A 130,876-nucleotide genomic window follows, 5' to 3' on the forward strand; every position below is an offset into this window, starting at 1 on the left:
AATGATGCTAAGTTTTAACCATGAGAGAAAATAAATAATTTCCTTATAGGTGAGTAATACAAAACAAGCCAAATGTTTTGTTTAGGATCTAAAACCAAAATACTGCACAGGTGATGTTGTCTGTCTTGACTAAGACATTTTTAGTAGCAGTAGTGTTAAAGTAAACCAGCTGCTTCTCTCAGTTTCCTGGTACACTTAAGTAATCTGATTCCTTATGTATCAGCTGGAGAGTAAAGCAATCAAACTGTTCGGAAATGCTTAGGATAGAGTAAGGATGCGAGTAATGGCCAGCGGGGATTTGTTATGAACCAAATATGTCAATCCAGTCAGATGTCCTCCTGTGACTTATAGATAAAGGGAAAAGTAGGAAAGCTATGTCTTGAATACAATAAAGCTTTCTGACAGTCTCAGATGACATTCTTATGGATAACTAAGTTAAAGTGTTAGAAGGCTGATACAGACTGGAGAACTGTACCATGTAAGATCTATAGTGTGAGACCCTAAAGAGATCTGCTCTGGTTTTGGGATTAATCATACATTCAGCTTACTAGAGACACATTTAACTTCTTGATGATTCCAGTAATGGTGGATGAACATGATTTAGAAAACATGCACTGAATTCAAAGTTGTGCTAGCAAATCAGAAAGATGATCTGTGTAGAACCACGGTGCTGTTCAGTAGGGCTATGTGCAAACACCCTAATTAGAAATACACAGTTAAACAAACACACGAAGAGGAACAACTGGCCAGGACTTCTGCAGAAAATAATGCCTAAGTCTAGTGAATGACAAAGCTAGCTGTTAACTCAACACATTATGCAAAAAAAAGCACAAAAAGCGAATAATTTCCTCAATGCAATTCTAGGCCATATGTCCTACAAGTGTGACTTACAAAGCACATGTTGCAAAGCAATATGATTACTGGTAAGGCAAAGGGAAAACAGTATTCCAGTAAAGATGCAGATTTCTTGCAGTGGTGAGCAATAACAATAATCAAGAGGTCTTGCAAATGTGATCTATGAGAGAAAACAGGATGAATTTCTGTTGTTTAGCATCAAGAAGGGAAGAGGATGGGAAATAAGGCAATAGATTTCAAGCATGTAAAAACAAACAAAAAAGATTGGTGCAGAGAGGAAAGAATAATCTCATCTTCATGACCATGATGAATAGGACAAAAACTAACAGGTGCATAATGCAGCAAGAAAGATTTAGGTTAGATATGAAGGAAAATACTATAATAAGAAGTATAGTGAAGCACTGGGATGGATTGCCTGGCATTTCCAGTACTGGATGTCTTTACGAACAGGTTAGCAAAGCATCTATCAGGAGTGACACAAGGTGTAGTTAACCTGGCCTTGAACAGAAGGGTGGACTAGATGAAATATGGAAATTTTCAAACTTCTGATTCTGTGCTCTGATTACTTTGTTGTAGTTTATTGTCTGAGCTACTACTTATTTAAAATAATATTCCTTTTAACTCAGCCACACAGTTTAATCGTGATTTAATTTGACAGCAAAACTATTTAATTGGTTCAAATTTTTTTTTTTTGTAGTTAGCCATGACAATGTGCATAGTTAATGCCTACTTGCTACATCTTTTTGATTTCTCTCCATTATCCATAAAAATTCACTCTGCATTTGATGTGTTTGAAATAACTGGAATTCAAAATATTACGAACAAATTACTTCCATTCCTTGAGAACCCTTTGTCCCTCTCTTTATTTTAAAACTGTTCTTACATTATCTGCATGAGTAATTCAGATTTTTCATGTCATTGTTCATCCTACATATGTTGACATTATGTTTGTATATTCTTTTTTTTTCCTTTTTTTATGATTCCTTAAAATTCCTCACACTCCTTTTGGTTCTTGGTTTTCTTAAAATGTGTGACATCTGCAAATTTTTCATCCTTGCTCCAGGTTTTATATAACTGCTTATTGATTATATTCATAAATGTGTTTCTATGCTGCTAAACTGGAGAAATCAATTGTTAACATTTTTCCTCAGTGACTTTACAACTCTTTCCCATGCCTCTTCAGTTTCTTTAAGAGCCTTCCCCTTTTTTATCGAATTATTTCCTTTCAAAGAGCAGACTCTGTATTTCCACTGTTTTATCTGTTTCCCTTATATTCACAGACAGCTTGAAACAGCTGTGCTATGAATTGCTGATTCTTGTTGGTGATCAAGTCAATGAGAATAGCTTGGCTTTACCAGGAATAAATCAGTATCAATGAACTTTCATCCTAGACTTATAATCATGCTGCTACTTGCAGATACTTTACTGTGTGTCTATTCAGTGCCTTTAATGACAAGTTTTGACCAGAGATTTTTCTGAAGTACCATTTGATTTCTCTTTCTCTCTTTCTCTCTTTCTCTCTTTCTCTCTTTCTCTCTTTCTCTCTTTCTCTCTTTCTCTCTTTCTTTCTTTCTTTCTTTCTCTCTTTCTCTCTTTCTTTCTTTTCTTTTCTTTTCTTTTCTTTCTTCTTTCTTTCTTTCTTTCTTTCTTTCTTTCTTTCTTTCTTTCTTTCTTTCTTTCTTTCTTTCTTTCTTTCTTTCTTTCTTTCTTTTCTTTCTTTCTCTTCTTTTTCCTTTTTCTTTTCCTGTAATAGGACTAATAGGACTGGACCCCACTCCAATGTAGGTCAAAACAGTTAGCTACATAGTGCATAATATACACTGTAATAGACATGCTAACAGGAAAACTACAGGATTTTGATTCCTTTCCCTTTTGAATAACAACATCTACATAGGGCTGTATAAAAAAAAAAAACAAGCTTATTTTCTTTCATTTTATCTTTTCCTCCAGAGTGTAGTCCCATTCCTGCAACAATAAAATCAAAACTTAACTATATGATCAAATGCAGTTAGGTGTTATGCTCAGAAAACCTCTGACAACCACAGTTAAAAAACGTTCTCTGCTTTTAAGAACCAGAATCATGCATGACTGAATAATGGTTTCCCAGTGTGAAAAATTCATGATGAATCGATGCTTATGTCATCAAATTTGTATTTTTGTTTCATTTGATTTCCTTTCAGTGAGCTTTGTCTTTGTTTCATATTTTATCTCAGGATTTGTCTCACCCTGTCAGTGCTCAAAGTTTGAAAGGAAGATTCCCACTTTTTTCTGGGATCACAGAATCACAGAATCACAGAATCACAGAATAGTAGGGGTTGGAAGGGACCTCTGTGGGTCATCTAGTCCAACCCCCCCGCCGAAGCAGGGTCACCTACAGCAGGCTGCACAGGACCTTGTCCAGGCGGGTCTTGAATATCTCCAGAGAAGGAGACTCCACAACCTCCCTGGGCAGCCTGTTCCAGTGCTCCGTCACCCTCAGAGAGAAGAAGTTCCTCCTCATGTTCAGACGGAACTTCCTGTGCCTCAATTTGTGCCCATTACCCCTTGTCCTGTCACTGGGCACCACTGAAATACATATATGTATATGGGATTTGCTTAAACTGTGAAAATTATAAATTGGGTTTTATCAATTAGATGTACAATTTATAATCATAATGTGATTTCATTTTTTCTGGTAGACCAAGTCTATGAAGTGGTATTATTTCATTCATTAGAAGATCATAGAATCACAGAATCAGAGAATGGTAAGGTTTGGAAGGGACCTTAAAGGTCACCTGGTTCCAAACCCCCTGCCATGAGCAGGGACATCTTCCACTAGACCAGGTTGCTCAGAGCTACATCCAACCTGGCCTTGAACACTTCCAGTGAAGGGGCAGTCACAGCTTCTCTGGGCAACCTGTTCCAGTGTTTCACCACCCTCATGGTGAAGAATTTCTTCCTAATATCTAATGTAAATCTGCCATCTTTTAGTTTAGAGCCATTCTAAGATGGATGGATCCACCAAGACTGATCCACCAAGATGGATGAGGACAGTCTTGAAAAATGTAAAGAGCAAATGACATTGTATACAATGTGTATATCTGCTGTATCACTCCAGTGCATCATTATTGGAAGTGGAAACAAAATCAGCTCTAGTATGTATTCTCATTTTTAAATAATCAGGCAACTCGATTGTTATGGGTCATCAAATGCAAAATGGAATTATTGCACAGTCCTTCAAATTAAGGGTGAAAAGTTCTAATGAGTAACATATACAGACTCAACTTCATGCTCGTCTATTTAGTTCTAATGTCAGTGTCACCTCGGATAAATACTACTGACAAACAGGAAGCTATTAAAAGAAATCTGAAATATGTCTGAACCTGGGATCAATCAGTCTCATTTCACATACAATACTGTACATATTTAATGTTATCTTTCTCAACCATTCTTGTTAATTAGGCAATTATCACTGTCCAAGTACTCTGCTCCTGAGTGAGTTATGGTTAACTTTTTATTAAATTTGCATACAAATGTCACATTGTATGGTTCTTTTGCACAACTCCGTGACAGAATTCATTCCCAAGTAAGTACTGAAGTTGGTGTTCAATGGCATATTTCCCCTTCTAGGTGCTGAGATGGAAAAAGGTTGCAAGTTTAATTGAGATTAAAAAAGAATTGTAATTAGCAAAATTAAAATAGAAAACAGGATATAAGGGTGGAGGAAGAGAAGCAATTTTGATTTAAGCTAGAAAATGTCATTATTGGAGTATAGTTTCCACTGACGAATATTTCTCCCTATAGAAACCACTTTTTCCCCAGTGGAAACCGGAAAGTTTCCACTGACCAATAGGATCTCCCTATACAGCATGTGCATTAATACAATCTGGCTGTAGCCTGTTGTCTCTTGGTGGGAATCGGTTTAATGGAAAAAGGAATTTGCCATCGTGCAGATGTGGCAGTATACAAGGAAGGATGCACTGGAGGTGGAAGGCAGTGGAATTTTCAGGGCTTTGAGATAGAAACATTTCTTCAAATGAAGATTGCTTCATTCTGTTTCTGAAAGAAATATTCTCCCCCCCCCCCCCTCCTCTTTCCTCCCTTGTTAAATCAGTGGGACCAGAGAATACTGATCCATGATTTATCATTGGGCAAAAGATTTTTACACCCTCAGCGGGTAATAGGAATGAAACCAGGAAGTCCAGTAGGAAAATTCTAGAGATGTGGACACAAAAATAATAATTTCAGGAACATTCTGGTTTAATAGTGTTCAGATCTGTTAAGGACAGTATTAAGTTTAGTGAAATCCCTCTGACTCTCAAAAAGAAGCCTGAACACTTGTTAACCTACCTATTCTTAGAATGAACATCTCTAATAGCAATAAATTCTATTTCTCATTAATCACAATCAGACAAAAATAAGCAGCTTAATTCGCTAGCCTTTGTTGGCATCATAATCACTATAAAACTCTCCTTCACATAAGACCAGGACATATTTCAACCCCTTCAATGCCCTCAGCTGATGCAATCAGCTGCTCTCACACAATCTGTGACAGAAATCACAAGTGACAAGTCTTCCTAGTGGTCAAACTCTCTCTCACATTGCCAGTGACAGAGGACTTCTGGTTCACACACCCAAATCTTTCCTGCGAGACCGTCACACACAATGCCTGCACAATTGAATGAATTGCAGCTATTCTTGTTTTGTCCATTGTTTTTTGTTTGTTTCTTTTTTTAATATTACTACCTGCTTTGTCCTAATGTTTCTTTATTTAACTGTAAAAGAAAGAGATTTAACACTTAACTTTTTCTTGAGATATTTTTCCCCACCATGTAAATTACCCATTTAAAATTTATTAGCTAATTATGTGTATGTGATGGTATTTGAGATGTAAGGATCTCTTTATTTTGTTGATAGCAATTAATTAGTTTTCACTTGAGTGTTTTTTCTAGCTGTGATATTATGAGATGTTCAAAATAATTATTGATAGATTTAGTGAAGTATATTTCACTAATTAGGGCACTGTGGGGATTTGTAATTGATTTAATTGAAATTGAGTGAGTTAGTAGATATAGGGATAGCATATAAAAAAGAACACATGAGACTGTGCGAGGCTGGGAGATATTTGGAAACTGAATAACTGGCTGAGAGTTTATGTTTGAAGTGTTGGCTGTTCACAGGAACATATTACAACATAAGAAGTTTTCTTAATTTTTGCATTGCATGTTAAATAAGAAATGTTATTCTGTAGGATTGAATTTTAATATATGAACGTTTGTTTGTATATGGAGACTTGTATATATTTTTATACATAAAAGCACATACATATACATTCTACATACATATATATATATATACACATTTAACTTCTGAATATCTATTCTCTTAGTTTTTTTGTAATAGATTCTTGCAGTGTTGGAGGTATGTTTTGGTGGTATTTGTACGCCTAGGGAGAGGAGAGGTGAGGTAGCAGAAGCACTTAAGTACATACTTAACCTAAAGAACAATAACAACAACAAAAGCCTGAAGAGTTACCTGTGAAGTTATACTACACACAGCTTAAACATGGGGGGTGCTGCCTAAAACGTGTCTGCAATGAGAAGGTGTGAACATTTACTGATGCATAGCCAGTTTTGGAAAACAAGCTGTGCTGAAAATCAAGGCAGGTAAACTGCAGACATCTATTACACTCAAAACCTTGTTCACAGACAAAAGAGGAAGCACACCTCATGTATAAGTAAAGCTAAGAATTTATTGTTAGCATCATTGTAATATTACGAGTCTAATGATTGTTAGCCCAGATCTAATTGTTACAGACAAAGAAGGAATAATAATTCATTTAGAATTGTTCTACACAACACTTCTCTGTTGCTCTCCCTTCCTCTGCTCTTCAGGGTCCTAAGATAGGTGGTCTCATCTTGGGTGGAGTTTTATGGGATTTGTGCAACATGTGGAGTACTTTGCCAGGAGGAGTCTGATGTGGATGTCTTCTTCTTCTGAAGTCTAAGATCCACTTGGGGACAGTTTTTTTTATGTTCAGTAATGCACTTTTACGCCTTTCTCTTTCTTCATTGGTTTGCTGGGTCCAAACTCACTCTATATTGCGTCTTTTGTGTGTGTTAGATATTACTTCTTTATTCTCTCTGTCACACCTAAATACATTTTTTTACCAGCTCCAAATCTTCTTTTCTTTTACTGACCATGGGTAAGTTGTTTACACTCACAAGGCTTCCAGTGCCAAACCTGTGCCTCATGTCTTATTGCTCCACGCCTGTACTTTCGTATTCTCCATCCTGTGTCTTCACTTCTTAAGGCCTCTGCAGTTATACCAGGCTTGCATTTCACTGCTTTATGTCATTATGTTAAGTCATAAATACCTTATTCTACATTGAGCAGCCGCTTGTTATGGCTATCTATACAAAACTGTAGTTGTAATACAGAAAGACAAACAAAAGAAAAATAAATTAGCCGTAGGCTTCTGCTGTGTTGCCACGAGAAAGTTTTGATTCAGTCTGATCTGAGTTGGACAGACACTCAAATTTTGCAAATTATCTCTTAAAATACTCTTTACTGGATCTAACACTATAAAGAAAAACAGGATAGTATAGATAATTTTACATCCCTTGAGATGCTGGGAACTCCAAGTTGTGTGATATCAAATGGGCTCCAACAAGGCACAGCATACTGTTACGGTCCTGTCCATGGAAACGTTACCTCATTTTGGTCATTTGAACTCTTATAGAACTTTCTTACAGGAAAGCAATTCTACTAGTTATTTTTACCATCAGACAAAAGGATGTTTACGTGAGAACTTCTTGTTGCACTTCCAGATGAAGACAAGGACACGCAGGTGGTATATTAACCAAGTGGGAGCTGCCCACATGCTCCTCTGTTACAATTTGTCTGCTACTTTCCTCCTGCGGCCAGGGGAGAGGTGCAGCAGAGCACAGGCTTGAAAGCCATGGTGTACACGCACGATACCACAGCACAGAACACGCCTGTGCCCACTTGGGTTAAATGTTATGTGGCTCACTAGCTTCTCAAACTATGATGGTCTTCCTGTCAGGAACACTACGCCTGGTCTCTTAGAGAAATTGCTATCACTGCTAAACCAAGTAAAACAAAGATGCAGGCAAGTCAGGAAGAGTTGAGACAAACCACTCGTCTCCATTCTTAAGCCCTGCAAACTCTGTACAGATACTATGGCCTGTTACTAACAACGGAAATACTGTATTGCAGGGCTACGTGATTAAAAATGAAACAATATAATAAATATTATTGATATAATTAATTGTCTTATAACAGAATTTGGGCTTGCAGCTAAGATAAGGACACCATCATTTATACCTCATAGAGTAAAAGCTGGTTTTGTGTTCAAGTGGATTAACATCTACAAAAACTAAAGGAGCAACCCTTGCCTACAGTTTGGAAAATGTTTTTTAAAAAAAACCTATTATATGAATATATATTTCTAAGTATTAGTGAAATGAGAAGAATTACATTAAGTAGAGCACAATGAATCTGAAGAATTTGCATGAAGTATATAACTGAATTCCCACCCCAAAAAAGCTGAAATTTGCAGGGCAAGAAGAATAATAACACAATTAAAAGGTAGGGAAGGGAATAGAAAGTGTTTAAAATTAAATTAATGTATATCCAAAGGTTATGCATGTCTTGTAGCAATAAATACCGAAAGAACAAAAAAGGTCAGTAGGGATGTACAAGAAAGTCTAAAAATAATTGAAGGAGGAAATTAGACTATCAAAGACATAAAATATCCCTTAAGAACTTAGAAGAACTTAGAATGGACCCTAGATAAGAAAAGTAATACAGAAAATAATAAAAGGAAGAATTAAAGCGATGTAATGTTAGGAGCACATCTGAAAAAATATCATTACTATGTCTATTTAATATGAGGTGTGGTCATAGCAACTATGAAATTAACTCCTTCATTGCTCAGCTCAGAAGAGAAAAAGTCTACCATGAAATTCATATTGAATTAAAGCACTTTGAAGACAGTTTTATCTGTGTTCAAGTATGAAAGCATAAAAGCATCAGGATACTACTTCAACTCTTACCTTTTTCCTGTTCCCTTCTCCCCTCCACAGTATTTTCAACTAGGATTCAATGAAATATTTTTTATTTTCCAAAATATTTTATTTCAAGTTTGAGTGTCAGGCAACAGAAAATTGCAAACAGGTACTATGAACAGAAGCAGAAAGAAGGAAATTCTCTTCTTTCACACAACAGCCGAAGACTTTCTGATTTTAATACAATGATGGTTTCATGCAAAAGAAAATGTTGGAATGGACACTAGGGGTACTAGGGGTCAAATCTGTGCTCAAAACAGGATTGACTTTGAATTCAGATCAGGTTGTTCAGAACCTTCTCAAATTTAAGGTATCACCAAGTGTAGTTTGGCAACTTTCCCAGGCAACCTGTTGCAGTGGTGAAAATGTTTTCCTTATAACTACCTGGAATTTATCTTACCGCAATGTCCATGACCTTCTGTTCTTTCCCAGTGTTTAAGAATCTGGCTCTGTCCTTTCTCTAACCACCTGTTCAGTAGACGAAGACAGCATTAGATCATACCTTACCTTTCTCTTCTTAAAGATTAACAAAGTCTACATCCTTGGCCTCCTCCCACATGCTCTTTCATCATCTTGGTATTTCTCTGCTGGAGGACTTTCTTCTATAGGGAAATGGAACTGGACTCAGTTCTCCACATGCAGTCCCAGAAAAGCCAAGTAGATAGGGATAACCATTTCCTTTGACCCACAGGCTGCACTTTGCTGATATGGCCCGGTGTGCAGTTAGTTTTCACTGCTGCAAGGGTACATTGCTGACCTGTTCAAGCTGCAGGCCCCTATTCCTCCCTTTCTCTTTTGGCTTTGATCCCCAATTCCCAAAAAACCTAGTTTAAGGTCCTACTTGCTAGATTAACAAGGCTGTTGGTACATATGCTCTTGCTCTTTGTTATCTGACTCCTGCCCCTTCCCAGCAGTCCTTGTTTCTCAAGGAGATAAGCAGGGGGATAAAAGCGTGTCCATAAGAGCTTCTCCATCTCTCAGTTGACATCTCTGATGCCATATGACTTGCTTACATCCTCCTCCAATCCCTTTTCCTTGTGGTTAAGCAACTCAGCTAGAGCATACCTTCCCAAGGTATCTTCGCCAGGCATTCAGGCGGAATACTCAGCACTTCCTAAAGCCAAAAACACAGGTATCTTTGTCCTCCCTCCTTTTTGGGCCAAGGCCTCTGACATGACAGAGACAGTTATTCCAGCCAGTGCTGAGGACTAGGCCCTGTATGGCATCACCATATTCGTTGCACTGAGAGCTTTGCGTGCTGACTGCTAGGTTAAGTGCTAAGGCCCTGGTTGCATACACTGCTTGCTACCACTTCTGGTCACTGATGCGCTCTAGGTGTTGGCTACATCAGATCCCAGTTGCCTTACGGGCAATTATTTCTGCTTTGGTTTTTTGGTTTCCTGACTGCAACATTCTGACTGTACAAATCATGAATCTCCTGCACTTTCCTTCTCCTCATCCTGTGCTCCCAACAACAAATCCATAAGCAGAGATGAAAGCAGAAACAGTTAACATGGCTTAAGAGATGTCCTCTCTTGATTGCTTTTTCTAGCTTTCGAATCTTGTGTTCCCCTTCGCTGATTAGCTGCTTTTTGGTGCGTATGAATGCATCTTTCTACCACGTATGTGATGACTTTAAAAAAGGCAATTATGTGACTATATTTGAAGCTGTTTAATAGCATTATATACAGCTTTCTCAGCTATGTAAGAACTACATTACCTCAAGTTTACTTGATTAATCCAATTTGCAGGACTGTAAAATGAATCTCTTCATTGGAAGTGTGAAAAGCAGAAGAACAAGAAAGACAAAATCTTTCATGAGACGAGACTTATCCACACTTGACAATATTTAATATGCTAAAATAACTACCTAATCCACTGGTTAATTTTGTTACTTTGTTGGATTTTATTCACTTGTCCACCTGTCTCCACTGATAGCGCTTCTCTTAAGCATAGATTTCAAATTCTTTGAGACAGGGACCATCTCTGAGCTCATTCTTTGCACAACAGAGGGAAATGGGTCCTGATGGATGACTGACGTTCTTATGAAACACTACAACAAAACTGCTAGCAATAATTTACTGTTCTGATGAACTACCAAGACAGTGGCTACTCTACATTTCTCATCCAGAGGAAACAATCTAGAATATCACTGTGACAGACTGATTTTTTTTTTTTTTATTATTATCTTGTTCTCAGTTTTTTGGTATGTTCTTTTTAAAATTAAATCCACTGCTAAGAGATGAGGAGTTGTTCACCAGTACCCATGCAGGGTACAGAAGCCTTTTCCTTCCCAGTCACATTGCTGTTACAGTATAATTGCTCTACCTGACGGCAGAGACAATTTGAGACTGTGAGTTGCAACACAGAAGAAAGGAACAAGAAAGAGGTCAGCTAAGCTGATAGCTTGGGAAAGTCCAGTGTGAGGAGCACGGGGCAGACAGACGGGGCCAAGCCTTCGTGGTGAGAGAAAGGTATATTTCCTAGGCATGATACCAGAGATTGCTGAAAGTCACTGAAAATACTACACAGTGCTCAAAAACAGATCTTCGTGTAGATCTAGCTCATTTCTATTTCTATTCTTACACGCTCTTTTTTTTTCCGTGAAAAGTGAATTATTCTAATTCACATTGTAATAAAAGATGCCTTCTTGAGTATAAAACTTCTTGCGATCTTCTATGGCAAGTGCACCAGGAGGAAAGTATTTAAGGAGACTCACTTCAAGGCTCAGATTAATTTATGGTCCTGTTGTGACACTATGGTACCATCCTGAGAAAGCTACTTTAAACTTATTTGGGTGCCGTTGAAAAAACGTTTCCCTCAGAGTCTCGACACAGGAGCGCACTTATCTCTCCTCTGAACCCAAAGCAGGACTAACATGAGCATTTCTCTGCTTAGACACTGTAGAAAAGACTGTGACTTTTTCATGTTTCTTGCTCCTGCTTACAAAACAGATATTTGCAGTCCAGACTGAATAAGTTGGTTTTTTTCATATACATGTTTTTCTTAGCTGTCTTGAATGATCAAATCATGGAAGTTCAAGAAACACTGTGGTAACAAAAAGCTTTTAAAATTTATCTTATTTTTGCTTGGAACAAAAATCTATGCTGATTTGAGAAGCTGCATTTCCATTTCTTCCTGATCTTGAATTCTCCAGGAAGATAGACTGAAAACAGGTGAAGCAAATTTCTTTCAAGTTTTCTTTGGCCTTTTTGGCAAAAATACAGTCTTCGGTTCCCAGTGTGGCACAGAGGTCCCCCATTTTGTAAGCAGAGCAAAGTGTGCTTCCAGCATGAGCAGCCTTGGCCTCCCAGTTCTGCTTTCACACCTTCCCATGACCTATCCAGGGACCTTTTCCTTTTTCATCCTCTTTTTCCAGTTCCAAAGATGAAAGGATACTCACATCCAGTTCCACGCTAACATGCACATAAAAAATCTTTTTCTCTTTTTTAAACATTCATTGTTTTTCTTCCTTATCATTCTCACTGGAATGTTCTTGCAAATTCTAGCACCTTTTTACTTCCTCATTTTTTTCCTAGACAACTCTTCACACTTTGGAAGTCTTTGGTACATCTCATACTGTATGTGACAATAGCATTTTCATGATTTCTGCTTGTATAAAAAGTTATCTCTTTGAAAATGTTAGATAAGAGATAGATATTCTGTAAAAATATGACTGACGGTTCTCTTATTACACCATCATAAAATTCAATTTTTTTCACTGAAATAAATTTACACCAATATGAATAAAGTAAAATTTCACCTCTAGAGTCTCCACTGCTCGCTGTATTTTCTGCTGCTTCGGTGTAGTTGAATGTTAAGAGAATGAGTGCCAAAATTAAGGTAAATATACTGTTTTCTGGAGATTCGGTTCCTTGTTTTTTTGTTCTATGCTGGAGGATCACTGTGTTTTGAAGTCATTTCTATTTCAGTTTGTCAGTTTTTTCTCCTTTTGATTTTGCCACTTCTCAGGAGGGTTTATTCGTTACCTTCTAGACAGCCAGGTTTAAAGAATCAGTGTGACATAGTTATTTGTTGTTTTTATCTGTCCTGTGGTGCGTGCCATTCTCCCTGCAGCTCAGGCTTTTAAATTAAGCCCTAACTTCTCTCCATGTTTTTACATGCTGCTGCAAGGCAAGGGGAGGCTGAAGGCTGCAGCTGCCTGAGAATTATCTGTAGTCTGCTAATAGAAAATTTAGAATAGTATCCTCTTTTTTTTGACTCAAGTTCTAGTCTCATGACAGTGTAAATCCAACTCTATTACTGGCTTAAACTGAGATCAGAATCTTTTCCAGTATTTCCTTTTAGTATGGGTATTCTACAGTAATTTTGGTTTTAGGCTAGATTTAAGTATGCAACTGAGGAGGAAAAATGTCCATATTCCAGAAGAGCAATAGGAGAAATCCTTTACTTGGAGAAGAAAATTCTCCTTTCAATCCGTATATTGAAAACATACTTTGTGTGCCTAGCCCTAGTCCAAGTATTTTTGCAAGGAAGATGTCTATGAATGCCACGGAAGTGGCTAAGTGCACCCCAAGTTAAAAGACAGGGAAAGTATGTGGCTAAGCTGTTGTTACTATTGGTGGAAAAGCACTGATATGGAAATGTTATTAACACTAGAAAAGGTTAAAAAGTTCTCTCATCGTGGTGACTAAGTGAAGTTTCAACATTCAAGCCCTGCATGTACCCTCTCTGAGTCAAAGATTAACTCACTGAGTGGAGAAATACTCATCAAGAGGAGAGGGTTACACAGGGCAGAGCACCACCAGGTAAGTGCCTATGTCTTGCACCATTAGTTTATTTCTTACATTTCCAGATTTCACTTGTAAGACAGCATTCTAGTTAATAAATACAACATCATCTTAGAATATCTCTTCTCATCTCTTCTCCTTAGAAAGGCAGGCACAATCCCTTGTCTTTGTGTTGTGCACAAGCATATTCCCATTAGCTCTGGTGAAGGAGATACAAATGCTGCAGTGAGCAAGCAGTCCTCCTCCCCAGTTACAAAATAACAGCAGCAAATAAATGATGCTTTTTGTGTGCCTGAGATACGAACTTCAATGAATAAAACCCCTCCAGGGTCTCCTGGAGAAGCTAAAAAGCTCAAGTCAGGCTGAGAATACAAAATAAGCCTGAAAGCTGCCAATATTTAAATTAGCAGAATCCTGAGGTGGGGTTTTATTGTTTTGTTTGTTAATATGAGATAGGATAATCAGGGAGAAAAATGTCATTGTAAAATCAGAACAAAAATAGCATGTTTAAGAGCTTCCTTTTTTTTTCTCTCAGTGTTTTCTTCATTGAGTTTAATTAAACTCTCCATAGCCTGATGAGCAAACTTCCAATTAAGCTCTTGTAATAAAAGAGTAAACATATAAAATAACTGCCTTCATGGGTAAGCATTCTTGAAATCTAGATATTCTAGTAAATGTTGTGCTGTGAAAGAACTGGCGTATGTGTTTTAAAGTTGTGGTTTGAAAACTGGTATACTCAGAATTAAACCGCTATTTTAGTAGAAATGAAAATAGAAGGTAATAAGATTATATTTTTTATTTTTATTGTACTTTAATTCTAACAGTATCATTATGCAACAAGTTGGTCACATCAGCAACATTTTCCAGATGCAGTAATTGATATGAATTGAATGGTCAGCTAACTCTCCCTCACAGAAAATTTTGTACAAGTGTCAGTGGTGTGGGATAGGAAGTAAAAGGTTTGAAGGAAGACAGAAAAAAAAGTGTAATTTGTTGTTTCCAAGAAGGTCAGGGATCTATAGATGCAACTGCCCCCACCCAGCTACTGGAAAACCTGAGGCACTCTATAGGGATGCCACTTAGCCTCAGAATGCTGTGGCCGTTCATTGCTGTTATTAGATGGCTACAATCATGCTATTCATCTTCTGGGAGAAACAGTAAGAACTGAATTAAAAGAAATAAAAGAAGAAAACATTCTGTGATAAAGTCAAAATTAGTATCTGATATCAATGCCAGGACTCATGACACTTCGGAAGACAAGAAATTTTGAGAAATCTGTTTCAGATAGTAGATAAACACAGGAGCTCAACTGCCTTCATGAAGCAATAAGAAAAAGAATTTCAGACTTCGGTGTTCATAGTGCATGCGTTGATATTTTGAAAAAATGTAACATGATTCCAGATAGTAGATGTTAATGCACATACATCTATAAAATCATTCTCCTGAATCAACTTAATTTCCTTAGAAAATGGGAACTATTTCAGCAATTTCTGTAGGTAGAGAAGATTTTATTTGCAGTATTTTTTACACTCATAGTTGTCCCATTCTGGTAAAGCGGTAAAAGTAGTATTCAGGAAAGGACAAATGACCTTCCATACCTTACATTCACGTGGAGGTCATGTTGGCTGATCACCACCATGGTGTTTGTTACCTTTCTGCTTTTCTCACCATTTTATTCCTTGTGTTGTATATTTTTATGAGATATCGAAAGGCTGTATAACTCTATGACTTTAGGTAATACCATAACAACCTGAACAATGACCTGCCTTTCCCATGTCAATTCACTTTCACCTCTAACAGTAAGGTCATCATTTCCAGATTGTGCTCTGTGAAAAAACTGCTGAACAGCCTTGAATGTCAATATAATCCTAAATACAGACATTATAAAATTACTAATAAAGTATTGAATGTCATCAAATTTCAAATAATATTCAATTATAGAAATTGATTAACAATTTATGTTAGGCTTAAAATGCCAAATACCTGAACATTGGCATTTTTTAAAATATTTGTATCTTGACTCATGTCATAATCCACATTTTTCCCTGATTAAATGGAAATACAAATGGCAGATTTATATGGCACTTGATTATTGAAAAAGACCAATTCTTTTTTTATAATACTGTTACTGCACATTGATTACAGGAGTATAGCTTACTGAAAATCTTCTAACTAAAAAGGTAACTAATAAAGCTAATGACTTTTTTTAGAAATGAGTCTCACGGTATCAAGAGCAAGGTGGCAAATAAATATCAGTTCTGTTTTGTATAGTCCTGGCTTTATTGCTGCTTTCAGTGTGCAGCTGTGTGTCCTAGCGTACCAAACTCTTCACAAGTTTAAAAACAAGCAAAAGGTCTACTTTATTGTGCTGATTTGTATGAAGTTCTCCAGCCTCACTTATTCACTGCATGTAAAAATCCTTGTTGACATTTGCCATATTTTTGTTCCTGTATAATGCATCTGCAGAACAAGTCTGGAAATTTAGGTTTGATGTACTGTAGCTAGTAGAGAGTCACCCATCACTTAAGTGGGTTTTCAATAAGGATGTAGATTTCAAAAAAATACTGAGATAATAGAAGTCACATTATTGGCTTGAAAAAGTCACTGAATATGCGTGTCCTGTATGAGAATTTCTAGTTAATTAACTGCTAATGGCAGTTCATCAGGTTGTTCATTCATTCCTAATAAACTTTCTGTCTGAAATACCAGTCATTCAACACTCTGCCGGAAAGAATGAATAATGGCAAAACAGAAGTTCTGCATTTCCTGCTAAGCTATCTTATCATTATTATCGGTCACAACAAACAGTGGATGATGCATCGGAAATTAATTTCCTCTCAGACTGTCTTGCAAGCTAAATTTCAAAAAGAAAAAGTCACTAAGTGACCCTGACTTCTTCTCCTTGGGCCTTTACAAAAGAATTCAGGTTGGGCCTTGGAGTGTGTTCATATTAAGTGTTTTAAATTGGATCAGAGTACACCTTTGAAGTGAATATCCCAATCACATCCACTTACCTTGCTTTGGTTCACATTGCAAACTGTCTTGGGACACATGAAATGGATTCTTTTAGGATGAAAGTAGACTTGAAATGCACTTCAGTAACATGTCTAATGCTGTGCTGAAGCAAATCACCATTCAGTTAATGATGGCCAGACTAGAACTAGTTCAAAGTAGAAGAACCCTGAAAACATGGTGCCAAGCCCACCGATTGTTTTTCTCTGCACATCCATACTTCTGGGTTGGTACTATTGGTCACATAAACGTAGCCCCAATGTTTCGTGGGGGATTATATATTGCCCCTAGCTGACGCTTTGCTAAGAAACTGGTTGCCAGCGAGAGTCTCCTTGCTTTATTATTGTGCCGCAGATGTGACTCATGATGTATGGGGAAATCCCACACTAAATAGGTTGGGTCATACATCCAATATCTGAGTCATATACCTGTTTCCCCTGAAATTTGAAAAAAAAAACCAACAAATCAAACCAAAACAAAACAAATTAAAAAAAAACCTCTTAGGATACTTTGGACTGACAAGAGTTCGATTCTTTGGCACTCCATTTCCTATGTTTTTTCCAAACAGCAACAAAAGATTATTTACAGGAAAGTTGATTTAAAAGGCCTTGTACAGTTACAATGTAGCAATACATAATACTAATGAATATGTGACTTGCATTTTACATCCTGGAGTGCTGTGCCTATCTCAGGGTTCCCCAGTGTAAAAGAAACATGGGCAAAGGACCACTGGCATAATAAAGGTTTTGGAGAATCTGACATGCAAGCAGAGGTTGAAAGAGCCAGGACTGCTTAGCTTGGAGCAGAGAAGGATCAGAGGGATCTTATCAATACCAATACCTGATGATGGGGGTGGAGCAGGTGGGCAGCAGGCATAAACTGAAACACAGGAGATGCTATCTGAACATTAGAAAACACTTTTTTTAATGTAAGAGTGGTTGAACACAGGAACAGGTTGCCCAGAGATACTAAAAATCATCTGATGGGACACAGCCCTGAGCAGCCTGCTCTGGCTGACCCTGTTTTGAGCAGGGGCATTGGACTTGATCGCCAGCGGTCCCTTCCAACCTCAAACATACTGTGATTCTGTAGTTTGAGAGAATTAAGCAACCTGTAACTTACTAATGTTAAATGCTGAAACTATTCAGTGTGTACAATTGCATGCTTTTAGGGTCTGTGTAATTGTACTTGTTTAGGATGTGTGTGGAGTAGTCCGTTAAAATGACAAGGTCACTGTGATTCCTGCCTTACCACAAAGCCTTTTGGTGTTTAAAGTATATTGTCATTCTTTATTTTCCTGCCAGGTTTTCACCCCTGCTAAATGTGGCCTAGGGATATACTGTGCAATAGAATATGTTAACATGAAATCACAACTCAATAGCCTTTATTTTTCAGTTTCTCAAAATATGACTGAAATTTTGTGAAAGAAAAGATTATTTTTGTCCTGGCTGATGAGAAAAGTGAACCTCAAGTATGTTATAAAGCCTCTGTCTCATTAATAATTTTGTTTGTTAGAGGTTTTTCTAATATATTGCTGTAGCATATAGATAATCAAGATTCTCAAAATGATGCATGATCTCTATACCATTGTTTCTTTAAAGAGGGAAAGAAAAGACTAAATTGTAGATTTTTCATGAGCATTCAGCTAAATACGGTCGTATACTGAAGTATACTGAATTGTGTATAACTGCTAGTTGGCTAAGATTCCAAAATTACTTTTACTGATCTAAAATGAGCAATGGAGAGGTTCTACTATCATAGAGCACAGTGACCCAGTGAATTTTCTGCAGCAGTGACTTGCTGGCGAAACTCTAAATTTTTCATTATTAGCCTTCAGTTCTAATACAATAGAAAAGAATAGTTCCAAGGAAATTAAAAAGCTGCATAAAACATAAAATATAAATATACAGAAACTCATTTTTCTTCAAATTTTTCCCGAATCAAACAAATATCATTGATTTATGTGATTGAAACGGGCAGTAAACACAAGGTCTAGTGCATGGAGCTGCTACAGGAGAAATTTGTCAGTTATGCTGCAGGATCTCTCTTCCTAATGGATTTTGTTCTTTCTTAGAATTGTTAACTGCTGCATACCTACTGGTGTGAGTTATACTGCAATTCATCTAAGTAGCTTACGTATGTAGGAATCAGCCAGTCCAGTAGTTTCTATCAGTAGGGTGACAGAAAGCTGTATTTCTGTCTCATTTCATCTCCATCCATTAATTATAAACATAATAAACCATGAAGTTAGCATGTCTTCTAAACTGCAGGTAACTACACTTTCTGGATGTGCATTTTCTTTAATGTGACGGGTAGGCTATAAGGTGTCTGGTAGTTTTTGATTGGCGAGTACTTATTTGTACGTAATGTAATGGACACAGTGTAGTGCGCTGCCCTTCGTGGTCCATCTGTTCATCTATCTAGGCTAGACAGAGCATGGCCACCATTCTGGCCATGCTTCAACCACATGCCTGCCCCAAAGATAAAATCAACTCTTTACAGAGGAAACAAAGTTGTTTCCATGACCACATCACTTTTAGTGCATCTGCTGGCCCTGACAACAATCTTTTCACTAACCACAGAGAATGTACTTTTTAGAAATTATAGGAGATTAGAGACAGGACAGGGCTCATAACTATGTAATTATCCAATGCTTATATTTTGCATAAAGCAAGACAGAGCCTTCAAATAAGAAGAAAGTTGGCCACTTAGTCAGACTGGCCACCCATCAAAACTCAAACTAGAATTGATAACTCTTGCATGTCAATATGAATATCCCTAAAACTGTATCACAATCAGTGAGGTACGTTTTTTTAAGCTTTCATCTTAAAATCCCCTTTGTTTCTGTTCTACTACTAAGAGATATTATTGAATAGATCTGACTTCATAGGTAACCTACAGAATCACAGAAAGGTTGAGGTTGAAAGAGAGTTTTGGAGGTCATCTTGTCCAACTCCACTGCTCAAGCAGGGCCAGCTAGAGCCAGTTGCCCGAGATCATATCCGGACGGCTTTTGAGTACATCCAAGGAGGGATAGTCCACAATGTCTCTGGGCAACCTATGCCACTGCTCAGTTACCCTCACAGTTAAGAAGTGTTTCCTGATGTTCAGACGGACCCTCTTGTGTTTCAGTGTATGCCCATGGCCTCTTGTCCTGTCTCTAGGCACCAGTGAGAAGAGCCTGGCTTCACCTTAGCACCTTCCCTTCAAGTGCTTATATACTTTGATAAGACCCCACCTAGCCTTCTCTTCTCTAGGCTGAACAGTCCCAGGTCTCTCAGCTTATCCTCACAGGAGAGATATTTCACTTCCAGGACTGGAATAAAGCTGCCCCTGGACTAAAGACCTCATCATTTGGGTTCAGTTGTGATTATGGAAGGTGTTGTACAAGTCTGTCACATCAATGACAACACTAGTCTTCACAGGAATTAGCAGCAGTTTATTTAGTAATTTAGGCTTTATTGCCTCACTTAATATGTGGCTCAGTACACCACGGTCTGTCACACTAATTTCAACAGAGATCAAAGGTAAGGACTTCTTTTGAAACTGTGTTATAGTTTCTGCTAGCTGTTGAAAATTCACTGCAAGTAGCTCAACAGTTAAATGTTTTTAATTGATTATTTCATGTATTAGTACAGTGTTTGCTAAGTAATGACTACAGGACTAACGTAGATCTCTTCAGTATTAGCAGATATTGTATGCTCTGTATGTTTTGCCTTTATTTTGCATTACATTTCTTCATACAACCCCAATCAGATATGTTTTCTTCATTCAAAACAGAAGTAAACTGGATAATATTTTTCCTCTTTTCCACTTCTGGCTTCATGCAAGTACTATGACACATAAAATGCATTTTCATTTAGGCAGACATCATACAAGCAGTCTATATTTTCCCACAGCTCTTTCCACTTTGTTGCAATTGAACATGATTGCACTGATGTGACAGTTGCTGAACCGCTATACACCCTAATGCAAAGCCATATAGCAAGAGCAACTAGAGGTAGAGGCAGAAAAACTCTGGCAGCGATTGCCAGTAGTTGCCTTTCTCAACTACCGTCTCACTCTGAATGAAAAATGGACATCAGACTACAGCAATGAAATTCTAGACACAGCTAAGGCAGGGAGCCGACAGAGGAATTTGGAGAGATGGAGCTTGAAGTCAAACAAAAGCTGCAAGAGGGAGGTAAAAAAAGAGAAAATTTAGGAGAACATACTTTTAAATGTTGTGTCTCTAAATTTCAAAAACAAAGCGTTCCTATTTTTGTACTTTCAAATATGAAAATCTTTTTCTCATTATCTAATGTGAAATGTAGTCAATATAAGGATATGTATCTAGAGTGGTCTCTTTTCCAACAATGTTTCAACTTCTGGGAGTGGTATAAAGACATAATTAGACAAGCTTGACTCTCTTCCTGACAGCCAATTGCTTTCTGTCTCCATCCATGGCACAGAATTACCACTCTTGTAACCTTTTGTTCCCTTTTCTATGGTCGCCTCCCAGAAATCTCTTCTAAAATACTCATAATATTCTGATTCACCAAAAAAGGTCCAACAAAAGTGCTAATAATTTATTTTTGCTAATGTTACACTGCTTATATATGCAGATTTACACTCAAGTCTGTCCAACCTTTAAGACAGACAGCAAGTCTGTATCTTACTAAAATTTAATTCTAGCTTCATTCTTTCTGGAGTCAGAATTAAATGTATTACAGCAAACAGAAAGTTCATAACCTTCCACTTGTTTGCAAGATATAGGTAACTATCTTGGACAGTATGAAGCACACATTTCAGCCAAACAGCTGCCCACAGTATGCTCTGTTTGGCCACACTAAATGTAGCACAAAACTTTCTTTAATTATTTAATGCCAAGAAAATTTCAAGTATCACAGAGATGAATGTGTTTTATACGGATAAGTACCCATGGGAAGACGCTTCTGAATATATGTGTCCTTAAAAGAGCAAATGTGAGCTGACAGCATACCTTTAAACATACCATCACAAACCAGCGAGCTTACTGCAGCCATTACATAAAGATCCCAGAATGATTCAGATAGTTCAGTAGTTGAGGTAACTTTTTCCACCAGCTCAGACATGAGATGATACCTGGATCTCTGCTTCCTTCGACTAATTTTGTAAGAAATGATCTTAAAGTAATCTGGTTTTAGAAATTAATGAGCACATAATGCTTTGACTTGCACAGGTTTTAGCACTTGTTTGGAAGTCTGCATTGCAGGTTCCTCACCCACATTAGGAGAACAAGGAGGTAAATAGAATCAGGACAACTCACAGGTACAAAAAGCAAGCAGATTACTTCACGGGGCACCTCACACTCCAACTATAAATACTACAACTAACTGGCAAAAGAAAGAGACAAAAACACGGCACATCCTTTGTCACGCATTGCTTTCTTGGAAGCACATTGCATTACCTTGAGTGAATAAAACTGCACTATTAGTGGGGTGAACAGTAAGATTGGTGTATCTTGTGTAAGAACATAGGATAGACATGGAGCTGCAGCTATAGAAACATTTGCACCAAGCAGAAGCTCGTCCATACTTAGGAAGTATAGACCTCCCACAAAAAGCCTTTACTTAATATGGGTGTCCTGAAGGAAAATGACAATGTAACATAAGTGAGAAGAGGTACAAATAAGATGCCATCATAGATGTGTGACCTGTGCAAGTTTGCATACATGTGTGGTACAATTAAATAGAGCCTGTGTTTCTTTTTTGGATTACTTGGTTTGAGATGGTGTCTCTGTCATTAAGAAAGGATAGCAAATTATGAAAACTATGTCTTTTATGTCTGATGCACACCATTTATTTAAAATTACACTCACAAAATGCATCCCCATGAATGGTTCTCTAAAGGGAGCTGCTTTATGCATGGAAAAATCTCATGAGCAACTAGCTGTTCATAAGGAAGGAACTAAATGGGCGCTTTCTGGACCCCTTCTTTTAACTCACTTAAAAACCATGGCTTAAGATGCATGTCAAAGTTCACTTAGAATATGAGTGGTTTTGTTTTCTTGAGGAATTGTGTAGATTGCAATAAACTAATAATAGCAGAAACATGACAGAGAATAGACAAAGCTAAGTGACCACAGTTCAAGCTCTAAGCAACCACAGTTAAGCTTCCATTCACTGTCCTAATGAAGTGCTTTAATCCTGATAACAAAGGTCATTGATAGTGTAGACTTCATTCTTTCCTTGCTTACTCTAACGACATTCTTCATTTTTTCTAATAGCAACAAACTGTTTCGAAGATCCGGTAAGAAAAACCTAACAGTACAATGTATACTGTTAAGCAGGTATTCTTTATTGTGGCGCCGGGCACACGGGGGATTTCTCCTCCAAACGTGCGCGCCAGACACCCTGTTGCTTCAGGTTAAATACAATCACACAGGTAATTATTCATTATATTTCTAGGAACTAATTAGCATATGTAAATATCTTTCACGCATGTCTGTTAGTATCTTTGGGTGGTCTTCGGGGGTCCCAAGATGAAGGCCCATCCTCTTCATCACGCTGTTCACTGATTGACATTTGTTTCTGCGCAAACTCAGTTCTAGCATCACGTATATCATGTCCTTCAGGTTGTTTTGCTCCAGTCTTGTTGCTCTCTTGGTGCCTCCTTATCTCTGTAGCTTAGCGCATTTGCCCTCCCAAGGCTGAGCTGTCTGGAGTAGAGTTATTTAGGAGTCTCTTTTATCCCACAATTATCCCAATTATTTGCTGAGAATCAAGACCACTTTTGTTTCACTTAATTATTTTGTCTAACGACTAAGTGATAGCTTGTGCCCATGTCCTTCCACTACATTCCTTAATGAGAAAACAGGGATTAGTGTAACAGTTATATTGTTAGATCACTATGCATGCAGAAATACAAGTTACAGTACTAAAGACTACTAAAAACTAGAAAATATTAAGGCTTTTTATTATAGTTTCACATTTCTTACAATCCCCTCTATCAAAACAAAGCTTCATTTCTTTCTCTGTGGTAATTATTTCCCATAAACCAATAGAATTGCAATCTGGACTTCCCAATGCCTTCACCTTCTGGGGTTACACAGCTTTTGTTTTCCACCTAGCTTTATAGCACTACAGTTTTGAAAAACAGACAGGAGTTCTAAATGACAGTAATAACTTTGAAGGAGCAGGTTGTGAACTTTTTTTACTCTCTTACCTTTCTCTGCTCCCTGCTGAAGTTACTCCTTGATATTCCAGGGCTAAGACCTATCCTTTGCTGAAGTAGTGAAGAGCACAGAGTATATAAAATAACCATACCGCACTGTAAATACCTGTAGAAACTTACCATTCACACATCCAAAGCTACAAAATTGATCAGGGAACTGTTGAGCTAAACTGCATGTTCTTCAGCTTGCTGGATGTTATCAAATGTATGTTTATGCTATTATTTAAGAATGTCATGGAAATAACGGAAACCTCAAAGATGTCATGACAGTCTGTAAGCAGAACAGATGTCAGTGGATTGTTTCACCCAGGTAAAATATCAATATGAGTTTGCTTATAAAAAAGTCGTTGATGTGTCAGAAATACATGTTTAAAACCGCAGAAACTTCTAAAAGCCTATAATGCGTCTTAAGTATTTTTGTTAGCTGTACTTGGATATATAGGGAGAGAAACCACCCTAAACAGTATGCAGCTTTTATGCATATAGTCCAGGATATGTTTATTATACTTGCAGTAACATGTTAGTGCCTCGTCATATTGGTCTAATTCCACTGCAGCCATTGGTAATCCAGTTTCTTATTCTGTCCTGGCTTAAACAGGTGATGTTACCGAACCTCAGATGTAAACCAAGCGAAGGCAGTGGAAATGAAAGGAGTGGTGAAACCTTCAAATACCTAGACACTGGTTTAAAATTGGCTGAATAGAAAAGCATAAAATCCTAAAATTAAAGAAAGAGAAGAGGCAAAATCTTTTTTTTAAGTACCTTGTTAAAGCTTTAAATATTGTTATACAACATACTAAAATCTCTGCCAAATCTGTAACTGTTTACTTACTAAATAACATGTATAAATTTTGATTAAGCATCTTGAAATACAGATTAATATTTCTTATCAAATTACCCTAATTTTATTTTGGAGTAAATCATATTAACAGTTTTTTTTTAAAAATAACATGTTAAATCCACAGGCACTTGACATTACATACACAAATCATAACACTAGTGCCTCAGGCAAGGCATGACTACTGTTTATTATTGTATTTTTTGTTTTAAGGAACTCATGAAAGCAGCAATGCCAAGTAAGGTGGTAACTTTTGACCGCAAAACTCAGAACAACAATAACCTGTGGGCTGAAAGAAAATATGTATTGCAGTATGATCCCTAGTGGCCAGTAGTGCACAAAATACAACTAGCAGACATAAAGTGTTAGGGGTATAAAAACTTGAATTTCGCAGAAAGTCCCTATTGACTAGCTGTTTGAAATATGGCCGATGGGAAGCATGGAACAAGAATGACACCTAGTGGTCTCATAGTCTTTGCATCACGGGAGTTTCTTGTTTCTCATCGTCATTTGCAGATGTGCAGTCATATGTACACATACCCACATATGTGTTTTCTCGGTCTTATCATTGACACTACTTTTCACACTGCTGAAATCGATGTTCCTCACGCCACATAGTCACTGACACATTTTGTATTCCAAGGAGGCAATCTGTAAACACAAAGTAAAGGAGAGATGGTCTTAACTGTGTTCAATTTCTACTCCTCGAGTCTGACACTCATTTGCAGAATTCTGGTGCGCAACAGTATGTGCACATACTTCCTTGACTTAACTTCTTTTTGATAAAGCAAACAGCCACATTTATAATTCACTGACCCTTCAAATTTTTTTTTTATTAGCTGCCACATTTTTTTGAGGCATTCTTAGAGGATGACATATTAAAAAGAGAAGAAAATGGGTTTGGACCTTGGCTGAAGAGGGCTATTCCATTATTTTCAGAGAGCTTTGACAAAAGGCTGAGAGACAGATTTGTGGAGAAACAACAAATGGAACTAGCACCTGTGTGTAGATGAAAACATTGAAAGAAAAGTCCCAGGCTTAATTAAAATAAATTAGTATCTGTTCTTTTTTAAAGCTGTTCCTGACATAAATGTTTTCTAATGCTTGGTTTCATTTAAAAATTGATAACATTTTCACATTCCCTTTCTTAATATTTACCTCAAAAGAATAAATACAAAAACTTACAAAAATTATTATCCATGAACAGGCAGAGAAGTTAGAATTTCAGAAACCACGCTCCTTAAATAGGCAGTAGTTCCTTCATTGCTCCCTGAAATAGTCTGCCCCATGCTCTCCTAACAAATATATGAATATTGTTGATTGACAAAAGCCTGCATAGATATGAATCAAAACCTTTTTTATGTTAATTTATATGAAGATGTAATGATATTCTACTACAAATTTTTCTGCTTCTGAATCTATTTCTGTACCACTATTAATAAAAAGGCTTTGCTTCTTTCAAAGATCTAATTACAAACCTCTAGAGGAAACAGTGCAGTGAAATTTAAACATTGTCACAGTCACTGACCTCAAGCTGAACAGAGAAAGGAAATCTGATACAGTCCTTCACTTTACTTCTAAGCAGCATTGAAAATTCACATCTAGTATTGGTTATATTTATGTACTTGCCATAATACATTATAGTAGCAAGACCTAAGAAAATACCTGGATTAAATCAGGACAGATAAAATATACTCTGCCTTTCATGAGCTTATCCTTGGAAGCCAGGCTTGAGAAGTGCTATGAGCTTCCCTATAATATGGATAACAAAGAATTTGCTTTACGGGGAAAACATGATGGGCTGCTGGCCAGGTGTGTTAATATGCTGGGCATTTCACTGACGATGTGTGCAGGTTCCTGAGAAATACTGTTTTTCATATTACCAGAAATGCAGACTAATCTGAGTCCTGCTTCTGAAATATTCTTTAATGCTGTTGGTAGACTTGATGAGGAAGATAACTTTCAGAAGGGGGTGGGGCTTGTAGATGTCCTGCTAAAAGATTTGTGGCTTTGTTACTGTTATAGCTATAATTCGTTTCATAGCAATGAATTTATTTAATGAATGTAGCAAGATTTTCATCTTCTTTTTCAAGAAAAATATGATCATCTAATTAAGTTCCTCCAGTAGAACATAGGATATGGGTAGGTTTCTGGTTTCTGTTTGGACTGAGTCTAAATCTGAACTTCTTTGTGACCTAACTTCTCCACCTGTAGAATGGAGAAAGTAATTGATTTCTACTCCCTTTTACTCACCTCTGCCTGTTTAGATTATTAACTCTTTCAGCTAAGGCCTGTATTCATTTCTTTGAATGTATAGAATTTAACAGCAACAGAGAATTGATTCTGGTCGGGGCACCACCAAGGATCTCAGATTGATTAGGATTCAAAAATCACAGCTGTTGCCTAACATGTCAGGTCACAGGAGCTTGACTTGTCTGCTGTCCCATCCCTCACATTCTTCACTTGCTGATGTATATTTGAGTCTGTCACACCTCTGTTATTTCGCATATCTGAAATTGTTGAGGGGATTTTACGGGTCACAAGGAAGGCAGCCGATGTTACAGCCTTTTCTACAGGATCCCTTCCTTGTATCCTTACTAGTAGATCAGAGAGTGCTAGGGAACCTTCCCACACATGGGACTTTATTATGTATTGGGTTAGATCACCAGAAATGTTCATCACAAAGCTCTGGGCCAGGCAATTCTCAATTTTCCAAGTAATGCCTTGTACAGTTCCAATTCCACAGCTTTCCTTTGTAAAATCTTCAGTGGCAATGGTGGGATATAAAAGAAGTAACAGCAAAATGTGTACGTATGGTCAATGTTTAAGAGATACGTGACCAAAGTGAAAGGTCACCAGCAAAAGAAATTAATAATCTCTTCTTTTCTCACCAGCACAGTAACATCTGGATGCCTATTCGAAGCACATATTTATGAAGCTACTTGGTCTACAAACTCAACAAGACATTTCATAAGGAGTTTCTTTCTGAAACTTTCCTTAAACTTCTGGTTTATGGCTACTCCTTTAGGTTGGTTTTACGAATACTTGCTGCGTCCTTCTGAGGCAATATAGATATTCTGAAAAAAAAAAAAAGCAAGCAAAGGGATACTGTCTAACTTTTCTCACCTATAAAATCTTAATTTAAATAGTGTTTAAATTAATAATTCATAGCAAATACATTATGTGATTAATGAAGTCTCCTTTTGAATTATGCACTTATGTATTATGGTATTATTTGCATTACTAATATACATTGTTTATTTTCTTAAAAGGATAGTTAGAGAATTTGACTATCTCTGGGAAAGATAGCAGAAAGGCAGTATCTTAAATGTGTTTAAAATATTGGTTTTGGGTCCTGTAAATACTGTTTAAGTTATCATCCCTAAAATAAATTTGCTACTGCAGTATTTAGCAGCCAGCTGCAGAGCAGAAATTGAAGACCTTAGTGTAAGCCCATGCAAATTACGTCAGTGGAATTGCATCAGTTTACTTGCAGCACATATACACACAAGAAGTCCTAGCATACATGTTAGATCTTTGTCTGGCTTGCTTAATTTCCTCTGTACCAAGTGTATTACAAGAGGAAACTGGACCCTGCCCTTTGCTGTCACAAACAATCTCCCATCTTTCCCATTTTCTACTCATTAACATAAATGTGAGAGCATTGTCTCTCTAATATTTGTGAACAATTCAGATGGCTTGTCTTTGTGGATTCATGCTAGGAAAGCATCCTGCCCTGAATGTTTATTTGAAAGACGACATTAAAAAGGTGAACAAAGTAAAACAAATCCATTTGAAAAAATATTCACGACCATCCTTTTGTGGTGTTCACCCTACACTATCTTCAAGTCTGGAGTGAAGGTTGAGGTCAGTCTTTGTTTTGTCCCCACATAGAATAATGAAAAATTCCAATTTCCTCTTACACTGTGTGTGTAAAAAATCCACTTTAACAGTTGAAATAGACAGGATTTGAAAAGTATGTCCCTAACCTACCCAGGTGAGTCTTCATCCGATTTTCTTGCTCAGGAAAGTGAGATTAGTTCATCACACTCAGCGTCTGTTGAAGTAATTAAACAGTAAAAGCAAAAGACTACTCTATCAGACAGTTTTATCCGCTCCAAGGTTTTCTCCCTCTCCATGCAATGAGTCTTGCTTGGAAAAGCATGGCCCCAGGGCCTACGATTAAGGGCTGTTAAATATTGAGCAAATGGTCACAGCATCAAATAAAAGGAAGAGGAGAGATGAGAGGAGAGAAGGAAACCTGGCATATCAGGCTAGTGTAAGAGTAAAATGTAAGCTCTTACCTTATCACCTTCACTCCATGCAGATGACTGCTATAAAAAATCCCTTCTGAAAAGTGACTTTTCCAGGAAGGTAGGAATAAATGACAGTTTAGAAGAGGGAACAATTAACTGATACTCTGAACCTGAAGAGTTGGTTGCCTGAGTAAGGCTTATTTTGTTTCCTTTCTCTTTCATTTGTTCTGACTTTTATTACAACCCCTCCAGCTCTGGAAATGTGTGTCTTCAATTGCAAGTTATTTAAATCAGCTGTTCCAGTAACGTATTTGCTATTTTGATCAACTTTTGAATGCTAATTAGAACATTCTTCCTACTGCTTTTCTCCTTAGGAGCTAGAAACTCAGCAGTGTAAATCAGCTTTTGATGATGTACACAGTGGTATGTTTCACTCTGAACATTTAAAGAGAAGGGAGATGTTGCAACAGTGTATTTACCATAACGGTATTCAACTTCTCTTTGTTAATGGTAGCAAAGAACAACAGAAAGCTTTGTATCTAAGACGTTAGGCTGCAGTTCAGGAGATCAGTTGTTTGGAATCAGTTTTTCTGAATGAGTTTCTTAAACGACTATGTCAGTTCTTTTTCAACAACACATTTCCTGTCTGACAATTAAATCCCAGTCCTTTATCTGAATAATAGGAAACAAATTCTCCTATGACACCAAAATGCTTTAATGCTGTTTCTAAAGCTTTCATCACCCTTCTCATAAATGAAGAGTGCTAGTTCTAACCTGGGGACTATCTTTATTTTTTTATTTTTAGACAGTGGAATATCTACAGGAGAATGGGTGACATTTCAATTGAATTCTCCATACTACCTCTTTCCCAAGTGAATTTTCTTCATAATTAGATTGTGTAGGATGCCAATGAGTAGCTAAACCTAGTGCACCAACAGGATACACCTAGTGAGACCAATGTGATTTCTCCTCTCAGTCCACTGAAATAAATTTACCAGACTTCAAGACACAGAGTGATTCCTCTTTCCTGGTCTGCTAGGTGTGAAGGTGCTATGATTCCTGGTGTCCAGATCCAGCCAGCAGTGAGACTGAGCACACACATTCTTTGTACAGAATATACACACTGTACAAAAACGGCCAGCCACCAACAGATCAACCCCAACATGAAAACAGTGCCTTTAGAGCTGACCCCACAAACAGCACTCACATAAATTTGAACTAGCCTGCTCGGGATTGGCACTAAATGGAAGAGGATCAAATGGCCCCATCTCGTTCTTACTTGCCACCTAACCAGACTCAAGGATTGCTAGCAGATTTCACACTCTCCACACACATGTACTTACACAGGGCCCTCTGTAGCTGGCCTAGACTTCCCAATAGCCAGCCCCCAGATCTCATGTCATGCATACTGGCTAGTATAATTTGACGTTGGCTACTGTCTCACAGACGCACATAGATCTTCCCAGTTGCTGGCCCACAGACCTATGGTCTCCCCAGTATCTCCCAGACTGCTTGAACTACTTGGCAGTTTGTCTGCATGAAGTTTGCAAGCTTGTCGTACACAAATGCACACACACATGGAGCAGCGAGCACATTCACACAGAAAAATGCCTAGTATCTTACCAGATACCCGCTTAGATGTGACTGGCCCCGTGTCTTCTCCTTGCTCTCTGTTTTCCTATGCTTGTTCTCTCCAGATCTACTGTTTCTCTGCCCATGTCTCTTCTGAAATAAACAGCCTGCCTCAAACTGCTCTTTCTGCATTCATCCCAGTCTTGCTACATATGCACCCAAATCTGGCACTTCTGAAGGACTGGAAAGATGACTACATGTGTGTTTCTGTGAATGTTTTGTGACAGTAAAACCTCCTTAGAGGAAGACTGACAGTCTTGTTTGGTCTGTGATGTTGGTATCTGTACTTGGATGCTTCTCAGTATCTGTATTCTACTCTGCAGGAATTTATCTGGGCAAAGAATTGTGAGGTTTATCTCACTTCTGTGCATAATCCTAAACTAATCAATTATTAGATGTCAAGAACAAATGAAAAATAATTCAAAATTTTCTCAAAGCTTATGATGATAAGACTAACTATGGAAGAAGAGGCAGTATCAGACTGAAAGCAATGTCAAGATTTTAGAGATTGTTTCATTCGTTATTTAGTTAGTATTTTCATTAGTATTTTGAATACCAAATCTCACAAGATTTTGCAGCCCAGCTTTTCTCTTTGCATAACAGACTGTCTTTCAAAGCTAGCATTAACCACAAGCTGACTCTGAATTAGAATCAGAATTCTGACTTCATATGGACAGCCAAGTCTTGGCTGGATACCACTGCAGGGATCCAAATGGATATCTACAGTTTGTTCTGAGAAAATATAAAATTAGTTTGTTACAGTGGTATAATTACAGTCTTTGTAATCATTTTGTTCTTGAATTTCGTATTTGGGCACTCCTGAAAAACTCTCAGATGTGTTACATTTCAGAGCATTCTGTGATGCTTGTTGTTTCCTATTAGGACTTGGAAACCAGTGGATTCATGAGTATGAAGTAGAGTACAGCAGGTCGAGGGTTTTCTATTCATAAGATAATTGTAGGTGTGTTTTTGTATGACTAGTTCAACAGGCATCCATATTTGGTGATTCTAGTTTGGTAGTTGTGTATGTTACTGTCTGCAGAGGTATGCAATGCTAGGCACAGGTGCTTCAGATTCAATGGGAATAAACAAAGCAAAAAGATTTTTTGGCATTGTGTATTTATGTGACTATTGACCTTGGCTTAGAGGAAGCAGCATACTAGTACAATGATTTCTACTTAATGTGATCGCTAGCTAATTTGCTCCTCCCTGTTTTTTGATTTGATCTACAGGAAACAAATAATTTTCATTGATTCTTATTGTGGCTTCTTCTTGCTTAGTTTGTTCACGTCCACTTCAGCTAATACTAGATAATTCAGTCAACATTTATTGAATCTCCCATAGAAAAAGGAAGAGTAATCATGCTGTTTACAACATAAAAATAGACTTGTATCTTGCTTCTTTTCTACTCACCTTTTCAATTTTCCTGCACCAGTAAATAATGACTTGAAATTAGTAGTCACCTTTAGAGAAGCTGGAAATTAATATTTTATGGCACCTGCAACATGGCCAAGCACAAGTTAAAAATAAAAATGGAAAATGCCATTAGCATGTTTCTGCTCTTATTTGTACTAATGTATAAGAGCCCACACTGCTAAAGTCAGGCAAGCTACACTAGTGTAAAAGCAATCAAGACAACAGATTACATCCCTGGTCTGTCTTAACATGAGGTAATGAGCGTGTACAGAGTGTTGTTTTTAAATGGAAATTTTAATAGTTTTCTTTTCTCGGATCATTTTATCAACATGCACTTTAGGTGCTCTCCTAAGCCTCCTGTGGATAAATCATCCGCTTACTTAATATGATCCTAGTAAAGTGAAAGCAAAGGTACTAAATAGCCAGGCTGTGCTGAGAATTCAGTTGAGGCAGTCGCTATGAAAAGTGCAGGCAGCAAAAAAATAAGCTAATGATGATGGGAGCATTAATAAGTCTTTCTGAGTCAGTAATGCAAAGGATTTTACATTAGCTACGACTATTAACATGAAGCGGAGCCATGGAGGTGATTCTTCTGCTCATCGACCAGTGATCACATTCCTTAGGCATGAAGTGTGAAAATCTTGACCTTCTTAAGCACAGTTTCTACATTTTTGCCTCAAAATGTGGGATCTTAAACAACTTCCCCTGTTGCGCTATTGATAAATAGGGCTGGGTTTTATTCTGATTTTCAGTGTTGTGACAGCCGTTTTAGTAAAAATACCAGTATAAAATCAAACAGCAACTCAATGGAGCTGAAAATATTTCATATGCAAACAACAGCTTCTAACTGAATCTCTGCTCTAATTTTGTCATGCTTCATTTTTTTGGTCATCCAGTCAAAGAGAGTAGATACTTTTTCCACATGATCAAGATGTTTTTGTTGTATTTATCAACAAATAAGTATCATTTTGTTATAAGGAGATGATGTCTATTTTATTTTAAATAGTTCATATGTACGGTGTAGATTATTGAACTGTAAAATACAAGACTGTAGGAAAGAGCCTAAAGCTTGATGTATTTATGTTTTATAACATGATCTAACTAAAAGAATAAGCATAAAGAAACATCTGAGAATGATCACTCTTTTCAGTCCTGTGCTAAGGATTTGTTGTATATTTTATCCTAGCATTTTTCCCACTCCAAGGAAAATGGGAAATTCCCATTCTATAAGTCTTCTTTTTACAAACTGTTCTTGGAAAGAGATGGCCATTTTAGTGAAATGCAAATGATTGTGCTAAATAGTGAAATGGAAAGGAAAGTTGTCTGGTGTCTAAATCACATCTCATATTTTGCTACTGGAATTAAAGTATGCATACATCAACACAAATTAAATTCCAGAGTTTTTCCCATATGTCTTCACAAGTTTCTAAAATATTTATAATTTTCACTTCTACAAGTTCTTTAAGAATTGTCTTTCATCAATCTATCAAAATGGACATTCATGTATGGTTATATTACAGGAAATTTTATACTGAGATGGTTATTTTACAATCAAATATATTAATTAAATGTTTAAATCAGCATAAAAGCTAATTTATGTATCATGTAGAGACTGGAAGAGATCAATGTCCCAGTCTGGAAGAGATCAATGCTCCAGTCTCTTCCTTCAGGACCCATAAACTGACTCCTTTGCAAGATACATCAGACAATACCTACTGACTAGATTTTCTCCAGGCTGCATAAGAAAACTTGTGAGAGGCAAACCATTCTGACCTGATGGGAACTGTTTTCCATCCCTAAATCCGGACAAATCCACAATCTTGAATAAGTAAGCAATATTTGCTTTTTTTAGACAGAGAACTCTTCTAACAGCTCAGGACAATAACCCATTTTTACTAGTGTCAGATCTCCAACCATGGCCAGTCTCTGCTGATTCAGAAGAAATCAACAAAAATAGAATAAACAGCATCAATCTAGCTAATCATGCACCAAGAAAAACCCATATTCATGAAGTATCATGTTCCAAAAACTTATTATTTCTCCCAGTTAATTATAAAGGCAGCCTAAGGTGACAGTCTCAGATGTATATTTTGTAGGTGGATGAAATCTATCCACCATACCCAACGAAGTTCAGGAAAATAATGTGCCAAGATCCTGAGTTAGTGCAGTTTATTTCATACTTCAAGAACAGCTGTCTTCATTGTAACACACTGATATTTTTGTGTAAAAGGTCCTGTAATGAAATCAATCCCTCAGTCTCAGTGCAGTGGTTGTTTCATGTTGTTGCACAGAAGAGAAAAACACAGGCAAGATAACTGCAGTCCAGATTCATTTCATGTCACTTCTGGAATTAAATGCAGGTCTTAAAAGGGCTACAGCCTCTTTTGGAGAGAAGAGAGACTTAGCACTTTCTATTGTCTACAGGAATCTAAGGTGACTAAGTTCTCAAATGTATATATTTCAGTTACATGCCCTAAGTTAGGAGAGAGAAATCTGAGCTTCTGTGTCTTTGTAGAAATCAGTGAACGGTTCTCACAGAAGCTAGGAATAAGAAAAAATGAGTGTTGCAAATTCACTAAGATATTAACCTTTTACTGGGAAAATGTAATAGCAATATTGTGTTCCTTGCAGGCATATTGCACTAACCTTGTTAGAGTAAACTAGAAATTCAATGAAAAGAAAGCAATAAAACCACACTTGAATGAAACAGCACTGATCAAACAACACGTAAAGGAATAAAATAAACCAATGAAAAGAGACACCGTCAGTTTAAATGGCTGATGACTGAAAATCATGTATCAGACTGAGAGATAAACATAGAAATAAAATTTCCTTCTGAAATTAATTGAAAAGTTAGTTCAGTGTCATTGCAGAAAATCCATAAGGCTCAAATAGCCTTGCCATGAATTTTTTGATAGGCAGGATGGAAAGGTTCCATATCTTGTTGTTGGAGTCAGTGGTGCTGAATCAGACCCTCTTGCAAAGATAGCAAAATATTTTATTTGGCTATGTAGTACAAATCATAGTATTATAGGAATTAAGTTCCCTTCTCCTCATTCAACATCATCTCTTTCAGATTTGGGAAGAGTAGAACTGTTCCTTGTATCTGTATTCTACCATCTTTACACAGCTGCTTACTATCCCCACTGCAACTACCGGCAGATCAAGGTACTACTAAACAACCACAAATCAAGACGGTGATGAAGAGCTCAGTACATTTTACTTTGGCATTAAAGTGTGAAAGAGAAGAAAGCTGGACTTTAATTCCAAGACGAATGTAAAAGGCAGTCAATACTATGGTGCAATGCAGTCTTGTTACTATTCTTAAGAATTCAGCAAAGAACTACAAACGAAGGTATTCTTGGTCTAAAATAAATACTATGGCTTATACAACACCATCTGTTAGTACCATAACAAAGATATTTAGACACAGGCATCTGATAACTGTATCAAGATAAGCATTATTTACAATATCATGACTACGCTAATAATCTCCAGGTCTGGGAAAAAAACATGAATACAAGTGCATATAATCACAAGTGGCATGTAAAACATGTATGCTCTTTGATTGTTTCCTCTCCCATTCAGTGTAAGAACACAGGAAACCAAATAAACCCATTAGAAAAGTGAAAAAAACAGCTGAAGGGGTGATTCTTCAAGGAAGTGGAACTCCACATTTTGCGAATGCTGAAAGTTTACACAGATTCAAAAGGAAACTGTACAAATTCAGTAATCTACTGTGGTTCCACATGGAAAGTAGATCCAACTCATATAGTCATAAAGTCATTAACCCGTGGGATCATTGAATAATTTAGATTGTAAATGACAACTGGAGGTCATCTAGTCCAACTTTCTACTAGAAATAGAGGTAACTTGAAAGTTAGTACAACTTACTCAGGTCCAAGCACGAAGATCCACCAACCATTCTGAGCAAACTCTTCCAGTGCTTAACAACTCATAGCAAAAATATTTTCATATATCTACTTGAAATTTCTTTCACTGCAAGTTGTGACTGTTGCCTATTACTTATTGGTTACGTCACTTTGAGAAAACTGGTGCCTTTTTCTTTCTAACTCTCCATCAGGTGCAGCAATTAAGTCACTCTTTAGTGCCCTCCTTTGCCGCCCTTATGTCATTTTCTGGACACCCATTTATGGCTAACATGGAAGAAAGAATACTGGTCTAGACACATTTTAGATCGACCCAGTATGTCTGTCTTAAGGTTCAGTATCATAAACTTTTTAGTTTTTATGACATATTGCCTTCATTTTTTATTTGCATTAGGACAGTGCTTTCGATCAGAGTTATCCTGCTCTAAACAAAGAGGATCACGGCCAACTATGACATGTTCTGAAGACATTTGTGCTCTCTTCAGCCAATATCACAGAATCACAGAATGTTAAGGGTTAGAAGGGACCTCTGTGGGTCATCTAGTCCAACCCTCCTGCCGAAGTAGGGTCACCTACAGTAGGCTGCACAGGACCTCATCCAGGCTAGTCTTGAATATCTCCAGAGAAGGAGACTCCACAGCCTCCCTGGGCAGCCTGTTCCAGTGCTCCATCACCCTCAGAGGGAAGATATTTCTTCCTCATGTTCAGACGGAACTTGCTGTGCTTCATTTTGTGCCCATTGTCCCTTGTCCTGTCGCTGGGTACCACTGAAAATAGTTTGGCCCCATCCTCTTGACACCCACCCTTCAGATATCTATAGGCATTTATTAGGTCCTCTAGCAGCCTTCTCTTCTTCAGGCTGAACAAGCCCAGCTCCCTCAGCCTTTCCTCATTGGTCAGATGCTCCAGTCCCCTCACCATCCTTGTAGCCCTCCGCTGCACTCTCTCCAGTAGCTCCTCATCCTTCTTGAACTGGGGAGCCCAGAACTGGACACAGTACTCCAGATGAGGCCTCACTAGGGCAGTGTAGAGGGGAAGGAGAACCTCCCTCGACCTGCTGGCCACACTCCTCCTAATGCATCCCAGGATCCCATTGGCCTTCTTGGCATCCACGGCACGCTGCTGGCTCATGGTCAACCTGTCATCCACCAGCACTCCCAGGTCTCTCTCCCCAGCAGGTCTGCCCCAAGCCTGTACTGATGCATGGGGTTGTTCCTCCTCAGGTGCAGGACCCTGCACTTGCCCTTGTTGAACCTCATCAGGTTCCTCTCTGCCCAGCTTTGCAGCCTATCCAGGTCTCGCTGAATGGCAGCACAGCTGGACGGTGTATCCACCACTCCTCCCAGTTATGTGTCATCAGCAAACTTGCTGCGGGTACACTCTAACTCTTCATCCAAGTCATCGATGAATGAGCCAAACAAGACTGGACCAAGTACTAACCCCTGGGGAACACCACTAGGTACAGGCCTCCAACTAGACTATACGCTGCTGATGACCACCCTCTGAGCTCTGCCATTCAGCCAGTTCTCAATCCACCTCGCTGCCCACTTATCCAGCCCACACTTCCTGAACTTCCCTGTGAGGATGTTATGGAAGAGTGTTAATAGCCTTGCTGAAGTCCAGGTAGACAAGGTCTACTTTTTGCTTGGTTTTTGTGTTTTGTGTTTTATTTCACTTTATTCAAATGAAAACTAGCCAAGGAGTGGTTTGGTGATCAGAGACTGCTTTTTTTACTGTATTTCTCAAAGACCAAATGCCAAAAATACTGCATCTCAATCTTCTTCTTGGAATACAGCTCCAGAGAAATAAAATGTGTAAATGAGCCACTTCCTGTTAAAATAAAAGTGAAAGTATATACTCCCTTTTCCCTTTTAATATTTGAAATTAATAAAGACATTTTTTAATTTTACTAAATTAATCTATTGTATTTAAACTCCACATTAAAATATGCCTTCTGTAATGCTAATCAGAATGGCAAGTGATTATCAAGTAGCACTATGTTTACTTGGGGTAAAATTTATTTTCATAAGAAAGGTAAGAACTTTTTCAAATATGCCAGCTGTTCAAATCTTCTTCAGGAAAATGATATCTAAAGGATGGGGTGTTGTTTTTTTTATCTCCATTTTTCATACTATTTTTCACCCCACCATAAACAGAGGGAAATTCTTTCGCCTCTTGAAGTCTAGCAAACTAGGATATCCCAGTGAAGATTTTCCAAGCCTAATGAAAGCAAATACAAAAAGAAAAAAAGAAGGAAGAAATTAAACTTCTGTATAAAATACAGAAACAAAAATGTATATGTGGAGCTGTTCTTGACCATAAATGAGCTAGTTCACACCATTCCTATTTCTGGAGCAGACAGTTTCCTAGCAGTAAGATTTCCTGATAGCCTGGTTGCAGAAGATGTCAGAACAAGACTGGGCCTAATGAATGTTGAATGACAGTTGGTGAAGAGCCTTAAAAGCACCCAAAACAAGTACTGTCATGGTCCACACCTCCACAGTGTGCTGTTCTTTTTCTCCCTGTTCTTACTGCCATGGTTAAGTCTAGGAAGCAGCCCGATTACCAGAGGTTCTTGATCAGGGGCTGTGACTAAAGCCCCACATAGGGAATTCTGGTTGCTTGCTCACACAGAGCCAAGCTGAGTCTGACTGAAAAAACAAGTTTTTGTCTCTCCTCTGGTCAAAACTCTCAGTGAGGGCTAAATTGGTGACCAATTTCATTAGGATTTAACTTCTCTCTTTAAAATTTTCTGGGGTTATTTTTAAATATGTTCTCAGTAACCTTTTATTTGATAGAAATGTCTTTCTTACTCTAACATTTTCATGAAAAACTTTCCATTTCAATCCTTACCTCACTGGTCAAAAAAGAAATAACTTCCATAGCAATCTTCAAAATATTATTTTGTCTTCTCCTACATTAGTGTCAGAGGCTATCTTTCAGTCTGTTTCCCTTTCAAAGAATTTGCCTTCACAAATGCACATGGACCTAATCAGAGCCCCAGACTATTTCTGATGGAAGAAAGTTAATATTTAAAAGGCTATAGTATTGCAATGCATCTCACAAAGGAATCCGGAAGTAAGCAGTAATATCGCAACAGTAAATATGGTTGTTCTTGAAGAGTAATATCATTGGAAGGTTTCCTGTGAACTGGGGGTAAAATTTTTGAAGGACTGAATTCGTGCCTAAATTAACCTAAAACTGAGCTGAAAGCAACAGCTTCCTCTGTCACAGGAGGATCCTTCACAGTCATTCAGTTTATCCCACTGTTTCCTGCCTCAGGGTAGGCCACAACATCATCTTATAATGCAGTGTAGTACTTTGTGTGTAACTGCCTGTATCCCGTGGTGACATAGTCGAGATCCTGCTGCTCAGCAAACAGATCGCTTGTAGCACCTGCGTTTCTCTGTGACATGGCACAGTGATCGATGGTGCTCTGCTGCACTAGGCTGTGTTTGTTCTGGAGTTAAAGGTATTGCTGTATTTCACCTAAACAGCCTCTGTCCTCCACAGCTGGGTCTTAGCAATTCCAGCCCATTAAAGGATTAGTGTCTCCCTAAATACGTGAATCATTAACCCTGACAAGGTAGTAGTTGAACTTTACAGTCAGCAGCTTCCCCCAGAAATACTGGTTTGTGTATTTGTACATGTAGGCAAGAAATGCCTGCTTAGTAAAATGTATGATCTTATCTGTTATGCATCTAAGATCTCTGGCACAATTGGATTGAAAAGTAAAACAAAAAATAAGTGATGTCTTTGCAGAAAGTATCTAGTCACAGGACTGTGCAAGTTCCAGTGTCAATGGGTACTTTGCACCTCCTTCTTATGAATACAGAGCCAATACCTCTCCTGAGTGCCCCAGGGATCTTGATCCATGATTTACACGACGTGATACTGCTGTTTCTCCACCTGGCCATATTATTAACTCGGCAATACTCACAGCCGAAACTTTTTCTCTCATTTTAGTCATATGCCAGCTTTATTTGATTGATGCTACACCTTCCTTTCATTTTTTTCACACAACATCTTATCTACAAATCACTGTCAGGATGACCTAGGGCTTTTACAGACTACCTACCTTTCACTCCTATTTTGCAAGTGTCTCTCCTAATGCTCAGCCTATTCATTGGTATGAATGCAAGGTTTGAATTTTTCAGTACCATGTTTTGAAGAAGATAAACAATGAAAGAGTGGCCAGCATCCATTTACTGGATGATTATCCTGTAAGGAAAACATCTCTGTCTCTACAGAAAAGGGTCTTTTACATTCTTGTCTGAACCTAAACTTAGACTCAGCAACTAATTCAAAGTGCAATAGAATCTCACTTAAAAACTCAGATTGATTAAATGATAGATGTTGTAGGATGCAAGTGCCCTATTTTATAAAATAATTTCTGTTTATTGAAGATTAGATTGAGTCTAAAAGTAGTTTGTGAGTAACAAAGAACCAGTGAGAACTGGGGCTGTTGTCAGGGATTCTGGACAGATGGATGAAAATTTTGTATGTCCACGTCTGCCATCAAGCAGCTTTGCTGAGACATCCCAGTGTTTCCTGTGTCAGAAGCAAAGAAGGGAGTAATACAAAGCTATCACCTCCTCCCTTCCTGTTATATTTCTAGGCAGAGGCTCCAACTCAGTATTTCCCAAATTCTGCAGAACTTAACTAATTCAGAGACTAATATAAGTTTACAAACACTGTGATCAGATGAACAATTATCACTGTATAATCTTGGGAACAAAATTACACTTACAGAATCACAGAATCACAGAATGGTAGGGGTTGGAAGGGACCTCTGTGGGTCATCTAGTTCACCATCTATTCCATGAAATTGTCCATGGACATGTTCTGCTACTACAGTGAATATGCAGCAACCTACTACAATCCCCCATGAGCAGACATAAGCTGGGACTCCAAATGTCACAACCTGTCAGAAGTGCAAGTCAAAACTAGGGAACTGCTCAGCAGAATAAAATGATCAGCAGGAAGGTAAAACTTCAGTGAGCCAAGCTGAGGGAGGAAAGACATTTAATCTGCCTTACTGAGACTTCAGATAAATAAAACAAGGATCTTTTCCAGACAAATATCTCTGATGGCTTACTTTTTAGAGTTGAATTTGTGTTGGTCTTTGGGCTGTATGATGCACACACCTTCATCCCTCTCAGGCTGTTGACCAGTACATGTGCTAGCTGTGCAAATAGATGATGGTTCCTTCATCAGGAGCAAGAAATTCTGTAATAACTCCAAATAAATGAACACAAAATAACACTATATTTTAGAAAGAAATCCAGTGTCTGTGTCCTCATTCAGAACAGCTATAGAAAAGCTTTATTTAGCCATCACTGGAGTGCAGCTATAACTGAGTGAACCATAATCATTGCTTTAACACGTTACGGCAATGTTATACAACAGTCAATGAAAGGAAGCAAAAGAGATGTTTTATAGCTGACACTACTGGTAATTCCATTTTGACTGAGCCAAGGGTACACACATTTGACTTTATTATTTAAAAAAAAAAAAAAAGTCTTGAAACTTTATTGTTCATGAACACTCAAAAATGCAGTACTGGACTTCCAGAATGCTTTCTACAGTTTGCCTCTACTATTTACTGGAGAATGCATGTGGCAAGTAGTTAGTCAGAGGATGACCTCTTGCACAGAATTTAAGGCCACAGAATTATCTAGCCAGGAATACCAAGGGGGATTAATAGTTAATTCGTGAGCTCAATATGTTCAGTACCCAAGCACTTTGGTTAGACTAAGGACTGGATTACAGAAGAGTGGCATGAAACTTGGTATTTCGTGTTACAAGCTGCATTGATCCTGACCAGGAGACCGTTGCACATTTAGGAATTAGAGATCCACACAGCACTTAATCTGAGTAGGTCCGAGCCTGTGCCATGCTGCATACAGTGTGACTGTCAGGCCCGTGCTGTGGTGGTCGCAGATTAACTTCAGCCAGCTCGTGGTAACAAAGGACCCTGCAGGCAGCTGCCACTTGGCACTGGCACTTACACTACCTTCATGGCCCTGGCTTCATCCAACAGTGCAGCAAGAAGTTGTCATATGAACACCCTTTAGGAACAGATCTATTTTCTTGTAAGAAAATGTTTTATCAGCTTTAATAACTAAAAGGAAAAATTTCCCTCCACAGGCAGGATATTCTCTGCCTTGGGAAAACGTATCTGGGCTCCCTCTGAGCCTGCATGAAGGTGGGGTGACCAGCATATGAAGCGATTTAAGACTTGCTTGCTATCTATATTCCTCTCTTTATCCTGTCTTATTAAAGCAGTTATCTTATTAAGCCATTTGCTGACAGTCTTTTCTTACTCAGATTCAGAAAAAACACTCCACCATATCTCTCATCTCACCTAACCCCACCACCCCTCACAATGTATCATGGAATCATAGGATCATAGAATCATAGCTTGGAAAAGACCTCTAAGATCATCAAGTCCAACCATCCACCCAACACCATCATGCCTGCTAAACTATGTCCTGAAGTGCCACATCTACACGTTTTTTAAACGCCTCCAGGGATGGTGACTCCACCACCTCCCTGGGCAGCCTGTTCCAATCTCTGACCACTCTTTCGGTAAAGAAATTTTTCCTAATATCTAATCTAAACCTCCCCTGATGCAACTTGAGGTCATTGCCTCTCATCCTATCCCTAGTTACTTGGGAGAAGAGACCAACACCTGCCTCACTACAACCTCCTTTTAGGTAGTTGTAAAGAGCAGTAAGGTCTCCCCTCAGCCTCCTCTTCTCCACACTAAACAGCCCCAGCTCCCTCAGCCGATCTTTGTAAGACTTCTTCTCTATACTCCTCACCAGCCTCATTGCCCTTTTCTGGACACTCTCCAGCCCCTCAATATCCTTCTTGTAGTGAGGGGCCCAAAACTGAACACAGTACTCCAGGTGTGCCCTCACCAGTGCCGAGTACAGGGGCACGATCACCTCCCTGCTCCTGCTGGCCAAACTGTTCCATGGTATTCCATGTCATATACATCATACTTGGTTTAAAGCTGGGGGATCATGAGGGTCTCACTTTCTTTGTCCATGGCCAGATTCTGAAGAGGACCCTGTTCCTTGTTCTGCCCGCAATCCTGATCCAGATTCCAATCCATGCCTTCCTGAGTCCAGTTCCCATCTACTGATGAGTCCAGTCCGGGACTTCCTGGTGCTGCCTGGCAGCTGCTGCTGGGACCCCAGGGTGCCGGCACCCAACTCCAGGAAACTCACTATGGGTTTGGTATGTTTTGCCTTATTTCTCTTATTATTGGTATTATTAGTAAAGCTGTTTTCATTTCTAGTTTTTAAGTCTATCTCCGTTTTCCTCCTTTTCCCTTCCCCTGGCAGGAGGGCAGGGGTTCATAGCGAGCACCTGCCACTCTGTTTATTGCCGTCCTGCTCTAAATGGTGACAGCTATCTGCTGATATATCTGTAATAGCTGTTGCAGATCTCAGATAGCCTTTCTCATCACATTTTTAAGGCATAAGCATTCAAAAGTCCACGAAGTACATCTGATTGCACAACAGTTAGGAAAGTCCAAAACTGACCCTGTTTCACAGGCGTGATTCGGTGTTGTACCAGGCATTGGCCCAGGCACTGGCGGGGGATGCAGGGCAGCCCTGTGAGGGGCAGAGAGGCCGGGGCTGCCCCGGGCCGGACACAGCCGGTTCCATCTGGCCCCGATCAACCCCGCGCAGGGCACGGCTGAACCCTGCAGCCGTGGTTGAGGACCCTCTGAGGTAACACGGTTAAGAAAGGAGTGAGGAAAAAAATGTGAGAATCAACCCTGCGAACACTAGGGTCAGAGGAGCAGGAGAGGGTGCTCCATGGCCGAGCAGATACTCACACAGGAGCAGGAGAAAAGTGTGAGGCCTCCTCGGCAGCGCGTAGAGCAGTCTGGAGTGAAGCTGAGCCTGGGAAAGGGGGAAGGAAAGTTGTTGTTTTAATGTTTTGCTTTTTGTTTCCCTCTACTCAAATCACTAATTAAATATTTATTTTTATTGGTAATAAATGACGTTGGTTTTCCCCAAATACAATCTATTTTGCCAGTGATGGTGACTGGTAAGAGATGTCCCTGTGCTTCTCCCAGGAGCTTTCTCATTGCTGTCTCCCTGCTCTTTCCCCCCAGTCCCTCTGAGGGGATGCAAGTGAGAACATGGGTGGGAGTTTGGCTGCTAACCAAGGCTAGGCCTCCACAAATGGCAAAGACTCAGCCAGGTTATTTTTCAACACATAGCCCTGACACACTTTGCCTGAAAAGATGTTCTTATGTGCATGCCCACAACGGTGCACTGGCACACAAAAATATCCTGTATGTCTATACAAAACTTATTTGGTTCTGACTCCCTTTTTATGCAGAGGTGAAACAAGTCACACTAATTAAAACACTTACTGAAGAGATTTTTCCTGTTTCTCAAACAATTCTGAACCTTTGATGCATTCTGACATGGATGTCGTTGCCTCATATCTACCTCAAGGACACAGTGTCCCCCTGTGTTCACCAGGATTCTCTCTGTTATTCCCCTCTGTCAGAACTGCGCACCTTGTACCAATCTTCTGCTCCACTTAGCCTGTTCTCTTGTGAACACATCAGCTGTTAGTCACAACAAGTATACTCTGAATATTGCATTAGCAAAACCCTCATATAAGCACAAATGCTAAACAATGCTTCAGCAAGATGTTCATTATGTATGCCACTTTTTTTTTTCCCCTCCATGTTTTATCCTAATACAAATAACTGTTGTATTTTTTGTCTTAATGAACAGGTAAAAAATCACCCTGGAAGGTTTTATCCAAGTTACAGTGCTGCCTCCCAAGTCAGCAGGATCAATTCCAAACGCAGAAGGTGTTTGTGGAATTATTAGTAAAATTAAGGTTTTACATCTGAAAATTGAAGTTTATATGGAAAAAGTAGCATTGTTCACCCATTGACGAAAAGCATAAAATCAAAAGGAGCTCTGAGGATGGGACACAGCTGCAGCAGGCGTGCGAGGAATCTACTAATACAGCAACTACCTGAAACATACCATAGAGGATGGAGCGGAGTGGATATTCTGTGGCCATGCTCCTTGATAATAAAGTGGGAAGAAATGGTCCTCTAGAACTGATGAGCAGCTCATCTGGCCCCCTGAGCCATCAGGTTTTCAAAACCTTGCCAAAGTGCTATCCTTTCATAAACTTTGCTCGTTTTAATACCATTTTAATACCAAAACACACCTCCATCCTGAAGGCTACCTGTCTCCAAGGTGCGACCACTCCTCTGAGTCTGAGCCCTCAATTTTTGGTAAACTATACCTTTAAACATGAAGCGAGAGAAGTTTACACCAATCGTGATAAAAGGTATGTATGACTACAGTCACTCAAACTCCACTTTAAATGTAGAAAGGATATAAAAATAGCCAGCAAAATAGGGGATTTTTGGAGAAGAAGATAACACCATGAGCAAGTCAGGGAAACTCCATCTCAGACTGCCTCTGACAACCGGGATCGGCCGATGGGCTGAGCCTTGCTTCTCTCCCCTTGGGATGCCTTGGGTGAGACTTAGACTAAGCGCTTTTCTTCGGAATCTTAGAAATCTCTCTAGAGAGTTACTCCCTAACATTTATAGCCAGGCTGTATTATTTATAACATTTTTCACACATTTTATACTTAATAACATCATATTTGCACGTGCTTTCTTGCAGACAGTCACTATCACTGGCAATTCGAAAAACCTATATACCTGTTGCACAAATAAAACTGCACTGTTTAAGTAGCCAGTTGTCACAGTTTCTCACTGAACGCGACCGAACCCTAGAGTGCAGCCGTGCTAGTTCATGAGCACGACTGGACTGAAGGTGCAGACTGCTATTAGTGTATCCAGAATCGTGGTAGTTTAATGTACATATTAAACATGACTGGACTGGCAGTGGCAAATTGGATATCACTCAGAATTTAAACCTAGCTGCACCTAGCCTCCCACTCTGGTGAGGAGAGTTAGAACACAAGGAGGTTTATTTTCTGCCAAATGACTGCAACAGTGTTCCATACTTACAAACTTAACTCTGTAAGTAGGAGGATTCTGTTCTTATAGATTCAGTTTTCTCATCCCTGATTCATACACACATTTATCTATAATCGAGATCTCTTGCTTTATGTCTCCTTGCTAAGAAATTAGGTCTGTGAGTACTGGAGAGAAAGGATGAAAGAGTTTTAAATTGCTTGGTACTTGCCAAGTTGTAAATCCACAAAGAAATAAAATCTCATTGGAAGGGAAAATACTAGCACAATATAACTTGTGTTGATATGCAGCCATGTAATTTCAAATAAAGAAATGAATAACAATTTAAGCTGTCATCTGAGATATTATCATTGGTTTCCTAGTCATTTTAGGGAATAATTTATCTTAAAGAAGCACAAGGTATTCTATATTCACAACATGTAATGGGAGAAGCAGATTTCAGTAATAATATCATTTATAGGTGACAATAACTTTAAAATCTGGTTTCTTGGAAGATGTGCAATGTTTCTGCTTCTTGTTTGATAAATGTAACTGCAGCTAAACTACTCCACAAATTTATATGCAGGGACCGCAGTCACTAATTGGAAGTTGAAAGCATCAGACACTCCACTAGCCCTAGACTATTTCTGTACCAAGTAATAGGATTATTGAAAACTTTGTCCTTACGTATTGTGTTCAAGGAGAAAAGTACTGAAAATTCAGAGGCTTAATTTAGGCACCGTTAGAAATATATTGCAATTCTTGGACTATTCTATGCAGATCAGCAAAATAAGCTACTGAGCAGGGAGTAATGAACGGAGTATACAGAAAAAAAATTAGAATTGCTTTTACATTCATCTCACTGTATGGCACATACTTTTCATGACTGCTTTTATACATTGTGGTTCATAAAATTCAACAATAAAAGGTGCACATAAAACACATAACATTTTCAATTCAGGTTACTTGAGTAGACTTCTTAATGGAGAGGTACTAATATGAGCTATTTCCTTCATGGATGTCCCTGAAATAAAATAGTTCATCAATCACTTCCAGCTACATTTGCAAGTTGAGGAAAAGTAATAGACTCTTAAAGGTCAACATATCAGTTGGTATAAACATGCTCAGATGCATTAAGTTTCACAAAACTAGAGAATTACTTTCTTTAAATAAGAGATTCTGGGTGGTCATCTGTCCCACTGTTTTCATTCATAGATGTTTACAAAGTAGGCTATTTGGACCATAGCTTATGTATTACTTACTCCCAGCAAAAATTAGGAAGGCATCCTCAATTCTCACATGCAAGATAAAGCATACTTCTGTACATATGCAAAATTTCCTTCTGCTCGCTTTGAAGGATTTGAAGACTCAGTGAAAATCTATTTAACATGATCTCTGAAATAAGTCCATTTGAACACTAAAGTCAAAGTCAAGTGACTTTAATAAATATTTAATCTTCAGCCTTTTATTCTGAGTAGCAATCAGATATTCAGCTCAACTGCAGATAGTCTCATTTACCTTAAGATTGTCTAACTTGGTTTTCATTTTTGCATTTCGCACTTCCATCATGAAGGATAATTGTTCCTATGAACAGTTAAATAACTACTGAAATTGATCTAATTTTCTCTCAAAGGGAAACAGTTTTTCATTTTATGTCATCCTGTTTTCATAATTTCTCTAAACCAAGATGAATATTTAAATATTTTTATTCTTTTGAAAAGCGCACTGAGATATGAATGCTATAGAAATGCAAAGCAACCTTAGCTCTCTGTTCCTTTTCCCAGGGACTGACATTCTGCTTTAGCAGTTTAAATCATGGCATAAAGTTACGTGAGTTTTAATATTTTTTATACATAGACATAGATTATTTGGTATGCATCTATGTTTGCAATGTTCATATTTATTTCATCTGTTTTCAGATTACCTTTCAATAATATTCTATATATTATTCAAATAATGTCATGTAATTTTTACACTTTCATTTTACACTTCTATTTCATAAAACATTTTTCATTTGGTCATTTGTCTATGGTGCAAAGAATATCATTGTTTTTTGAACAAAAGAATGGAGTAGGTTTATTAAAGCAGGGTGACAATTTTGTCTTTCAATCGATGGTGATGTGATGCGACGGTGATGGAACGTAATGGTTCATGTTGTTTAACACTGTCCTTTGATCCAATTTGGTTTATTTTCTATAACTTTTTTACTAGTGGTATTCTAATTTCCTTCCCTGTCATAAATTTGCAGTTTGGTTTGGTACAATGCCAAGTCTTGTAAAGAAGTTATTGTCACGTTATGAAGCTTCCAGAGCTAACGTCAGATGACCTCAACATATAATCTGCTTATTTACCTGATTTGCCTGCACTCTGGCTGGTTACTGTTTATGCAATCATTTTTATTAAAATATTAATGAATTACATCTCTTTATATAAAAGAAGCAGCTTTCTCTTCTAAGCAGACATCATGACAAGAAGGCTGCCGAGTGAGGTGAAAAGCGGTTGCAGCCAGACATCTACCCTGGATCTCCCTGGCTGGCTGGGGTCGGGTGAGGAGCTATTCCCAGCAGAGCACTCAGACGAACACCCCGTTCAGCGTGTTTGAGGTCTCCCTGAGCTCACAGCGGTGAGGCGAGTTCAGAGCTGTCCTCTGTGTGCCCATGTGGCAAGGCTGCAGTAGAGTCAGGCGTGTCAAGCCATGAGAGACAGTGGGGTCCTTTGTGGCAAGTGTACTGCTTACGTGCTGTCCTGGTTTCGGCTGGAATAAATTCTCCTCCCAGTAGCTACTGTCTTTTGGATTTAGTACAAGAATGATGTTGATAACATTGATGTTTTTGCTATGGGGTCAGGAACTTTTTCCAGTTTCTCCTATTCAGCTAACGAGCAGGTGTGCAGGAGTTGGGAGGGAGCACAGACAGACTGACAGCCAATCTGGCCAGTGGAAATATTTCATATCATAGAGATCATGCTCAGTTTAAGAATGGAGGTTGGCCAGGTGTCAGGAAGCCATCTCTCTCTTGTTTCCATGAGTTAAGATCCTGTCTTGCCTGCGAGTTCAAACTTTTCCAGGAGTTCAAACTTTTTCAGGATTTTGGCCATTTTGGGGATTTAATGAAATTTGTGAATATCTTGGGAATCCCTGATTTCTGCTCAGGGACTGGCTGTGGATCAGTTATGAAGTGGTGAGAAAAACTGTATTGTATATAGTTTGTATTGCATATTCATTTTTATCATTATCATTAGTAGTATTTCCTTTGTTGCCTTATTAAACCATCTTTATCTCAACCCACGGGTTTTCCCTTGTATCCATTTCTCCTCCACATCCTGCTGGGGAGAAAGGGGAAGAGTGAGCAAGCGGTTGTATAGTGTTTAGTTGCCAGTTGATGGGTTAAACTATGACACATACACAGGCTTTGCAGGTAGGGATCTGAGGAAGAAAAACAGTAAGCCCAGATAATTTACGAGCTTTAATATATGTTGCTGCTGGCCCTGATCCTTTTCCTGTGTGTCAGTAGTGCATGTGCACTTTCCCATAACTATACCCCTGAAGGGTGGGGATGATGAGAAATACTTCCCTGTGCCTTCATTCCAAGCTAAGATTTCCACTGATGGAAGTGCTGGGTTCAATAAGGCAAGAGGATAGAGAAGGGCATGTCCACAGACCCACGGTTATCCTCCACCAAGATGTACAATCTATTCATGATATTTTTAGGGACGTAAATGCAGAAGAAGTCTGCCAGCATTTCTGTTCAGCTTTCTGCAATGCAGAGCTGAGAGAGGATGAAAGAGGTCTGGGGTGTGAGCATGTTTATGGCACCAAATGCCCTGGATGTTTTTCAGTGCTATAAATAATTTCCTACTCTACCTACTGCCTTCCCATCCTTGTCTTTCAGGGCTGGACTGTGCCATGCTGAGTGCACAAGATACCTACATATAAGTAATGCTGGATGCTTTTGCAAGGAGAGTGTGTGAGCAAACACCTCATCATCAGAAATCATGCACCATCACCACCTGCACCTGTAAGCATGCCCAGGGAGTATGTGCAGTGCTGACCAACTTGTTGGTCAAGTGCCCTTTGTATGTGCTTTTGTGTTTGCTAGGTTGGGATGCTGAGGGGGTCATGATGGCCTTGAGGATCTCCTGAAGAGACAGAATGAACAGTGGTTGATAAAGGTAGAGTAACCGTGTTGTTCTGCATGTCTGGCTTTCTACAGGGATCTTCCTAACAAGAAAAACACACAACTTTCAAAGTCTTGCTGAAAGTGACAAAAGTGATGAAGGCATGCAGTGTCCAGGGCAATGCTATGGCTTGTCTTTGCTGTGAGTTGTTTTTGTGGCTGAGTCATCCACTGAGAAGTGTTTTTGAGCTGAACTGTAGTGTACATCTGTACCTTCAGTATCTGTTATAGATAAACACCTGATGTTGGGGTCCAGCATTTGCGACTTTGCTTTCACTGTAATACCCAGATCACATTTCACCAACCTAGACAGCAGGTAGGTGCTGGACCTTCACATCAGAGAAAATCATACCTTTGATCTTAATACTTTTCAGAAATATAGATCCAATTTACAAAAATAGCGCACTCAGCAATCCAGACATACCCCCACCCTTCCGTATACCACGTACCTGTTCCAAAGAGATTTGTATACCTGGAGCCATATCTCATGAAGGAGTAACAAATAAGACCTGTGCCCAGGAAACATCTCTGAGAAGCCAAAGATAAAGCAGAATTGTTCTACTAAGGCTTAAAGTACAACCTGCAGGACTTAAGGCAGCTGAGTTTACAAACAGCTGAGCTTCAACTGATTTGTAGCAACATCTCATCCTAGGATATGACTGGATAGCTCTGAACTCCACTCTGTCCGACAACAAATCTTCTAAGCAAACTTCAGGATGAGGCAAACTCATTGTTCTGGTTTCAGCTGCAGCCAGCAACAAAAGCGCCACGCGGCCACCCCTCCCCCCGCCAGGGCGCGGAGGAGAATGGAAAGAAAAGAGGCAGAAACTGGTGGGTAGGGATAAGGGCAGTTTAACAGAACAGCAAACAGAGGGAACAGTAACAACAACGATACAGAAAAGGGGAATATACAAAACAAACCTGCAGAACAGAACCGCGCTCTCGGACCGAACTGCCGCTGAGCCCTCCCAAGCCGCGAGTGAGTTTCCACCGCGCCGCCCCCCCACCGGAACCCAGCGTGATGGCACATGGTATGGAATACCCGGCTCTGTTTGGCCAGGTTGGGGTTGGGTCAGCCCACTGGCTGTGCCCCTTCCCGGATTCTGGTGAAAATTAACTCTGTCCTGGCCGAACCCAGGACACTCATCCTAGTATATCTGCTGCTGCGCTGCTGCTGTGTTGTATGATGTTGTCATTGAGGTTATTGCTACTTTTGTGTCTTTCATCTCACTGTATTTCATGTGCATATAGTATCAAAAGTTTCAGGAATGTTAATTATAGACACTCCACACCACGTCAACACAATGTGGTGACATCAGGTTATTTTTTTTCCATCAAAATAACTTTTCGGGTTTTTTTCTCATTTTCTCATTTTTTCTTTTTCATTTTTTTTTTTTTTTTTTTTTTAAATCGTATTGCCTGAATATAAAATTGGATTGGTGTCACCCTTTGGAAAACATGAGGATTCAAACAAGACAGCATTAAAATTCTAATTTTGCTCAGTTTCTTTCCAATAAAGTAGTTCTGCAGGCTTTACTGTCTTTGCAACATCAAATCACAATATTATAGGCTCCTTGATACAGAGATAAATTCTTCCAGGAGTATGCAAACTTCATTCTTGAGACTTAATATTAAAAATAACTTATCCATGGTATAAAGCATAATTTTTGTTTCTGATTGCTTTATAAAATGTGATCTGTACCATTCAGCTTAAGATTTAGCCAACTATTCTAACTGAGGGTAACTTTAAAATGAATATTTTAATTAAGAAAGAACATTAACAACAGTTAACCTTAAACAAGTTTCAAAAGTATGAATTTTTTACACAGAACATTAGTAAAATAAAATGCAGAAAACCATTGGGGGTAATTTGTAGGACCAGATACCTGATATATTGATTACAAAATAAGCTTTCTGGGATTTGTTTCAACCCAAGAGGTCAACAAGACATTAAAATTCGCTGGTTTGTGGAAATGAATTTACATAGTATTCTACATGAGTGAAATGACAGTACCTCTAAATATGTTGTATTCACTATTCATAAATGTAAAGGTTACAGAATTTTTCCTGATCAAAAGGCAAGTTCTATTATAGAGATTAAGATTTTTTGAGGTAGGCAGATCACTAAAATTCATTCCAATTTTTGTAATTATGAAAGATTGCCTAACTTTGGTTGTTTAGTCATAACCCAAGAAAAATTTCATGTGGATGGGCTGTGAGGCAGGCTTTTTCTGTGAGATAAAATTAAACAGAGTTTGTTCTTCCACCATCCACCTTCCTAATTGAAGACATTTACTTACCTGTAACACCAAGATGAAACATGGGTCAAAGATTTCAAACATGTTCTGAAACCCTGGACTTTTCTGAGGGTACAGATGACCTCAATCTTTAGATAACGAGGCAGAGAAAAAGCTTGACCTTGTGCTGTCTTCTCTTTGTTTCCCTGGTGTTCATATGCATGTCACCTCCCTTTACAGGTGATCCAGCATGTATGTTTTTCTGAGTAAGAGCTCAAGCAGCCACAGTACATGGTCAGATCTCAAGGAAACAGCTTGAGTCTGTATATTACCCACAAGGAAAATAGCACTGAAGCAACACAGGTAAAGTTCAGCTTTGCTTGCTCAGCTTCCAGCATTATTCCTGGCCATTGTGTGTATCTTGCCTCACCAATGCAATGATTTCATAGTGTATTTAAGTTATAGTGTGGTTTGTGCAATCCTCCAAAACATTCACTAGCTGTATATTCATCAAGAAGCTGAATTTTTATGTCAAGTGTTGCAATCAGTTCCTCTCATGTGGTTTCCTTCATGATAAATGCTAACGGTAAATTTTGATTCAGCACATTCTAGACGTAAAAAAGTGCTTCCATTGGCTTTTTGGGCCATTAAATCATGTGGACATCTGCTGAGATTATTAGCACTATTTGGTGGATGGGGATGTAATTTACTCCTCCTTTTTAGCAACAGTTAGCATCCTCTACAAGTTGGAAATTTTTATTCAAATACCACAAATAAACTAGAAAGATGAGTTATTAAAATAAGAAATATTATCTCTATTTTCAGAGACATAAAATGAACGTGTTTCTTTAAATGGAACAAAAGAGCAAGATAAGCCAGGTGGAGGAGGAATTCATTAGAACTAGAAAGTTGGATGGAAGATAGAATGTTTTTTTTATTAACATGCAGTGAGGTTGGTAGGTCAACTTCAGCATTCTCTCTAGCTTGAAAAAATGATATTAATATCTCAATTTGGTCAGGAATGGAAACTATCTGTCTTGGTGGTACAGCAAGATGGACTTGGCCTTCTTAATACAGCTGCCAATCATACCGTTCAAGGGAGATGAATCAGCAGCTCTCTTTTGCTTCATCATGCACTTCAAACTGAATACTTTTTCATTACGTCTTGTCTAACATTACTGTGAAAGTTCTAGCAGCTTTTGGGAAATCTTTGTGCAGCAGAAGATATTGGACAGGTGAGAAAAACCCTGAAATTTGTTTTACTAAGACAAGGGATTTACCATTGAGGAAACATTGTAAGTAAAGTACTCCTTTATTTTGGTTTTCCTTAAATAATTTCAGAGAGGCCTGAGCAAGTGCTGATAAATGCAGTAAACATATTTCAAAGAAATTAAAGCAAAATCTGTCAACATTTAGTGATATAAGTTGTCCCACTGATATCTGACATCATTTGTGTGAGTAAGCACATCATGTTCAAGTATATTAGTGCACAGAGTGCTGATGCACTGGGCCCCATTGAGTATAAAATAAGTACACTTCATTTATACTTTGTATTGAACACTTTTTTCCCATTAAAGGTAAATGCAACAGATTGCAAAAATAAAAAAAAAATTTTGGAAGAGAAAATGTTAGGATACTGAGAAATGTGTAAGATCTATGGTTTTCTAAAGACTGACTTTCTAAACACAAGCAATCTATTACTTCTTTTTTTTCCACATTTAGTGTGAAATCCTACTGTGTTTTTATTTGTTTTAATGCACATGGTCTTAATCATGTTTCTCATTCTCTTTTTCTTCTTGGTTTTCAAGGGTGATTCCTTCCACAGATTAATTAGCTATCTTAAAATGGGATGAACCCATTTCTGGAAGTGCCTATCCCTCCTACAGGCGCCAACAGTTGGTTAAGTAGCTATTGGTTGCTGGGATGAACATCAGTGATAGAGTCAGGCATGTTTTCTACTTGGTCCTGTCAAATTAATGTCAGTAATGGCCCCACACTTCAGAAACCAGTCTATTTTTAGGGAAATTGTAGAACTGTTAATATCATTGCCTTTTCCTAGCATGTACAGACCTTGAAAGTTCATGTTGTCATGATTCTGGAGGAAGTGCTGGAATCTTGGGTGGACATGTACAATTAACTTTTATTAATGTTTATTAATGTGCATAATGAAGTTTTATGAAGGCATGCTATGTGTGTGAGGATGTATGACAATAGGTTTAGAAGATCAAAAATAACTCCACTTCCTTCTTACTGTCCAATTGATGGTCTGCTACAACTATGAGAGTAGTAGACTTATACTACGAGAGTGAAACATGTTCTTATCACCTCCCGTTGGCAATTCTGTTAGAGTCCAGAATTATAAAGGAAGAAGTTTAGTGCCTACTCTTTTCAAAGTAGTTCTCTGGGGCCAAAACACAAGAAAAGGAGACAACAATTTGGTTAGAAAAGTCAAAATGAGAATGTATACAGCCCAAATCTTTGATTCAAGGCATTCTTAAGTTGTGTGTGTACACATTTACTCGACAGAAACATATCTTAACACTATTTGTCCTGCTTTTCGTCCAGGCATGAATTCCTCTTTGTTTTACAACACTGTTGAACATGATTCTAGCTGTCACCCCATGCTTCCTGCACAGTTTCTTTCACTGATTGATTTTGAAGTTATGAATTCTTCAGAGTAGGGATTATCTTTCTGTTATGTGTGCTGCCTATGCTCTGGTACAATGGGTTCTTGAACATTGTGTCACATTCCCAGCGAATACTTGAAAGCAGAATGCTCTTACTGAATCTCTAAACTCCATTAAAAATGGAATAGTTTATAATGTCAGCTCATTTAGCAATTTTCTCTATGGATGAATTAAGCAGAATTCACGTACTTCTAATAATATGCTAATGAATTACAAAACATGCTGGTAACTTGGAGTTTACTGAAGGGCTATACGTGATGAAATGATACACTCTTTACTCAGCAGCACAAGAAATTTTAGATGCTATGATACTTCTGGTCTGACTGGTCTACCATTACCTGAACTATGTCCCAGCCTACTCCAACTGTGAGGCCTGCAACACCATCACCCTGGGAGCACTGCAGGACACCGATGGGCAGATGGAGAGTATTAGGAGTCTGGGGAATGTCTTCACAGTGAAGTGATAATAGATGAAAAGGCAAAGTACTGTGATTAAAATGTAACAAAAATCTAGTAACAGAGATTTAAACTCTATGTCCTCTTCAAATTCTTAGCTTTGAGAAAAATGAACCCATGACCTGAAGCAATTGTGAATTGCTAAAAATGCCTTTATATGATTCAGCTTGTTTCCTTTTTGAGGAAGTAAATACATCAGCAGCCTTTTGTTAAGAAATATTTTCCCATATTTACTTTTTAGTTATGCATTGCAAAAAATTAAATAGGAGCACAAGACACAAGTAACATAATAACACCATACTGACAATCCAGGCAAGAGTTCTAAGTTACTGCACAGAAGCAGGGCACTGAAGATCTGTAAAATAGAATCACAGAATCACAGAATGTTCGGGGTTGGAAGGGACCTCTGTGGGTCATCTAGTCCAACCCCCCTGCCACAGCACGGTCACCTACAGTAGGCTGTAGAAGACCTTGTCCAGGCGGATCTTGAATATCTCCAGAAAAGGAGACTCCACAACCTCCCTGGGCAGCCTGTTCCAGTGCTCCATCACCCTCAGAGGGAAGAAATTCTTCCTCATGTTCAGACAGAACTTCCTAAGCTTCAGTTTGTGCCCATTGCCCCTTGTCCTGTCACTGGGCACCACTGAAAAGAGTTTGGCCCCATCCTCCTGACACCCTCCCTTGATATACTTATAAGCATTTATTAGGTCCCCTCTCAGCCTTCTCTTCTTCAGGCTGAACAAAGGCTCCCTCAGCCTTTCCTCATAGGTCAGATGCTCCAGTTCCCTCATCACCTTCGTAGCCCTCCGCTGGGCTCTCTCCAGTAGCTCCTCATATTTCTTGAACTGGGAGCCCACAACTGGACAAGAACTGGACAGAGTACTCCAGATGGGGCCTCACCAGGGCAGAGTAGAGGGGAAGGAGAACCTCCCTCGACCTGCTGGCCACACTCCTCCTAATGCACCCTAGGATCCCATTCGCTTTCTTGGCAGCCAGGGCACACTGCTGACTCATGGTCAACCTACCATCCACCAGCACTCCCAGGTCCCTCTCCACAGAGCTGCTCTCCAGCAGGTCCACCCCAAGCCTGTACTGGTGCATGGGGTCGTTCCTCCTCAGGTGCAGGACCCTGCACTTGCCCTTGTTGAACCTCATCAGGTTCCTCTCTGCCCACCTTTCCAGCCTGTCCAGGTCACGCTGAATGGCAGCACAGCCTTCTGGTGTGTCTACCACACCTCCCAGTTTGGTGTCATCAGCAAACTTGCTGAGGGTACATTCTAACTCTTCATCCAGGTCATTGATGAAGAAGTTAAACAAGGCTGGGCCCCGTACTGACCCCTGGGGGACACCACTTGTTACCGGCCTCCAACTAGACTCGGCTTCGCTGATGACAACCCTCTGAGTTCTGCCATTCAGCCAGTTCTCAATCCACCTCACTGACCACTCATCCAGCCCACACTTCCTCAGCTTCCCTAGGTGGATGTTGTGGGAGACAGTGTCGAAAGCCTTGCTGAAGTCGAGGTAGACAACATCCACGGCTCTCCCCTCATCTACCCAGCCAGTCACGCCATCATAGAAAGCTATCAGATTAGTCAGGCATGATTTCCCCTTGGTGAATCCACGCTGACTACTCTTGTGAACCTTCTTTTCTTCCACTTGCTTCATGATGGCCTCCAGGATAAGCTGCTCCATCACCTTTCTCGGGATGGAGGTGAGGCTGAGCAGCCTGTAGTTCCCTGGGTCCTCCTTCTTGCCCTTTTTGAAGATTGAAGTGACACTGGCCTTTCTCCAGTCCTCGGGCACCTCTCCTGTCCTCCAGGACCTCTCAAAGATGATGGAGAGTGGTTCAGCAATGACATCCGCCAGCTCCCTCAACACTCATGGCTGCATTCCATCGGGGCCCATGGATTTGTGGGTGTCCAAATTGCTTAAGCGATCCATCTCGCAGTCCTCCTTGACCAAGGGAAAGTCATCCTCTCTGTGGTCTTCTTCTCTTACCTCTGGGGCCTGGGATTCCTGAGGGCCTGCCTTGGCACTGAAGACTGAAGCAAAGAAGGCATTCAGTAGCTCTGCCTTCTCTGCATCCTCCGTCACCAGGACACCCGCCTCATTCAGCAGCAGCCCCACTTTGTCCCTAGTCTTCCTTTTGCTACTGATGTAGTTGAAGAAGCCCCTCTTGTTGTTTTTGACATCCCTTGCCAGCTTCAATTCCAGGTGGGCCTTGGCCTTCCTCATTGCATCCCTGCATGCTCTGACCTCATTCCTGTATTCTTCCCAAGTGGCCTGTCCCTCTTTCCACATTCCATGGACCTTTCTCTTCCACCTGAGCTCTGCTAGAAGCTCCTTGTTTAACCATGCAGGTCTCCTACCTCCTTTGCTAGATTTCTTTCTCAGGGGGATGCACAGCTCCTGTGCATGGAGGAAGTGACATTTAACAGCAACCAGCACTCTTGGACCCCCCTGCCTTTGAGAGTCCTGGCCCAGGGGATTCCTCCCAGTAGCTCCTTGAAGAGGCCAAAGTTAGCACTCCTGAGGTCCAAGTTTTGATTCTATTTATCGCCCTGCTTCCTCCACGCAGGATCCTGAACTCGACCATTTCATGGTCACTGCAGCCGAGTCTACCTCCAGCCTTCACATCCTCAACCTGAATATGTGTGTGAAACCTGAATATGTGTGTTAGAGACAAATTCTGAGATTAACAATATTTTATTTTTAATAGAAACTAAGTTTTAACCATATGTTGGAGTGCCGGGCAGCATATCCAGGAGACAGTTTTGTCACTATTGCAAGAAAAATTATGCTTACTGACTGTTAAATTTTGATACAAATAGCTATGCTAAAAATAAGTAAAACTTATTCTAAAATCACCTGTTTTAACTCTGTCACAGATATGTAACCACATCAATGCAAATATTAATTTTCTGCCTCAGCTGATGAAGATGAGATTGCAAGAACAACCTTCAGTGAGGGAACTAACCAGATATATCTTTGAGCCAGCACATTTAAAATCTGTACATACTTTCATAGATTTTCACACACTTCATTCAAAATGGCATGCTTCATTTTCATTTAAGATATGTGCTACTACAATTCACTGCAGAGATATGTATTATGGGCAAGTGATTATTCCATCACACATTGACTACATCATAAATTCCAAAATGCAAAATTTTCTTTGGTTACGTGAGGTGGGATTGCAGAGACAAATTTTTGGTGTAGTTGCTCAGGAAATACTTGAAATAAAAGTTTCTGTACTAACTACATGGCTATTTAAGGATTACATCCAAAGTATACTAATTTCTGACAATTTGATTGTTAATTATCCTAGCAATTTAATACATGATGTTGTACATAAAATGTTTCTTGTGTTTACTAAAATAGAAATTACTCTTCCATTTATCATAGCTGCACTTGTTTAAATTTGAACAGACTTCTCTACAGGATGACTGTAACAATGGATTTGCCTTTTATTATGTTTTCATGCACTCATGGGTGAGGAGGTTTATTCTACTGCAGCAGTGAGGAAGCATGTGAGAATCTCCCTCCTCAGAGGGGTGGATGACATGGTCTTCCTGTTTCAGTATCACTATTTCTACCTTTTAGTTTTAAGAAATTTCTCTAGAGTTGCGGGAATGAACACAGCTGGAATGCTAGTTTGAGGGTCTTTAGGAAATGTCTCAGTTTTCAAACTGTGTATTAACTTCTCTTGCAGTTCCCATACAGATCCAGAGGTGGAGGACTGATTGCCTCAGTGCCTCACAGAGCTGGAAGTATCTTTCCTTCTGTTGTACAGTGTGGAGACAGACTAAGATGACAGTTTCCAGCCATGATTTTTTCAGTGTCTGAATTTCAAGGAAATCTGACCTTCTCACACATCTTGAGGTTAAGGGTCCATGAGGGTCTCTTATGCCAGGTAAGATCTACAAGGCAACAATCTAAAATGAAATGTTTGCTTTTATTAATGAGATTTAAATGGCATTGAGGCCTTTCCCTACAGCTCAGTAATTATAGTGTGTTTCATTATCTCTCAGTCTTCATCAAAGACAAGATGCAGTGAGGTGGGGGTTCATCTGAGCCACAGATTATACAATAAAAAATCTTTCCAGGTAAAGCAAAGTCAACCTGTCCTCTCCTCAGGTGTACATGTTACTTCTCCAGCACAAACCACAATTTATGTATCTACGTAACAGACATATATGTACAGCCCAACATTTCAAAGGTAGAACATGCCTATAGAAAACTAGGACAAAAATGAAATACTGGTAAGCCTCGGATAATATACAGGTTTTATGTAGCCTGCCTCTGAATTTTTATAAATACCCATTCTTTTTCTCTGTTTTTAAATTGATTTCTTAAGTATTGAAAGAACCTGATAGGAAAAATAATGTGAAAATTGACATCATTCTTTAAACATTTTCTGACACACACCTGAATGTTTGAAGTACATACCCAAAAGCAGAGTGTATATTTTTCCTTCCTCTATCATTTATGTTGTAGGAGTACTTCTCATGTGTGTTTAAGTTACTTCTACAGTAACTGTGCCCTTCAAAATTTATAATGTATGTAGAGTCTAAAAATTCCTGGTGGCAGAGAAGTGGTATTAGTACTAATTTATGTATAGAAGTAGCACTAGTAGTAGCAGCAGCAAGAGTGATAGTAGTAGTAGCAGTACTGTATGAGTAACATTGTATAGTATAGTAGGAGTATTGTATAGTACATTGTATAGTATTGTAATACTAGTATTTTATATGCAGACACATAGTAAAGACCAGAACTCTGTAAATATTGAAGTATATATTGAAGTAACTAGGTGTCTAAAGGGCTTTTGAAATTAGAAGTTATATGAGCTTTTGAGTATTTCCCTGTTTACAGCTTTAACCATCTATATAGTTTTACTGTTCCAACAAGAAATGTTCAAAAGGCTTTCTTTACATTGCATTCAAATGTCTTAAACAGCGCTACAAGCTGCATAATTCTTGTTCTAAATTCCAGATGAAAAAGGCAAATCCATGGTCATATTCAGTAGAAAATATTGCAGGTTGGGAAACTCTTCACAAAGTATTCAAATTTCTTAGCTTAAGCTCATAATGTTGATTGGATTCTGACTGTATGCAGCCTTGACACTCAAATGCAGTGCAGAATGTCTTTACCTAAGTTCAGACCTTGAGCTGGTGAAGTCTACACGGTCTCTAACCACATCCTTGTCCTCATAAAACGTTTAATGTAAATCCCTTTCAGCAGGCACTGCCCACTCTATTTGTTGCTAGTTTTACAACCTTAGTACATTAAAATAATCTTTGTCCCACTGTTAAGGGACAAGAGGGGTAACAGACTGTCCTGGGTTCGGCCAGGACAGGGTTAATTTTCACCAGAATCCAGGAAGGGGCACAGCCAGGTGGGCTGACCCAACCCCAACCTGGCCAAACAGAGCCCGGTATTCCACACCATGTGCCGTCATGCTGGGTTCCGGTGGGGGGGGGCCGCGTGGCGGGAACTCTCTCGCAGCTTGGGAGCGAGCGGCGCCGGTCCTGTCCGGGAGAGCGGTTCTGTTCTGCAGTCTGTTTTGTCGTGTTTTCTCCTTATCTGTATCGTTGTTGTTACTGTTCCCTTTGTTTCCTGTTCTGTTAAACTGCCCTTATCCCGACCCACCAGTTTCTGCCTGTTTATTTCCATTCTCCTCCACACCGTGGCGGGGGGAGGGGCGGCCGCGTGACACTTTTGTTGCCAGCGGCAGCCGAAACTAAAACACAGACCTAGACAGGGATCCATACACGTGGATGTCTGTCATGAAGAGGTACAACAAAAAGAAAATTCTTTATTTCCGCATCTCGGAAAGACTGGCTGATTCTCACTGTGGCCTTGCACTTCTTCATTAAAACAGTGAAGTAATGTAATAACGCACCTGAATACATTCTTTCATCAGTCAGTTTCAGAATCTTTTAGAAATGTTAGTTACTGAGACCTTATAATACCAAAAATGGTAGGTTTTGGTAATGGGAGACAATAAGTAGAAATGTCACATTAAAATATAGTTTATACAGGACTTTTGGTTGGATTTTAAGTGCAAAATTTGCAAAAACTACTTGCATTTTATGTCACATCATCATATATTAAGGTCTATTTTCCTGTTATTATGCATATAGTAATATTGTAATAGTAATAATAATAATAAACAAATCTGCTTTTTTTCAAAATAAATGTAGTAGTGGATGAGAACTGAAATATAGATAACTTCAAATATCCAGCACTAAGCAAAATCATGATTTTCTGCAGCTGACTATACTGCTGAGAGCCATAGTAGGAAGTAGGTAGATTAGATAAGTGATACTTTGGTTTTAAGATTGTTCCACACCTGCAAATCAGCATTATCTAGTGCTTACTGGATGATTTATAAGATAAGAAACCATGCCTTCCAGGATCTTTTTAGATGGTTACATGCTTGTTAAAAGACCAGGCAGGGAAGTATTCCAGTGTCCCTACATTTCTAGATTAGGATAGGGGTTAATTCAAGGATAGTTATGGTGGTTCTCAGGGTAGTTATCGTGCCTCATCTGAGTACTTATCTCATAAATTGCTGGATTCTTGTTATCGTCTAGTGTCCCACCAACTGCCATTACTGATTTGCACTGAAATAAAGCACACCTCCTTATAATATTTCTTAAGCAATTTGCATTATTCTCTTTAATTAGTTTTTTACATATTTCTCAAATTAAAATATCTCAGGCTTTCAGAACTTTCTTGAGCTATACTTCAGCCTGTTAGAAATGAGACATCGAAAACATTTTCCATGCAGTTTTTGTTTCTCTATGGTCCAGGTGTAAAGAACAAAATTAAAGGCTAGGTTTTACTTAACTGTGATGAAGATGCTTTGAGGACGCTATGTGGAGCCTTCATTCCCCAACACTTTATGAGCATATAGGAATATCTAAGAGGGAAAATGTTTGGTGAAAGTCAAAACAAGAACACAAGACTAGTTAAAGAGACTTTGGCACTGAAAGCAAAATTGGCAATGCCTGGAAAGAAAGGCCTCTCTTCTCTATGGAAGCAGTCCTGGACTGAATGGAGGCAGAATGTTTCCCAAAATGGTGTGCAACACTTAAACGCTATCCCTGTCTCCTGCCAAAGGTTGATAATGCACCTGGGGGAAGGAATGAAATGGAGCTCGTATTCAGCCAGCCACCAGCATGAACTAGCTTCCCAGTCTTCAGTAAAGTGAGCTAGCAGTCTGCCTGGTCTACACATATCAACAGAGTTGTACCTACTATACAGTCAGCTGCTGCACACTTGCTAAGGGACTTTTACAAAGCTCAGTTCAGCTCAAAATGAATATTGATAAATGACTACAGGAGATGGTGGTCTGCCAAAATTAAGCATCCACATGTAACTTTTCCATATGGCTGTGATAAGTAATACTATAGCCCTTTTCTTCAAATATTAGGCCACAGAGTAAGTGGAATTTTTTTTTCTATTGAAGTGTTTTTTGAAGTGAGCTCCCATAGAAGTAGCTTTTCTACTAATAGTGTTGCTCAGTGCAGTGGAATGAAAATGGTAGTGAAGGGGAACACTCTTCACAGCTAACTCGAAGTCAGCCTGTTCTGACATGACAGTGAGAGCAGGTAGTGATTTGAGAGTGAAGCTGTCTCAGACTTCAGGCTTTAAAGTGTATGAGAAAATACCTTCTTTGAGTCTTATCACTGTCTATTCATCTCTCTGAGCTATGTCTTTTTGAGATATTTAGAATTCAGTTTATTCTTCTTCCGTGAGCGGTGTTAAATAAACTCTACAGGTTTACTGTGACTGTATATTTATAGATATGCTATAGGTTTCAGTTTAACCCTAATCTATGAATATATTTGTTATACATGTTTCCTTGAAAAACACCAGCGAACCATGATCACGAAACAAGGCACTAACAAAAGTTAAATCTTCAAACTTGGTCTTCTTTCTCCTGGAAGAAGGTACTGAACTGAATGCTTCTTGTCTTTGATCATACAAATTCCATATTCATAATTTAGTGAGTTTCACTCATTATCGCAGTGACTATTGTTGAAATGTGAAAATTAAAAAAAAAGACCAAGATTACTTAATATTTTCAGGTCACTCAAAGTCTCCATGATTAGTGAGTAGTCTTACCAATTTAAAAAGATAAAAATTTCCAATCAGATGAGTAAAAATCACCAAACTGTTAATACAAATATCTTCTTTAAAAGGTTACACTATAATAGTCATGAATCTGTAGCATCTGAACTTTCTGTACTATCCACAAGGTGGGTGACAATGACTCATACTCACATTCACACCTGTACTGAAAGGTAAATTTTGGTCCTCATGATCCTTTCCACCAAACTCTTCCATTTCCTGCCACCCCTCCAAACAGAAGCTCCCTTCCCCTATTTCCAATACATGTCCATTTCCATAACTCTTACATCTCTATGATTACAAATTCTGAGTGGTCAATAGCATTTATCATTTCAGCAGTTTAAGTTCTCCCCCTCCTCTCTCAGCTTTCCCACCTTTCCTGACTCTGCACCACTTTCATCCTATTCTCCCAGGCCCACACGGTACAGCTTCAGCAGCAACCTGTTGCTCCTAGACCTAGTCTGCCAGACAGGCAAACAACAAAAAGAAAGACCAGACTACAGCCTTTGCTTCTCCCGATACAAAAGCAAAATGTAAAACTGCCTTGGACTTGTAGACATCTTGTTTTTCCCTGCACAGTGCACTGTCAAAATGGTATATCTACTTTCAGCCCTGTTTTTTTGGCAGCTTTTATCTGCAGAGGTAGGCAAGTAGGGAAGGGAGCCAGCTAGATGGGATAAGACCTCTTGAGCTGGCAGGGAACTGTGCCTGCAGTAAGATTCAGGACACCTGCTTAGGCAGGAGTGAATACATCTGGTGATTCTGAGTGAGTTCTGACTTCTTTTTTAGCTGCTCCGGTCTTTCTAGAATCCCACAGCATTTTACATTATGAAAAGTTAGTCAGCTAAGCAGCATAAGCATTAAATCATAGATCAAATTTGTGAAGTTCGGTTCCATTTAGATGAGTAAGTAAGCACCAGATTTGGATCACAATATATAATAAATGATAAAAGCAAAGAAAACACTTTAAATCTCCACAATTCATTCAGCGGAAGAGTTAAGGATTCGTTAATGGCAGTGAGTCACTTTTTAATATAATCTATCAACAGAACATGAAAAAAGCCCCAGTGGTTGTCATGGTATTTAGTATAAAATACATTGTAAGATAAATGGCTGACTTCTAATGAATAGATCCCACTCTGTAAAGGTAGATATTTAGGCTCTAAAGCCATGTAGTGCACACAGCAAATTGTCTGGATCCAGGGCTTTGCTAATGGAATTATAACTAGCCTGTCTGCAACTCCATCTGTAGAATGATTCCTTGTCAGAGTATGAAAAGATTCTCTTGTAGCAGCTAAGAAATTTCATAAACAATAGTAAGAGAGACAGTTTCAATATGGAAATCTCTTTTTACCAAAAAAAACCACCAAACCTAAAACAGAAATAGGTGATAATCCTTAAGAACAGTCTTAAAATATAAAATGCATAACAGCTCAAAAAGTAAAAACTGTATCTATGAGGCAGGTATTTGCTTGGGCAGGCAAAATTATCAGGCCTTCCTAGAAGTCCAGTGGAAATTTGTTCCTGACTTGCCTGGATTACGCTGAGTTGTCTCTGTGACAAGCAGCGGAGAAGCCCATCAGTAACTGGGAAGCTGTCCCTATTTATTACTTTTCCATTCTTTCAGCTGGTACTCCTCAGAATCTTGCTGAGGACTCCTGATTTAAGGGCTGGGAAAGTTTTCATCTGTTCACTAAATCTTTTTGTCTATTTTATTTGCCTCTTCATTGCAATTGTAAATATTTCTTGAAGTTACCTGAATTACACATCACTCATAAATGAAACTGTTATAGTCACACAGTGCTTTGCAGGGCGAATGATTGCATCCTGGCACAAAGTAGGCGTTCCTAAGTCTTGTTAAACATGAGTAGACACCAAGATCTTACAGGAATGGAGAGGATCTCAGACTGCTGATACCATGGGCCATTCGTTCTTTGTCTGCCAAAGGCTTCAGGCATGCTTAGGAATAAATGTGTATCTGAACAGGTTTGGTTACAAGTGATGCAACAGAACTAATGAAAAGTTAAATATTTCCACTTATAAAGTCAATATTTCATTAGAACTCTAAACAAATACTAAAAGACCAGTTTGTGAAGCAGGAAAAGATCAGAATCAGTAGGCAATTTAGATCAAAATAGAGAATTTGGGGAGAAATTTATTACTTGATCTTTGCTTCACTGAAGTGTGGATTGTTTTCTGTCTCAGGATTTTATTTTAAACTTAACTTGTGTATCCCAGTTTAGAAATATTCCAGAGAATTCCTGTTGTCTCTCCAGAAAGTTTGCCCAGGACCCAGACTGCAGCCCTGGGAAAGGGCAGATCCATAGCCTTACTGTCTGCTCTGTTTGCCTGATCAATGAGTTCTTCTCTCTGTGCACTGGGACGAGGCACCAAGCTCGACAGACTACAAGTAATAGGAATCAGGACTGGAACACTGACTGGTTTGGGGATCATTACTTGTAAAGTGCCCAAGTATAAGTACTAGAATACAAGAGACAGAATGAAGAGGATTCTAGAATCTCTCTATTATATTGTAATACATGAAAAATTGTGTAACAGTCAATATGATGATTATTTTAAGATTTTGTAAAACTAAATTGCATTCTCTGCTTAATTATATTGAACTGAATGTTCCTTTAGGTTACATGAAATAAAAAGAAAAAAACACAGTACCCATATTGATTTTCAAGATCTGTGCTCAACAAAAAAATTCCTAAATGCACAAAGAAAGCCGACACAGCTAACAGCTTCCCTCTCTTTAGTCTTTTCTCAGCAGAAATTTGATCATTCACTTGAACTTCTTCAAGCAGCTTCACTAGGTAACTCTCAGACATCAGTGAGGAAAAAAAAAACTGTATAAGGGAAGGAACAATATGCCATCTGGCATCTGGTTTCAGTATTTGCGTGTTTGAGACATGCATCTAAATGTTCTGAAATACCTGCACACATTGTATTCATGATAATGGTAAAGGAGTAACGAATCTACTTTGTTGCAGTTCCACTGATCAGCTTCTGTTACAGACAAGCAAGAGTGTCACTCCATTAAAAGTTTGTCACGTGTTCTAATATTGCTACAATAATTCTTGAAAGCAGAGTTTCAGCAAAAATATAAATTGGGTTACATTAAGACATACCTAGGTTTTAGGCACCGGTTTCCACTAAAGTTGATAGTAAATATTTAAATGCTGCTTACAGGCAGAAGTTAACAGTACTACTTGATGACCACCTTTACAGTTCATTCTTTCAGAAGCCAGCCTAAAACCTGTGGTCTAATAAAGTCGTGGGGTCACGACATAAATATCCAGTGCCAAAAAAAATGTTCTCATAATAATACTGCAGTAGAATTTATATACATAGATGAACAGATGTATACTTGTAGTTGACAGTTTACATCAAGGCTACTTCTTCTCATGTTTGACAAAAAGTATTAAGAAGGAAATGTCTCTGTATTATACCTTATTTTGGATAGTCCTCAATTTTCTGTGATTTGAGTACAAGCTGAGGACATCATTCACAAGGACCTGATGTTAAAGTATTTAAACTAATATTAGCATTTTATTCTGAACAGCTGGTGTTTGCTGAGCCCAGTCATTTTATGGTACCTCTATTAAGTGTTATGTTTGCTGTTCTGAAATTCTGTATGTTTTAGACCATATTCTAGGCAATATTTGACCTTTAGTTCTTTTTAACTCTGACCTTACTAGTATTATTACTGAAACTGCCACTATGAAGCACAGTTCTTAGTCACATATTTTAAAAAATTTGCGGGCTGTTCATAAGTGTTTAATTCTTGAGCTAGGAATTACTGAGCGTCTTTCTCTGCATTCTGATTAAACTTTGTAGCATTTTATTTAAACATTTTAGTCACAACCTCACTTAGTAACTGTGAAAAGAATATGCACAGCACTGTACCTACTAAAAACTTGGTAATGTGTCTCAGCAGTCCTGACCTTGTCTCACCAAAAGTACTGTTAGGGATTTGACATTTAAGGAGAAGGAGACTGGACAATAAAAGATTTATTTAGTCTGTCATTTTCTGGAAGTAAATGTTTCAAAATCTTCAAAAAAATTTAATACATCTTTGAACTGTGTGTGGATAGGACTTGCTATGCAAACAACTATGTTTTTCCATTGCTGTCTCATACTTTCATGGTTTTTAGTTTTATCAGCAGTAAAAAAAGAGAAAGAAAATTCATGAATCAGTAAATATATTTACATGACTAAGCTAAGTTGCTGTACCACTCTGTTGCTGCATATATTTGCCTCCCATCTGCTCTCTACTCTCTGACAATTTTTTGTAGAGGAGCCATATGTTTCAGAGCCTTCTCTGAAGCAGCCAACTTTTTTTTGGATGCTGATATACCAGTTATCGCTCTTAACATGAGCAAGAGACCTGAACTCTGATTATTAGAATGGCTGAGAATCCTAAGAAATTAACAGTTTATGACCTATGAAAAGAGACTACTAAAACTTTTCCATCTCTGATAATAATTCCTAATGTGTAACCTAAAAATGACATAATAATCTCCTTTTATCAGTATGTAATCTTTATGAAAAAAACCGTGATGTTTGCTTTTCCTGGCTTGTGAGTTGCTGATTTTAATTCCATGTTTCGTGGTTCTCAACTCAGTAAACCATGGGGACGTTCATTAATACTCTAATTTCAGTGGAAGCTTTGAGAGAGAGAGGTGGGTCCAGGTTGACTCTTCTAACTTTGGAGTAAAATTTCATTCCATCCACATGCCATAACAGTTTTCTCTTCTAGGTTTTTAATCTTTCAGATTCTTTTTGTTACCCATTTCTCTGAGTATCATTTACATCTGTTTGGGGGATTCTACTCCTTTCCCTTGTTAGAGGGTATATTTGAGATTTTTTCTTAGTTGCTTTTATTTTCCTTCTCCTTCCTCTTTCCTTCGAAGCTCTCTCTAGTGCTCTTGACAATGACCGCTGTCCACTGTTCTAAAAAAAACCAGAAAGTTATGTTCAGACAGTAAAACTGGTTATCAATCAAGTGCCCTTTTTATTTTATATAATTTTCCTCTTGAAGGAGCTACCACAATACCTTGCTTTGACAATTTACAGTGTGCTGCTATGGGTAAACCAAGCTTCTTACTAGAATATCATTCTTTGAAGACCTAAGAAAAACAAGAAACTCTATCATAATAAAAAGCTCTATTTGCTACTGGTTTTACTCAAGTGATTATGTATTTAATTTACTATGTAGAAACTTCTTTGTGTGTTACTGGATTTTTTTTTTTCCCAGAACCAGCGCATCTATAAACAACAAATACCTTGAAATACTCCTAGTCTTTTGGCTGAGGCCGTAGCTTCATTTAGCTTTAGTTTGCATGGAAGGAAAGATCTATTGGTATAGAAATCTAAATCTGAAGGCCAGCACAAAGATGAACAAAGATAGTAGATACATAAATAACCTTATTTAGAGAAAAAAATTAAATAAAGGAAGAGAATGGAGGACTTGACCTATGGGGCACACACAGGAAGCAGAGATATGGAAGGGCTTCTGAAAGATATGTCAAAGGAATGATTACACAAGCAGAAAGAGAGACACGGGTGAGATCAGTCACAGAAGCAAAGACAGAAAAAGATTTCAAACAAAATAAAATACAGTGTAGAGGTCAAAGATGATGATGACAGATTGGAAAAGTTCCAGATTTCACTAAAATGTCACTAAAGATTCTGCCAAAAGTAGTACCCTTGGAATACAAGGGAGAAATTTGGTACAAATAGATGGGGAAATCCAGGCCACAGCAGTAAATGCTGTGTTTAATGAGCTTGAAGTAAAAGGGAGGAACAAGACAGGGCAATAAATGAGGAAAAAATTTAAGATGAAGGTGAGATATTTTTCAAAGAGCAAAGACTGCTTTTCCTGTACTGTGAAGTAAAGGATCCAGAAAGTAGTGAGAAGTTACATGGAAAATACAAGAAAGGGTAAGAGTGGTGTAGAAGATTTTTAGAGATGAAGAGAGGTTACCAGAGCAAGAGTAAAGTTTGGGGAGAACTAGTAGAAAATAAACAGATCAGCAGAAAGAAAGAAGGAAAACTGAATTGCAGGAAGAAAAAAAGAAGAGAAAGGAAGGTGAGAAGAACAATTTCAACAATACCATCTTGCAAGAAACTGGTAGTGTCGCATAGGGGGGAGAGGGAAAGAGAGGGAGAGGGAGAGAGGGAGGGAGAAGACATAGGGAGGTTTGAAGTCTGTGCCAAAAGTGGGAAAAAACGGATAGGACCATGGAGATTTAAAGTAGTAGGGAAACAGTTATAGCTAGACAGATGGTAGAACTGGACAGAAAAAGCAGGTTTGTAGTGAAGAGAGGCTGACTTCATAAGTACTTCAGAAAATATTCCACTGTGTGGGGGAAAGTATGAAATATGCAGATTCAAAGACATGAGAAAACGGGAACAGTTGAATGAAGCAGTGGAGAGCCTGATCGGGAACCAGTGTGAGAGCAGAAGAGAAAACAAAGGAGAAGAGAATGATGCTGAACTAAAATGCAAGCTCAAAGCTCAGCAGAGACCATGAGAGAATGGTATTCCATGACAGAAAAAAACAAGGTCGTTTTTTTGAATGAAAAAAACCAATTCTCTGTGACAGCCACAAGCCAGTGGGAAGGCAGTGTAAAGAGACTATAGACATATTTGAAACTTTAGAACAGGACTTTTGGATCACATCTGGAAATTTTATCCCTCTGGTACAATAATCCTCCTGCAGAAATTTGTCCTTCTACAAGAAATACACATTTATTTTTTTTTATCTTTCCAAAATTTCCGGAGAACTTGCATGGTTCCCTAAAAAAAAAAAAAAAAAGGAAAATCTCTATTATATTCTTCAAAAGATTAGGGTTTTTTCTGGTTAATTCTTCAAGCTTGTGAGAAAGATCAACATACAAGGAAGCTGAGTGTCTACATGCTTGTCTCAGCTCCTTGTTGCTGTAAGATTTTCTATGTCATTGTTCTTTCTGTTCAGACATATGTAACTGAATCCCCCCAAGATATTTTGCTGTATTTAGCTTTACATTCATTTGTTTAAATTACTTGAACAGTTTATTAGCTATTCCCAAGAAAGATCATGTCACTGCACTCTAACTTGTTTTATTCAACCTACCTCTGAAAAGCACTAATTTTCTCCTACTCTTCTTTTAAAATAGCAAGTAACAGCTCTTCCATTATTCTTTGAATTTGTCACAGATATTTAGAATATCCACCAGCAGAAATTATCACCAGATCTGAAGTCATATTTCCCCTGAGGAAGCACAAAGCTGTAACACTGATAAACAGTGCCTTTTTACCTTATGTTTCACCTGACCTCTTATTGACTTAATAGAACTTTACCTCTGCAAGGGAAGAAGAGTCGGTGAGTGCCACAGGGGCAGCAAATGTTTTCAAAATGGTAGAGAACAGAGCAATTTCCATTGCTCTCATGTAATTCATTTTCAGAAAGGTTTGTGGCTTCTAATGAGCGATTTCTTATGCTGTAACACTGACCACTACAAAATCACTATACGTACAAGATTTGAACATTTGAAAGAGATCAGAATAAGGGGAAATCTAAATATTCAAACCAGAAAAACTATACTATAAATTACTCACACATAACCTTGCATTTCAATAGTGGCCTTGGTCCTAATCAAGAATTAAGAAAAAAAATAACTCTGGAGAGGTTTTTAAATGCATGCCTCATCAAGTTATCATAATTAAATCATCATTTTCATCAAGCAGTAAAATGTGACCAAATAACCATGCACAACTATTAATCACAGCATATATACATTTCAATTGCAAACAGTTTAGGATGCATTTATAGAAGTCTTCTTAAGATAATCACAAGCTAAAATTATGTTAATGTTTTTCCATTGGAGAAGGAGATAAAGGTACTGTAGAAAGTTTATTATTAAAAATATTAAATCCCCAATCCTGAAAATTATTGTATGGATAATGGACTCCCTTTGATGTATATTTACAGGAGTGTTGCATCAGCGATTAACAGACAGAAAAAGTTAAGCATGTTCTTTATATGCCTTACTTCAGGTATGCTATACTTAAATTTGAATTTCTAAATTAATTTAATGTTTCAGGGTATACAAATATTTATATCTTAACTCCACCTGATCCTTTTTTTGGCATCCTCAGCTGTCCTTTTTTCCTAATGGTTTCTGTTCGTTTTAGTTGCCATCATTCTGGCAAATACAGAAGGGACAGTGTCTCCTCCATTTTCTCTCCTGCCATCCTATCCATTTCCATAGAGGGAGAAGGTCCAGAGACCTCCAGCTATAGGACAACCACTGGGGACAATCAAGGAGACACTAGATCTATCTGCCTAATTGGCCTTCTGTCTTTCTTTGCCTGCTTTACAGAGCAAAGGCTTTTCGTCATGTGAAATGTCCTGAACCACTTCTGGATTTTCTGAATTGAGTTACAACATGAACTTGATGAGCCAAACAACAAAGGAATCTCCTTGCTGTCTGCCTGTCCATTGATGAAACTTGTTTCTAACAAAGATACAGTGGTCAGAAATGCTTCTGGGTTTTGTGAGACCGTTTCTCGTGGCTCACTTGGTCAGATCTGGCATTTTGCTTCTCGGTTTCATGCTCAGATCTCTGAACTCAGTTTTCAGTGGTGCAAAGGTGATATCACATCCAGCTGAGAGAAACAGGTAGGACAAAACATCCCACTCTGCAGATGCTATGGCTATGTCTATGTGGTAATTTTGCTCCAGGTTCTGCCTGAAGGTTAGCAGTGCCCATCTCCACTTATCTTCACCTCATTTGTGAGCCATCCAGGCTCCAGTTGACTCTGCAGTCAACATGGCCAGGCCATCTTTTCTACTCAAAATCAGACAGCTCAACATCACCTCAGAGATATGGGCTGCAAAAGGAAAGAATACTAAGAAAGAAAGAATACAAACTGGTTTACCTCAACCTCAGATCCAAGTGGACTTCTGAAAGTAAATGGCATGGGCAGTTAGCAGATTTGTCTTTGCAAAAAAAAAAAATAATCAAAACACAACAACAGAAAGCCCCCAGTGTAAACTCTAGCTCAGAACAAAAGGAATAATTTTAATAACCTCTCCTATGCCAGTAAAGGACAAGTGAATTCCGACTTTGTCTGTGTTACTCTGCCATAGTCTGTGCTGCTCCTTAGAGAGAGAAAGGTATAGATTGTATCACTGCTGACGCAGTTGCCCAGGAGGACAGGCCAGAGCCCGGTCCAGTGTTTGCACACAGTCCTTGACTGGAGGTGATATTCTTGTAAAACAGGGGCCTCTTTTGAAGTTTCCTGCCATTCAGAAGAGAGACTGTTAGCATGATTTTATGATTTTTTAAAAGCTTGGGACAACTGAGATCCAGACCTATTTTGACAATGACAGAAATTGGTTGTAACTCAGCGTTCCAAACTGTTTTAGTAATATGCAATTACTTAAGGCACAATTTATATTTCTAACAGTGGAGCTTAGTACAAAGCGAAGTTGTGGAGATTGTTTCCTTCAAGAGGACCAGTTTCATTCTGTTTTCTTTTTTGTCCTTATTTTTAAATACTGCTGCCCACACAAGTAATACAATGAGCTTAATAAATAATGAAGTCTGTTGTTGGACTTGATGAAAAGATCACTTTTAATATTGTAGGTTCTGATTAAAAAATATTCCCATTACTCTTATTTAGCAGGCAGTTAAAATACAGTTTGGAGAGTTTTATCTCTGTCATATGTGGAACAAGATATTGCTTGTATCAGTAAAGCTCTGCTGTGTTTTATTATTATGTTGCTGACCTGTAAAACATCAGCTCTGCTCTATGGAATTAGTTAAAAAGACTAATCAGAAGAACATCCAGCTCTGGTTTCTAATATACAGAACTTGGTTGACAGTGACAATCTGGCGAAGCAACATGTCTTCATAAATTTTAATGTAGCTAGAGTAACTAAAATTACATCCAGGGCCTGGAGAGTTAATTAGTTATAATCTCCAGTCATTGGGGGTGGAGATAATTAGAGAAGGACACACTCACAAGAAATTAAAATGCAAAAAGGAGAGTCAAAAGGAAAAGTCCAGGACATCTAAAGCTACTGAATGTATATTCAAAATGTAATTGCAATTTTAAAGATATGCTAAGAACAATCTAGCCTTAATTTCTGATGGAACCTTCTCTGCATTTCAGTTTGTGCCCATTGCCTCATGTTCTCTCACTGGCCACAACTGAAAAGAGCCTGTCTCTGCCCTCTTTACACCCTCCCTTAGGTATTTATAGACATTGATGAGGTCCTCCCTGAACCTTCTCTTCTCTGGGCTAAAAAGTCCCAGCTCTCTCAGCATTTCTTCATATGAGAGATGCTCCAGTCCCTTCATGAATGGCCCTGTGCTGGACTCTCCCCTGTAGCTCCATATGTCTCTTTTACTGGACAGTCCAGAAGCAGGAATAGCAGTTCAGCTGTGGCCTTACCAGTGCTGAGTAGAAGTGAAGCATCATCTCCCTTGACCTGATGGCCACACTTTGCCTAATGCAGCCAAGGGCATCATTAGCCACCTTTTCTGCAAGGGCATATTTTCGGTTCATGATCAACTTGGTGTCCACCAGAACCCCCAGGTCCATCTCTGTAGAGATGCTTTCCAGTTGGTTGGCCCCCAGGATGTACTGGTGCATGGTGTTATTCCTACCCAGGTGTAAAACTTGGCATTATCTTTTGTCTAATTCCACGAGGTTCCCATCTGCCCGGTTCTCCAGCCCGTTCAGGTGAAAGGCAGCACAAACATCTAGTTTATTAGCCACTCCTCCCAGTTTTGTACCATCTGTGAACTTGCTCAGAGTGCACTCTGTTCCATTGTCCAGGTCATTAATGCAGATGCTAAAGAGGCTTGGAGCCAGTACTGACCACTGCGGTACACCACTAGTTACTGGCCTCCAGCCCGACCGAGTACAGCCATTCAGTCAGTTTTCATTCCACCTCATTGTCTGCTCATCCAGTCCATACTTCATTAGTTTCTCCATGAGGATCTCATGGGAGACAGGGTTAAAAGCCTTGCTGAAGTCTAGCTAGACAAAATCCACTGCTCACTCCTCAAACACCAAGCCAGTTATTTTGTCATAGAAGGTTATCAGGTTGGTCAAGCATTACTTCCCCTCTTTGAATGCACACTGATGACTCCCGATCACCTTACTTTCCTTCATGTGTCTGGAAATGGTTTCCAGGACTAGCTGTTCCACTAGCTTCCCTGTGTGACTGACTGGCCTTTAGTTCCCCGAGTCCTCCTTCTTGTCCATTTTGAAGATAGGATTGACATTTGCTTTCCTACAGTCCTCATGCACCTCTTCTCAATTGCCATTTTCATTTCAGGATAATCAAGAGTGGCCTCACAATGTTGTTAGTTAACTCCCTCAGTACTCGTGGGTGAATTCTGTCAGGGCCATGGACATATGTGTCCATTTGCTTAAGTAGGCTCTAAACTGATCCTCTTAGAATCATGGAATCATAGAATAGTAAGGGTTAGAAGTGACCTTAAATATCATCTGGTTCCAAACCCCCCGCCAAGAGCAGGGACATCTTCCACTAGACCTGGTTGCTCAGAGCTCCATTCAGCCTGGCCTTGAACACTTCCAGGGAGGGGGAAGCCACAGCTTCTCTGGGCAATCTGTTCCAGCGTTTTACCACCCTCATGGTGAAGAATTTCTTCCTAATATCTAGTCTAAATCTGCCCTCTTTTATTTTAAAGCCGCTCCCCCTTGTCCTATCACTACACACCCTTGTGAAAAGTCTCTCTCAATCCCTCCTGTAGGCCCCCTTCAGGTACTGGAAGGCTGCTATAAGGTCACCCCGGAGACTTCTCTTCTCCAGGCTGAACAGCCCCAACTCCCTCAAGCGTGTCCTCATAGGAGAGGTACTCCAGCCCTCTGATCATCTTTGTGGCCCTCCTCTGGACCTGCTCCAACACATCCATGTCCTTCCTATATTGGGTGCTCCAGAGCTGGATGCAGTACTCCAGGTGGGGTCTCATGAGAGTGGAGTAAAGGGGCAAAATCACCTCCCTCGACCTGCTGCCCATGCTTCTCTTGATGCAGCCCAGTATACATGTTACCTGTTCCAGACTTTCCCCCTCTTCTCTGGGTCCTTGGGTATCTGAAAGCTAGTATTGCTAGTAAAGACTGAGGCCAAGAAGACATTTAATATCTCAGTCTTTTCTATGATATCACCAAGGCACCTGTCCCATTCAGTACTGTGTCAACATTTTCCCTAGTCTTCCTTTTGCCATCTATGTACTAGCAGAAGCCCTTCTTATTGTCTTTGACATCCCTCACAAGATTCAACTCCAGATGGGCTTTGGCTTTCCTAACTGTCTCTGCATGCTCAGACACTGTCTTTATATTCCTTCCAGGTTTCCTGTCCCTGTTTCCACCCGCTGTATAGTCCCTTTTTATTTTTGTGTTTTGCTGCGACCTCCTTGTTCATATATGCATTATTGCTTGACTTCCTGCTCACTGGGGTGGACTGCTTTTGAGCTTGGAGAAGGTGGTTCTTGAATATAAACTAGTTTTCTTGCACTCCTCTTCCCTCCAGGGCCATATCGCATGGGACTTTACCAAGCATATGCCTGAGGTGGCTAAAGTCCCCTATTCTGGAGTCCAGAGTTGTGTTCTTGATTTTTGGGCTGCTCCCTCCTTTCTGGTTCCTGAACTCCACTCTCTCACAGACCCCACAGTCAAGTCTGCCTTAAAGCATTACATCCCCAACAAGCCCTTCCTTTTTTATGAGTATGAGGTCCAGGAAAGCTGCCATCGATGCTTTTCGAGAACCTCCTGGTTTGCCCATATGTCACCCATACTGATACGCTTTTTCATCCTTACTCCTAAGCTCTTAGTTGGCTCATCATCCATCCCTAGGCAGAGCTCCACACACTCCAACTGTTCTCTTGCATAAAGAGCAACTTCCCCTCTTCCTCTTCTTGGCCTGTGCTGCTTAAAGAGCTTGTATCCCTCCATTGCAGCACTCCAGACATGGGAGCCATCCCACCAGGTCTCCATGACCACAACAAGATCTTAGCTCTGGAACTGCATCCAGTTCCCTAGTTCCCTGTGTTTCTCTGTGAAACTGTGCATGTTAGTGTACAGCCACTTCAGGGAGGCAACCCAGAATGCTGATTTCCTGGAAGGGGTCAAGGGTAGGTGTTCCATAGTTGTGCCTTGTAAGTAGTTGCTTGCTTACATGCAAATGCTTGAGGTGACCCTGCTTCAGCCCTGTTTTGTGGATTTTGTCTTCCCTTTCATTCATATCGGCCCAGACCCTTTGTTCATCAGATATGTCTTTCACTTCCCCCTCTAGAACTGCTGGTAACTCTCCACCTCTCCCAGAATCCGTAGCTTAAAGCCCTCCTTATCAGGTCAGCCATCCTGTTGACAAGGATAATTTTGTCAAGAAGCAAGTTTTATTTAAGCCACAACGTGTTATTTGGAATTGAACAGGTCAGATACTGAAAGAATTTGAACAGAGTATGACTCTTTGTTAGTGGACTGTTTTTAAAAAATGAAAAACATTTTTCAAAGTCGAACAGAGCACAAAAAGGCAAAAACAATAATATACAGCAAGGGAGGAAAGGTGTAGAGAGACGTTGACAGAAATAAAGATAAAAACAAAGTGTACACTCAAGGTAGAAATGAGCTAAGTAAGAGATTAAATTTGGATTTATGGCGACTAATAAAGATGGACATAAGATCGTTAATAGAGCATTACTGAAGTCCATCCAGCTACCTGCATACAGATAAAAGTGTGATACTATGAGCCTTACTAAAACTTTGCTAGAAGATAACAATAAAAATATATTAATAGCGTGGGATATAAATTGCTTTTAGACTGGAGAGTCAGTGTAATGATGATCAGGCAATTAAGACAGAGAGGAAGCATTACAACTGTGATATATAGGTAGGAGGCTGATTTTGCCAATATATCCCTTGTGTATACTTCATCTAAAAATTTTTAGAAGTATTGCAGCTGAACAGATCACTATGTGGGCTGTACTCAGAGAGTAAAACACAGACTACTTAGGAAATCACAGGCTTATGGGCCACATTTTTCAACATCTGAAGATGGAGTGGGATTTATTAAAGTGCTTATCCCAGCTAGGGCAAAACTTGTGCTACCTTCTTTTATATTTGCTAGTGTTTGTAGTAGCGGATGAGGGGGGAATGTTATTCCAACTAAATACTTCGCTGCAGTTGGACATGCCTCCATAAAACTATATCCTCTGTGCACAAAATCCAGGAGGCTGTGATTTAGTCAACAACACTTCAGCACTAAGGATTTAGGCCACCTGCTTTCCAATGAAGATACCATGAATAGGATTCACGGTGATCTTTTCATACAAGACCTAAGCATACGTATTTTGTTCCCTTTTCCATTCTAATTCAACTACATTCATATGCTCTTTTTCCATCTCTCTTCACTTGATGTATTTCTTTCAGAGTTGGTGCATATCTCTTGGACAACAGTAAAAAGGAATTAGGTGTCTTCATTGGGCTGCAATTCAAGACTTTGGGTCATTGAACATGTCTGTGGCTTTGCATGTCTTTTTGGAGGAATTTTAAACATCCATCATACACAGTACAGTGCAGTTGGTTCATAGCCCTCATGACACTGCTTGGAATGAAAAAAGGTGCAGTTTCAAAACATGACACTAATAGAAAAATATCCTTCCTTCAACTATCACTTCTTAGTACTCTAATTATGGCAAAAGATTACAGGCATGAAGCAGGGCTGCATTGAGCTTAAATACTGCTTAAATACTAAAATAAAATTGTTTCTTTTAAGTTCCTTAAAGGATTCATACTTTAACACATTTTTAAGAACTTACTGGTTTAATTCCATAGACGAAGACTGGGATATGACTGCTGTCTGAATTTGTTAGGGGGAGCCAGGAACAAAAGAAGCAAAACAAATTCTAAATTTAAAGATTAAAACAAACTAGACAGATATAACCATGAATGAATGCAGGCTGAAACTTCGTAGGTGTTTTTAAACTATAAGATTAAACTACAAGATTCTGGAACATCCTTTCTTTAGATATGATAGTGTAAACAGCAGTTTTATAATGGAGTTAAGTTTGTAAAGTGCTTGGGCTGTTAAATGTTCTAAAGACTGTTCCCAGGAGACAGTCTGGAGTGAATTGGTCTGGAATCAAAGAGATTTTGGGCATATGAATGCAAGCTAGGCCGTATCACTTGGTCTCGGGACCTAAGGATGGTCTCTGACCTGTTATATTAGTAGTATGGTTTGCAAGTCCTCACTCCCTCTTTCTATTGCTTTTCTTGTCCTCAGACACCATCTTCCTCAGGAGTTCCATATTTTCCTTTCTTTCATAAACATCTTTTCTACCCACAAGCCTCCTTATACTGCCTTTGCCTTTCCTCCCACTTCCCCGCTCCTACCATTTCACTTTCCTGTGCTAGGGGCTCTGTGTGACCTGGTTCACTGTGACAGAAGGTCTATGTATCCCACTCTCCTTTCTTTCTTGAATGTTTGCTGTTTATGTGTGATCAGAGAATAGCTTTGAATCAAAAATTTTTTTCATTACACTTGTACAGAATGAGTAGGAACAAACTTTCGTTATCTTCTGTCCCTCTAGGGAACAGGTAAAACATCCATGCTACTGAATTAGACCCTTTGTTTGGGGATCTATCTCATGTAAACCTGAGACACTATAGAGCACAGGATAGCAATACTTGGGTAAAATCATATTTATCTTTAGTTCCTAGACTTTAATACATTAAGTTAAGGCAAGGAAATAGGATTAACCAGATGTCAATGTCCATTGTGCATGAGTTACAAGAAAGCACAAAATGTAGCATTCCAAAAACATGATCACCTTTTCACCAATATTTTCAGGAGATATTCCTGTCCTATTTCAGGAATGGCAGGGGAAACGTCATTATCCCATGTAATGATTTTAAAGAAACAAATACAGAGAACATATAAACCAACAAGAGATAGGGACAGATAAGAAACAATATTATGGTTTGGTTGCACTGCCATTTCTATGAAGGGAAGATATCTACACTGATAGAACTTTTTTGCCGATAAAGAATACATATATTTCTTCCACAATATACATCTAGTGGAAGACAGAAGCTTGATAAAAAGTTACAAAATGGTGGACGACAACTTGATAAAATACTTTCAGCATATTATCTGATACTGAAGATTTATATCCTTCAGTAAAATTATGCTGTCAGTCTGTGTTCCAGTGGGAACCTGGCAAATCCACTGATTATTTTAATATATATCTCATAAATCAAAGGCTCAGGTTTGATCAAAAAGAGTAAAAAATCCCAAAGAGTAGAACAAAAAGGACTTTTTTAAATCCCAGATACTTACTTTTTGAATTATGGAAGTTATTTATCAGCAGACTTATAATGAAAATTTAAACATACTGTCAAAGGAATAATTGGATTTTGGCATCAATAAATTTACTCATATGGTAAACTGGTATCCAGGACTGATTCCTGCAGTACTTGAGGAATTTACATTTTACACGGTTGAAACAGAGGTCTGAACCTGGCACAGGAGAAGCCATTTTTTTTCAGGACCAACAGAGACATTCAAAAAGTGATGGAAGAAGCTTTATGCATTAAAGGGAAACACAAATAAATTAGAAATAGAAATTGAATACAAATAGAAATAGAAATCATAGAAATAGAAATCATAGAAATAGAAACAGAACTAGAAATAGAAATAGAAATACTGCAAATAATCCCAGGTAAAACTAAAACATGCCCCGTTTCCCAAATGAATAACATATTCTTAAAGATAACTGAAATGTTGTCTACAGTAAAAAAAAAAAAATCCAGAAAACCTGTCCAAAATAAATGCTAAACAATCCTGTGTAAGTGGCTGAAGTTATTCTTCTCCTTTCAAGGACTTTGATACAGAAAGGAAACATTAAATCAGTTTATTTATCACAGACCTTTCACTTTTATCTTGATTAAACTAAATTTAGCTTGATAATATAAAGACAAATATTTTCCATCTCTGGAAACTCATGTGCAGCGTAGAGACATCAAGCCACCTTAGTAGTATTTATGATATAGAAGAAATAATTTGGTGAGAAACAAACAAAAAAAAAGGTAGCCCTCTGCAAACTTACCTGCAGTTAACTTCTACCCAGTCTCCTCAAGCTTCCTGCTCAGCCCCAAGCCCAATGACTGTTCAGGCTGCTGGAGCCAAGCAGGACCCAGCAGCCCCATGGTCAAGGGAAGCTCAGTTTCCCCTAGGACTGTTGGCAAAAACTAGACACAGTGCAGAAAGCAGATGGGCCAAACTGTGGCATTTCAGAGGGCACCAGCTGCCTATAAGTCTACATAAAATTCAAACCTGGAGATGAGAATGGGTATACAAAGGCAGAGCTAAAACTGTTGTCTGTTGAGCTTATTAGAGTGGTTCATATTGTCCCCATGAAGGAAGGAACAAATAGGATGATTAGTAGCTTAATAACGTCAGAAGACAAAAACAATGACCAGAGCTATCCACCCTAACCTCCTGTCTATGCACTGACCACTGCAAGGGGCAGAATGATAAACAGGTTCAAGTATTAGCTCATGGGATGCAGAAGACAAAAAGCAAACATTTTTAAAGTTAAAATTTCTGTTTTCATAATTCCCAATTATTTTGTTATGATACTTCACAGCAGTAAGAATCCAGAACCAAGTTAGGAAAGCTGCTGCTAGACTTTTGAGGTTTTTGTAACATTTCATTTATTTCATATTTTCAGTAAAAATGTGGTTAAAAGGAAGAAATTTCAAAAGCATTTTTCTGAAGAATGATTCTTCACTTTCCAGTCAGCTTCATGTATAATAAGGACTAAACAAAAATAAAATTGATTGAGAGAGAACAAGCCCTGTGTTCCCTGGAAAACTAACATCATCATATGTCCAAGAGAGTATCGCCATAACAATTTTCTACAGGATGTAGTTTATTTTCTCTAACAGACTGAACAAGCTTTTCAAACCAAATTTCTCCTTTTCCCCCACTTATACTTTGTTTCATGCCGTGAGAAGTCCTGGAGCATGCAAACTCAATTATTTTTGGATGAAAATAAACTTCATGAGTGTACATAACATTTTCTAGTTACTAATGAGTATGCAGTCCACAGGAGCACTCCCGGGCTGCTCCAAAAGAAAACCCTCAAGAGCTGTGTGGATGTCAGGTCCTCAGCCCCAGTCATTTAGTTGTCTCTGTCCTCTGATTGCATCACACATCACGGTTACACGGGCAGAGCTTTCCTCAAATCAGTGTTGGGATCAGAGCCCAGGCCTTTGAAGGTATTTAAATACTTATCCTCTAAATCCATAGGTGTTAGATGCCTGAGAAGCGTGCAGGAATAATCTGATGCAAAGGATGAAATAATAGAGGAGCATTGATATGTACCATCAGTGCAAAGTATTAAAAACAACACAGGTGTATCTCCTCACAAACTGCACACTGTTCTGTGCTGTTTTTAGCTTTGGTTTTCTTCAGTCTTAAATACTTTGGCTGGGGAAAAAAACAGATGTAATTCTTGAAAATAACTGCTTGGTCTATTAATTTTAGTTTAACAAACGTTTACTATTACTCAGAACTTGGGTATGCTATTTGATTTGGATTTATTTATAATTTTAGTCTGATGGCTTTTAAATTAGGTCACTGACTAGTACATTTACACATTTTCAATTAAAGCAAATATATCCACTTTATGCTTTGTGGAGCATTTCAATGTAGCAGCAAGCTCTAAGACTGGATTATAAAATCTTGCAGATAACAGCATATTATTTTATCTGAACAGCAATACTAGTTGAACATAGCATGTCAGTACAGTTTGCAGTCACTTCTTATTACTGTTCTTTACCATTTGTATTTAACACCAAAAATTCCTTATTGGCAGTTAAAATAGTATTAATATCTACTGAGATCTCAAGAGATGTGCAAATGAAAAATCAGGGCAAATTTTTTTTTAAATTCTTGAAGAAATGAAGCTGCAACATTGTGCAACTTTGGTTGTGTTTGCTATATCTGATTACCTTTCAGTTCGTATCATTAGTAGTGACACAACTTGTTATACTTAATCTTAAATAAATTTCTTATTAAAAGTTTGGGGTTTTTTCTTTTTTTTTTTTTAGCTATGTCAAATGGCATTAGAATAAATTCTACATTGCTGCATTTTTTGAGACAGAGATTTTATTAATTTGCGGATATATGTTTTTCATTTTCATTACTGTTATGTGTTTATTCTACTTTTTATAAGGCCAGCCAGAACCTTTCTTCTTCTTTTATGTCCTGTGTAGTACCTCAAAGGACACAAACATTGAAAGGCACGTTTAAACAACCTTCAAAATTACATAATGTAAACAAACTTTCTAGAAGTACCTCTTCAAATTGAAAGATCCTAAAATGTTTGTCAGAATAAAAAGAGATTTTCTGGTAATAGGACAGAAGTCTTTGATACCACAATATAAACATAGATGTAGATGTCGCATAATGGGGCACGATTCCCTGCTAAAATGATGAAAGTGCAATTGAAATTTAGGAGGACTAATCTTAATCAAAAACTAATTCAGATTAAAAAATATCTGATCTAGAAAGAAAGCACTAAACAACTATAAAACTGATACTGTAATTCAGAAGTTACTATAAACACGTAAATTCAGTTGAATAGCTAGAGCTGAAAAAAAAAATCTAAGGGCTTAAATTTAAACATTGAACAAGAATATAGTTTCCAGCATCTTAGGTATCAGACCCAGTATGCCAGTTATCCGCTGAAGAAGAATTTGTTGATGAATATAAGACATAAAATATTTTTCATCTCTTCTCATTTTACTTTGAATAAAATAGATACTACTGGCATTTAGGATTTTTTTTTTTTATCTTTTCACTCTAGCTTCATTACATTTCATGTATTACCTTGCCTTTTAACATTAATCTAAGACATATGTTAGAATTTGTGTCCAACATTATGGCCTTCCAACCCAAACTGTTCTCTGATTCAGTGATCCACAGACCTCTGTTTCTCGGTGATGGGAAGAATGTTTGCTGCATCACTTCTGCCTCATTGCTAGACAATCTCCTGATGGGCGGAGGAGGCTTACAGCTGGAACCGAGATCTCCATCCCCACACACGTAGAGGTGTTTGTTTTCATGTTCTGGCTCAAAGTGAGCAACTGTTCCCAAACTAAAAGAGCATAGAATTAAATTAGGGCTTTCTTTTGAGCAAAGTGAACTCTTACACACTTTTCTGAGGTTCTGGGCCCTAGCCAGGAGAATACAATCCATGAGGGACCACAAGGACCACGATGAAGAAATGTTTTGAAGGCTTCTTTTTATCACCTCATAGTATGCCACAGTAAAGGACCTTCTCGTTAAGAAAAAAAAAAATAGAGCTCTGGTCATAGATATAGTTGATACAACAAATTCAGCAGCAGCAGCAGTAGTATGTTCAACACCTACTGTTGCTCCAATGTGTGCAATATCTTCTGAAGTGTATTCTCTGATGCCTGAGTAAAAATAGAGGAATAGCAGTATTTGACAATGAAATAGTAGAGCAATAGCTACAGTATAAAAATTATTTTTGTCCTTCTAAACTTCCTTCTGGGAAAAGTACATACCGTGCACATACTACCCAATAATCTGACAGTAAAAATAACACATAATGGTTTTAATATGCAAGGAGCTTGGTACTTAAAACAGTCTTCATCATTTCCTAATAGAAAACTTTTAAGGGGAAAATGGATGCAATTATAAAAATAATATTATATTTTCTCACTTCTATATTAATCTATTTTTTATCACACTGATAGAGATAGTCAAGGTATAAGAGAATCATCTGGCTGCAAAAGAGTATTAAAATTTGAAAATGATATTACAGTTCATTAAGGATTTTAAAAGAAGTGTAACCTAATCAACATTTAACTTCTATGTTCTAATTACATGATAATCAGTAATCACCATTGTCTCAGGTTATATGAACTAATAAAAATCTCTCCTAAGTGCACAATAAAGTGCCACAACATTAACTGAATTACATAGGAAGCAATTTTTGGTTTTAACATTTTAGTAGACTTGGTTGTACTATTCTGAGGTTGGTTTTGCTCTGTGTTTTTTTTTAATTATAATGAGTAGGTGAAAATGAGAGATCCCTTCCAAAATTAAGAAAAAAATAGTCAAACTGATTCACAAGTCTCACTTAATGAGCTTTAGTTAGTTTCAACTCTACTGCAGTGTGTTTCAGAACAATCTCTGGCAGAATCCTGCAGCGGGGCTACGGGCTGCAACGTGTACATTGGCTTGGAGGAAAAATCCACTTCTCTCTCAGATAGCTTTGATAGCAAGTCTAGAATTGAAATGCTGCTGAATTAGTAACATTCCAATCTATCAAAACTGCAGGTGATTCATTTCTTTCTCTTCTCTCCTTATTGAATAAGTGATATAGAAATGATAGATGAAATGGTCATATGGTACTACATCATACTGAGCGTACCAGTTCAGTCTGTAATTTATGATTTTTGCACAAAAAAAAAAGAAAAAAAAATCTGTTTTCAGAGACTGACAAATGTCAACATTCAGCACCTTGTGATCAATTTTAATTTCTGCATGGTGTAAACACATGTGCATTTCCTGTCATTATAGTAATCTTTCAGTAATTATAATTAAAATAAATATGTATCTGCAGTTACTTTACAGTTGTATCTTGAGCTATTACTTCTATTTCTGATTCTAGATGTGTGTACACAACCGTAAACATCACATAGAAATTGAACAGCTAGTTTTTAGTGCAGCAAACACTGAAAGAACATTACCTGTTCTTACAGTTTGGCACTGGAAATAAGTACAGTCATTTATTTAATGAACTGATGAAGTGAGGAAAAAGATTTCAGAAGCAAAGTATTCTCACACAAAAGCAGATTGTTTACTTTCTTGATGTCTGCAGAGCTTTGTGTTATGTTGGTAGATCTTTACTAAAGGTTAGAACAAAATTCAGAAATTAGTTGCTAGCAGTTATAAATGTATGCCCAATTTAGGAAGCAGAACTTCTAAAGAGTACATAACATTTTGAGAGAAGCAATGAGTGAAACCTTTTATTTTGGTGAAAAGTACTTGTTTCCAGTCTTTTTTGTTTGAATAAAAGGCTTGAAGAACAAAATTCACCTGCATTTAATTAAATATTACAAGACCTTGAAAGGTGAAAAAGTTCTTAGTTCAGATCAGATTAAATTCTTTGTTTTGCTTATAATCAGTTTTAGATGCATTTATTCACTATTTTGTTGGAGGAATGAAAACAGCAGGTTGCAAAAAAAAACCTTGCATGCTTTATATTCCAGCACTTGACCTTAGCTGAGGGAGGGCTGTGAAGCAGTGAGGAAGGAATGTAAATTCCTTCTGGCATATTCTGCAGCTTAGCAGAAGTGTTGATCAGTGGTGCAGGCTGCAGCTGGACTCACTTGTGAGGACAGTCTCAGCTGTGCTCTGAGACTCTAATTCCCTGATTGCCATGGTACTTCCTTGCTCTCAAGAACAGCACAACAGTCTTTATGCTACAGCAGAGTCAAACTCAGCAATGGCCAACCTTAAACTGACCTCCCAGCACCTTCTCAAGCAGGAACAGGCCCATACTCATTAGGCACCATAGAAAAAAAACATATTCTGTGTCTGTAGATCACACACTAGTGTTTGCTTGCCTTCACATAGAAGGTGCATAGCCGTCTCATTTAGCTGCACCATCAGGCTACAACAAAAAGCACCTGAATTCTGATGAGAAAGAACGACATATTTCTGAGACAAATTTTAAAATCTCATTCAGCTTCACAGGATTCCCAAAAATTTATTTTCACTGAAGGAAGTCTCCCCTTTTGACACCCGTCTCACCTTCATACCAAGGAGTGGGAAGGACTCCAGGCAGACTGACACTCCAGGCTAACATCCAGAAAGCCTGCTTGATGTTGCAGATTAAATGCCTGCTTTTAGTTCACTGGGCAAAACAAATCTTTCCTTCAGTGAAACTCTTTGATACCACAGATGGAAAAAAAGTGTGCTGCTAACCAGTACCATACGCACCCCAGAGTCCATTTTGACTTACAGCATCTGCCATAGGTGATGCCTCCTAGGCACATTTCTTCTCCTTCCACACAACAGAAGATTTGCCAGGTGCTCTGACTTTTTCTGTAATCTGCACTGTACATTCAGAGTCCACAAGTTCAAATCAGACTCTCTTTTTTCAGACCTTCACCAGCCCTGACTGGCAATGCTGGTGCTATGGAAAGAGGAAAGATGGCACACAACAGCTAACATCTCAGAAAACAGTGTCACTTCTGTCACAGGGCCACATTTTGCCTTGTCTTGGAATAGGATGGTCACAGCTTTGTGAAAGAGAGGATGGCACTTTCTCAACCACCTCCTAGCTACGTTCAAGTCACTTCCTGACTCTTCAGCAAATGGAAGTCAGCTAGGGGAGCACTCCGTTCCCAAACCCCAAGCATAGAGGCCATCAGCAGCCAGCTGTAGTAGATGAAGGTAGAAAAGTAGCATATGGGTTCAGTGCTGGCTTTGTGCTGTGCCTGTCTCTGTCTCCTCCAAAATGAGCAGCGTGCACTAGGCACCAGGCCAGAGAGGGTGACAGGGACTGCCCAGAAGCCTGGCACTCCTGAAATATCGTGAGCTTGCTGTTTTGTCTTTTCTGCGTGGGGGGAGACACCAGCCATTCTTATGGCAATCTCGCCAGCCTGGCCAGGACCTCTGAGAGTGCAGCTGTGCTTCTAAAGTAAATGTTCCCAGGGCCACACATTCAGGCAACTTCTTTACTATTAAACCATAGAATCATAGAACAGCCCAAATTGGAACGGATCTTGAAAGATCATCTGGTTCAACTTTTTGTGGGAAAGGGAGCACAGATTAGGTTATCTAGCAACCTGTCCAATCGCATCCTGAAAACCTCCAGTGATGCAGACTCCACCACATCCCTGGGGAGGTTGTTCCAGTGACTGATTGTTCTCATTGTAAAAAATTTCTTTCTTATATTGGGGTGAAAAAGTCTCCTGGTGCAAGTTGTACCCATTGTCCTTTTGTCTTCTCCATGTGGCTCCATGTGAAGAGAGAGGCTTTGTCCTTTTTGTAGTCACCCTTTAAGTACTGGAATACTGTGACGAGGTCACTGCCTGAGCTTTCTCTCCATGAGTGAGAAGAATCACAGAAACACAGAAGAATCAGAGAATCACAGGGAGTTTCTCCAGCCACTGGATCATTTTCACAGCACTCCTTTGGACCCTCTCCAGTCTGTCCTCATCTTTCTTGAATTGTTTGCACCGGAACTGGACACAGTACTCCAGGTGAGACCTGACAAGTGCTGAGTAGAGTCAGGTGATCCCTTAGCCTTAAAGAAAAATGGCCACATGCAAGTTACCTGTTGAGGGTAGTCTCTGGCCTGTGCCAACTCTGTGGCATACTGAAATGACCAGGACAGTACAGGCTGGGCTGGGCCAAAAACTGTGCCAGGAGCACTGCAACAATTAAGCAGTAAAAGCAATTCAGTTCTAGGTCCTACTTAAACATCAACTATTTTTTTCACTAGTGTAGACACAGCCTACTATTCGGAGTGAAGGAATTATACTGTAGATTCTAAGGGAAGTGATCCTGGCTTACCAGCTTTTAGGAGAGCTGGGGAGGATCACTTCTTACTGTGAAGGCACCTGACATCGCCATGAGTCATGCTGCAAAACAGATTCTTCTTCGTCTTCAGCACTCACAATAAACACACCAGGTGATGCACCTGGAGGCTGCAGGGACTGAACACACAGGAAGGAAAGCAACAAGCCTTAGAAATTCTTATGCAGGTGATTATCCCTGCCCTTCTTGCAACCTTCCTCTTTCCCAACACTTCCATATCCATTCCTATTACCCTCTGTCCCACAGCTTCCTAGCCTTATCCTTGGGAAGATCAAACTGCTCACTCACATTCCTCCAAGTGTACATTTAGGAGCAATACATTAAAAAATTCTCTGAGATTATGTTTATAGGATAAAACAGGAACTTAATTTCATTCCGCTGAATTGAGCAGCAAAAAGACTAACAAAAAGACAATGAAGTGCTTTAATCCTGTTCTAGAGGAAGGCATTGTAAAGACAGCAGACAGATTTATCTTGCTTAGGGAAGTCCGCTGTTGTGTTCTGCACTATTTGGAGCCTCCAAAAAGCTGGTGATTTTCTATTTGTCTTCTCTTTCACTGCAACAGAATTCATCTTAGAAATTTTAGAGCCCAGAAACTTTCCGGGCTATGAGTGGTCTTTGTACACGACAGGTCGTGACCTGCAGAGAACACTTTTAAGACCATGATTTTACTAGTACACAGGATGCCAAGCAAAAACTTTTCAGAGAGACCTGTCTTGGCAAAACTCCTTTTATCTGTTCTACTAAAACCTCCCTCAATATAAGACAGCTGACTGCAAGTTGTCTGGTGAGAGTGGTCCATGGCTGGCCAACGAATAATTTGAAAAGGTGTTAGTTCAGAAGAATGCCAGGAACTGCTCTGGCAACTCAGGTAATCAAGTCTCAGCATGCAGAAATGTTCCTTAGCATTGTTACTTTTACTAGTCAAAGTAGCAAAAAGATCTAGTCACAATGTACAACTTTTATCAGTAGCATTGAGCTTTGGTACGACAGCTATTATTTTCTACACGGTCTGAGAGATGGATTAAGCATCTGAGAAAAAAACTGACTCTAAGGACCCATGGTCAATACCCAGTGAGCTATATGGCAGAGAAGTGTGCACCTAAATGTGTTTCCAGAAAGGGCTAAGTTCAACTGCAATGTGAGTAATGTGAACCTCAACCTCAGATAAGTCAGAGTTCTTTGCTCTGTCTCTCATTTCTGAAGCTGTGTTTGGTGTTACTTAGCCTCCCAATAAAATCCAGGAATAATCCTGTGAGAAAAGAAGCTGTATCACCCATCCAAAAGGAGTTTCCTGCCTTGTGAAGTCGTACATGTTCTTGTACGTTCTTACTATCCAGTATATCTTGTCACCACCTTTGCACAGCAGTGCATAAAGTGTAATTCCATGGAAAGGCTGCAATGCATTTCTACCCAGAAAAGGCCATTTCCTCATGGTTCAAACACTGTCATGGGGAACATGGGCAGGAACACACAAGCAGGGAAGGGAATTAAGTTGGTTTGGAAAAACCTGAAAAGAAAGTAGTAACTTCAGATGTATTTTGTGAGGTACCAGATGCTATTGGTGTGAGTTGGGACACACTCTGAAAATTCAGCCTGAACTATGTTTCTACAAATTCGTTTGGAAAAAATCACCTACATCTACATCTGGGTTTATAGATGGGATAGGCCACTCAGTCACTGTGGATCTCTCTAGGATATCATGCAGCATCAAAAAGCACTTCTTTTACACTTCCATTTGTACATTCTTTCATCACAGTTTGATGCCATAACCTTCGGCTGCAGAAAGAAACGAAACAAATGCAAAGAAGTGATTCTTTTTTCTTAAGTTCAACTACCAGCTTTACAGATAAATTCATATACTTTAAAATTCCTCTCCCAAAACAGGTCATCTATAAGCACAGAGAAGGATAGGAAGCAAAATAATTTCCTCCACTTACATATTCTGTTTTCTGTGTAGCTTTCATAATGTTCAAACCATTCAAGTGAAATAGTTTCTTGGATCAAACTGAGCTGAAAAAACATTAGTGACTGCCTAAAGCAACATAAATAAAAGAACAAAGTGATGGGTTTTTATTCAATGTTGGAGTTTTGTTCTTGTTTTCTTTTCCATTGCTGAGCCACAGTTCTCAACAAAAAAGACACTGAATGTTTGCAGGTCACTTAGATAATTTCACCTAGGGACTGTAAGCTTTAGTTCTCAAAAATCTATTCCAAACACAGTAGAAAACACAAACAAAAAGATCAACCACTTATAAGCACTAGGCAGTTTCCAATTTTGATTTCTGCTGTAAAGGAAATACAAATTTGAGCATATAGTCATAAAGTCAGCACACTTCTAAGTAAGACAACCATATCCTCAAATAATCTGTACAAGACTGCAATAGTAAGGGAGAAGTAACAGGAGTAGATTCAGATGCAAGAGTGGTACCAGTGAGGAGGGAGCAGGCTTTTAAGAGGAGGGACTTCTCAGCTCAGTTCTTTACATTGCCTATACACATTCATCACCTGTAGTGCTCGTGAAACAGAGGGCTTTACAGATAATTTACAGGTCAGTCATCTGAAAATACGGTAATTATCTGCCACCACTTGCCAAGCAACAAATAGACCACCTAATCAAGTTTGATTTCCATTTTCATCAGTGTAACCTCGAGCACGCCCTAGACCTGTATAAACAGACTCTCTGTTAAGTATTGTAATTCGTACTTCAATAAAGGTAAAAAGTAATAATTCCACATATTGCGAAGCAAAGTTAGTGATCTCGTTGTCCTGTTATGTTGCATGCATATTCTTTTATCAGCATGAAGCAGCTTCTTATCTCTTTTCAAAGCGCATGGCAAAAAAAGTTAACATTTAATTAGAAAACTCAGTTTCTAAACTTATTGACGTTATTGCCTTACAGTGATCTCCTTGCTCGCTGCCAAACACCCAAACAGCACAACTTTCTAAACACTTGTATCTAGCGATGTGGGAAAAGATGGTATAAATATCACTGATTGCCTGTCCTTACATAAACTCCTTTATTTCAATATCATTTGAAGAACCATTGGGCAGACGTGGGTTATTGGTTTAACGTGATAAAGTAGCCACTAGTGTTTTAGTCCTGTGAATACATATGCAAATGAATGATGATGACTTTAATGACAATTTTGCCTACATAAAAATTGCCCTTTAATAAGGGAGGGGGAACAAGAGCAACTCAGAATTTATATTTGGATCCTGTGGTTCATAACCCTTTTAAAGAAATGGTCCTTATTGTGTTTTTATGTACTACTTTGATTAACCTTTCATTGCTTCGTAGAATTTGAGGCTTCAGGGATCTTCAGATCATCTAGACTGATTTTCTGGATATCACAGACCATTTATTTTCACCCAGCAACCCTTTTATTAGGACAAAAAAAAAAAAACAACAAATGCCTTATGTTAAAGCATTTCACTCCGCAGAAGCTGGGACTTTTGCATAGCACAAACACAGAAGCAAGGAAACCCAGGGTACAGCAGTAATTCAGGACCCCAAAATAGCAGAGAAATAAATAGAGGATATAGATGGAGATGAATTTGGCAAGGAATGCAAAGAATAAGATGAAGGGCTTCTACAAGTATGTCAACCAGAAAAGGAAGGTTAAAGAAAGTATACCCCGCCAATGAACAAGAACGGTGAGCTAGTATCAACAGACGGGGGGAAGGCTGAGGTACTCAGCAACATTTTTGCATCGGTATTCACTGGCAAACTCTCTCCTCACCCCTCCCGAGTTGATGTGCCAGAAGATGGGGACCAGGGGAGTAAAGTCCCTCCCACTGTAAGGGAAGACCAGGTTTGCAACCACCTGAGGAACCTGAACATACAGAAGTCTGTAGGACCTGATGAGACACATCCCAGAGTACTGAGGGAATTGGCTGATGTAGTTGCCAAGACATTCTCCATGATATCTGAAAGGTGATCGCAGTCCAGTGAAGTCCTTGGTGACTGGAAGCAGGGAAACGTGCCCATTTTTAAGGTAGAAATGAGGACCCTGGGAACAACTGACCTGTCAGCCTTGCCTCTGTGCCTGGGAAGATCATGCAACAGATCCTCCTAGAAGCTGTTGAGGCACTTGGAGAGCAGGGAGGTGATTCAAGGCAGCCAGCATGGCTTCAACAAGGGCAAGTCCTGCCTGACCAACCTAGGGGATTTCTATGATGGTGTGACTGTATCAGTGGACAAAGGAAAAGTAATGAATGTGATCTATTGGGACTTCTATTAAAGCCTTTGACATGGTCCCCCACAACATCCTTGTCTCTAAATCAGGGAGATACGGATTTGATAGATGGACTGTTCAATGGATAAGGAATTGGTGGGGTGGTTGCACCCAGAGGGCAGTGGCCAACGGCTCGATGTCCATATGGATGCCGGTGACAAGTGGTGTCCCTCAGGGGTCCGTACTGGGACTGGTGCTATTTAACATATTCATGAATGACGTAGACAACAAGATCGAGTACACCCTCAGCGACTTTTCAGATGACAGAGTTTTCAGAGAGTTTTAAGCTGAGTGGTGCAGTCGACATGAAAGAAGGACAGGATGCCATCCAGAGGGACATGGAGAAGATGGAGAGGTGGGCCTGTGTGAACTTCATGAGATTCAACAAGGCCAAGTGCAAGGTCCTGCACCTGGGTCAGGGCAACCCCTGCTATCAATACAGGCTGGGGGATGAAGGGATTGAGAGCAGCCCTGAGGAGAAAGACTTGGGGGTACTGGCAGATGAAAAGCTGAACATGAGTCAACAATGTGTGCTTCCAGCCCAGGAGGCCAACTGTAACCTGACCTGTATCAAAAGAAGTATGGCCAGCAGGTCGAGGGAGGTGGTAGATGCCCCATCCTAGAAACATTCAAGGCCAGGTTGGATGGGGCTTTGAGCAACTTGGTACAGTTGAAGATGTCCCTGCTCACTGCAGAAAGACTGGGCTAGATGACCTCTAAAGGTCCCTTCCAACCCAAAGCATTCTTTGATTCTATGATTCTGTGATTCTATAAACACCTCAATAATACCGCAGGTGCTCTCTGCTTCAGGTTGCTAAGGAGCAAAAAAAAAGAACTCTGCAGACCTGTGAATCTGAATGGCAAGAGTATTTCTTTCCAAGTCCAGTGTTGACAGTTGCTTACACTGTATTTTTCTGAACACAAAAGATTATTTTATTCTCGAGACAGGTGACGTGGTCCACCTCAAGGCACTGCCTTAGACTATCTTGGTCACTTCTGAAGTGAAAGAGGATAACAAAATAAATTACACAGATGAACAAAATACCTTCTTGATTGTGCCTAGAGGAATACTTTCCTTTAAACTCTGGAGAAAATATTGGAAATTATATTTCCAAAATCCAGTTTGTCCTAATGCTGAGCTGCAATATGAATGCTCTCTGAAGGTGAATTTAAGTTTTTCTTGGTTGTTTTTTATTTACTATCCAAAATTGTTTATATTTCTCTGAACTATGGTGACTCCATCCCATCCCCAGTGTTTAATTACCTGCATTGCAGGTAAAATCTGTCTTATGTTAAGGCTGATTTTATCTAACATCCAGTTATTGAATCCTGTTTTTTCCAGGAATGTCAGAAAGTTTCCACCTATCAGATTCACTTATGTGTGAAACGATCTTTTAGCCTATAAGCCAATAAGCTCAATAGGTTGAGCACCTTAAGTCTTGCATTGTTTCACAATTCAGAGATCATTTTGAGTGTCCTCCTTCAAACTCTCTCCATACTTCCCTCTTAACTTACAGAAGATTATCGTTTCAACCTTAACAGTGGTGAAGCCAGAGGCAAGCTCATGACCCTTTTTCTACAGTTTACCCATACAAGGATCACATTAACTCTTCTTGCCCCCAGCATTGCACTGTGGAAGACACGGGGACCTGGCTATTCTCGGTATCTTGAAGCCCTGTTTTCCAAGATTTACATTCTCCTCCTATAGATTGTCTGCATTTTTAAACTAAACTAACATATTTTTCAGCATTAAAGTGCATTTTATTGGCATCTGACCACTTACCTTGGCAATTTATATCCCTATATGAGAACATGCAGTCCTCATTGCCTATTCTTCCATCAGTAGTGTCCTGGTTTTGACTTGGATAATTTTTTTCCCAGTATCTGCCCTGTTTTGGATTTAGTATGAGAAGAATATTCATAATACACTGATGTTTTTAGTTGTTGCTAAAACATCAAGGACTTTTTTCAGTTTCCCATGTTCAGCTAAAGAGCAGGTGTACAAGAGCTGGGAGTGAGGATGGCCAGGCAGCTAACCCAGTCTGGCCAATGGAAGTATTCCATACCATAGACATAATGCTCAGTATACAAATGGGATTGGCTGGAGCGCAGGAACTTTTCCATGAGTTCGTCAAGTTCCACAAAATCTGCGAGTTTGGCAAAATCTGCAAGTCCGCGAATTCTGTGAGTTCTGCGATCGCTGCTTGGGATCTGGCTGCACAATCGATCCTCAGGCAGTAAGAAAAATTCTATTGTATATCGCTTGGTTTGCATATTATTATTGTTATTATTATTATTACTTTCTTTGTTGTCTTATTGAACCGTTCTTATCTCAACCCACAAATTTTACTTTTTGTCCACTCGCCTCCCCATCCCACTGGGGCGTGGGCAGAGGAGTGAGTGAGCAGCTGTCTAGTCCTAGTTGCCGCTTGCAAGGTTAAACCCCAACAATCAGTCATGTCATGGCTGGATTTTCCTGGTAAGTTGCTTTATCATCATAAAGAAAATTGCTCTATAAATAAACACTAAAATTTTAGTCCAAGGAGACACTTCTGTTATTTGCAACAAAGATATTTACAGTAAACAAGCCTTTAATTCATCCGATAGAGTTCCTGTTATTTCTATAGGTCAAACTTTTTAATTAGTATGACATACAGTTGTCAATGTAAATATATATATTCTGTCCAAAAGCAGTTCTTACTGTGTGGTTGTAATTATATTTTTGGACACTAATATTCTTCTCTAAGTTCTGAATCCCAATCATTTTTTTTGGAGGATCAATATCCAGAAACTTTTCCACTTCAATTTCCTTAATTCTAAATATCATAGTCACAGCTATCCATTTCTTTCAAAGTTCCAATATTAATCAAATCAATATTTTAATTAATTAGCTAAAGAAATATCCTTGAATAGTTCTTTTAATATTCTCACATACAATATCTATCCTATTGTTGTTGTTACAACGTTTTAATATCTGTTCTACCGATTATGAGATGCTTCTTTTTAACTCATTTTAATACAAACCATTCCAAATATATTAAACTTCCTCACCTTTTTATATCACTACTGATAGTTATATTGTCTGCCATCAGCTGAAGATAAAGTTTTTAAAAAGTTTATTCCTAAGATGTATCACCTTCTCGAAACTCAGGAATGGTCCATCCCAACAAACAGGAAATCAAGCAAAGACAGCAGGAGGTCCACATGGATTATAGAGACGCTGTCTGATTGTGCAGGGATGGGGTTAGGAAAGCCAACATCCACCTGGGCAAACAAACTGGAGAAACTTACATCCATGCGGCCTGGCAGGTTGCACTTACAAGGTGATTGGGAGTAGTTGACAAGGATCCAAGGATCAACTTGTCCCCAAGTTGATAAAGGGCAAATCATGTTTGCCCAATCTAATAGCCTTCTAAAATGAGGTGATTAGTTTGGGGCAGGAGGGAAGAGCAGTGGATGTTGTTTACCTTGACTTTAGCAAGGCTTCTGACACTGTCTCCCACAATATTATCATAGAAAACCTGACAAAGTATGGTTTAGATACATGGACAGTGAGGTGTAGTGAAAACTGGCTGAACGGCTGGTCCCAGAGAGTTGTGATCAGTGGCACAAAGTCCTGCTGGAAGCCAATAATTAGTGGGGTACCCCACGGACCAGAAATGGAACCAGTACTGCTTCACATCTAATCTGAATTCTAGGACAGAGCAGACCTTCAAAAAGTCCACAGGTGACACAAAACTGGAAGGAGTAGCTGCTACACCATATGGTTGTGCCGAAATTCAGAGGAACCTGGACGTGTTGAAGAACTGGGCAGAGAGGAATCCCATCAAGTTTGAATCATAGAATCATGGAAGCATAGAATCATAGAATCACAGGTTGAAAAAGACCTCTAAGATCATTAAGTCCAACCATCCACCTAACAACAACATGCCTACTAAACCATGTCCCAAAGGGCCATATCTACACATTTTTTAAACATCTCCAGGGATGGGGACTCAACCACTTCCCTGGGCAGCCTGTTCCAACATCTGACCACTCATTCAGTAAAGAAATTTTTCCTAACATCTAATCTAAACCTCGCCAGATGCCACTTCAGGCCATTGCCTCTCATCCTATTGCTAGTTACTTGGGAGAAGTGACCAACACCTGCCTCACTACAGCCTCCTTTAGAGTCTCGATTCTTAGTTGTGTTCAAAACCCAGCTGGACGTGGTCCTGGATAACCTGCTCTGGGCCTGCTTAAGCAGAGGGCTTGATCTCCAGAGGTCACTTCCAACCTCAACCATACTGTGCTTCTGTGATTCCATAAACATTTCATACTCTTTCAGTAGTCTTTAGTCTATTAGACTCCAATATTCCATTGAGTCTTTCAGTTTCTATTTTTAGCCAATAAGAATAATAATACATAATCTATCGGAATTACTATCTGCTCTTTTTTTTTTTTGCAGAAGCTGACACATTTTTGCAGACTGACTGAATACCGACAGGAGCAGGGTCCTGTCAGCAGCAAGGATTCAACAACCAAGATTGTGAGGTGATGGAAAGAATATTTTCTTAAAATTCCACAGGATACACTTTGGAATTTTTTCAAGAAAGCCACTGATAAAAACTAGGCTGGAAAAAAGACTAGAGGAAAGTATCTGACAAGAAAGGACAAAACGAACAGGAGACAAGTTTTCAAACTTTCTATTTGATCAGGTTTGCCCATTATATCTGAACTTCCCCGTGTTTAAAATTTACCTTGTTCTAGTTTAATATGCTCTTTAAGCACTGATTTCAAGCTTTTGGTGCACCTTTTTGGTGAACAACTTTTGGTGCATTCGCTCTGAAGTTCTGCTCTGATCCCAGTGCATCTTGACTACTTTCACCTGTAGTTGTATTGCGGTGATTTCAAGATGACTGGCAAACACTGAAGTATTCATCTTTTATACATTTCTGTTTTTAAAATTGTACCCAGCTTCTCAACGTCCTCAGCTGAAATGCAAACAGGATGCTCTCACACTAAGTTTTAAGATAAATATGAGCTGTGTTGCATGATCAGGCGCTGGCCGTGGGGGCTGCAGGGCAGCCCTGTGAGGGGAGGAGAGGCTGAGGCTGCCCTGGGATGGACACAGCTTATTCCAGCCGCCCCGACCGACCCCACACAGGGCACAGCTGAGCCCCGCAGCCGCTTTGGGACAGCCTCGGGGAAAGCTTATTCAAGCAAGGGCAAAAACCACTGCACAGGCCATGAGGGGTGCGGAAAAAAGGTGAGAGAAGCAACCCTGCAAGCCAGGCACAAGAGCAGAAGGAGGGGAGGAGGTGCTCCAGTCACCAGCGCAGGTATTCCCAAAAGGACTGCAGCCGTGGAGGACGTGCGCAGGAGCAGAGGAAAAGCATCAGAAGGATGGAGTGGCAGAAAAAACCCACAACGTTCTAATCAAAACCTCCCCTTTGTCATCCCATTCCGTCATAGAGGGGACAGTGTACCTGTTGCAATAACGAGGGGGAGGAGAGGTGTCTGATGAGCCTGAGGAAGGTGGAAGGGTGCGTTTTCCCTAACTATTTCAATGTTCATTTATTGGTTTTGTTGTTATTTCCCAATATCCAAACTAGTAATTAGATATTTGTATTAATATATTAAGTTAATTTCCCCAAGTTAGGCCTGTTTTTCCCACAACATTAATTGGTAAATAGTGTCCCTTTTGTTATTCCAGCCCATAGGTTTTCTCACTCTTGTTTTTGGCATTTCCTCCCCTGTCCCGTTGAGGCAAGGGAGGGAGCAAGTGGCTGCATGGCCGAGGCCAACCTGCCACAGACCAGAGGCTTCTGACACACGACTAGATTCTTGAAACCTCAAAACTTGTAGATGTGGCACTTCAGGATATGGTTTAGCAGGCATGGTGGTGTTGGGTGGATGGTTGGACTCGATGATCTTAGAAGTCTTTTCCAACCTATGATTCTATGATTCTATGATCTTCCAGAATTGCAATAAGGGCACACTTGATCAGAGGTTTGACTTTGTGTATTCACTGGAAGCAGAGTTTGTTGGGGATAGTCTCAGTAACACTGTTCGCACACACTCGTATTTTAGGTTATTTTTTGTGTTTTTCAATACAGAAAATTAATTCTAAAAACGGTAACAAAATTCCAGATGATGTTGCTTTTTGACAATGGAGTGCATGGTAGAATAAATAACCTGTGGGAAAGGCCTGGGATGGTAGATGTCTAGCTTCCCCTGAAAGTTAGGTATAGTGATGGAGGGTTCAGCCAGCCTCCCCAAGTTATACCTTAGTTTATATTTATATTTTATCCATAAACATTGGCTCTTTTTCTTCCCATAATTCTGTTCTAAGGATCGGTCTTCTACTTTCAGCTAAGCAGATAATCATGGGCTATATAGGGTGGGAAACCAGGAACAAAAATTCTCCTGCTTGTCACTTAGCACTGTAGTGCTTAGAGTTTAAGGAGTGGGACTAGATGACTTGGAGGTAAAGCTTTACCCTCAGCCATGACCTTCCCATCATCTCCTTGAACTGCAGGCATGGGTTAAGCTCAGAAGTTCTTACTGGACATTGCACGTGATCCTGAGCTTAAAGCTGACCTTCAATTTGAGTGCAAAAATTAGTGCACACTGAAGCCTCAGTAATGCTGAGTTCTGAAGAGAGTATTTATTAAAATACTGTCTACATGAATGGAAAAGTTGAAGAGACTATTTATTAAAATACTGTCTACATGAATGGAAAAGTTAGCCTTCTTTGTTACACAGTGCTTTTACAGTGAAGTCACTGTTTTTATTTTTCTTTGCTTGTGTTTCATTGGCTTTCAGAAGAAATATAATTTTACACAATGTTCCTAAGGGACAGAAATATTACTGCAAAACCAGAGAGGTCCCAAAGGTCCCAAGACTTATTGTCTTCAAAAATGTTAAGACCCCTAGTACAGAAATACATCTTTCAAGGCTTATGTACAGCTGCTGATTTAGAAACACACTCAGTAAAACAGCTTGTCAACATGAGAAAGTGGCAATAACAAATAATGAACACTCTGTTAGGAATGAGAACATATGGTCACCTTAAGATCAGAGTAAAAACTACAGCACTTAAGGCCAATTTCCCATTGTCTTCTGAATATTTTATCATAAACATCCAAACTTACTCAGCTCGTTCTGTAATTACTGTCAAAGCAAGCATTTCACAGGGCTTTGTCACAAGGTAAAAACACAAAAGCAGGAAAGTGCATTAAGAGCGTAATATATAACTGAAATAATGACTATACACTAGAAGTGCTACAAGCTCAAATGAGAATAAATATATGATAATCACCCCTGTCCACCATTCTTAGGAAAGCTAAAGACAGGCATACGTTCTCTATTCAAAAGACTCCTATAAAAACAGTAGATTTTACTACAAAAATAACACTGTATCTATGCTGGTGCTTAGAGCAGACAAAATGATCTGTGAAATATCGTCATATATTTAAAAGCATTGTGAAAATACTACGTAGTTCTGTATTGCGTCTAGGAAGTATAATGACTTGGTTTACTTGTTTAATTCGGTGTGGAGACAGGGTTAATATACAGAAATAATTTGTTTCAACAGACACTCCCTGCAAGTGACAAATAGCATGCACGTGTACTGTGCACCATATCATCACATCCTTTTAGGCTGAGCAGACTGTGAGGACTTGTACATTTTTGAACATGCTTACCTGTGTAAAACTAGCATATACAAGATAAGTAAAGAAAATTCTACTGTTCTTGTCTAAACTTAATCAGAAGATTAAAAACAGATGAGCTGTGGTAAAATTAAGCTCAGATATCATCCACAACACATATTGCATCTGTGTACTAACACACACTATTTCTCATTTGAGTAAATTAACCTTCATTTAGGTCTGTGTTATGCTGCTAAACTGCTTCCAAGCAGTATGTTTTATCTCTATTTAATCCTGCAATTTAGACATCCCATAAAAACTAAATATGAGTGCAGACTTTAAAACCACAGAATTAGTAAAGGAACTATAAGAACATGCTCTTGTAGCAGAGAGAATATTTTTTCTATTAATTGATAGCTATGAATGAACAAATCCAACTGGACAAAGAGAAAAAAGAGGAGGACTGGCACTCTGTGAGTTTATGACTGAAAGAGAAGGCACATTTAGGAAAGGATACTCTTGAAAGCTCAAACCGTATGCCAGAGATTATTTCTAGGTGTTGACTACAGTAAGCAATATGTACAGGTAGTTTATTTCTTGTGTCTGGACCTACACATCATTTACGCCACCAAAATAACAGAGTGGCTGTCCTATAAACATTTTGTCAGTCCTTCTATTTTGTGGTCCTACTACAGATTGACAGTGAAAAGATTTGTGTGAAGACAGATACCCACACAGCAGCCAAGGTGGGTATTAGCACCAGCTAGTAGGGGTTTGTGATCCAGCGATCACAAAATTGAAATGCTCCGAAGATCAAATCAGAGCCTACAGAGCATGACAATGACACCAAAGTAAGAGAAAGTTATGGAACCCACTCAGACCACAGGAACCACAGCAGTACTCCACAGAGAGACTCAATCGCAGAAGATTTGTACATGTCAGAAACTGGGGCTTGGGACTTTTGAAAAATCTGCCCGATTCTGTGAAGGATAAGCTGCAGGGACAAGAACGTGCAGTATACATTAATGTATGCAGATACACAAATACATAGGAAAAAAAATATTTCTGAAATTAAAATCCCAGGAAAATCAGTGCTCTGTGGATATGCCTGACAATCACATGATTATGGTATAATGGCATTAAATACTAAGGAACATAGACAGCATTTAGCTATGATGAGAGATCACAGCCCTAGGACAGAGGAAAGCAGAGGACTGAGAGTTTAGCTGGCCGTGACTGATTAGACTTAGTACAGAAAATTATGCTGAAGTCATCCTCATTCCTGTATTATCTTCCTTCAAATACTCTTTAAAGATTTCCTTTGCCACAATGTCTACAAGAACCTAGACCACTTGGCACCTATTTGCATGTAGGGCTAACCAGGGTTCTCTCAGAATCACAGAGTCACAGAATGTTCAGGGTTGGAAGGGACCTCTGTGGGTCATCTAGTCCAATCCCCCTGCTGAAGCAAGGTCACCTGCAGCAGGCTGCACAGGACTTGGTCCAGGCGGGTCTTGAATATCTCCAGAGAAGGAGACTCCACAACCTCCCTGGGCAACCTGTTCCAGTGCTCTGTCATTTCCAGTGCTCTCACAGTCTTCTACACATCCATTTTTTCCTGTCTCTCTGCTGACTCCGAATTGTTGATTCTGAGGCGTAAGGTCAACTATTCTGTGCCCTATTTGCACATAGCTTCTGTTGTATGCATTTTGATTCCTCTACATTACAATATAAATGTATTACAGTACAAAACTATTCTTGCTTTTTATAATATGGCATGTTGCAAAGGTTTTCTTTTGTAAAGAGATTCACAGAAGGTACACATCGATAAGTTTTACTGTCAACTTACAACTGTATTTCCTATACCTCTACAAATCTACAAATGTACATTTGATATTGTTATAATTAAAGTCTGGTTTACCAACACCTTCTTCTACTGTGGTAGATTTATCAGGTTTTGTATGAGAATCCAAACCCTATGATAACAATCGAGATGGAACCAGGCTGCTAATAGGTTTGTTTTACCTCTTCTAATTAGCTCCAGGGGGTATTCTCTTCTGAGCAATTGACAGAGATGCAGAATACCTACCAAATCAGTTTAAAAAATTAAACTCCAGCAATTAGTCCCCTAATCATATCAATGCAGCCAACAAAAATGCATAATCCAGTAAAGAACAGAGAAATTAGCACTTTTTTAAGAGCAAGAGTTCTGTTTCACTAAACAAATTTTTCCAAGGTAGCAATGTTGTATCCATATCTGGATTGAGCGTTGGAAGAATGTTCACGTGCTTTCTTTAGCTTCATTTTAGACATCTTTAATGAAGAATAGAATTCAAATAATTATAATTATCCTTCAGGAATAAGAAAGTTTGCATGTAACATAGTAAATTCCATTAAACTTTTAATACCTTTTGAATGTGTTATTAGCTACATGATTCAAAGGCTGAAAAGAAAAAGTGAAAAAGCCAGTTGTATTTTTACCACATTTATGTATGATCACTAGCTGTAACCCAAGGTTTTTTTATAATATTGGATACTCTTTTAATTTGTCTTTCAGCCATGAAAATATAATTAATTGTTTGTACTTCTTTCCACAGCTGTGATAGGAATGCATGACTGTTGTCACTTCAGTCTTTCGAATGTTTCCACGTCCCTAGCAACAAGAAGATACTGAGGTTGTGGTGTTTCATTCAGTAGAACAGTGTCACACGTTTGTTAATTCCTGATCATTGAATCTGTTCTTTACACATGCAGAATGTTTGAGGTTGGATGGGGCCTTAGGAGGTCACCTAGTGTCCAAGCAGAGTCACCTAGAGTTGGTTGCCCAGGACTACGTGCAGACAGCTTTTGCATATTTCCAAGGTGGGAGATTCCACAGGTCTCTGAGCAACCTGTGCCGGTACTCAGTCCAAAATTACATACAGGTTTCTTCAATGATTTTTGATACACATACATGTCTCTTTTTTTACATAACAAATTGATCCTCAGAAGACCAAGAGGAAATGGGACATATTATTCAAGAGATCCCAGATTCTCAAAGGTACTGGGGGAACTCACATGGCATTCCTCTCATCTAGCCTCAGACACCAACACCTAAACTACTCTTCAGGACATGAATCACCTTCTTCCAGTTTTTCTCCAGAGGAAAAGTGATGATCAATTCACTTAATCTGAAGCCTGCAGCTCAGACGTCTACACTTGAGACAATCACCGAAAGTATCCATTATAGTCAAAGTAAGGAAATCAGCATTTTTGAATGTGAAAGCCATTTGATAGGTTTAAAAGAAATGCAAAATGTTTATGATTAGCACTTCTTAATGAAATAATGTTTGTAGTATGACTGCTTATCCATCACTAGTAATTAAATGGAATACATACAGAAGATCTATGAAAGTTTTCGTAAACTAGATTGATTTGCTCATTTAAAACCTAGATGGGTGTTGGTAGCACTGAACAGAAAAAGAAAAAATATTTAAAAGCCATGTTTGCCTTCCTACAGTTAGAGCCAAACAAGTTTAAACCCCTTTCTTCTGTCCCATCTTTCCTCATCTTTCACCTTTTCTGTTTGTCTTCTACTCCACTTTTGTTTTTCTTGAAGAGCTCCCTTGGGACTTCTTCCAGTATCTTTCTGATGCATAGTATTCAATGATTCCTCTTTTTTTTCCCTCCCTCCAACCCATTATGCAATACTGTCTCTGCTCCACAGCCTCTAGATTCAATATAATGGAATTATTGCACAGTGTTATGTACAGTAAATGATGATGTCTGAGCTTACTTGGTGGACACAAGGAAAATAAGTTATTTGCAATAGAAACCAATTTATAAAAAATCAAACCTTGGTCAGATATTAAAAATCTAGGACAGACCTTCAACCAGAGTAAACGACCATAATTCCATTGTCTTCAATTTACTGATGTACCCTGGAGTAACTGCTTATTACTTTCTGCTTTGGAAGTAAATATGTTGTGGTGATTTGCTGGAGCCAATGTCTGTGAACAGATTTTAAGAGGTGGAGAGAATGAATTGGATAGAGAACCCCTGCCCCTTTACCCTCACAGTGAGGAAAGACCTTCTGCTTTGCAAATAGCATCTTGAATAACACCAGCCATGCCAGGTTTGTATGAGTGGGAAGACACATATCACTCTAAGGGAATCAAAGAGAACATCAGGAGGCAGCCTAAATGGCAGTGTATTTACTTCAGCACTATTCATATATTCACACCAGCTGAGGATCTGGCTCCTGAAGCTCCCTTTCAGTCCAAGAAAGCAAAGTGCCTCATCACAGAGCAACAAACTGCTCACAGTTGGTGCCATTCAAGATGTAGTTTGCAAAAGCAGAAGTACTTTGAAAATACTTGGAAAAAAGAAAGGGCGGTGGTTTCATATCCAGTTCATTGAAATACTCTCTTCCCAGATTCAGGTGAATCACCAAAGCACTATAAGATTTACTGCCAGTTCATAAACTACTGAAGAAGCAAAAACCTGAATAGTTACTCATTATTATGTTCAAAAATTAATAACTTTTTTTGTTAACATTTATACAGTGTCATAAAAATTGTAGAGAGTGGTTTGTGGATATGAGATTTTCTTGTTTTCATAATTCAGGAAACTCCCTTTCTCAAGCAGGCAGCCACCCACCCAAATAAATGTATAAATTCAAAAGAGGCAGATCCTGTCAAGGTGGATGTAGTTTAACAGTGCAGAAAATATGCTTTGTTATAGAAAAACAATTCTCTAGCAAGGTATATGAAGAAGTAAAGTAATGATACTGGATTTCCATGTATTTCTTTGTCAGGAATTGATTTAATTTACAAGCTAAGGCCAAAAAAATGCTTACAGAAGTAACATAATTCAATTACTTGCTGTTTAAATTATGCTGTTTATTATTTTTTAGGATGAGTGAATTTCTTTTGCCTCATTTTCTGTGCACTCTTAAGCATCATGGGGCTAACTCCTGCTGCAGAGGAGACTTTGAGACAGGTTAGATTTTGGAGAGATGGCACTTAACACGGGGTGACTACCCAGTAATATTGTCTAACTGCAGTTTTTCTGGCTCAAAGAGCAGCTATGTTTAAGTAACAGCCCACCTCTATACCACCTCTGCATGCCATGCATATATGGAAGAGGAAAATACGCAGAACAGGAAAGCAGCCTGGCTGTGGTAAGCCCAGATTTCTGCAGTCCTCTCCTTTCATAGCAGGCCAGCACAGTAGCAGTCAGCAAAGAGCTGCAATATGAGCTGCTGTGATCTGTGCCAGGAAACATTTCTGAACAGCAAAATGCAGAAAGTCACCGAGGCAGGTGGCCTGATACTTGTAGCAGTCTGCAGTGGACGACTGTTTGGTTACACTGAGAAACCTACATTTGCTTGAATCCCTCACCTTCTAGGACATCTATGTATGAGAATTTGCGCTTGATTTCTATCTAGTCCTTGGAAAACAGTCTCATCTCCCTTTTTTGTTTAAGAAAGAAAAAAAAAGATAAATTGCATAAAGGACATTGGAGAAACACAGAGAAAGACAAAGGCAGAGAGCTCAGAGAAACCAGCTGATATTGAGAGAAGGCAGTATGCTAAGATCAGCATTCATTTGCTTAGGAAACTTGGTTGTGCATCCTTCTTGTAAGAGATCTGCGCTCTGTTCCTGGCAAAAGCTTCTCTGCAATCAGGAGAAATCCTAACTCACAATGAAGATGACAGAGCTGAAAATAGGCATCTGTTTGAGCTGATCATATTTAACTTTTTCTAAGGTAAATTAACACTCAGCTTAGTAAACTCATTTTCTAAATCACCATCTCTCAAATGAGGGGCTGGGGGGATGGAAAGAGGAGTAAAATTTTCCCCAAAATGGAGAGAGTAGTAATTGATCTGTGTTAGACACAGCGCAAGCTACAACCTTTCTGTACAACTGTTTCTCTGGCACCTCTCCTGCCATTGGCAGGTCCAGCTACAGGCATGAGTGGTCCAAAAGATTGCTCAAAAGCCCGTGTTCATGGTATTCTGAGCTTGACCCATCACCCTTCTTCTCCACCATACCACATACCGTCTTCTGCAAGCAATTTTGTTCAACCCATTTCCCCCCGGGTCTGCTCTCATACAACTGCAGGCAAATTTGTATTATGCTAGCCTGCAGGCAAGAAATTTCTGCACAGTACATGGAAGCTGTTGCTATTTCAGCAAGCAGGTTGGAGATCCAAAGTCTTCCCTGGTCTAGGCTATGTCAGGGTCTGCTTGTGCATGGCAGTGAGGGTTCAAATAGCAGACTTAAAAGAAGGGGAACAAGAGGGAGATGGGGGAGTGGGGCAGCCTTATGGGACTGGCTGTACGAAATTGAGACTGGTTAGTTGGTTTTTAGGTACGCCATCTTGGGCTCAGACTCTGCACTTCACCTTGAGCCTAAATTTTGCGTGTCACCACTATCGTTATGATCTGTGCTCCACACTGGAATCACCAGTCTGGATACACTTTCAAAAGCCACAGGTAGACATGCTTTCTGCATGGCCAAGACCTGTTCTTTATCAGCTGTGAACGGTGGAAATAGAAATGATTAAATAGCATGCACTTATCTCTGCAGCCAAAATAACACTCCACTGCTTGTGCAGAACCCATACATTCACTCTTTAAGGTATCAGCACAAATATGAAAGATTAAAACTTTCCATGTTCCTTGTTGTCATATGTTCAAAGGATAAAAATCTAGACTGAATCAATCATCTTCTATATAACCCAAGTATTAGTTGGAGTGAGACTAATTAGTTGCCTGCCTTTGATGAAAAATGAGAAACGAGATATCCTCCTCCTCTCTTTTTTAAAGTGAAAGATTTACTGCTCAATTTTAATGGCATTTTAAATGTTTCTTCTCTTTTAATCTGTGGTACTAATTTAATACAAATACCTCTGCAGCAGAAAAGCTCTCTGCAAACTGATTCCGATACATAAAGTGAAGCAAGATCATTTTTCAATAAATTGTAGGAGTCAACAGTAAGCTGAAGATGGTACTTTTGCTGCTCAGCTCAATTAATAAATTTGGACTATGGATTTAAAAGGTCAATAGCTGATGTAAACTCTAATAAATTATATTATAATTAGTATCTCTGACTATAAAACTTCCATTCCAATCTGTCTTCAAAGCAAACAAACTAATCTACATCCTAATTTGGTGTGCTGACCCAATAAAGCAACGCTGATTACCACACAGTAATGAATATGTGTATCATGAATAGTTTCAGTGGTTTAAAAGAGCTGTGCTATATGTAAACTATATATTAATGGCAAAGGGCCTTTCTAGAAACAATTTCTTAAGTTCTGCTGAATGTAAAAAAAAAAATCTACTCTTTCTAGTTCGGAGATTTGATGAATGATACTCACTCTTCTCACTGTCCATAGTATTATCAGGGTTAGTATAATCACCATGTATTAAAAGTACAAAACACATGTTATGGAAGTATTCTTCTTTGCTAGAAGTTGATTTGAATCAACTCAAAATTTGAATCAATCAAAATTTGAAGTTGATTTGCTCAACCTTCTGAAAACTTTTCTATCAGGGAAATAAATATGCATCAGTTCTCCGTCAGATCTTGCTGGATTTGGGAGGTTCTAACATAGCTAGTAGTTAGTTGGTACATATATTTTATCAGTTAATGGAATGAAAAATTCAAGAGTAAAAGCTTAACAAAAGTTTCATGAATTACCTCAAGTCTCCTGAGGCTTATGGAGAACAATTCTTATCTTTCACATCATGATTTAGTGAACTGCACCAGTTCCATGCATTTGTAGCGCACTACAATTTAACTTCGGAATCCAAAAGGAGGATTGTTATTTTGGATAACAATGTGATAGATACAGAATTTTATCAGTAAAAATTTACCAGGATCCAAATACACCCTCACTACCTTAGCCTGAATGCTGATTTTCTATTGAGGAATTCACTTTTCCTTAGTAATATGTCCAAAGTTCATCAGCCCCATGGGGAAAAGTTTTCCTTACATACTTTTATATCTACAAGCAACAAAAATAATATCCTTCCCCAATTTGTGTCTTTTAGTATTATAAGTTTAGATTTTGTATAAAAGTGAGATTTTCCTTATGCATGACATTATTTAATTGGAAAGTTTTATGATGTTACATATGAGAAGAAAATACTGCACATTAAAAAAGACTTTTAAAATAAAAAATTCTTTATGATGCTCTATTGGACCCTTGTGCATATAATATATTATTAAGGATTAACAATAAAAATTCTTTGCATGACAGTTTTGTCCATAATATCCATACTGTAATTTCTCAAATACTCTACCTAGTATATATTACTACTTAGGGAAATACAGCAATGTTGAACTATCTCAGGGAGTGTGATTTCAATGGAAGTGTACAGATCTGTTTTAGCTCTATATCTGGATCTAGATTGTTTTCACGAAGTCTAAGCATCAGCCAATTCGTAATCAACGATCTAGCTGCTGCTGAGCCACCCTAGAATATTTTTGAAGGTTTTGCAATACACTAACCTAGTAAAGTTTTGATTTAGTAACCTATTTCATAAGCGAAGTTAATTTTGAAGTTTCTATGTGAAGCAACGTGACAAAACATAAATGAAATAAATAGATAAATTTGGCATTGGGAGTGCCTTATTCTGCTACTGTTACTAGCTTTGGCTGGTTTTGTTCCCGCAAGTAAATCACTTAATTTTCTGTGTCTTATTTCCCCATCTTCAGATCAAAGACGACAGAATATACCTCATAAAATGTGCAGGAAATTTGCAACTGACTCCTTCCTTACACACTCAGCAGCCAGGCCAATGTTTCGACATATGGAGATCATGTGACAGACAGGATCCATAAATCTTCCATCTACTGGACCAGAAGTCTGGAGTCAGAAGTAAGTATTGTTTTGCCCTGGAAGTATTTTGCAGCTAGAACATACCACCATACTCAGACTGCAAGAAACAACTCTCCTGCCTATCACCCTGACTATCTCCTGTCATAGGCTCCAGCCTCCCCTTTCTCTGTGTGCCCAAATCCCCTGCTTGCGTTCTTCATGAAGTGCCTTTCCAAATGGGAAAGAGCTGGCATTGAGGGGAGGGAAAGGGAAGCCAGAGGCAGAGGTTCCCAACTTCGAAGACTGCTCGTGCTAAGGGAACTTGAAGACACTGGTATACACATTATGGTTCTCCTGTGAGTCTTGCTTGCCTCTCCTCCTTTGTTGTGTTTTTTTCTGACAGCTATACAACAAAAGACGCTTTCAAGTTCAAACACTTTTTTTTAAACACAAAAACATCCAGATGTTGCAACAGGAAATGGAGGGACGATAAGCCTTGGAATAAACCAGCTTATCGATTGTTGAGAAAAAAAGCTTTGTATGATTAGCTATTTACTTGGAAAGAAAAAAGAAAGTAATTTTGATATATCCCTACAGTGCAAATCCAACACAAATTCATCACAAACCAAAGATCTTTGAAATGCAAGTTATACTAAAGTCCAAAAGAATCCCCGATCATGAGATGATTAATGATGAGATAATTACACTTAACAGAGTTTTGTTTACGGCTTTGATATAGAAGAGATCCACGAATGTCAAGCACTTGCCATCTTGCTGAAATCAAAGATGTAAGTAAAGCCCTCAAGTAATAAATTACATGCTTTTCCTAAAATCTAAAGAGATGATTGTTACATCTGTATATTTTTCCATGTGAGAATGTACTCTCATGGAAATTTCCACCACCACCCTCTCTTTTACAAACTATTAATTCCAGTGCAAGTGCATACAAACTTATGTTTACCCCTTCGTAACCCACCGTGTACCGTTGAAACTGACAACAAATCCTTCTTTTCCCGAGAAAAAACGCACGTACAGTTCTGCATGGTGATCCAGCAAAGTGACGTGCTCAGGAGCTGTTGAAATATTACCCCCGTAAATAACCACTGAATGACAGAGATCCAGACTGTGGTCCTCGCCTCCACGCCGAATCCTGCCCTGCTCTGTTGGGACTCCAGCTAAGACGCAACTTGCCGAAAGGTGAGTCAGAGCTAGATTTATGGCTTAATTTACATGCAATCATTTTAAGAAAGGACAAATAAATTCTCAGAAGTATCGGACGGTCTCAGAGCTCATCGGGTGCTTTTTAAATGTTAGCTGGGAGACTGACTAAAGTAAACCAGAGGGCTGTGGTCAAGCAGAGAGATTCAGAGAAAATGTTACACCTGAGTGGGCCTGCAAATACAGGAGCAGAGATGAAAAGAAACCCAGTTTGAAAAGTCTGTGATTGGTAACAGAAATCAAGCAACTTCAATTAGACTTGCCCCCAAGGAGATGTCTGAAGCTGCAATATGGGTACAAATTGTATTGCATTGAGAAAATACAGAAACTGCCTCTTTCAGAAACACAAAATCTACTTTGAACAGACAATAGGCCTACTAGCATATCAAGTGGAACAAATTAAAACTGTCAACATCACAGCAACTGTTTTAAATTGGTAACTTAGCATGACCCTAAAGCGGAATAGAAATTAGATGTTCTGATAGTGTTCAGAAAAGTGAAGGCAGCAATCGGCAGCCTGCCCTAGCACAGCAGTTATAACATGCAGAGCCCTTCTACAAAGTGTTGACTCACCCACACAAAACACAACTGCAGAAAATTTTTAAGTCACGCAATAGTCTCCAACAGAATAATCACTCAAGGACAAGATGGCATTATCAGTGACTAATCATAGGAGGAGTGAGTTATCACTAGTCATCTAAAGAATTGGTCATGTTGATTGTGAAAAATTGGAATCAATATATAATCTCTACTGTATTGCAATACATAATCGATAAGAGCGTGAAGGATTTGCTAACACGCATTCGCCACTGCTGTCTTCCTAATGCTGCTGTTTGGTTAAAAAAAAGTGTATGTATATATATGCAAATTCAAGAAAAGTAAGCACCTGTTCCTGCATACTTTTTTAAACTCAACTAATTGGCATATTGAAAAATTTGAAAAATAAGTTAGAAAATCCTTGTTCCCAAAATATGCCCCACGTGCACAGCAACCGGTCATAATCCACAAAATATAAGATCCCACAAGCATTTAGGAATCAAAATGTTAAGCAATGTGGTACCTGACCTTTAGGTACCCCAATGCAGGACAGTTACACCCACAAAAAACAGTATATCAAGCACAGAGCAGCCTAAAGGGGAGTCCTGAAGAGAGGGCTTGCGTTGAATTAGTGCCCCAGCACTACCAGGCATTACATTCTTCCATTTGCAATTTGCAACCTGGAAACTTCTTAGACCCTTTTCCTTCTGCTCCCAAAACAAAACAAACAAAAAACAAATGAACAAAAAAGAGAGCAGGATTTACTGCTTTCTTTCGAGGTACTGTTATTTAAAGGGGGAAGTGTCTAACACAAAGACTCCTCTCTGCAAACACCAACTCAGGATGCAGGAGGAAGAGGCAGACGCAGATGGATGAAAGCCTGTCCCAGAAGCAACCTGACCCTGTGACAACTGAGGTGCTACCAGGTATCTTTAATGTTCTATACTAGGTATTCAGCAAATGTAAATGGTGAGGATTAGACAGAAGCTAAGTGAGAGTTTGAGGATCAAGGGTTTGGTCTTAGGTGTTTTCATTCAGTCTAAATCCCCCATCAGACACCGTGGCCTTTATCTAGTCTTTGAATGAACAGCTTTCGGATGGCCTACGAAAGCCCCCTCATTCGGTCAAAGTCAAGAAAAACAAAGTCTGGGACTGCAGCTCATTTAATGCCTGCCTGATAAACGTAATAATGTGGTATTATGCTGAACTGATATCCTTGACTGGTTGCTTGCTGGCTGGCCCACAGTGTGCTGGAACTGCAGTCTCTGACCTTTCAGGGGTGAAAGTTGCTCCACGGCGTTGACATTTACCCAGGCTTTGGGAGTTTCTGTCTCCTAGTACAGTGACTGCTTTATGAGAGTTCCTGGCATATTCCACAGGGAAAAAAAAAAAAAAAATCAGGGAGGGCAGTGTAAAAAGGACTGCAGCAGCCTAGGTTACAGGAGTAAGAAGAGAATGTAGGTAATCTAGACATGTAGGCTATTACCTCCAGGGAGTGGCAGCTCACCAAAACCCCGTTAATTTTACAGCTGTGACTTCAACTGTGTGGATGTTATTGCACAGATGAGCAGTGGCTATTCCCTGCTAGGTCTGTCCTAGTTTCACGTGATTCTATTGCTACCTCTGAACTTCTGTTTGTTGGTGTCCCTGGCTGCAGATGTTGCTTCCTGCTCTTCCACTAGATTAATTTCTGTTAGTTTGTCTGCAACAATTATCTGTAGATTACAAAACCTGAAATTTTTGAAGTATATTCAGAAAACTGCAAAATATACAAGGCTCCGACCAAAAGCCCCTGTAATATAATAGATAATACTTATCACTAAAAAGCAGGCAGCAGAGCAGGCAGGCAGCTTTAACATGCACATGTGATGATACTACATCACACTGTGAAAACTGTAGAGAGGATGCTGTTGCACTGACGGATAATTTTGTCAGAAACTGCTTTTCAGTTACCCTTTTTTACCCAGATGAATAGTCTTTTGATAGCATTAAAAGCATTTTCTTGGACCTAGATTTTACAATTAAAGCAAAATTAGTGTCCATGCTAGTATGATAAAAGAGAATGTAAAACAGAAACAAAAGCAAACCAAGGGAAAGTATATTGCCTTAGCTTGTCTCTGGAGTTCAGGATGACTTACAGCATTTTACTGAATTAAAAAGGCCAGCAGCAATGGAAAGATTATTCAGGGTGGGGTAATTTTCTATCAGGGCAGAAAAAATGTAGCAGTTCCCATGTGAACTGCAACCCTACAGCCCGAGTAAGGAAGGAAAGGAAAAAAAGCCTGGCAGGGACTCATTATGACACTGGCATTACATGGCTGCCACAACAGCCGTTCAGGACAACTCACAGCAGCAGTTAGAATATTGTAACTTATGCCACCGGTCTGGTCTGATACACAGCTGGCCCAGGGTCGTGGTAACGGCATCCAAAGTAATTTATAGCATTTGTACACCTCCCCCGAGTTACACTGTGTGCCTCGCGGCTGCAGTGAATAATTTGGATCATTAACTTTAGAGTCATTTAACTTATGCTTGCATTATGACTGTTGCCTGATGGCGTCCTACTCCTCTATCTTTTCTTAGGTTGCCATGACAAACTAAAAATCTTGATGCAATGAGAGGTTAGTAAATCAGATGAGTTCCATGAGAATTTAGGGGATAGTAGCTCTGCCTCCAATATCTTACCAGATAATCTTTTTCATGGCCACTTGACAGTGGCAACAGTTATGACTTCTGCATACTGCCTCATTAACATTTCTAGGATTCAGCACTCCGCAAAGATGCTGCTGTTCTTTGATTCATGAACACTGCAGCACTGCACAGAGGCTACACATGGCCAAATCTTTGTTAACCCATATTTAGGCACCTGTGTACAAGACTTGCTTTTCGTCCTTATTGGGAACATTTAGTGCATCCCTTCGGCATCATGACAGTATTTCTATTCATACTGTAATAAGAAATCAGCTCCCGTTACTCCTCTTTGTCTTCAACCTTAAGCTAAAAGAACACTTCTTTCACAAAGTTGTAAATGATCATTTTATATGTTGGTAAATTGTTTCTTTACCTGTGAATGTGAGTCATACTGGTTGATTTATGCATCTTTTTAATCAGCACATCCAGGATTAGGTGCATCCTAGACCTTAGTTTTCCCCTCTAAAGAGTGAATACTGGAGATCTGCCTTAATGTGAGTTCAGTTCAGACTAATCTTCATTTTTATGAAAGGACATCTAGAATATTTTCTTTTATTCAAAATGTATGAAAAATAAGGGCTCGTATTTCTCCTGTCAGGAGCAAAGATATCATAAGACAATTAGGCTAATAATCATATAAAAATCTGTTTTACAGTAGCACAAGCACAAGCTGCAACAATGAAAAGGACAGCACATTTGATCAGATAAAGAAGCTTATTTATAAGTTTATGGATAAAGATAACAGTTCTGTCATTAGAATCATACATGTCATTATTGTATGTTGCAGTAAGTAGACTCTTATGTGAAGAAGATCAAGAAGGCTTCCTGCACAGATCAGCACATTGCTGTGCTTGGAAATCAGACTCCTGTAAAAAAAAAGGTTCAGGTTTGGTTTTAAGCAGGTTCTTTTCTGACGAATCTTGCTACTTACACCATTTTAATTACAGGTGAAGGTGCAATTCGTCTCACTGTGTTCATACATAATTAACTATGAGCTAAATGCCTTCAGGTTTATGATAAAATTATAACCCAGGTATGCTCACCTCCTATCCAGGGGGGGTTTCATGTAGCCTGTCAGAAAAAATAATCCAGCATACAGCTGCTTGCAGCATCCCTCTCTCTTCAGGCAGTTCAGCAGCAACCAAGGAGTAGGAGTTAAGTCTAACACACTGATTTGTTTCTGTCACATCATGAGGGAAGGATCACAAGGAAAACCGGTTATGAGGAGCAGGTTGTGATTGTAACAAGGACAGTTCATGTGGCCTGAGGAGAGCTTTCCCCATCCCACGATACCTCCAAGGAAAGAGGCTGCATAGCAGATAGTTCTCCAGCTTGCTCCAGTGTCAGCAGCCCGCTCCTGGGTGCTTTGCTCTGAGTGCATCTGGGGAGGCCACACTTGTGAATGACGTGTGTTCTGGTTTGGCTGCAGCCAGCAACAAAAGCGCCACGCAGCTGCCCCTCCCCCCACCGAAGTGCGGAGGAGAATGGAAAGAAACAGGTAGAAACCGAAGGGTCAGGATAAGGGCAGTTTAACAGCAAACAGAGGGAACTGTAACAACAACGATACAGATGAGGAGAAAACCCATCACAAACCGCACGACCCAGAGAGCCGTTCTCCTGGACCAAACCGCCGCTGTGTCCTCCCAAGCCGCGAGTGAGTTCCCCCCGCCCAGCCTTCCCCCCCACCGGAATCCAGCATGACGGCACATGGTATGGAACACCCTGCTCTGTTTGGCTCTGGAGTCCGGTGAAAATTGACCCTGTCCTGGCCAAACCCAGGACATTATCCACCCCTTATTCCATACCATCTACGTCGTGCCCAGGTCCCCCATTGTCCAGTTGATCACCACCACTTCTCCTGTCTCCAGATATCATTCCCTTAGTCTATGGATCATCACTCTAAAGTGTCCATTGAGTTCATTTAATCCATGACTTCGGGCTCCATCTGTCGTAATGGTCTTCCGTGGCAGGAGAGGTGATGTGTGGTGATGGGCAGTAACTTGCTGCATCCGGAGCTCATGGCTGATGTATCTGGTGCGGCCTGTGCCCACAGTCTGCAGGAGATGTTGATCTTGATGAAGTTGCTGGGTGTCAGTTGTTGAAAACCAGATCCAGTCCCATCATCGCTGTGCTCTGCTAGGTTTTCATCAAAAAGTCCATCCTTCTTTAATCTGGACGATTCTTACTATGCTACTACTGGTATAACGTATAACATTTATAACAGTGATAACAGACAGTGACAGGGTTATTTAACAATTAACTTTATACAATTTATTTATGGACTATTCTCCCCCAAAATCAAATCCCCATGAGGTACACATCGGACTTCCCCATCCTTCCGCATTACCCACCAGGTACACCCAGGTCCTTGAGCAAAAGCAATCCCGCAGACAGGCTTGCCTTTGCCCGAGGCAGGACTAACCCAAACTGTCTTCCCTAACATGTTCCGCATGTGCACTACAGGGACTTCATCCCCTTCTATGGGGCGCTGAGGTTTTGACTGGGCAAGACCAGCCCGGTTGGTGGATCCTCTGGTGTTAACCAACCAGGTGGCCTTTGCTAAATGAGTACCCCAATTTTTGAAAGTTCCACCCCCCATTGCCCTCAAAGTGGTTTTTAGCAGCCCATTGTAACGTTCGATCTTTCCAGAGGCTGGTGCGTGGTAGGGGATGTGATACACCCACTCGATGCCGTGTTCTTTGACCCAGGTGTCTACGAGGCTGTTGCGAAAGTGGGTCCCATTGTCCGACTCAATTCTTTCGGGAGTGCCATGTCACCACAGGACTTGTTTTTCCAGGCCCAGGATGGTATTCCGGGCGGTGGCATGGAGCACAGGGTAGGTTCCCAGCCATCCGGTGGTGGCCTGCACCATTGTGAGCACATAGCGCTTGCCTTGGCGGGTTTGTTGCAGTGTGATGTAGTCAATCTGCCAAGCCTCCCCATATTTATATTTTAGCCATCGTCCTCCATACCACTGAGGCTTTACCCACTTGGCTTGTTTGATTGCAGCGCATGTTTCACATTCATGGATAACCTGTGCGATGGTGTCCATGGCCAAGTCCACCCCTCGGTCACAAGCCCATCGGTATGTCGTGTCTCTTCCTTAGTGGCCTGAGGTGTCATGGGCCCACCGAGCTATAAACAGTTCACCCTTATGTTGCCAGTCCAGATCCACCTGAGTCACTTCAGTCTTAGCAACCTGATCCACCTGGTGGTTGTTTTGATGTTCCTCAGTGGCCCGACTCTTAGGGACGTGGGTGTCCATGTGACGGACTTTTACAACCAACTGCTCCAGACGGGCAGCAATATCTTGCCACAATGGGCCAGCCCAGATAGGTTTGCCTCTGCGCTGCCAGTTGTTCTTCTTCCATTGCTTCAGCCACCCCCACAAGGCATTGACCACCATCCAAGAGTCGGTGTAAAGATAGAGCACTGGCCACTTCTGTCGACTGGCAATGTCTAAAGCCAGCTGGATGGCTTTCACCTCTGCAAACTGGCTGGACTCACCTTCTCCCTCGGCAGTTTCCGCGACTTGTCGTGTAGGGCTCCATACAGCAGCCTTCCACCTCCGCTGCTTCCCCACAATGCGACAGGACCCATCCGTGAACAGAGCATACTGTTTCTTATCTTCTGACAGCTGATTATACCCTGGGGCCCCTTCAGTACGTGTCACCTCCTCCTCTGGCGACGCTCCAAAATCTTTGCTTTCTGGCCAGTCCACGATAACCTCCAGAATTCCTGGGCAACAGGGGTTTCCCATTCGGGCGCGCTGGGTGATCAGCATGACCCACTTACTCCACGTAGCATCACTGGCATGATGTGTGGAGGGGACCCTCTCTTCGAACATCCAGCCCAGGACCGGCAATCGTGGTGCTAGGAGGAGCTGTGCTTCGGTGCCGATCACTTCTGAAACAGCTCAAGCACCTTCATATGCTGCCAGAATCTCTTTTTCAGTGGGAGTATAGCGGGCCTCGGATCCTTTGTATCCCTGGCTCCAAAATCCCAGGGGTCGACCTCGAGTCTCCCCTGGTGCTTTCTGCCAGAGACTCCAGGTGGGGCCATTCTCCCCAGCTGCGGTGTAGAGCACGTTTTTAACATCTTGCCCTGACCGGACTGGACCAAGGGCTACAGCACGAAATATCTCCCGTTTAATCTGTTCAAATGCCTGTTGTTGCTCAGGGCCCCATTCAAAATCATTCTTCTTCCGGGTCACGTGGTACAGAGGACTTACAATCTGGCTGTAATTTGGGATGTGCATCCTCCAAAAACCCACAACACCCAGGAAGGCCTGTGCTTCGTTTTTGCTGGTTGGTGGGGACATAGCTGCTATTTTGTTGATGACATCCATTGGGATTTGACGGCGCCCATCCCGCCATTTTATTCCCAAAAACTGGATCTCTTGCGCAGGTCCCTTGACTTTATTTCGCTTAATGGCCAAACTGGCTTTAAGAAGGATCTGAACTATTTTCTCCCCTTTCTCAAAAACATCCTCCGCTGTTTCACCCCATACAATGATGTCATCGATGTACTGCAGATGTTCTGGAGCTTCACCCTTTTCCAGGGCAGTCTGGATTAGTCCATGGCAAATGGTGGGACTGTGTTTCCACCCCTGGGGCAGTCGATTTCAGGTGTACTGGATGCCCCTCCAGTTGAAAGCAAACCGTGTCCTGCACTCCGCTGCCAAAGGATGGAGAAGAATGCATTAGCGATGTCAATTGTAGCATACCACTTGGCTGCCTTTGACTCCAGCTGATATTGAAGTTCTAGCATGTCTGGCACGGCAGCACTTAGAGGTGGTGTAACTTCATTCAGGCCACGGTAGTCTATTGTCAGTCTCCACTCTCCAGTAATTTTCTCACTGGCCATATGGGACTATTAAAGGGTGAGCGAGTTTTGCTGATCACTCCTTGACTCTCCAGCTGGCGGATCAGCTGATGAATGGGGAGAAGGGAGACTCGGTTAGTACGATACTGTCGCTGGTGCACCGTTGTGGTTGCGATTGGCACATGTTGTTCTTCAACCCTCAGCAGCCCCACAACGGAAGGATCCTCCAAGAGACCAGTCAAAATGGACAACTGTTTAATTTCTTCCATCTCCAAAGCAGCTATGTCAAAAGCCCACCGATACCCCTTTGGGTCCTTTAAATACGCTCTCCTAAGATAGTCTATACCAAGGATGCACGGAGCCTCGGGGCCAGTTACAATGGTGTGCTTCTGCCACTCCTTCCCAGTGAGGCTCACTTCAGCCTCCAGTACACTCAGCTCTTGGGACCCCCCTGTCACTCCAGAAATACAAATGGACTCTGGCCCATTGAACTCTGATGGCATTAAAGTACACTGTACACCAGTATCCACTAGAGCTTTATACTCTTGTGGATCTGACGTGCCAGGCCACCGAATCCACACCGACCAATAAACCCGGTTGTCCCTTTCCTCCACGTGGCGGGAGGCAGGGCCCCTCTAATCCTGGTCAGAGAATTTGCTGCTCACCTGCTGTAAAAATGACTTGGAGGTCCCCTCCAGAGGATCGGAATCAAGATCAAACTGCCTGCCTGGTCTGGAGAGCTGACTGCTGGAAACTGGAGCGGCATTTTTCCTATCAGAATCCCCTTTGGTGATTGTTTTACCTCGCAGCTCACGCACTCGTGCCTCTGGACTTGAGGTGGGTTTTCCATCCCACTTCCTCATGTCCTCTCTGTGGTCAGGCAGGTAAAACCACAGGGTGCCCCGGGGTGTACAGCCTCTGTATTCTCTCTCCTGAGCAGAGGAACGCTTGCCCCTAACAGCTGAGATGATGGCCTATGCAGGTGGGGAGTAGGACATGCTCTCTTCGAGTCACTGGACCTTCTGGGACAATTTCTCCACGGTCGAAACGAGGGAGGAAGAGAGGCTTTCTTCATATTGCCGGAGTCGGACAGCCACCTCATCCACTGTTGGTGCCTCTTTACCTTTCCAGTTTACAATTGCCAGTGAGTTGGCATATGAGGATGGTGCGCTCGACACAAACTTCCTCCACGTAGACACTGTGCACTGGACTTCATCTGGGTCTGTGGGTAACTGGTCATCATCTGGTTCATAGTAAACCAGCTCCCGCACAGCTAATTCCCTCAAGTACTGAATACCCCTCTCCATATTGGTCCACTTGCCAGGATAGCATACAAAATCATCACTGAAGCGGTACCTCTCCCTCACATCTGACAGAAGTCTCCTCCAGAGGCTGAGGACTTGTTCCTTTTTCCCAATGGCCTTGTCAATGCCCCCATCCCTGGCCAGGGATCCCAGCTGCTTGGCTTCCTTGCCCTCTAATTCCAAGCTCCTGGCCCCGTTATCCCAGCACTGCAGCAGCCAGGTGACAGTGTGCTCACCTGGGTGGTGGCTGAAATCTTTCCGCATGTCTCACAGCTCACTGAAGGACAGGGACCGGGTGATTATCTCTGTCTCTGTCTCCCGCGATTACCCTGGCTCATTGTCATCCCTCCTGGAGCGATCTGCTCTCTTTGCGTCTTTCTTTAGTTTTACAGGGGCGACTGCTACCTGCACAGGTTGGTCATTGGGCTCAGCCGCGATGCCTGCTGCTGGAGCTGGGGCTGGAGCTGGAGCTGCAGCAACTGCCATGCCCGCCGGGGGAGCCGGGAGAATGCCAGTGGCTGCAGCAGCCGTGGTGCCGGTCGGGGGGGCTGTGACTGCCTGCTGGGCTGGAGGGGCTGCAGGCCAGCTGGGGGGGCAGTGCCAGTCGCAGTGCCTGCTGCTTCGTTTCCCCTCCCCGTTCCCCTTTAGGGCACTGAATCAGGTTGAACACGGCTCGGTAGGCATGGCCAGACCCCAGCACGTTGCGTTGATTTGTGTCTCTCTAGAGTTCCCAGGGTGGCAGCACACTTTTTGCAGATATTTTACTAGATTGTCCGGATTCTGTACTTGTTCAGGGGTGAGTTTAAAACACACCGGGAGTGCCCACTGCCCTAGACACCTGCCCATGCTGTCCCACACACCCAGCCACTCACAGCTATCCAGCCCCGGGGCAGGTCTCTGCATGATGTTCTTAACTACTTGTTTAACCCTAAACAAGACCCAAAACCCATTCAGGAGGCAGAACAATAGGAGAGTGCTACCCTGAGCATCCCACGGATACTCGAAATTCTCAAAAGCCATTAGGACCAACCTGAGGGAGAGAGGAGGGGGTGACAGAGTGGGGGAAGGTATCCCCTTCAGTTTTCCCCACAGATTGGGTTTGATTATTAACAAATTCTAAGACATAGGATCCGAGGTACGGAAATAACTGCAGTGTCACATGCAAATGCAAGTCTAATTTCATACACAGTGATTTTATCATGTCATAAGTCGATATCGTACTGTAGAGCAAAATCATCATCCTGATCCTTTTTCCAGTGATAATGAACATCATGGCAGTGAACACATGCTGCAAATAAGGATTCTAAAACCACAGCCATCTGATCAAAGTCAGCAACATTTTTTACCGGCGACTATTTAACTAACACAATAAATGTGTATAACAAAATTTAACAAAATCTAGGAAAATTGTTTTAACACACACTGCTCAGCCCTGCCGTTATCCCCACCCCACGCTTCGGTGCCAATTTAATGTTATGGTTTGGCTGCAGCCGGCAACAAAAGCGCCACGCGGCCGCCCCTCCCCCTGCCGGAGTGTGGAGGAGAATGGAAAGAAACAGGTAGAAACCGAAGGGTCAGGATAAGGGCAGTTTAACAGAACAGCAAACAAAGGGAACAGTAACAACAGTGATACAGATGAGGAGAAAACCCAACACAAACCGCACGACCCAGAGAGCCATTCTCCCGGACCAAACCACCGCTGTGCCCTCCCAAACCGCGAGTGAGTTCCCCTTGCCCAGCTCCCCCCCCCCACCGGAATCCAGCATGATGGCACATGGTATGGAATACCCTGCTCTGTTTGGCCAGGTGGGGTCAGCCTGCCCAGCTGTGCCCCTTTCCTGGAGTCCGGTGAAAATTTACCCTGTCCTGGCCAAACCCAGGACAATGTGGTTAGACTGGACAGAATAAGCCCAGTTCTGCTGGGAAGCATTAAATACACTTGACTTTTTTCCTCCCAAAGAGGAAGTTCTATTTGCTGCCTTCTCATTTTTCTAACCTTTTCTAGTTCATGTTCTCGAGCTTCTCTGCACCACCACCAGATTAGAAATTCATTCTTTTGTTTTGAATCAAAACTAAGATACTCACGTCAGTCTAGGATTGCAAGTCAAAATTATGACGTGGTGCAGTAGAAATTGGAGCCATTGACAACATTACTTCTCATTGATGGACCTGGGGATTTTTTGTACAACATCTAGCACCATTCAGCCATGTTTTTTAACAGAAATTTGCATGTTATTGTAATAAAAATAAAGAAAACTTATATTTTTAGTATGATTGTTGGGCAGCTTTTTTGTATCACAAACATCAATTGAAAGATAAACCATCCTGCTACTGAATTGCAAAACGATTTAATGTGACACACTACTGTAAACTCTCTTATTCTCATCAGCCTTTTTCATTATCAAGGGAGTGCAATATCAAATTACTTTAACTTGTTGACTCACAAGAAAACACAAAGAGCTCACAAATTAAGATTCTCTTGCAAGAATGTTTTAGTGCCAGGATTAAAAGTGAATGACTAGTTGATTGATAAGCAGAATTAGCATGGGTGAATAAAGTCCTTGGTGCCCAAAACTTCCCAGTGCCCAAGAACATGTCATCTAGTATGACCCTACTCATTTCAATAATATGACAAGCCTGTGACTCAAAATTTCAGCCTGATGATATACAAGGAGTTGCACACAACTCGAGATCATTAATGATCTCCATCTCTGAATGCAAAGACAGCAGTGTCTTGTCACATATCTTTTGCACTAGAAAGAGCTTCATCTCTCCTCCCCTTCATCTCTCCTAAGAGAGAAGATGTCTCACAGAAACATTGAGTTGAACTTCCCCTTTTGGTTACTTCTCATTGTTATTGAGTTGCACACCCTTCGTGAAGACAGTTATTTATTCTTTTGTTCAAGACCTTGTCCTTAAATCCATGAGCCAAAACAAGAACTAAGGTTTCACCTATCACCAGATTATATTGGACTACATCAATTGTTTTACAGATTTTTAAGGCAGGAAGAAAATAATTGAGAAGCCTGAACAAAAAAATCCACAAACTAATTTGACCAGCAATTGTTAAATAACTCGTGATTTAACAAACATGTAACTACTCAGAAAGACCCTCTCTGAAGAGCTTATCCCTCTAGATAAGGATACCCCTGAGAGAAACTGACATTTATGGTGGATCAGTCACTGTGTAGAATTCTTTCATTTTTTCCTTTATTTTCTTCTTTACATTTTAACAGATAGAACAAGCTACAATATATCTATTTTTATTAGGTTGTGTTGTCAGAGCTTCCTACATTCCCACTTGTAAATTTTGATCCAGCTCACGACTTTAGTTTTTCAAGAAAGTCTCACTTACCCATGCTATTTCTTTCATGTTATTTTTTGTCTCAAGTGCACTACCTTTTCTCTGATACCCTGTCCCCAGCATTTTGTTTCTCTGGGAACAGTTTAAACAGTGGTCTGTTAAAGCATTTCACTATGAAATGTACTTCCAGTAAATGATAGCTAAGAAGTTGCCATTATGGGTTGAATAGGAATATTGCAGCAGCTGTTATCAAGCTTCTCAAATGTGATTCAGACAGTGTAAGAGTTTATGCACTCAATAAAATCCTTGTAAAAACAGGATGTGATACCCATGTCCCATAGGGAATTAGCACCAAAATAAAACTGAAAAAGGAAAATAAAGGTACATGAAGCAGCTTCCATTTGTCTTCCAAATTAGGTGTAGGTTCATCACCGAAGCATTTATTATTATTCAGGAAAATAAAGAAATCTTACACAACAGGGCTTAAAAATCAGAAAATGGCAGTTAAAATATACAAATCTGTTTTCTGCAAACGCAGTGCTGCAACTCTTCACATAGTAGCTCATGGCCACAGTGGCAAGGCAATTAAAACAAAAGAAAACTTTGAAAACAAAGTACTTCTACAGGTGAAAAAAATATGTGCTAGATTCTTGGGAGTTGTTTTGTACCGTGCTGGAAGAGTAAGAGACTCATAAATGTTAAGGTTATAGCCACAGTGAGTCACTGGAGCTGGGTACAGAGAACAAGGGACACATCAGTGAAACCACAGTGAGGCCACACCTGGAGTACTGTGTTCTGTTTTGGGCCCCTCACTACAGGAAGGACATTGAGGTGCTGGAGCATGTCCGGAGAAGGGCAATGAGGCTGGTGAGGGGTCTGGAGAAAAAGTCTTATGAGGAGCGACTGAGATGGGATTGTTTAGTCTGGAGAAGAGAAGGCTGAGGGGGCACCTTATTGCTCTCTACAGCTACCTGAAAAGAGGTTGTAGTGAGGCAGGTGTTGGTGTCTTCTCTCAGATAACTAGTGATAGGATGAGAGGCAATGGCCTCAAGTTGTGTCAGGGGAGGATTAGATTAGATATGAGAAAAAATTTCTTTACAGAATGAGTGGTCAGATATTGGACGAGGCTGCCCAGGGAAGTGGTGGAGTCACCATCGCTGGAGGTGTTTAAACAACATGTAGATGTGGCACTTCGGGATATGGTTTAGTAGGCATGGTGGTGTTGGGTGGATAGTTGGACTCAATGATCTTAGCAGTCTTTTCCAACCTATGATTCTATGATTCTATGAATTCCCTACCAGAATCCCCTCAGAAAGTGTTACACTTCTCGTCATGAAGAACATATTCAGATGACTCTGCGTATTAAACTTAGCAGGTCTGGTGCTGTACAGAGATCCTGAGAAGGGGACAGGCTTAACTACCAGAAAGTTTCATATTGAGATTTTGCAAGTCTGTCTTGAGGATCCAGTCACACACTTTCATTTATTTACTTAGAATCATGTAGGTGGGTCCCTTAGTGAGCTTGGTAGTCTTCACACATAGAAGATGAGAGCTTTGCAGGGATGTATCTGTCATAACTAAAAGAACAACTGCTACATTCTTCTGACTAGCTTGAACCTTCTTACGCAGCTCAATCACACACCTCTGCTTCTGATGCCAATGTCTTAGTCACCTAACACTTTCAGCAAACTGAAATTCTGACACTCCTACTGCAAATATCCTCATATAGCCATGACTATACCCACTATCAATCTCTTGCTTAGCTTTCAAGCTTGTTTGAATGTTTAACTTCTCTTTCTTCCCTGCATACTCTGGTTGGTCTTATTGCTGAGTCTTACTTTAGTATCTCAGAGTTGGTACCTTTCCATATCACTCTAGCTTGTGGTCTGACATGGTCTTCCCCAGTTACAACAGCATCTTTGCCTCAGTCTCTCACCAGTGTCTCTCTTCCTGTCAATCTGTCCTACTGCTTAGATCTTTCGATTCTCCTGAATTTCAGCCCTGTCACTCCACTGACCTGCCATGCTTTGCTCTCTTAGTATGTCCATGGTGCCCCTTCACCTCGCCTCTCTGGGCTCCCTGTGGTCCCAGGCTTCCCACAACCATCTGTCCTCACCTGCTCTGCACCATCATCAGCCAACTCCCTCTTCCCACCCTGCCTGAATCCCACAGGGAAGAAGGAGGAAGAAAAGAGATGCTCTTCGCTGCAGCATCTAGTTAGGAGGAGAGCAGACACTGCCTCTGGCATCCCAAAGGAGTCATCTCAGGGAGAGGGCAAGCTGCTGTCAGCTGGAGCTTGACCTGTGCATGCAGATTTATTCAGAGACTTTTACCTCTAGGAAAACTCTACTCGTGCAAACTACAATTTACCAACTTGACCAAATTTAGACAGGTTTTCAAGAACACAACAAGAAGAAATTTTCTTCTGCAGATCCCTTTCCCTGCTCCTCTCCATTCAGTCTGAGGACAAATTTCAAGGCCATGTCCCAAACGTCTGGGAGATTGAATGGAAAGAGCTTTGAGAGGGCATTAGTCTTCATAAAATGGTCAATAAACACATTTTGTGCATACTATATTATATTAACATATAACATGTGCATGTATGTGCATGTATTACATATATGCATATGTGCAATGTGCTTCACATAATTCGTCTTGACTTCAGTCATAGGAACAGCTGATATATTTTCAAAGAAATTGCCATTTTCCTCCCAAAATAAAATAATATTAAGAGAAAAACATTCTGAGGTAGAGATCAGCCATTAAGAATTTAAGAAAAAAAATATAATAGTCAAACAGATATGCAACTGTAAACCAGATTTTTAAAATGGAATTGTTTTCATATTTACCATCTTCAGTCAATGGGAATGAAGATTTCAAAGAGAAATAGGCTTATGTTTATTGACATAAATAGATCAATGAAAGAGAAATTTTCTCTTGCACAATGTTGCTACTTAAAATCACTTCAAAAAATGTTAAGTTCATCAAACTTGGCTTTTAGTGTGCATTTTATTGCATTACAGGTAGGATTAGGATGGCAATATTCAAATAATGAGTGAAAGTATTATTATTAGTTAGCACAAATACTGTACATACTGTATGCTTATGTGTTTGTGCGGTTCCATGTGTGTTTTCTATCTTTTCTCCTTAATAAAATCAGCTCATTTAGTGGAAAATAAAAGTGGAGAATTGCGTGAAAGTGCTTTTTAAAAAGGAAGATGTTTTAAATTAACACAAAGAACCAGCAACAATAAAAATAACAGAGGTTTTTGTGTATTTTTTTCTTAAAACATATGTATTGCCTGTGTGTATATTACAATAACACCATAGATAATTGTCCACAAGGAACTGAAAGAAGAGATTTAATTGTCATTTTTACTACTTTTTTTCCCTTTATCTTGATTCAGTCAATGAATATAGGCCAGCCAATTAGTATTCTGTTTGTCTGTGTTTCTAGTCAATTCTAGTTTCTTTGGCACAAACCCAGTTTTGCAGTATCTGAGATGAAAACACCACAAAGACCTGTTTATCTGTTGACCCAAAATACCTGAACGCACTGGCAATGTTCAGAGAATGAGAATTCTACCAGTGGTCTTAGATCTTTCAAACTTTGTAGAAACATTGTGACGAAACACATATTTTAGGTGTATTTGAGATGAACTGAATCAGAGTTTCTTCAGTGCTGCTTTAGACTTAGTTTTCATTTCCAGTACCACTTTGATTAGGAATTTGAAATTAAAATATTCTGCATGTGAATTTTCTATTTGACGCTGTTTATTGACAGTAGCTTGCCCTGAATGTTAATAGCACAGAGATGTTTAGGACATGAGTGATCCCACTCCCTCTCTATCCCATCTCTCCATCTCCTTAAAAGGGGAATGGAGAAGTGCAAGGATTATGTGCATTAAATAGTGTAGGCGACTGAGTATAAGGAAAGAATTAGGCCATGTTCTGTAAAAATTAGAAAATTAAGTTAGTCCTCGGTGCATTTCAATGCAGTAATTTTGGTTTTTTGCTAATTTTTTGTACTACTCTTGGGAGAATGAATGGCCTAATTCAAGCCTCTGGAAATCCCTTGGTACCTCCCTTGAATTTAGTGACTCCACTTCCTACCATCCTTGAAGGAAATGAGTTATATTATGCTTTTCTTCACCCTCTAGCAGATCCATGGGGTTCTCTGCACTTATCCTGCATTTTCAGGCACCTGTGCAAGTATGGGAACAGGTCCATTGTGATAACTGATGGCTATCATTTCTGATTCAACAAAGAAGGAGATGGTCAAGGAAGAACTGAATACGTGACAGCACAAAGCACTTGAAAGAATAAATAAATTGAATAGGAAGTCAAATGAATCTTGGGAGTGTTTGAAAAAACTTTTAAAGTTTAGGTGTGAGCTCAATGTAGGTGAATCCAAGTCAAGAATGCAATAAGAATCAAAGCCCTCCATTAAGTATATGCCTTTTTTTATTGGCAATGAAACGATGTGGTCTTCCTATCCTTTATATTCCATTTTTTCAGTTATCTAGCCTCAGAGAACTCCTGCTTAAAGGGAGTAAATACAAAGCAATGTCCATGTGCCGAGATTTTTGCTGTGCCAAATTATTTTTATACACTATGTAGAAAAAAGGATCACAATATAAAATTAGAATAATTCCAAAGAAAATGTTGGGAACAAATGTTCTTCCTACAGCCAGCACTTACCAGTTCCTCTGCATCTCTGAATAGATCCTCAGGAATTGAGAGCCTTCAAAGAAATGGCTAGAGATGTATAGGTGCAGAAGGCAGTTTTTCTACATTTGCACTTTCATATCAGATGTTTGTGAAACTGAGGAATAGTTAAAAAACCATGATGTAACAATCAGAACATCAAAATACAAGATCATCTGAAAGAACGAACACGAATAAAAGCAAGCTGCCAACCCTGAAATTCTTGTGGAGCATCTGTAATTACAGCCTGAGGCCTCAGGAGGAGACTTGCGAGCACAGTTACTGCAAAGTCATTGGCCCATGGCATTTTCGATTAAAGCCTGTCAGGCCCAAAGGGACTGTGCTCAGATGGAAGAGAAATTACTAGCTGTGGTCTTCGGAATGGAACAGTCCTATCAGTTCACATTTTGGCATTGGTTGGACATGAGGCCTGACCAGAGAACATCAGCAATTATCATACAGAGCCCTCAAAGTAGTGGAAATTATACTTCTGAGTCTTCAGTACTACGAGGTAAGGATAAGGTTCTTAGAAGAGAAATCATGGTTAATTAAATAGACTACAATACAGGTGACTTGATGATACAGGAGAGAGAGATATCTGCAAAAGATACTCTCTGGTTTGCGACAGGACACTTCAGACAGTCACAACAGGATGGAACTTACAGGAGTAAGCCTGAAAAGATCCATAGGAGTTTAACTGCCTGAAACTAGCAAAAAGAGAGCTCTACATGTAAAACACAACTGTGTTTAAAGTGAACACAAAAGCAAGTTTAAGACCTGATGACAAAGTGAAACAGGTCTGCATGTCACAGTTTGAGAAAAAAGACACATCCAAGGTAACCAGGACGCCTATTGACCAGGTGTAAATGCCAAACAGATTGGAGCAGCAGGGAGTATGCACCAAGATAAGGTGAAAGGTCTCACAAGGGCCCAACTTGTTCCTGAAAGGTCAGAACATAACATTTAACAGCAAAAGCTACCATAGGTGTTTACTGTATGCGACCTGGAGGTCTATCCAAAAGCCAGGAAGAAAATCAGGAAGTTTAAGGTCTATGCCTGCAAAGTACTGTATACATTACAGAGGAGTTTAAGTACCCATGTGCCAGTTAATCATAACCTACTCTTTCCCCCAAGTTACCCAAAAATTAGTGGGAAGACAATCAGTGGTGGATGCTGATAAAAAGGCATCATGAGTGGGAAAGGGTCAACATCTAGAAAGGCTGGGTTCAGCTACCCACAGTACAGAGACACACAGGGTGCTGAACCAAACATTTCATTTTGATTAGAATAGGCTTGCTTGATGAAAGTAGTTATGTGAACAGCAGTCCACGTAGGCTCAATTATTTACTTACTAACAGGACACTAAGTCTTGATGCTATTACGTACACATTTCATAAGGCTACTCATGCTTGGACACTTAGTTACAACCTCTGCTAGCAAATCAAAGAGCTAAGGCACCAAGACTGAACTTAATTAACTAGTACCTTTATTTGTTCAAACTGACCTTAGCAAAGTTTTGGTGCAAGTCAGCTCACACACTCCTAAACACCTCCTGACCTAAAGTTAGGGTGGGTGAATACTGTCTCCAGCGGGCAGTTCAGATGATATCAAACTTTGAGGTGGATGCTAGAAGAGGTTAATGTAATGTATACAGGATGTTGGTCTAAGGACTAGATAATCAGGCCTGGCTCTGTTTTATTTACTGATACAGATTCTTCCGTTAAAGCAATATTGAAAGACAGCAGACTGACAGAGGAACACAGATCGTACCAAGAAACCACAAAGTCTAGAGAGTAACAGAGCTGAACAGAAAGATAAGTGGGAGCTAGTTAGAGACAAGCAGCAGACAAAAGCAGACAGGTACATCCCAGGACCAGAAGGATTCAGAGCTTTGGCCAGTCGCTGAGCTGCCTTAGGCACACTGAAAGAATCTGGCATATGCGAATCATAGAATCGTGCTTCTCCAGCCAGAGGGTGTGCCTGGCCAGCACAACAGAGAAACTGCATGTGGCATGTCTTCTAGGCTTAGCAAAAGGGCACTAAAGGACCGTGAAAGCCTTATGACATCTATTGATAGAGATGTTGCCATGGAGCGATGGCACTGAGAGGAGCAAAGGCAAAAACAAGTCCCACACTAACAGCAACATCACAGCCAGTCAAAAACTATGATGAAAACTTACGTATTTCAAAGAACAGAAGGCCTAACATGATGTCTTGGTAAAGGCCAAATCATGAGAGTCAGCTGTGAGTTGGGACCAAGTGGTAGCTGGAAGTCAGCAAATGCTTGCACACAGATTTCAGAATAACATAGATATCAGGAGAAAGCGGAAAAGACTGCAAAATAAAAGAAATCAGTAGAGGAAGCCAGCCTGTAAAAACACAGCAAAAATTCCTGCTATTATGAAGCATCTCTGTAAATAAATTTTCCAAGTAAAGAGCTAATTAAATTGGAGAAACATGGTGCAAAATTTATTGCACCTAACTTCAAACATCAGCTATATAGATGTCTTCCATTCAGCCTGGTTATACTAAACTCTGTTTGCAGACAGTGGAAAGAATAGACATCATTCATCTCACTTATTTGAGACACCTGCTCTTGAATGACATGACTTGTGCCCTACTAGCACTTGTTTCTCTCCATTTTCTAAGAAGGGAGTTTCAGTGATTAACTCAGATGGAGACAACTGCATGTGGCCTCATAACTCCCAGCCAGGGAGTCGTCTTGTGTTTTACCTCCCATTAAGCACCATGTAGGAGGTTGATTGCCATTTTCATATGTGGAAGGCATTTTTTCCCAGACAGCAAAAGTGGCACACAACTATGTCAGACTCTTTTTCACACATTACCTTGCAATCAGGCGGGCTGGCTTTGGGGTTGATTTACAATTGTTGGATCGGCTTTTAGTGCACTTCTTTGTTCAAAATGGTCTTGTGGAGATCACTAAGTCAGCAGACTAAAATTTTGATCATCATTTTTACCATGATTTAAAATGGTAAAGAGCTACCCTGGCTCTGTCGTTAACAGAAGTTGTAGCTCTTTCCATCTGCCTCTCTTCTACATGCTGTGTGCACCAACGTCATCAGATGGATAATGGCTTCCAGCAGAAGCCTTCAGCAGGTTGGAGGGCAAATTCCCTCTCAGGGGACACAGGTGCCAGGTGAAATCTGCATGGGAAAACCCTGATGGATATTTTAAGATACCATGTGAAAGGCTCTAGCTGTAGCTATTAACCATACTATTTCTAACTGCAGTAGGGTGTCTAAGCCTTTTTTTTCTATCAGACTCTCAGCTGTACAATATTAATGTAACAGACGAGCAACAATAACAGAAAATG

The 130,876-nt window shown here is 39.7% G+C and overlaps 1 long non-coding RNA gene across 1 annotated transcript; it reads right to left on the reverse strand.

Moving 5' to 3' along the window:
* Nucleotides 1-22,901: 22,901 nt before the first annotated feature.
* On the reverse strand, nucleotides 22,902-114,744 carry LOC142360611 (uncharacterized). The gene is made up of 4 exons (XR_012763249.1): nucleotides 114,447-114,744; nucleotides 43,769-43,835; nucleotides 41,012-41,151; nucleotides 22,902-25,370 (listed from the first exon to the last, which is right to left on the reverse strand). It is a non-coding gene; the product is annotated as an uncharacterized LOC142360611 (long non-coding RNA).
* Nucleotides 114,745-130,876: the final 16,132 nt, after the last annotated feature.

This window comes from Opisthocomus hoazin, chromosome 2 (assembly GCF_030867145.1).
Source record: "Opisthocomus hoazin isolate bOpiHoa1 chromosome 2, bOpiHoa1.hap1, whole genome shotgun sequence".
Lineage (NCBI taxonomy): Eukaryota > Metazoa > Chordata > Aves > Opisthocomiformes > Opisthocomidae > Opisthocomus > Opisthocomus hoazin.